This window comes from Oratosquilla oratoria, chromosome 35 (genome assembly GCF_046742065.1).
Source record: "Oratosquilla oratoria isolate Oo_2021 chromosome 35, ASM4674206v1, whole genome shotgun sequence".
Taxonomy (NCBI): Eukaryota; Metazoa; Arthropoda; class Malacostraca; order Stomatopoda; family Squillidae; genus Oratosquilla; species Oratosquilla oratoria.
The window spans coordinates 45355785-45489329 of record NC_134811.1 but is presented as its reverse complement, the minus strand read 5'-3'; the positions used below and the strand labels follow the sequence as shown (position 1 = coordinate 45489329).

At 41.4% G+C, this 133545-nt stretch overlaps 1 protein-coding gene and 1 long non-coding RNA gene across 3 annotated transcripts; one reads left to right on the top strand and one right to left on the bottom strand.

Annotated features, from left to right (window-relative positions):
• Window positions 1–33028: 33028 nt before the first annotated feature.
• On the bottom strand, window positions 33029–127758 carry mael (germ-plasm component protein maelstrom). 2 transcript variants are annotated; one of them, XM_076174216.1, is made up of 12 exons: window positions 127514–127758; window positions 103639–103837; window positions 94398–94541; window positions 93326–93459; window positions 83167–83251; window positions 82655–82803; window positions 76895–77086; window positions 74581–74664; window positions 50769–50856; window positions 47131–47388; window positions 46947–47045; window positions 33029–33436 (listed from the first exon to the last, which is right to left on the bottom strand). In XM_076174216.1, the coding sequence occupies exons 1-12, from the start codon at window positions 127640–127642 to the stop codon at window positions 33378–33380; spliced, it is 1620 nt and encodes a 539-aa protein (XP_076030331.1). In that variant the 5' UTR covers window positions 127643–127758; the 3' UTR covers window positions 33029–33377. The 2 variants fall into 2 exon arrangements, with proteins under 2 accessions (XP_076030331.1, XP_076030332.1); XM_076174217.1 differs by lacking the exon at window positions 76895–77086.
• Window positions 101252–105668, top strand: LOC143018648 (uncharacterized). The gene is made up of 3 exons (XR_012965770.1): window positions 101252–101328; window positions 102618–102784; window positions 104318–105668. It is a non-coding gene; the product is annotated as an uncharacterized LOC143018648 (long non-coding RNA).
• Window positions 127759–133545: the final 5787 nt, after the last annotated feature.

The following is a 133545-nucleotide window of genomic DNA, read 5'->3' as shown; positions in this document are numbered from 1 at the left end:
GACAAGTGAGTGTAGTAGTTTCAGAGGGATTAGCTTAAGTGTAGTTGTGGTCTTGATTGAGAGGAACAGAGGGAGTAATTGGTGAGGAACTGTGTGGGTTTAGGACAGGTAGGGTTGCTAGATCAGATTTTTGTGATAAGACAGGTATGTGAGAAAGCTATAGGAAAAGGTAAGGATGTTTGTTCCGAAGAATACAAACTCTTCGGTACTCCTTACAATAGGATACTTTGCGTAGCGTTAAGATTCCTACTGCTAAACACTGTTTTTAAAATCCTCACTCCGTGGGTCTGGGCAACGCTTATCCTCAGTAAGGGGCCCTATTGGGGTAAGGGGGCCCTTCCCCTCCAACACAAGTCTCACACACTATGCTCCATTCTCTTCGCGGTAGCCAAAGGGTCAACATCTCTCAACAATACCTGCTCCAAATTTGTTTATGCATTTTTATTGGAGACGCTGTATAGTATTGCCGTTTGTGTTGTGATGAAAATCAAGCTACCGGCTTCGATCGTCTCCAGCTGTTTCCAGACCGCTAAGGAGCTTGTCGTCCTTATAATTCATCGGTGTCTATCTACATTCTGTACATCGGTGTTTATCCACGACATCCTGTGCCCTAGAATTTCTTGAGTGCTATCTACATCCTATCCTTTATTCTTCCCTTAACCGCCACTGGGTATCCTACCCTTAATTGTAAGTATGGAATCTGGTTCTAGTGTTGTTGTTGTTGTTGTTGTTCAAGATAGGTTGTGCACCTTCGCTGAAGGGAAATATCCCTGCCCCCAGCAGTGTATCAAGTGTAGAGGTCTAAAGTGTTCACCTTCATCCCTGTGTGAGACGTGCACTCAATGGGATGATAATCAGTGGTCAGTGTACTTTCATGCTCACAAGAAAGGGATGCAGGGAAAAAGGTGCACAAGCACAGAAAATGGCTTCCACCTTCACCCCCCAAAAACAAGAGAAGGCATACTGCGACTTCAGAGGAGATGAGCAATTCTCTCTCTCCTCCAAAGTGTAGTAGACATGAAGGTTGTACAACGTCCACCTCGAGTCAATCTCAGGCCAAGTTGTCTTGTATTCCTTCAACCAGGGCGGCTAGCTTAGACGGACATGCGCCTCTGGCCACCTACTACCGCTCCTGTACGAGTTTTTTCCCGGAGGAGATTGCTTGCGGTTCGCCCTCAACCCTTCCCGGAAGCTCAACTTTATGAATTTATAAACCAGGGCAGTTAACTTAGACGGACATGCACCTCCGGCCACCTCTAGCTACCGCTCCTGTACGAGTTTTTTCCCGGAGGAGGTTGCTTGCAGTTCGCCCTCAACCCTTCCCGGAAGCTCGACTTTCTGAATTTATAAACCAGGGCAGTTAGCTTAGACGGACATGCGCCTCCGGCCACCTCTAGCTAATGCTCCTGTACAAGTTTTTTCCCGGAGGCACTTGCTTGCGGTTCACCCTCAACCCTTCCCGGAAGCTCGAGTCCGAGACGGACAAAGAACCCGGGTTCGAAGAAAAAGAGTGCCTTAGCCTCTTCTTCTAATCAGGAATCCCAAAGTCCATCTTAAACCCATCATAGGAAGAGCCGGGTGATCAATGGAGACCTTTCCATGCCCGTTGATCAGGAGGACCAAGGTAAACCTACGCGTGCGTTACTTGCGGGTAAAACCACCTTGACCAGAAGAGAGAGCCTCCCCTTAGGGTCCCCCGGTACATCCGAACCCAATCGGGAGGACTCTCCAAGCGGGCATTTCCAGTAACTTCTCCCCACTATCTATTCCCTCTTTAACACAACGAGAGAACAGATGATGGATGAACAACGTGAATTCATCCGGGCAACTCAAGAAAAGTTCCTGTTGAACTCGGAAGTTCGAAAGGATTCAACACCCAAAAGAGCCTCCATAGAACATGTTCCAGTTGATCGGAACCCCCCCAACCCCCGCAACCGATCAGTGACGATGATGAAGACGCGGGGTTTCTCGCTGACCGAGCAGACTCCAATCTAACTCCCATGGAATACACAGACTGTCAGAGCCATGAGCCAGGCCTCCGACGCCCTCACAAAAAAGGGCAACCGAGAAAGCCCGTTGGCTCTCTGTTCCAGTGGAAAATAAAAAACACTTCTACACCCCATCAGGGACAAACCTCAAAGAAGCCTCGATCCCGGTTAGGTTACCAGAGCTTGTCAAACCGAACGTGGATTCACTACTCAGAAGAAACGTAATCCTTTCTGGCAGAGAATCCAGGGACCTCGTTCAGTGCCTGGCTCTGTCCCTCGCGGTGAACTCCTGGTTGGAACGCGTCTTGGCTTCAGCAAGGGAGTTTTTACCCAAGCTGCAACCCCAGGAGGAATGCGACCTCCAGGCTCTATTGGAAAGCTCGAGCAGAGCCCTGAAGCATCAAGCGGCCTGCCTCTCAACGTCTTGGGCCAACATTGAGTCACGCAGGAGAGACACCATCCTAGGGGACCCCAGTGACCCCCTCCTCAGAGAAATTTATGTTCCATTGAGGAGGGCCCCCCCTTCTAACCCACACGCTGATTCCCCCGGAAATGGTGGATTCAGCAATCACAAGGAACAACCAACTGATGCATAACAGAGCCATCGAGAGAGTGGCCGTTCCTACCTCGAGGCCAAGGCCCACCCCCCACCCCCCATCAGCCCCCAGGCCCTCTCAGACGCAGAGACAGCCCTTTCATCACTTTAAGAAAGAAGAAAGGCCACCCCTCCACTCCAAATCGAAAATGCTGACAGAGAAGCTCCGCCCCTTTCCAAACAGAGAACCTAAGCGCAAACATCATAGAGGCTCTGGGCCCTCCCCACAGAAAATTCTAGGAATTCGCCTGCCTGTTCGCAGAAGATAGGGAGTTGCCTCTCTCTCTACTGGAGGGCATTGGAAGAGGCCGGGGCTGAAGACTGGACCCTACAAGTCATCAAGACAGGCTATCGTCTTCCTTTTCATTCTTTCCCAAACCTCTCCCCCTATCCCATCCAAGTCAGCAGCTACCATCCAGACTTGGATTGCGGGCGGGCCCTAGCGGAGGAAATCTCCGTTCTGCCCCAGAAAGGAGCTATAGAAGAAGTCTCGACTCTGGACCCAGGGTTCTACTCAAGACTATTCTTAGTAGAAAGGACAACAGGGGGGTGGAGACCAGTCATCGATTTGTCTCCACTCAACAAGTTCCTTTCCCTGACGAAGTTTCAAATGGACACCCCATAGTCCATAAGGGCGTCTATTAGGGAAGGGGACTTTATGGTGTCACTGGACCTCCAAGATGCCTATTTCCAAGTACCAGTGCATCCCTCCTCCAGGAAATTCTCCAGAATCGTTCACAAGGGCAACACCTTCCAGTTCACCTGCCTATGCTTCAGACTTTCCACAGTACCCCAAGTCTTCACCAGAGTGTTCAAACTCGTTTCAGTGTGGTCCCACCCCAAGGGAATTCGCCTACTCCGTTACCTGGAAGATGGGCTGATCCTTGTCCATTCCGCCCAGCTATGCCAAGAACACCTGAGAATGGTCCTAACCTTCATCTGAAAATTGGGCAGCATAGTAAACCCGAAGAGGTCAGATTTCTTGCCGAAACAGAGTCACGTACCAGGGTATGGTCCTGGACTCATCCCTAACAAAGTCCTTCCCAGGAGAAAAGAGGATCCAGAATCTCACTTCTGTTGTCGCACAAGCACTATCGACTGGGTTCCTGACAGCGAAACAGTGCCAAATCCTCCTGGGCCATATGGCCTCCATAGAGATTAATCCCCAGGAGCAGACAAAGAATGCGACTGCTATAGTGGCTCCTCAAGTCTCAGTGGTCCCTGCAAGAGGGAGAACCCCTACAACACATCACCCTCACCGAAGAAGTCAAGAATTCTCTCCTCTGGTGGAAGGATCCATTCAACCTGCTCGTGGGGATTCCCCTCGGCCCATTTCCCCCCGAAGTCCTCCTGTTCTCCGATGCCTCCAAGGAGGGCTGGGGAGCCCACCTCAACAACGATCACGTCAGCAGTGCCTGGTCCACAGTCGAGCAGACAGCCCATATCAACTAGCTAGAGTTGAAAGCAGTACTCCTGGCTCTCCGTCACTTCAAGGATCAAGTCTCGGAGAAAGTAGTGGGCATATGTTGGACAATTCCTCGGTAGTAGCCTACCTGAACAAGCAAGGGGGCAGTCTCCCAGGACCTATGCCTTCTGCCTATGGACATCCTCAATCTAGCCAAAAATCTCCAAGTGTCGCTCAAAGCTCGCTACATCCCAGGGAAGAAGAATGTCTGGGCGGACCACCTCAGCAGGAGTCAGATAATCAACACAGAATGGTCCCTCCATCAAGAAGTAGCGAACTTCATCCTCAACAAATGGGGCTCCCCTCTGGTGGACCTTTTTGCCACGAGATGGAATCACCAACTCCCAATATATTTCAGCCCTCTCCCGGATCCTCTGGCAGCAGGAGAGGACGCTCTTCTGCAAAGTTGGGACAACCTAGACACCTACGCTTTCCCACCGTTTCCCTTTCCCCAGAAGGTGCTCCAGAGAGCAAGAAACACACCCAACCTTTGGATGACCTTGATCGCTCCTTGGTGGCCAGAAGCCCCATGGTTTCCAGACGCCCCCAATCTAGCAGTAGAAGAGCCCCTGGCCCTTCAGGGAAGACCAGATCTTTTACATCAATCTATCAACGGGGCTTGGCACAAGAACCCTTCAGCACTCAATCTTCACGCGTTCAGACCATGGTCCGGATTCTCCTAAAGAAGGGTTTTCCCAGAGAGGTGGCGGAAGACATGTCCACTCCTATTCACTCTTCCTCAGCTAATCTTTATCAAGGGAAATGGAATGCATTTGCAGAATGGTGCTACTCCAGGAAAATAGTCCCAGATCAAGCCACCGTTCCTGAGATCGCCTCCTTCTTCCACTTCCCCAGGAAGTCCAAGAAGATCTCCCTCTCGGCAGTGCAAGGCTATAGGGCAGCTCTAAATCAGGTGTTTTCTCTGAAGGAAATGGATCTAGCCTTTTCACCGGAAATTTCCATGATCTTCAGGCACTTCAAAAGATCGTGCACCCCCAGGGAAATCAGTTCTCCTCTGTGGGATGTGGCATTAGTCCTGAACTCTCTGAGGGGTCCCCCTTATGAACCCCTCCGAGATGCACATCTGAAGGACCTCACCTTGAGGACAGTTTTTCTTCTAGCCCTAGCATCTTCCAAGAGAGTAGGGGAGTTACACGCGATCTCTTATAGAGTCACCCATTCAAAAGGATGGAAAAAGATCTCCTTCACTTTCATTGCCAAAAACCAAGATCCTGCCAAGCCCCGACCCTAGATTCTGGTCCTTTAGTGTCCCTTCCTTAGACGAATTTGTAGGGGGAGAGCAAACGGAAATAGTCCTATGCCCGGTACGAGCCATCTGGACCTACCTCAAGAGAATTGAACATCTTAGACCAGAATTAAAGAGGTTGTTCTTCTCTACTAAAGATAAGCCGAAGCCCATCCCTAAGAATTCAATTTCTTACTGGATCAAGGCAGTCATCCGCAGAGCCTACGAAATGAACCACACAGATTGCCCTAACGTGAAAGGCCATGAACTGAGGGCAGTAGGGACCTCCCTAGCCTTCAGAAAGAATCTTTCAATCAACCAGGTTCTTCAAGCAGGTATATGGAAGAGCCAGAATACGTTCACTTCCTTTTACCTCAAAGAAGTAATGTTGGAATCTTTAGGGAACTTCTCCTTGGGCCCCATAGTGGCCGCCCAAGAAGTCCTGAAATGACATAACCCTCCCAAATAGCACACAGCTGAGCCTGACAACTCATCCAGGTTCTGTCTCGGCAACCACGGTGATAACTTTCCAAAGTCCTTCTCATACTCCTACATTCCCTTACCTCACCCGAGGGCTCTCAAGCATTCCAAGGGAATCAATTCAAGCCCTTCAGTGGTACAAAAGTGAATATAACCTGTCTGTCTCCACTCCTAGGAACAGAAATGGGTGCCTTTCAAAGTCTAGGGGAATGTATAGGGGTCTGGTCAACGTAAGTCTTAGCACACTAAAATTTCCTTACGGAGGTTTTCCAGGCTAGATAACAACTTCCTTCCCTCCTAAGTCCGAGTCTCCTATTGTAAGGAGTACTGAAGAGTTTGTATTCTTCGGAACAAATGTAATTTTCGCAGGAAAATGAACTTTTCCCTGATACAAACCTGAGGTACTCCTTACCTCTAATGGCCCTCCTCAACCACCCCTCTACAAGTTTCTTCTCCCTTGCCTGACAAACCTTGTGATTAATTTTATACCTGGCTCAGAGAATGGAGCATAGTGTGCGAGACTTGTGGTGGAGGGGAAGGGCCCCTTACTGAGGATAAGCATTGCCCAGACCCACGGAGTGAGGATTTTAAAAACACACAGTGTTTAGCGGTAGGAATCTTAATGCTACGCGAAGTATCCTATTGTAAGGAGTACCTCAGGTTTGTATCTGGGAAAAATGAATTTTCCTGCAAAAATTACATTTTTTTTTTATGGATTTGGAAAAGGCTTATGACGGTAGACAGGAAGGCACTGTGGGAGGTATTGCAGATATATGGGATAGGAAGAAAGCTTTTAGGAGCAGTTATGAGTTTTTACGAGTAGTAGTGCGTGTGTCAGGATTAGGAATGGAGAGAGACTGGTTTGAGGTAGAGGTGGGACTTATCAGGGGATGATTATGTCACCCAGGCTGTTCAATTTATACATGGATGGGGTGGTGCAAGGGAAATGGGTCAGGGATTGGAGATGGTTAAAAAAAATGGAGAAAAGTGGGAGATAAGCCAACTTTTGTTTGCTGACAACACTGCGCTTGTAGCAGGATCTGAGGAGGGATTGAGGCAGTTAGTGACAGAGTTTGGGAAGGTGTGTGAAAGAAAGAAGTTGAAGATAAATGTGGGTAAAAGTAAGGTGATGAGATGTGGAAGACAAGAGAATGGCAGCAGACTGGAAGTGAGTATTAAGGGTGAGAGACTGGAGGAAGTGGATATTTTTAGATACTTTGATGCGAATGTGGCAGGAAAGGGGGGAGTGGAGGCAGAGGTAGAATGTAGATTGAGAGAAGCTAGTAAATGCATTGGATTGAATAGTGTAATGAGAAATAGACATTTGGGAATGGATGCTAAGAGGAGATTGTATGAAGGAGTGATTTTGCTGATAGCACTGTATGGGGCAGAGACATTGAACATAAGAGAGAAGGAGTTTGAATGCGTTTGAGATGAGGTGTCTGGGAAGTATGATAGGAGTTACTAGGTTGGATAGAGTGAGAAATGAGGTGAGGAGGAGAACGAGGGTGGAAAGGGAGTTGGGAGATAAGGTGGATGAAAGGGTATTGGGATGGTTTGGACACATGGAAAGAATGAGTGAAGAAAGACTAGTAAAAGAGGTGTGGAAAGAGTGAACGTGAGGGAGTGACCAAGGATGAGATGGATGGATGGGTAAAAGGGGCTTTGGAAAAGAGAGTAATGTCTGTTGAAGGACAGAAGACAGGGGTGAATGGAGAATGGTTGTATATGGATGATGATGTGATGGATGAGGTGGAATGGGTGAGGGAGTATGTGTGAGAAATAATTTGACACAGTCCGAAGGGATTTCTCCCCATCTACTATTCTGCATGAGGGGACAGAGAGGGGGAGTCACCGATTTAATGAAGCGGCCTTGCTGTGGATGTGCTATGTCTTGTGACACTGCTTCTGACCCAAGGCAGTGGTTGAGACGCAGGGATGACCCGTCATCCAGGAGGTGCCATGATAAGGGGGCGGAGGGGAGTGGGGTATGATGGGGCTGGAATAGGTAGGAGTGTTTTTTATGCCTTTTTTTTTTTCTTTTTTTGCTACCTCCCTTATAAGGGGAAAAAAGCCTTTGGTATATGTATTCAGGAATGGAATGGGTGGGAATGATTTTGTCTTTTCCTTTTTGGCTACCTCCCTTGTAAGGGGGAAAAAGCCTTGGTATATGTATATGTATGTATGTGTTTGTAGTGATAGTGTTGTTGCAGCAATTTTGTTTACAGAAGTGCATGACAACCAACTTTGAGGTGAAGAAATAGTCCATGGTCTCCTACCCACTTTTGTACTTTGGTTGCAGCATTTTGGAGAAATTGGTTAGTACGAGATGGGTGGGTTCCCATGTTAAACAGAGTTATTTCCAGGGAGATTTGTCATGTGACCCATAATTAGGGTGAAAATATAGCATATACTCCTTTTGGGAATTTCTTGTATATAGTGAGAATATGGTTGTTTATATGCATATTCTGAATATGGATTAAAAACTGGGAAATGAAGGTGTGCATAGTTCCACAACTCCTGGGAGGGTCATGCTTTTTTGAAGTCATATATGGCATATGTAATGCAGATTGTTTGCACTAGGATATGGTGTAGAAGAACACTGAATGTGAGGGGAAATCTCCAAATATGACTGGACTATGGATAAATCCAAAGAATTTGAGGCTGAATCGTTTTCATTCCAATTTGGTTGATAATTAACTTCTGCACACTTGCTGACCTGGTCTGGAGACCAGGTGCTAGCCCCCTTGGGATTGCACCTTCTTGAAGAAGTAGGGAAAGCAGAGTGCATTGGGAAGTCTGCCTTCATACTTGGTATGTTTTTTTTTATCCATCTCTAAGCATGCAGTTGTTTACAAGCTAGACACTGTATCACTAGCTATCTGAAAGCTACAAGTTTTCTGCAAGAGAGGCCAAGGACAACTTGTCATTAGATATACCTTTCAAGGGTTTCCAGGGTGGATCAACCACTTGCTGAATTATTCAGGTTTAGTAGGGCTGCTAGTAAAAGAGGTATGAAAGGCAGATGTGGAGGGAGTGAACATGAGGGGACGTCCTAGGATGAGGTGGATGGATGGAGTGAAGGGGGCTTTGGGGAAGAGGGGAATGTCTGTTGAGGAAGGACGGGAGAGGGCAGAAGACAGGGGTGAATGGAGAATGGTTGTATATGGATGATGTTGTGATTGCCTGAGGTGGAATGGGGGGTGAGGTAGTATCTGTGAGCAAAATTTGACGCAGCCTGAAGGGATTTCTCCCCGTCTTCTCCTTTTATGCAATGGGGGGGACAGAGAGGGGGGGTCGCGGATTTAATGAAGCGGCCTTGCTGTGGATATGCTGTGTCTTGCAACACTGCTTCTGACCCAGGGCAGTGAACAAGGTGCAGGGATGACCCGTCATCCAGGAGGTGCTAAGATAAGAGGGAGGGTGGAGGGGTGTGGAGTGTATTCAGGGATGGAATGGGCGGAAATGATTTGATGCCTTTTCCTTTTTGGCTACCTCCCTTGTAAGGGGGAAAAAGCCTTGGTATACGCATGTATGTAGTAGGGCTGCTGAACCTTCTCTGGGTACAAAAATTAAATTGTCCTTATAATTTGGGTATTTTCACCTTTTGTTCAGACTAGTGTCAGAATTTTCATTCAAATCAACCCAGTAAACACAACCTCCATGATAGTGCCACCACTTCAGTGATGCAATATAGTGATTAGATTTACCACTAAAATTCTACCTGTATATACCAAGGGCTTCTTTCCCCTTACAAGGGAGGTAGCAAAGTCAAAGGCATGCATCCACCTCCCTTGTTTCCCTCTTATCTTAGCTCCTTGTGGATGAAGGGTCATCATGGTCTGCCCACTGCCCAGGTCTGAAGCAATACAACAAGATGCCACATGTCCACAGCAGGGCCACTTCACATACATGGTGATCCCCTGCCCCTTCATGCAGGAGAGAGATTTGGAGAAATCCCTTTGGGCTGCATCCAAATGTCATCCATACCAGACTATTCATCCACTCAGCCCTATCCCCTGCCTTCTTACCTTGTTCAAAGCCCCTTTCACCCCATCCACTAAATTTAATGCTTAATTTTGTATTGTAAGAAAAATCTATATAGCAATGGCTTTTTCCCACCCTTTTAAGGGAGATGGCCATGCCAAAATGCACCTATCTACTCTCATCCACCTGTTTGTCGTATGTGTGCAACTGAAATGCGAAGGGACGATGTTTGAATCTTTATTGTGATGTAAGCATGCAGGAGTGAGAACATTGGATACTCTCTTTGGAAGACTGGTATAGACTGACGTGGGACCAATGTTGTTCTCCTTATGCAAAAGGGAGATGATGCCACGTCGTACACATGTATCAATGAAGGCCTTGTGCCCGTGACAAAAAGAGTCCTTGTATTGGAAAGCGTCTGGTAGTAGGGGCACACTACAACACTACAGTGCAACCCTACAGTTCCCTGCTCATGTCAAATGCCAGGGCACCTTATAACACGAAGCCACACCTCCCCACTAGCATGACCATGGCAAGGGATATGCTTACCCACGAGCCGGGCCGAATGGTGGAGGCGGAATTGGGGGGGATCCGTGCATAAGGACGGCAGGTCCTCCACCGAGGGATGGGATGCGACAGGGTGGCGTCTCTGGAGGTCAGGGGTCGCTTCTGTAGATGGTGGGGCGGCAATGCGCTGGTTGGACAACGCCAATCCTTGTCAGTAGAAAGGGCATTTTGGAGCTTCCAATACGGAGGGATGGAGTTGGGTAGTGCACAGCGGTTGGACGGAAGCCCGGAGATCACGCAGGTAAGTGGGTGACTGTAGGTGGGGCTTATCTGTGCCATGGGCCATAGTCTCCAGAGCGTCCCATCGGTGTTGGTAGCAGGTGACGAGTTGTCACCGCAAAGCGCCGGTGTTGGCGGCGACTTCGCTTCTGATGTGAGGAGGGAGACGAGTGGACGATGATCCATCATCTATGAGAAGTGGGGCCATCCAAGTGGGCATAGATGCGGCCCAGGTGGCAGCAGGCGTCATCAGTGGTAGTGGCGTGTCCGGTTTCGATGTCCATCGGAAACCGCGGGTCACACTGGACGAGGCGGAAGTGCTCGGTATTTCAGCCCTGCATGCATGCCACATCGGGGGCGGAATCAAAGGGGTTAGGTTAGGACACTATTTTCAACTTTTATCATAATTCCATATTTTTCATTCTATTATCTTTGCCTTTCTTAGTCAAAAACATGACTCTTCCACCATTTCTCCTTTATGTTTTTCATCCAATGGTTGTATAGACGTTGTCCCACAGTATTAGGTGGTAGTGGACCTTTTAATTTTGTCTCCTCAATTCCCATTATATCCGGTTTCTCTTCTGCCAGATAGTCGTTTAATTCAGTCCTAAAATCATGCCATCTGTGTTGATATACATTATTTTTACTTTTTTTCTTTCACATCTTATATATTATATATATATATATATATATATATATATATATATATATATATATGTACATATATATATATACATATATATACATACATATACAGTAGCGGCCAAAATATAAGGGTAAGTGAAAGCATATGTATTCAAATGCATATATTGAAATTAATACCCTACACAAGAACTTCATATTTTGTATACAATTAGATATACATTATATCTATATTACTTGAAAATTTGAAGCTTATGCAACTCATACAAAGGAAGTTAGTAATTAATAAAGAAAAGAGTGTGTAACTTCTTGCAGTCAAAAGTTAAGGGTAGCTTAGAAGATAATGAAATTCAACTTATTTTAAAAGATAAATAGCAATAACATTAATATTTGGTGAACAATCCTTTATTGTCAATCACCTCCTGACACCTGTTGCTACATGAATTGATCAATTTCCTACAAAATGATGGAGTAACAGTGCTCCATTCAAATTCCAAGAACTTCCAGAGTTCATCTTGATTTTTTGGATTTTTTTGCTGTGCCCGTTCACCAATTATTTTCCAAACATTCTCTATTGGATTTAAATCCGGGCCAGTCCATCACATAAAGTTCTTCTTCAGTTTAAAGAATGATTTGACCTTGCAAGTGTGGCAAGGAGGATTATCTTGCATGAATATGGGACATTGAACCCTTGAAGATCTCGAATATGGAAGGGCATGCTGTCGAAGAATCTGTTTATACACCTCTCCGTTGATCTTCCCATGCAAGCGAACAAGAGGGCCAGTACCAGCAGCAGAGATGATCCCCCATACCATCACACTTCCTCCGCCGTGTTTCACAGTTTTCTTCACACATTTAACGGACAATATTTCGCCAGTCGTTCGTCGGACATAATTCCTGCCATCTGAACCAAATAAATTAAACTTAGATTCATCACTGAAGTAAACGCTTGACCACTGATCTTCCGTCCAGACATGTTCAATACAAAACTTCAGGCGGGCTTTTTGGTTCTTCTTGGATATCAATGGTTTGGATGCAAGGACTCGGGCATTCAAACCAGCACTTACTAATCTCTGAGACACTGTTTTACGTGACACATCGCAGTCATAAGATGCATTTAACTCACGGGATATCTCTGCAACGCTCTTGAATCTATCCTTCCGTGACAACCTTACCATAAGACAGTCCTGGTTAACTGATGTTTTGCGTGGTCTACCAGCTAGTTCTTTTTCAAATCTCTTCTATAGCTGTCTTTTTTTATTTTCTTTCCGTGTCCTCTAGTATTTCTGTCATCCCATTTTATCAGATTCTCTCTGTCAGTAATTTCTATGCCTTTCATGATTCTGTAAATAGCTATCAAATCTCCTCTCTCTCTTCTTTGCTCTAGTGTCTGTAGTCCAAGTTTTTCTAGTCTCTCTTCATATGATAGTTTTGAGAGTGTTGGTGCCAATTTTGTAATTGCTCTTTGTATTCTTTCAAGTTTTTATATACATTTTTTTGTACTTGGTGACCATATCGTTGCTGCATATTACAATCTTGGTCTTATCAGGGTGATTAGTATTTTCTTCACCATTTCTTCATCCAGGTATGTAAGTGCAACTTTGATTGTTCTTATTAGATTATAAGTCTCTCCAAAAATCTTATTTATATGTTTCTCAGGTGACATATTATTCATAACAATGACTCCCAGGTCCTCATTTTCTACTTTTTTTATTCCTTCTTCTCCCAATTGATATGCTCCTGTTATTCTGTTTTTGCTTTTTCCAAATTCCATTATACTACACTTTTTTGTATTGAACTCCATCTCCCATTTCCTACTCCATTCTTGTACTTTATTTAGATCTCTCTGTAGTGATTCACAATCTTCTTCAGTTTTCACTCTTTTCAGTAGTTTTGCATCATCTGCAAAGAAGCTCATATAGCTTTCTATTCCTTCATCCATATCATTAATATATATAGCAAACATTATTGGGGCCAGAACTGTTCCCTGAGGAACACCACTTATTACTTCATCCCATTTTGAGTGTTGGTCTCTTATCACTACTCTCATTTTTCTTTCTTGCAAAAAGTCCTCCATCCAATTTAGTAGTTTGCCCTGTATTCCTCCTTCAGTTTCTAATTTCTTAAGCAACTTCTTATGTGGTACTTTGTCAAAAGCTTTCTTTAGATCTAAAAATGCACAGTCCGCCCATCCATCTCTTTCCTGTATTATATCTATTAGCCTTGAATAGAAACATATTAAATTGGTGACGCATGATCGTCCTTGTCTGAATCCAAATTGCCTTGGATTTAACACTTTGTTTTTTTCTAAATATTTTACCCATCTACTTTTGATAATTCTTTCACAAATTTTTGCTATTGTACTTGTTAGAGAGACTGGTCTATAGTTGGTAGGTTCTTCTTTATTTCCTCCTTTATATATAGGTACTATATTTGCTTTTTTCCAATCTTCTGGAACTTTTCCTTCTTTCAAGGAACTCTTTAGTATGCTATGTATTTTGTCTGCCAGTTCATTCCTGCATTCTTTTAGTATCCAGTTTGCTATTTCATCTGGTCCATGCGATTTTCTGACATCAAGATTACTCAAGTGTGTTAATATTTCATTCTTTGTTACTTCTATTTCTTCCATAGGGGGGACTTTCTCTTTCCATTCGTTCTCTTCAGGTTGTATGTTCTCCCTTGTAAACACTGATTTAAAATGTTTGTTCATAATTTCCGCCATTTCCATTTCCTCAGTGTATTCAACTCCCTCCTTTCTTAATTTCTCCAAGTCTTGTTTGTTTTTCAGTTTATTGTTTACAAATCTGTAGAATAGTTTCGGTTGATCTTTACATTTTTCTATGATATCTTTTTTCATATTTTCTCTTTTCCTCTCTGAACATTTGTACATATTCATTTCTATAGCAGGTATATATTTTCCATTTTTCAGGTCTTCTTGTGGTGCCGTCGATTGATTAGTGTTTAACCAAGAGCACCTCCAATGGGAGTGATCAGAGATACCCACATAAGAACAATTTGGGAAATAAAAAAAATCAAGGTATACGCTGCCACCACCCAATCGTCTATATGGATATATCTGACCGTAAATGGAAACTGCTCCTTGTTATTCACGTCTGACTCCGTCCCCTTTCCTCAGGTCGTTCGGGGTTGGTTCTGGGTAGCGAAAAGGCCTATGCCCAAGTGGGGGGGGGGGGGTAGTAAAAGAATATAAGTGAAAGTCTGCTATGTGTTAATTATTACACTGAAGCAAAAATATAGTAAGGAAATGCAAAAGTGTATTGTGGTTTTCTCCAACTAATCTATTGATCCTTACAATATGAAAAATATATGGGTATGCGAGACATTTAATAACACAGTTTTTTCTTTCTTATGGGCATCATAATTAAGGTCACAGGCACGTGGAAAAACGTAGTTATTTACGCTCCAACCTTCCGGTCACTGTATAGGTCTACTTACAATATTGTGTCTACCTTCAAGCACTGTGTCTACCTTCAACCCCGTATTCTTATTAGAGAACGATCACAGACAGAATTATACTCTAAGGATTACACCCTCATAGCTAATGTATATACTCAAAGTGTTTGTGAAGTACACTCCCTTAAACCCCTTTTTCCATATCTGTTATCGGAATCATTTTTGGCATCAGATTCAAAACTTAATAATAATAATAACTATCTACCTACTATATCTGCACTATATCATTTAACTCACATATTGACATTTGTTTTCATTAATCTTACAGAACGTGTCCATACCTGTTATCGGAATCATTTTTGGCATCAGATTAAAATTTTAGCTGCGCACAAAAAGAACGAGACGGCTATGTGTTCGTATCTACGGGTAAACTACTAACCTCCCTGTTGTATTATTTCGTAAAACTTCATTTCGCTTCTCAACAGAGCCCCTAGCTGCTACAATCTCTCCCTAAACTATTTCTCTAGTGGAATCCTGAACTGAAAGTTGGGAATTTTTCCTATTACTCTTAAAATTAATGGCCTTAGTTTACGCCTCTGTCCGAACGTGTTTAGTGACGTCACGGGTGGGCGGAGCTACGGTGCGCCCGCTATGTTCGAGAACATTCTAATGTCGTCTCGAAGCTTTAGTTGAACCAAAATCAGCTGAAATATATTTGTAGCTATCTCCTATTGTATGTTTTTCTTCAATGATTATAGTAAGGCTCTTTGCCAACACATCTTGATAGGCAGACATAGAATAGAATAAATTCATGGTCTATTAAGGCTCTATTTTCTACTTTGCTTCTTGGTTGAGTAAAACCGTCACGACGTCCATAATACCCAGTCTCTCAAATCAACACTCAAATAAATAAATAGATAAATAAAACGAAATTCCAAAAATAATATCCCTTCAAAATTCCTGTCCTTACATTCTGTCTTTTTTCCATCTGGTCCAGGCTTTGTCTCTTTTGTCTTTTAACTCCCTACAGCTTTTGTTGTACCAGCATTTTACATATTCTTTTTCTTGTTTTTGTCTTGGGACATACTTTTCCACTCCTTTTTTGTAAATTTTTGTCAAAATATTCCATTGCTCTTCTACTGTTGTTTCTTCTTTGTATATTTCTTCCCAGTTTTCCTTTTGAAAGAATTCTCTTATTTTATCAAAGTTTGTTTTTTCATACATCATTCTTCCTTTTCTGTATTGTTCATTTCTTTTCATATATGTGTTTTTTCATACATCATTCTTCCTTTTCTGTATTGTTCATTTCTTTTCATATATGTGGTCACTTTTACTTATTGGTGTTTTATATTCAATTTTGTCCACTAGTCTAGGTTCGGATGTAATTACTAGGTCTAGTTTCGATGGCTCTTCTTCATTTCTATACCTAGTGTTCTCCTGTATTCATTGTGTCATTGTATGGTCAGTAACCATCTCGAGTAGAGCGTTTCCCCATGAGCCGTCTCCACCCTTTACTGTCATTTCTTCCCAGCAGATTTCTTTGCAACTAAAGTCGCCCATCATAACTATTTTTCCTCCCTCTTCCATTATATTGTTTAATGTTATCTTTGTGTCCTCTAACATACTTTTATGTTCACTCTCTTCCCACGAGGCTGTTTTTGGGGGCACAAAATTTATCACAAACTTTCTGTTCTTCTTATCTCTGTCTTCTATTTCCATCATTATCATCTCTACTGTATTCTTTCCATATGTGACACCCTTCACGTTTATATCCTTCTTAGTCAGGAACATAACTCCACCCCCTTCCTTTTTCACTCTGTTTCTAATCCAATAATTATATGCAACATGTCCTACACTGTTGGGTGGTAGTGGACCTTTTAATTTTGTTTCTACAATTCCCATTATGTCTGGTTCCTTTTCTTTCAAATAATCATTCAGTTCATTCAATCCTGTTATTAATCCATCTATATTTGTGTAAGACACTCTTAGTTTTCTGCCACTTCCATTGTGTTCTCTGTTTCCCTTTTGTTTTTCTCTTGTATGTCGACTTTCTTTAGTTTCATATTCACTACTCTCCAATAGAATCTCTCTTTTTCTGACTCCGTTCTTATCTCGTTTTTTTCCTTTGCTTCCAGTCTTTTCTGTTTTTCTTCCTCTTTCCTCTTTATTCATTTCCCTTTTTATCCATACCTTTTTATATTGTTCACTTGTTGCTAGTTTCCCTGTTTTGGATAAGATATTCTCAGCCGTAGTTTGTGACCTGAATTTAATCTTGATTGGTCTGGTCTTGTCTGTACTATATTTCCCTAGCCTGAATTTCTCTTCGATTTGTTTCATAATTTCTGGTTCATCTTCCTGAACTAATTCTAGTAAATTTCTTACTTTTTCATTTTCCTCTTTGATTCTTGTGGTTCTATCTGGGTTATGTTTCTCTTCCATTCCTAATATAAGACTTTAAGACTGTTTTTTTAATTCTTCAATTTCCTTAGTTAAGTTTTTGTTCGCCCTCTCTAGTTCTTCCAATTTTTCAACTCTTCGTATAATACTGTCAACATGACCGAACCTACGCTCCAAGTCCTCGATCATCTTATCGACCTTCTCTTCTAGTCTTGTCAGTCGGGGGGGGGGGGGTCCCCCACCCTCTTTAAATCCCTGGAAAATATTCTCATCACTTTCTACTGTATTGCTCTTGTCTATACTTCTAATCTTTACATTTTTATTAGACATTTCATCGTCATCGGGAGGCCTTTTGTTTACCTTTCGCCTGTCTGCCTGGGCCAAGTCTACTCCTTCCTCATTTCCTTCCATTTCCCTCAGTATTCCCTCCCCCTTTCCTCTTTCCCTACTTTCCTACTACACGAGCAATTCCCCCCCCACCCTGTAAATACAATAGGCACTTCTCTTTGTGTTGGGATCCACAAACTTCAATTCTCTTCAGAACGTCTTCTAAGCCGTCCATTCGTTGAAGTGTGTGTGTGTGTATTTACCTAGTTGTATATTACGGGAAGGGGAGCTATGCTCGTGGGGTCCCGTCTTCATTTCTCATTTTATCAAAACAATTTTTAAATTCATGTATTGTTTTTGCACACACCACTTTCTCATCTAACTTGTTCCAACTGTCTATTACTCTGTGTGGAAAGCTGTTCTTTTTCAAATCTCTTCTATAGCTGTCTTTTTTTATTTTCTTTCCGTGTCCTCTTGTATTTCTGTCATCCCATTTTATCAGATTCTCTCTATCAGTAATTTCTATGCCTTTCATGATTCTGTAAATAGCTATCAAATCTCCTCTCTCTCTTCTTTGCTCTAGTGTCTGTAGTTCAAGTTTTTGTAGTCTCTCTTCATATGATAGTTTTGAGAGTGTTGGTGCCAGTTTTGTAATTGCTCTTTGTATTCTTTCAAGTTTTTTTTATACATTTTTTTTTGTACTTGGTGACCATATTGTTGCTGCATATTCTAATCTTGGTCTTACCAGGGTGATTAGTATTTTCCTCACCATTTCTTCATCCAGGTATGTAAATGCCACTTTGATTGTTCTTATTAAATTATAAGTTTCTCCAAAAATCTTATTTATATGTTTTTCAGGTGACATATTATTCATAACAATGACTCCCAGGTCCTTTTCATTTTCTACTTTATTTATTCCCTCTTCTCCCAAATTATATGATCCTGTTATTCTGTTTTTGCTTTTTCCAAATTCCATTATACTACACTTTTTTGTATTAAACTCCATCTCCCACTTCTTACTCCATTCCTGTACTTTATTTAGATCTCTCTGTAGTGATTCACAATCTTCTTCAGTTTTCACTCTTTTCAGTAGTTTTGCATCGTCTGCAAAGAAGCTCATATAGCTTTCAATTCCTTCATCCATATCATTAATATATATAGCAAACATTATTGGGGCCAGGACTGTTCCCTGCGGGACACCGCTTATTACTTCATTCCATTTTGAGTGCTGGTTTCTTATCACTACTCTCATTTTTCTTTCTTGCAAAAAGTCTTCCATCCAATTTAGTAATTTACCTTGTATTCCTCCTTCAGATTCTAGTTTCTTAAGCAACTTCTTATGTGGTACTTTGTCAAAAGCTTTTTTTAGGTCTAGAAATGCACAATCAGCCCATCCATCTCTTTTTTGTATTATATCTATTAGCCTTGAATAGAAGCATATTAAATTGGTGACGCATGATCGTCCTTGTCTGAATCCAAATTGCCTTGGATTTAGTACGTTGTTTTTTTCCAAGTATTTTACCCATCTATTTTTGATAATTCTTTCACAAATTTTTGCTATTGTACTTGTTAGAGAGACTGGTCTATAGTTGGTAGGTTCTTCTTTATTTCCTCCTTTATATATAGGTACTATATTTGCTTTTTTCCAATCTTCTGGAACTTTTCCTTCTTTCAAGGAACTGCTTATTATGCTATGTATTTTGTCTGCCAGTTCATTCCTGCATTCTTTCAGAATCCAGTTTGCTATTTCATCTGGTCCATGTGATTTTCTGACATCAAGATTACTCAATTGTATCAATATTTCATTCTTTGATACTTCTATTTTTTCTATAGGGGGGACTTTCTCTTTCCATTCAATCTCTTCAGGTTGTATGTTCTCCCTTGTAAACACTGATTTAAAATGTTTGTTCATAATTTCCGCCATTTCTATTTCCTCAGTGTATTCAACTCCCCCTTGTCTTAATTTCTCCAAGTCCTGTTTGTTTTTCAGTTTATTGTTTACAAATCTGTAGAATAGTTTTGGTTGATCTTTACATTTTTCTATGACGTCTTTTTCATATTTTCTCTTTTCCTCTCTGCATGTTTGTACATATTCATTTCTATAACTGGTATATATTTTCCAATTTTCAGGTTTTCTGTCTTTTTTCCATCTGGTCCAGGCTTTGTCTCTTTTGTCTTTTAACTCCCTACAACTTTTGTTGTACCAGCATTTTACATATTCTTTTTCTTGTTTTTGTCTTGGGACATACTTTTCCACTCCTTTTTTGTAAATTTTCTTTTCCACTGATGTTTCTTCTTTGTATATTTCTTCCCAGTTTTCTTGTTGAAAGAATTCTCTTATTTTATCAAAGTTTGTTTTTTCATACATCATTCTTCCTTTTCTATATTGTTCATTTCTTTTGATATATTTTTCTTCATTAAGTTCCAGTTCAATCAATATGTGGTCACTTTTACCTATTGGTGTTTTATATTCAATCTTGTCCACTATTCTAGGTTCAGATGTAATTAATAAGTCTAGTCTCGATGGTTCTTCTTCATTTCTATACCTAGTGTTCTCCTGTATCCATTGTGTCATTGTGTGGTCAATAATCATCTCAAGTAGAGCGTTTCCCCATGAGTCATCTCCACCCTTTACTGTCATTTCTTCCCAGCAGATTTCTTTGCAATTAAAGTCGCCCATCATAACTATTCTTCCTCCATCTTCCATTATATTATTTAATGTTATCTTTGTGTCCTCTAACATACTTTTATGTTCACTCTCCTCCCATGAGGCTGTTTTTGGAGGCACATAATTTATCACAAATTTTCTGCTCTTCTTATCTCTGTCTTCCACTTCTATCATAATCATCTCTACTGTATTCTTTCCATATATGACACCTTTCACGTTTATATCCTTCTTAGTCAGGAACATAACTCCACCCCCTTGCTTTTTCTCTCTGTTTCTAATCCAATAATTGTATGCATCATGTCCTACACTGTTGGGTGGTAGTGGGCCTTTTAATTTTGTTTCTACAATTCCCATTATGTCTGGTTCTTTTTCTTTCAAATAATCATTCAGCTCATTCAATCCTGTTATTAATCCATCTATATTTGTGTAAGACACTCTTAGTTTTCTGCTACTTCCATTGTGTTCTCTGTTTCCCTTATGTTTTTCTTTTGTATGTCGAACTTCCTTAGTTTCATGTTCACTACTCTCCAATAGAATCTCTCTCTCACTCCGTTCTGTTCTCGTTTTTTGCCTTAGCTTCCAGTCTTTTCTGCTTTTCTTTCTCTCTTTCCTCTTTATTCATTTCTCTTTTTATCCATATCTTTTTGTACTGTTCACTTGTTGCTAGTTTCCCTGTTTTGGATAAGATATTCTCTGCCATTGTTTGTGACTTTAATTTAATCTTAATTGGTCTGGTCTTGTCTGTGCTATACTTTCCGAGTCTAAATTTCTCTTCGATTTGTTTCATAATTTCTGGTTCATCTTCCTGAACTAATTCTAGTAATTGGCTTACTTTTTCATTTTCCTCTTTGATTCTTGTGGTTATATCTGGGTTATGTTTCTCTTCCATTCCTAATATAATTATACATTTCTTTTTGTCTGCTAAGTCTCTTACTATATTCTCCTTCTGTCTCATCACTTTAATAACTGAGTTTTCAGTTTGTTCATTCATTTGCTGTCTGATTATGTCAGTGAATGCAACCTTGCTATTTTCTTGAATTTTTTTCCAACCCTCCTTGTTCTCCATATTATTCTCCTTTAAGACTTTATTCTCATCTTTTACTTCTTTTAACTGTTGTTTTAATTCTTCAATTTCCTTAGTTAAGTTTTTGTTCGCCCTCTCTAGTTCTTCCAATTTTTCAATTCTTCGTATTATACTGTCAACATTACCGAACCTACGCTCCAAGTCCTCGTTCATCTTATCGACCTTCTCTTCTAGTCTTGTCCCCCCCACCCTCTTTAAATCCCTTGAAAATATTCTCATCACTTTCTACTATATTGCTCCTATCTATACCTCTAATCTTCACATTCCTATTAGACATGTCATCATCATCCAGCTCGTCTTGCGGTCGTTTGTCCACCTTTCGGCGGCCCGTCAGGGCCAATTCCTCCACCTCCTCATTACCTTCCATTTCCCCAGCAATCCCTCCCCTTCTCCTCTTTCCTTACTTTCCCACTACCCCACGAGCAATTTCCCCCACCCTGCAAATACAAAAAGGCACTTCTCTTTGCGTTGGGATCCACAATCTGCACTTTTCTTCAGAACGTTCTTCAAGCCGTCCGTTCGTTGAAAGTGTGTGTGTGTGTGTGTGTGTGTGTGTGTGTGTGTTTGTGTGTGTGTGTGTGTTGGGGTGGTCCTGAGACAGTGAGGCAAAAGACAGAAGGGACAAAGCTTGGAAAAGGTGGAGAAAAGACAAAAAACAAAGCAAATGGCAAATTTATATAAACTATAGAAATGAGTATGTTAATGTGAGGAGGAAAAAAGGAACCATGAGAAGATTATAGATAAATGCAAAGATCAACCCAAGCTATTCTATCGGTATGTGAATGGTAAACTTAAAACCAAACAGGTAATGGTGAAACTACGCAAAAGAAATATAGAATACAAAAGAATTAGAGATGGCCAAAGTCATGAACAACCACTTTAAATCTGTCTTCACCAGAGAGAATACAAAATTGGGACATAGATAATAACAAGCAATCTCCCCACATGAGTGAGTTTACATCACAAAAAGAAATATCAGAACATCTATCAAAACGGGATGTCAGAAAATCACATGGCCCGGATGGTATTGCAAATTGGATTCTAAAGGAATGCAAAGAAGAACTAACGCACAAAATACACATCATAATAAATAGCTCACTCAAAGAAGGAAAGATACCTAATGACTGGAAAAATGCTAACATTGTACCAATATATAAAGGAGGAAACAACGAAGAACCCACCAACTATAGGCCAGTATCACTAACAAGCACTATAGCCAAAATTTGTGAGAAAGTCATCAAGAATAGATGGGTAAAACATCTGGAAGACAACAACATATTAAACCCAAGACAATTCGGGTTCAGACAAGGAAGATCATGTACCACAAACTTAATATGCTTCTACTCAAAGCTAATAAACAAAGTGCAAGAAAGAAATGGATGGGCTGATTGTGCATTTCTAGACTTGCAAAAAGCCTTTGACAAAGTACCACACAGATAATTACAAAAAAACTGGAACACATAGGAGGAATACAAGGGAACCTACTAAAATGGATGGAGGACTTCCTGACTGGTAGAAAGATGAGAGTAGTGCTCAGAGAAAAATATTCAGATTGGAAAGAGGTGATCAGTGGAGTACCGCAAGGATCTGTACTGGCACCAATAATGTTTGATATCTATATGAATGACATGGACAAGGACGTGAACTGTTACATGAGCTTTTTTGCTGATGATGCCAAACTGTTAAGGAAAGTAGAAACTGATAAGGACTGTGAAGCACTGCTAGAAGACCTGAATAAGGTATGGAACTGGAGTTAGAAATGGGAAGTGGACTTTAATACTAAGAAGTGTAGCATAATGGAGTTTGGAAAAAGCAAAAACAGAATATCAGGAAAATATACAATTGGAACCAAGGAAGTAAAGAAAGTAGGATCCGAAAAAGATTTGGGAGTAATTATCACGAACGACTTGTCCTTATGATAAACAGATTAACAAAATTGTCGGGGAGACTTACAACTTGCTAAGATCAATAAAAGTGGCATTTGCATACTTGGATGAAGACATGATAAAAAAAATATTGGTTACATTGATAAGGCCTAGATATTGTGGTCCCCCAGTACCAAAAAGAATATAAAGAAAATAGAAAGAATCCAAAGAGCAGCTACAAAAATGGCACCTGCACTTGCAAACCTATCATATGAGGAGAGATTGGCTAAACTGGAGTTACCGACACTGGAGCAAAGAAGAGAGAGAGGTGACCTACTGACCATCTACAGAATCATGAAAGGCACAGAGATACTTGATAGAGAGGACTTACTTAACTGGGACAAGAGAAACACAAGAGGACATGGTAAGAAAATAAAAAAACATAGCTATAGAAGAGAACTGAAGAAAAACAGTTTTCCACATATAGTTTTGGACACTTGGAACAAACTGGATAATGAAATAGTATGCACAAAAACCATTCATGAGTTTAAAAGCAAACTAGACACTGCGAGATATAATGGCAGGACACCACAAGCATAGCTCCCCTTCCCGCAAAATACAACTAGGTAAATACATTATGGTAAGTATGGAACACTGTATTTCTTCATCCTTTTTACTTGTGGTCTTTCTTAATTTACTTCCATGATCTCTGTAGTGTATTCAGATTAAAACAATGTTTAGGTTAATGTCAATATGCCCCTTTTGCTTTTGTTTTGTTAATGTTTTTGCATGCACTTTGAGCACCATGATGTAAACATAGACAGTACAATATAGACGGTGTTGTTGGAAGCATGCGTTTGGTTTACCCTTACTAATGTATGGATATTTACAAAGAAACTGATTGGCACGTACGGAAAAATTAAGATACACCAATGGCAGCGAGGATCAAAGTGTTTTTCTTGGTGGTTAAGACCAGAAAACAGTGGTAAACGCATCTAGTGTGGGTACCACAGCTTCCTTCATTTACGTGCATCATGATGCCTGGGTTTTAGGCTATGCTAAAGGTGACCACACCGAGCGTAGGTGCTTTTGCTTATATTGCTTCCCGTTTCACAACACCGGACATCACTGTTTTTTTTTTTGTTTTTTTCCCTCCTATTAGAGAGGAGAAAGGTTTATGGTTACCTAAAGTTGTCTGAAATTCTTCTAGCCAAGAAGCTAGACCAAAGTTAATTATGGCATCTTCAATCAAGATTGGACTGTTTAATCCTAAAGAACTCCCTTTTGATGTCTACTTGGCTTTGTTTGAAGCCCATGTAGCCACACAGGATATAACTGATGCTGACAAAAAGAAAAATCAGCTGTTTGTGTGCATAGGCACAAAAATGTTTGGAATTTTAGCAAAATTGACTACACCAGACATGCCAACTACCAAGACATATGAGCTAATTGAATTAATGAAAAACCACTTCATTACAAAGCCACCATATCACCGAAGCTTGTGTTCTTTTCAACAATGGTGTATAGTTAAAATAGAAACTGTGAATGAGCTCTATGCAGGCCTGAAGAGACTGGCTAAGGATTGCAACTTTGGTACAACGTTTGATGCCAGGCTGCAAGACCAACTATTTATGGTCATTGATGGCAAACCATACTTCAAAGATCTACTTGCCAAAGACCTGAAACTAGAAGCATTGACACCTTCAACACTCCTAGAATGCATTCTGTTGCTTGAAAAAGTTCACATGGGGGAAGGAGAGATGGCTAATTCCAGTTCATCAGGTACAACTGTGCACAAAGTGCATAGCAAGACTACATCAAAGTGTAAGCATTGTGGTTTCCCACAACCAAGTTCTGCTTGTAGGTTTAAAGACTTTAAATGACACTTGTGGTCACTAGGGTCATTTAGAAAAAAAATTGTAGATATAAACAAAATTATGCATAAAAGCAAAATAGCTCTAAAAGTTTTAAGAACAAAAACATAAAATCAGTTTCTGAACCTAATCCAGTGCATGAAGAACACCAGTGTAGTGCTTATAATGTTGATAAAAGCATGTTGCTGAAAGTTTCTTGTAATTGTATAAAATCTGTTAAACCAGAAATATACAAGTTTGTGTTAAATGATAAATTTATACCTTTGAGATAGATCCTGGTTCATGTGATTCACTATTCAGTGAAAATTGGTAAAAGTACTAAATGTTAAAATGGCTCCATCTTCCAAAGAATTGACTGCTTATGGAGGTCATCAAATAAAAGTAAAAGGTCAAGTTAATCTTGTAGTGAGATTTAATAACTATGATACAAAGCATAGATTTTTTGTTACTGATTCACACTGTAATGATTTATGTGGTAGAGATCTAATGAACAAAGTAGGCATAAAGATCACAGGTTTAGAAAGTGAACTCAGTAAATGACATGAATGTTTCTGATAATCCTAAACAACTTTTGGATAGTTATAAAATAAATAAAAATTTGCCTATTAAAGATGCTACTCCTAAATTCATCAAAGCAAGGCAAGTGCCATTAGTGCACAAAGAGTTAGTTGATATTGCTGTACAAAAGCTCGTAGACAATGAAATCATAGAACCTGTAGCTTATAGTGACTGGGCTTCACCCATTGTACCAGTTTTGAAAGAATTTGTACTGATTTTAAGGATTTAAATAGTCAAATTAATATTAAGAAATACCCATTACCTACCTAAGCTTGATGAAATGTTGGCTACAGTTGGAGATAATAAGGTGTTCTGTAAGCTCCATTTGTATAATGCATATTTGCAAATAAAAGTGTCTGAAGACCAGAAATACCTTGTTATCTCAACTGAAAAGGGCTTGTTTAAATCCAAAAGATTGCCTTTTGGACTGGCATCAGCACCAGGAATTTTTCAAAGGTATATATCACAGTTATTAAGTGGTATTGACGATCAAATTATTTAGATGACATCTTTATATGTGCCAAGTCAAGAGAACACCAAAGTAATAAAGTTAAGCTTGTTTTAAATAAATTGATTGAAGCTAGTGTAAAGTTGAATCTGGAAAAATGTGAGTTTAATAAGACTGTAATCAATTTCCTTGGTTATGTGGTTTCTGGAAAAGGCTCATTTCCATCACCAAATAAAGTTAAAACTATCCTAGATGTTCCTGTACCAAAAAACTTGCATGAGCTACATTCATTTCTTGGATTAATCACCTTCTATAGTAGATTTATTCATAAGTTTTCTGAAATTTTGTCACCACTCTGATTTAACAAAAAACAATGTCAAGTGTGTGTGGTCAAAACAGTGCCAAGTAGCTTATGTCATTAAAAAGCTTTATGTAAATCTAATGTTTTATCATGCTTTACTGGAAAGTCAAAATTGATTCTAGAATGTGATGCTTCTCCAGTAGGTGTAGGTTGTGTATCAATACAGGTTGAAAATAATGTTGAAAAACCTATTGCATTTGGTAGTAAAAAGCTTACTTCTGCTGAGGAAAATTACTCACAGACTGACCGGGAAGGGCTAGCACTAGTGTTTGGTGTCACAAAATTTAAATACTATCTATCAGGTAGGAATTTTGAATTGAGAACTGAAACCACTTCTTGGATTGTTTGGAAAAAACAAAGCAATTAATAAATTCAAATGCAAGATTGGTGGTCGTTTTTGTTGTCACAATATAGCTATGATCTTGTTCACAAAAGCTGTAAGAACAATGTAGCTGCTGATGCTTTGAGTAGGTTACCTATTGATGATGATACAATTCAGGTACACCAGCAGAATGTGAAACTTACAGAAAATTTCAACGCTTTAACTTTTCTTTTGAAACTATGAAGAAAATGACAAAAGATCCTGTACTGAGTAAATTCATTTATCTTGTAAAATTTGGATGGAATAACAATTCTGACATTTGTAGAGAATATTCTCATGTTAAAAATTATTTATCCATTCATAATGGTATTGTTCTGTTTAAAAATAGAGTTACTGTTCCATCTGCCTTAAGAGCTAGTGTTAGAGCTACTGCATTCCAGTCATAATGGAATTGTGGCAATGAAAGCTGAGGCTAGAGAAAACATTTGGTGGCCCAAGCTTTCTGATGATATTGAAGAGCTTACAAAAAAGTTGTAATGAATGTAGTGTTAGAAATAATCAAGCTTCTTCAAGCAAATTAATGTGGAGAAGGAGTACAAGATGAAGCTGAAGGAGGAGTGGGAGGGAGTGAAGGATAGAGTAGAGGTAGGTGTGGAGGAGGAATGGGGATGGTTCAAGGAGGGAGTCACAAAGTGTGCAAAGATGGTGTGTGGAACAAGAAGGTCAGGAGGAAATAGAAGGAAGGGTAGTGAATGGTGGGATGAGGAAATGAAGAAGGTTGTAGAAGAGAAGAAGCGAGCTTACACAGATTGGTTACAAAATAGGATGAGGGAGTCATATGAGACGTACAGGGAAAAGAAAAGAGAAGTAAAGAACAAGGTAAAGGAGGCAAAGAGGAGAGCAGATGGAAAATGGGGTAAGAGTATGACAGAAATTTTTGAAAATAATAAAAAGATGTTTTGGAAAGAAATTAAGAGGAAGAGGAGGCGAATCAAGTCGAGAAGAAAAGGTAAAAGGTGCAGATGGAGAGATGATAATGGAGGAGAAGGCAGTAAGAAGAAGATGGGCAGAATATTTTAGGGAGTTGCTTAATGTGAAGGAGGATAGGGAGGGAAAGATAGCTGCAGTGGGAAATGCAAAGAAAATGAGTGTGATGAGTGAGGAAAATGGAGGAGAAATAAGGAAGGATGAAGTGAAGGCACCAGTTATTATGATGAAAGCAGGTAAGGCACCTGGTATGGATGGATGCCATGCAGAATGTCTTAAAAAAGGAGGTATAGTGATGGTGGACTGGCTGGTGAGGTTGTTTAATGTTTGCTGGAGAGAAGGTAGAGTGCCAGAGGACTGGAGGCGTGCCAGTATAGTTCCACTTTACAAGGGAAAGGGGGACAAGTGTGAATGTAGTAGTTTCAGAGGGATTAGCTTGTTAAGTGTAGTTGGGAAGGCTTATGGGTGGATCTTGATTGAGAGGATTAGGAGAGGAACAGAGGGAGTAATTGGTGAGGAACAGTGTGGGTTTAGGACAGGTAGAGGTTGTGTAGATCAGATTTTTGTGGTAAGACAGATGTGAGAAAGCTATAGGAAAGGGGAAGGATGTTTTCTGGGCCTTTATGGATCTGGAAAAGGCTTACGGCAGGGTAGATAGAAAGGTACTGTGGGAGGTTATGCGGATATACGGGATAGGAGGAAAGCTTCTGGGAGCTGTCAAGAGTTTTTATGAGAGTAGTAGAGCTTGTGTCAGGATTAGAAATGGAGAGAGCGAGTGGTTTGAGGTAAAGGTGGGACTTCGTCAGGGATGCGTTATGTCACCCTGGCTGTTCAACTTATACATGGATGGGGTGGTGCGAGAGGTGAATGCAAGGGTAGTGGGTCAAGGACTGGAGATGGTTAAGGAAAATGGAGAAAAGTGGGAGGTGAGCCAGCTGTTGTTTGCGGACGATACTGCGCTTGTGGCAGGATCGGAGGAGGGATTGAGGAAGTTGGTGACAGAGTTTGGGAGAGTGTGTGATAGAAGAAAGCTGAAGATAAATGTGGGTAAAAGTAAGGTGATGAGATGTACAAGGGGTGAAAGTGGCAGTAATCTGGAAGTGAGCATTAAGGGAGAGCAACTGGAGGAAGTGTATAGTTTTAGATATTTGGGTGCAAATGTGGCAGGAAAAGGTGGAGTGAAGGTGGAGGTAGAATGTAGATTGAGAGAAGTGAGTAAATGCCTTGGTGGTTTAAAAAGTGCAATGAGGAATAGAAATTTGGGAATGGATGCGAAGAGGAGACTGTATGGAGTGATTGTGCCAACAGCACTGTATGGAGCAGAAACATGAAACATAGGAGAGGAAGAGAGAAGGAACTTGAATATGTTTGGGATGAGGTGTCTGAGGGGTATGATGGGGGTTGCTGGGCTTGATGGAGTGAGAAGTGAGGAGGATAACAGGGGTGGAGGGGGAGCTGGGAGATGGGGTTGATGAAAGAGTATTGGGATGGTTTGGACACATGGAAGGAGTGAGTGAGGAAAGACTGGTAAAGGAGGTGTGGAGGGCAGATGTGGAGGGAGTGAACATGAGGGGACGTCCTAGGATGAGATGGATGGATGGGATGAAGGGGGCTTTGGGGAAGAGGGAAGTGTCTGTTGAGGGAGGACAGGAGAGGACAGAAGACAGGGGTGAGTGGAGAGTGGTTGTGTATGGAGGATGTTGTGATGCATGAGGTGGAATGGACGGGGGAGTGGGGGGTGAGGTAGTGGGGGTGAGCAAAAATTTTGACGCAGCCCGAAGGGATTTCTCCCCGTCCTCTCCTTTATATGGGGGGACGGAGAGGGGGGTCGCCGATTTAATGAAGCGGCCTTGCTGTGTCCTGCGGCACTGCTTCTGACCCAGGGCAGTGGACAGGGTGCAGGGATTACCCGTCATCTAGGAGGTGCTAAGATGGGAGGGAGGGTGGAGGGGTGTGGAGTGTTTTCGGGGATGGAATGGGTGGGAATGATTTTATGCATCGTCCTTTTTAGTTACCTCCCTGGTAAGGGGGAAAAAGCCTTGGTATATGTATGTATGTAAGCCTTGGAATAGGATTCACATTGATTATTGTGGACCAATAAAAAACAATTTTTTTTTTTCTTTTTATCTTAGATGTTATTGATGTTCAATATACTTCAAACATGACAAGTGCTAATACTATGGAACTGTTAAGGAAAACCTTTGCTAATTTTGGTATTCCTGATGTCATTGTTTCTGATAATGCTGCTTATTTTGTTTCTGCTGATATCAAAGAGTTTTATGAAAGGAATGGAATAAAACTGATCTATCTAGCTCCATTTCACCCTGCATCCAATGGATTAGCTGCGAGATGTTAAAAGTTTTAAACAGGGAATGCTAAAATATCAAAGTGGATCAATTAACACAAGAGTTCGTAGGTTTCTATACAACAGGAGAACCATTCATTCAGGTACAAGAGAAAGCCCTACAGAAATGATGTTTCACAGAAAATTTAAATCTCCTCTGGACATATGTAAAACAAGTAAAACAAAGGAGGAAGAGAACATGCTAGTTAAAACAAGAAAATGCTCGTGTAGAAAACAGATTTGAAGTTGGGCAAGCAGTTTTGAAGAAGAAAAAAAAAAAAAAAAAAAAAAAAAAAAAAATTATATATATATATATATATATATATAGGTTAACTTTGGTTACCAGGCTTATTGAGGTTACAGGTGCTAGAAATTATGTTGTAAAAGTGTTCACCAAAAGTGGAAATTTCATTTTTGGCGTAGACATTCTGATCAATTGAAAGCTAGGTATAATACTATTGAAAATGAAAAATCACTAGTTTCTGCATCTTCTGTTTGTCAAATTGAAAATTTATTTATTAAACCAAATACTAGCAGTAATGTTGGAAACTGTGACACTGTGAATGACTTAACAGTGATACCATTTCACAATGTATGGAAGAATTAACTGACAAAATATATAATATAATTGATATATAATATAATTAAATCCTCACTTAAAGAAGGAAAAGTACCATTGGACTGGAAAAAGGCAAACATTGTACCAATTTATAAGGGAGGTGATAAAGGAGATCCATCTAACTACAGACCGGTCTCACTAACAAGCACAATAGCAAGAATTTGTGAGAGTTGTCAAAAACAGATGGGAAATACCTGGAAGAAAAATCTATACTGAACCCAAATCAATTTGGATTCAGACAAGGGAGATCATGTACAACAAATCTGATCTGCTTTTACTCAAGATTAGTAGACATAATACAAGAAAGAGATGGATGGGCGGACTGTGCTTTTCTGGACCTGCAAAAGGCATTCGATAAGGTACCTCACAGGAAATTAATAAATAAGATTGAATCAAAGGGTGGCATCAGAGGAAAATTATTGGAATGGATGAAAGACTTCCTGATTGGGAGGAAAATGAGAGTTGTAATTAGAGAAAAATTCTCCAACTGCGAAGAAGTAAAAAGCGGTGTCCCGCAAGGATCGGTACTGGCCCTGATCATGTTCACCATATACATTAATGACATGAATGAAGGCATGGAGTGCTATATGAATTTTTTTTTTGCAGATGATGCAAAATTACTTAAGAAGGTAAAAACGGAAGAGGACTGCAACTCATTGCAACAAGATCTGGACACGATATGGAATTGGACTCAAAAGTGGTAAGTGAAATTTAATATAAAGAAATGCAGTATAATAGAATTTGGTAAGAGTAAAAACAGAATATCAAAAGATTATAGAATTGGAGAAGAAAAAATAAAAAAAAGCAAACTCTGAAAAAGATCTTGGAGTGATGATTGGAAAGGACATGAAACCTGATAAGCATATAAATAAAATATTCGGAGAAACCTACAATTTATTGAGGTCAATCAAAGTGGCATTTACATATATGGATGAAGAAATGATAAAGAAAATACTAACTACACTAATAAGACCAAAACTTGAGTATGCAGCATCACTTTGGACACCCAGTACCAAAAAGAATATTAAAAAACTAGAAAGATTACAAAGAGTGACAACCAAACTGGCACCGACTCTCACCGAACTAACATATGAGCAAAGACTATCCAAACTGAACCTACCAACTCTGGAACAAAGAAGAGAAAGAGGAGATTTGCTGACTATCTACAGAATAATGAAAGGAATGGAAGTTTTAGACAGGAACGACCTGTTAGTGTGGGACAACGGTAAAATGAGAGGACACAGAAAAAACTGAAAAAAGATAGTTATGGAAAAAAATTGAAAAGGAACAGTTTCCCACACAGAGTGATTAATACATGGAACAAATTAGACAACAAAACAGTGTGTGCAAACACTATACAAGATTTTAAGATAAAACTTGATGCGGAGATATATAAAGACGGGTCACCACGAGCATAGCTCCCCTCCCATATATTACAACTAGGACTGATGAAAAATCAATGGGATGGTTTGGACACACGGAGAGGTGAAAGATTAAAGAGGTGTTGAAGGTTGAGATGGGGAGACTAAACTTGAGGGGACAACCAAGGATGAGATGGATGGATAGGATGAAGGAGGCATTGAGGAAGAGAGAAACGTCTGTTGAGGAATGAAGGGAAAATGACTTGTATGGATATTGTTATGCAAGGGAGGGATGGGGGTAGGGGTGCTTATATGTGAATGATATTTTGACAGCCTGTCTTCTCTTTTTCTGCGAGAGAGAATGGAGAGGGAGAGTTGCTGATTAAGTGAAGTGGCCTTGCTGTGGATGTACTGTGTCTTGCTGTATTGCATTTGACCCAAGGCAGTTGCCAGATGCAGGGATGACCCATCATCCATGAGGAGCTGAGATGGGAGGAGTGGAATGAAATGGCTGGGAATATGGGGGGGGGGGAGCTCTTGGAATATACAGTAGATAGATGGACTGGAAGAGAGGGACCGAGTGGTTGGTATGGATTTAAAATAAACAATTTGCTGATGACAATTGTTGCCTTAAGCTTCACTATGTGGGAAAATTTGCAGCCTCACAGTATCTAACAACATATTTTTGAAACCTCCCACACATATTTTTTAAACCTCCCACAGACATCTGGGAAGAAAATTTAGGCTATGTTGTATCAATGTGAAACTATTCCCATGTCACTGGCTGAAAGTATTAGGGAGAAGAGAGCAATCACTGGTTGTCAGCTCTCAGTGTGCGAAAAAGTGCAAGAAATGCATCTTAGGTTGATAAGAACATAAGAATGAAGGAGACTGCAAGAGACCATAAGGCCTACACTAGGCAGCTTCGTATCCATCACCACCTGTCATCCCCATCCATAAAGTTGTCTAATCGTTTCTTAAAACAACTGATAGTTTCAGCACCCAGTCTGGAGATTGCATCAGCCGTTCAGGGTTGCACCTCTTGATTGGAGGTGAGGGAGTTGATGGATTTTGAAAATTGGCAGCTTCACTGTCCATCTTGCAGGACTATTACATGCAGGTAACCCTCACTGGTCCCTTCTGATGACTGTTCCATTAAGTGAAGTCTAATTCTATACACAATTATTATACAGATTTAAAAAGTCCAGTATTTTCAATAAAAAAATTTAATGAGAACTTTCAGGTTTCACAATGAATTAACCAAATTTACATTATTTCTTTAAGGTAAATCTACATAATAATTGGACAATTCCACCGAAATAGTTGAGTGGAATTAATTCAGATATAGATATTCAGCTGTAACAACAAAGTTGCAACATAATATTTCCAGTGATGTTTGGTTAAATATTTTGGAAAATAATGTAATTTGAACAAAATTGTCTTTATTAATATCAAAAAAATTCTGTAAAATTAAAACATGAAAGCTATAAAAAAGAATAAAAAAGATTGTGAAAATTAGATTAATTGGGCAAAAATATATTTTACATTTAGTTAATGACTTATTGAGGTGTTTTGTTCTTATCAGATGATTCTTCCTTTCTGTATCTGAAGCCACGACCTGTAACAGAAATATTTAATAGTTACAGAAAAATAAGTATTACTGCTGCATTGCTTCTGACCTGGGCAGTGCTTGGGAGACAGGGATGACAGGGGTACCACTACAGATTGCATACCCTGGAATTCACAATGGCCACAGGACATCCTGTTTTACTAGGCAACTATCTATAACAAGGGCCTATTAAGCACCAATATGACCATTCCATTACTGAGAGAAAAACCACAGTAACACCAATATCATTCTTGTCAGCCTGGTATGTCAACAACACTGACGCAGACAGAGGTTTTGATCTGCAAACATGACTCTCTGACCATCATGAACAATACCCACAATCATACATATATCCCTGATCAAGCCCTATATACCCCCTTGTCTACTGACATCACCTTCTGTTCCCCCAGTTTAACCCCAACAACCTCTTTGAAATAGGTTGGAGCTCTCAGATTCGACCACCTTCCAATCATTATCAGCATCACAGTACAATACACACCAGTTGACCACAGAGACACGTACATCAATTACAAGAGAGAAAATTGGGAAGCTTTAACTGAAAAGACAGCACAAAAACTTACATTGAACAATACACCACTTACATAGACACTGTTGTGCACACCTTCAATACAATAGTACAAAATGCAGACATGAAATACATCCCCAGAAACAACAACACAACCCAAACTTTACACCAAAACTCCAAAGACTCATTATGGAATGTGACACACTTATACACAAAATAACCCCCACACCTATCCCTCGGAACATAGACCAAATATGAGCACCAAATACTGGTGTGACAGTGTCTGTGTAATGGAACCACCTCCCAACCACAAGAGCTGGGACCCAAACTACTACAGCACACCCCTGCCACTGTGGCATCAATCCCTGGGAACAGCTTTGGTTATCCAAGCAAGTACCAAAACCCTTTTTACAACAATGCCACTTCACATTTTTCTACATTGAAGGGTGATTCTCCTGTGATCATCTCTCTTCTACTATTAGTAGGAAATATAGAAAGCAATCCTGGACCCACCACAAAATGCATGTCCAACATGCTCCAAACCCATCACCTTGAACTGACAAAGGAGTTAGTTCAGTGCAACTAGATCAAAAACTGGGACCACCTCATTTGCAGATATAAAACAATGCACAAACACCTAGACCTGTTCTACTTGTGCACCCATAATTTCACTCCCACCATCACATCAACAAACTTTATGGGACTCCAGCGACCACAAGGGAATATCACAACGATGTTTGTTCTGGATTCAGTAAGTATGAGAGGAGAAGTTTAACTCGGATCTTAGAGATAGAGAGGGAAATGAGCAAAATTAGGATACAGTGGGAGAATGAAATTATGGACTTGAGGAACGAAATCATTGGACTAATGGATTGTTTAGTGCAAGCAAACACTGAAATTTCTGACCTGAGGAAAACTAACTTGGATCTAAGAAACGAGATTAAATAAAAAAAAATTATACAAGAGAGCTGAAGAGTGACAATGAAAAGAGAATGAATGGTACTAACAATAGTGAAAACTTAAAAAAAGAGATAAACAAAATACAATGACTGAAAAAAATCAAAGAGAACTTAGGTGAGGAAAGTATCGAAAAGATTAAAAAATGGAAGGAAAACATTGAAAATAAAGAAATTGTTTTCAAAGAAATAGTCCAACAACAAATACACGAAATTGCAAATGACGCAATTATCCAAATAGTTAATGAAAAAGCAAATTGGGTCAGAGACACAGTGGATAGGAAAAAATGTATTGTGGTATATGGACTAAAAGAAAAACATGGTCTGGCAAGGCACATGAGAATAAAAGAAGAAAAAGAGACAGCAATAGCAACCCTAAAAGAAATTCAGGATGGAGTCCAAGATGCAGGGAAAGACATAGACGATGCATATAAGGTTCGTCACTATTCTAAGGATAGAAATTGACCCCTAAAGATAATACTACATACATACATATACCAAGGATTTTTCCCCCTTACAAGGGAGGTAGCCAAAAAGGGAAAGGCATAAAAACACTCCCACCCATTTCATCCCTACAAACACTCCACACCCCTCCCACCCTCCCTCTCATCTGAGCACCTCCTGGATGACGGGTCATCCCTGCACCCTGCCCACCGCCCTGGGTCAGAAGCAGTGTCGCAAGACACAGCACATCCACAGCAAGGCCGCTTCATTTAATCGGCGACCCCCCCCTCTCCGTCCCCCCTTGCATATAAGGAGAGGACGGGGAGAAATCCCTTCGGGCTGCGTCAAAAATTACTCACACATACTACCCCACCCCCCCGCCCATTCCTCCTCATGCAATCACAACATCATCCATATACAACCATTCTCCACTCACCTCTGTCTTCCGTCCTCAACAGACATTCCCCTCTTCCCCAAAGCCCCCTTCACCCCATCCATTCACCTCATCCTAGGACGTCCCCTCATGTTCACTCCCTCCACATCTGCCTTCCCTACCTCTTACTAGTCTTTCTTCACTCATTCTTTCCATGTGTCCAAACCATCCTAATATTCTTTCATCAACCCTATCTCCCAGCTCCTTTTTCACCCCTGTTCTCCTCCTCACCTCCTCATTTCTCACTCTATCCAGCCTAGTAACCCCCACCATACTTCTCAGACACCTCATCTCAAACACATTCAAACTCCTTCTCTCTTCTTCTCTTATGTTCCACGTTTCTGCCCCATACAGTGCTGTTGGCACAATCACTCCTTCATACAGTCTCCTCTTCGCATCCATTCCCAAATGTCTATTCCTCATTACACTCTTTAATCCACCAAGGCATTTACTCGCTTCTCTCAATCTACATTTTACCTCCACCTTCACTCCACCTTTTCCTGCTACACTTGCACCCAAGTATCTAAAACTATCCACTTCCTCCAGTCGCTCTCCCTTAATGCTCACTTCCAGTCTACTGCCACTTTCACCCCTTGTACATCTCATCACCTTACTTTTACCTACATTTATCTTTAGCTTTCTTCTATCACATACTCTCCCAAACTCTGCCACCAGCTTCCTCAATCCCTCCTCTGACCCTGCCACAAGCGCAGTGTCGTCCGCAAACAACAGCTGGATCACCTCCCACTTTTCTCCACTTTCTTTAACCATCTCCAATCCCTGACTCACTACCCTAGCATTCACCTCTCGCACCACCCCATCCATGTATAAGTTGAACAGCCAGGGCGACATAACGCATCCTTGCCGAAGTCCCACCTTTACTTCAAACCACTCACTCTCTCCATTTCTAATCCTGACACAAGCTCTACTACTCTCATAAAAACTCTTGACAGCTCCCAGAAGCTTTCCTCCTATCCCATAAATCTGCATAACCTCCCACAGTGCCTTTCTGTCTACCCTATCATAAGCCTTTTCCAGATCCATAAAAGCCCAAAAAACATCCTTCCCCTTTCCTATAGCTTTCTCACATATCTGTCTTACCACAAAGATCTGATCTACACAACCTCTACCTGTCCTAAATCCACACTGTTCCTCACCAATTACTCCTTCTGTTCCTCTCCTAATCCTCTCAATTGAGATCCTCCCATAAGCCTTCCCTACTACACTTAACAGGCTAATCCCTCTGAAACTACTACATTCACACTTGTCCCCTTTTCCCTTGTAAAGAGGAACTATACAGGCACTTCTCTAGTCCTCCGGTACTCTACCCTCTCTCCAGCAAACATTAAATAACCTCACCAACCAGTCCACCATCACTGAACCTCCCTTTTTCAGACATTCTGCATGGCATCCATCCAGACCAGGTGCCTTACCTGCTTTCATCATCTTTACAACTGCCTTCACCTCATCCTTCCTTATTTCTCCTCCATTCTCCTCACTCATCACTCTCATTTTCTTCGCATTTCCCACTGCAGCTATCTTTCCTTCCCTATCCTCCTTCACATTTAGCAACTCCCTAAAATATTCTGCCCATCTTCCCCTTACTGCCATCTCTTCCATTATCATCTCTCCATCTGTACCTTTTACCTTTTCTTCTCTACTTGATTCGCCTCCTCTTCCTCTCTTAATTTCTTTCCAAAACATCTTTTTATTACTTTCAAAATTTTCTGTCATACTCCTACCCCATTTCACATCTGCTCTCCTCTTTGCCTCCTTTACCTTTTGCTTTACTTCTCTTTTCTTTTCTTTGTACGTCTCATGTGACTCCCCCGTCCTCTTTTGTAACCAATCTGTGAATGCTCGCTTCTTCTCTTCTACAACCTTCTTTGTTTCCTCATCCCACCATTCACTACCCTTTCTTCTATTTCCCCCTGTCCTTCTTGTTCCACACACCATCCTTGCACACTTTAAGACTCCCTCCTTGAACCATCCCCATTCCTCCTCCACACCCATCTCTGCTCCATCCTTTACTCCCTCCCACTCCTCCGTCTGGGGTATTGGCTGCTTGTTATTGTGGCAAAGTAGCATGCAGTCGATACTTTAGGGTCTATATGGGGCGCCCCTACGGACCAGAGCCACACATCATTTTGTCTATGATAGAAGAAATTCTGTTCATAGAGAAATGATGACACTTTTATACTACGACTGTCACTCCGTTATGCTGTCCCCCAACCCCTTAATGCTGTCCTGTACCATTTCTCTGAGTATTATCTTTCTGTGATGGGGGAATTCCCTGTGGTGGGGGAAAAGAATACTGCCACCAAGTATCCCACTTGGATCGTTAGAGGCAAGAAAAAAGGGACGGGGAGAGGGACTAGGCATCCTTCTCCCTGTAGCCCCACAGGGGCACACATCCTAAAGAGAAAAGTGAAGGCATAAGGGGTGCTGGAGGGCCTCGGGCCAGCACCCTAAGGTTTGGGTCATTTAATGTGCGTGGATGTGTTGGCTTTGAGTGAAACTAAGTTGAAAGGGAAGGGTGAGTGTAAGTTTGGGAGTGTAAGTGGGAGGTTATCAGGAGTGAAGAGAGGGCGAGGGAGGGAAGGGGTGGCTATTCTAGTAAGTGAGGAAATAGGTAAACAAGTAGTGGAGTGGAAGGAGGTTTCCTGAAGGATAATGTGGATGAAGGTGAAACTGGGAAAGGAGATGTGGGTTTTTGTAAGTGCATATGGGCCTGGCAGTGAGAAGAGCGTGGAAGAAAGGGAGGCCTTTTGGATAGATTTAAATGAGTGCATAGAGGGTTTAGGAAGAAATGTCAATGCAATAGTACTGGGAGACCTTAATGCTAGGGTAGGAAATGGTCCAATCGATGGAGTGGTTGGGAAGTGTGGAGTTCCAGGAAAGAATCGTAGTGGAGAATTGATGGTGGAAATGTGTCTAGAGAGTTGATGATAGCAAATACAGTGTTTCGGAAGAAAGTCAAGCATAAGTACACATGGGAGAGGGTGGTAGATAGAGCGCTAATGGATTATGTAGTGGTAAATAGGATTATGATAGGAAGAGTTAAGGATGTACATGTGCTAAGGGGAGAGGGTGGGGGAATATCAGATCATTTTTTGGTGGAAGGTAAGCTGAGAGTGGAGGATAGATGGAGAAAGAGGAAAGGGACAAAAGGTAGGGAGGTTCTTAGAGTGAACTCCTGGAATGAAAAGGAAAAGGAGTACAAAAAGAAAGATAATACTAAGATCACAAATGGTAGAAGACATATTTACAAAAGTAGGTAACTTGGCATGGAGTGAAAAGTACAATATGATATGGATAAAAAGTGAAATATGTATTGAGGAATTTGAAAAAGAGAAGACACTAAGCAAAAAAACACAAAGAGAATGGAGACCGAAAGAAATTCTATTGGAGAGTAATAAACAGGAGGCCGAGGAAATGGTACATCAGAATGGGCAGGGGAAAAAAAAAATGGATTAAGAAGAAATTGAAAGTGCCCTATACCAACATCAACAGATTAATTTCAGGACTGAATGAACTTAATGATTACCTGCTAGAAGAAAAACCAGACATGGGAATTGTGGAGACTAAACTAAGGGGTGAAATACTATCCATCGATGTTGGACATGGACTATACAATTACTGGATTAAAAACAGAGACAAGAAACAGGGAGGAGGAATCTTGTTCTTGGCCAAGAAAAACTAGGAGGAATCATGTTCTTGGCCAAGAAAAACTTGAATGTGACAAAAATTGCGGAGGGCAAAGGTAACGTACAACTGATCATGATAAAAGTTGAAGACAAGAACATGAAAAGTAGAAAGTTTGTGGTGACTTATGTGCCCCCAAAAACAAATGCTTGGAAAGAGAACAAGCATACAAAAATGCTAGAAGATACAAGGCAATCATTAAATGAGATATTAATGGGCAGGGATAATCTGGTATTTATGGGGGACTTCAATTGCAAAGAAATATGTTAAGAGAACATGACAGTGAGAGGAGAAGACTTGTGGGGTAATGTACTTCTGGGCATAACCGTGGAATATACAATGACTCAGTGGGTCAGTGAAAACACCAGATACAGAAATAACGAGGAGCCTTCGAAACTAGATTTAATATTTACAACAGAACCTGAAATTGTGGATAAAATCCAATACAAGACACCATTTGGAAAGTGACCATACATTCATTGAGGCTGAACTAAAGGAAGAAATATACATGGAGAGAAATGAAAAGCATAGGAAAGGAAGATTGATGTACAACAAATTGGACTTTACAAAACTAAAGAAATTCTTCCAGAATACAAACTGGGAAAAATTTTACATGGAAGAGACAAAAGTGGAAGAAAAATGGGATATCTTGATGGATAATTACAATGAAGGGGTGAATAGACACATACAAAGACAGAAAATCATCAAGAATAGATGGGTAAAACACCTGGAAGACAATATAATAAACCCAAGACAATTTGAGTTCAGACAAGGAAGATAATGTACCACAAACTTAATATGTTTCTACTCAAGATTAACCTCTTCACTCCGGGGCACATCACACGTCTGGCAGCATTAGCTGCCCGACGTGCGATGTTGCATCATAATAATCGCATTATAAAAAATTAAGTCAGTGCTCAATCGTTCGTTCGCTTTCACCCGTGTACTTTGATAACCTTAGAAAATTGATGAAGCCAGTTTAGAGAGAATGGAAATTACGTAGGTACGACTACAATAAATATAATCAAGATGGCAACGTCGGCATCATCGAGTACCCACTTGCTCCTCATGCCGCCTACATATGTGTCACTGTATGGAAGTGGTTAATAGACATAGTGCAAGAAAGGAATGGATGGGCTGATTGTGCCTTCCTGGACTAACAAAAAGCTTTTGGCAAAGTACCACACAAAAAATTATTGAAAAAAACTCGAACATATAGGAGGGATACAAGGGAACCTACTAAAATGGATGGAGGACTTCCTGATTGGTAGAAAGATGAGAGTAGTGCTCAGAGAAAAATATTCATGTTGTAAAGAGGTGATCAGTGTAGTGCCGCAAGGATCTGTATTGGCTCCAATAATGTTTGCTATTTATGTGAATGACATGGATGATGATGTAAAATGTTACACGAGCTTCTTTGCAGACGATGCCAAACTGTTAAGGAAAGTAAATCCTGAAAAGGATTGCGAATCACTGCAGGAAGACCTGAATAATGTATGGAACTGGAGTCAGAACTGGGAAGTGGACTTCAATATTAACAAGTGTATACAGTGTAATGGAGTTTGGAAAAAGCAAAAATTGAATATCAGGACAATATAAATTTGGAACCAAGGAGGTAAAGAAGGTGAAATCCAAAAAAGATTTGGGCGTATTTATCTTAAACGACTTGTCCTATGATAAACAGATAAACAAAATTGTCAGGGAGGCTTACAACTTGCTAAGATCAATGAAAGTGGCATTTACATATCTGGACAAAGAAATTATTAAAAAAATATTGGTCACACTGATAAGGCCTGGACTAGAATATGCGGCAACATTATGGTCACCCAGTACCAAAAAGAATACAAAGAAAATAGAAAGAATCCAGAGAGCAGCCACAAAAATGGCACCTGCACTTGCAAACTTGTCATATGAGGAAAGATTGGCTAAACTGGAGTTACCAACTCTGAAGCAAAGAATAGAGAGAGGTGACCTGACCATCTACAGAATCATGAAGGACACAGAAATACTCGATAGAGAGGACTTGTTAAACTGGGACAAGAGAAACACAAAAGGACATGGAAAGAAAATAAAAAAACATAGCTACAGAAGAGATCTGAAGAAAAACAGTTTTCCACATAGAGTGGTGGACACTTTGAACAAACTGGACAATGAAATAGTGTCCATAAAAAACATTCATGAGTTTAACCCCTTCGATACGATGACGCCTACGTAGACGTCACGAGGAGCAAGTGGGTACGCGAGGATGCTGATGTCGGCATCTTGATTATATTTATTGTAGTTGTACCTGCATGACCCCCATACTCTGTAAACTGGCTTCATCATATTTTCTATGGTTATCAAAATTCACGGGTGAAAGAGAATGAGCAATACAGCGGTGACTTAATTTTTTATAATGCGAGTATCATGACGCAACATCGCACGTCTGGCAGCTAATGCTGCCTACGAGATTTTGGCCCGGAGTGAAGGGGTTAAGAGCAAACTAGACACTGAGATGCAAAGGAAGGACACCATGAGTGTAGCTCTCCTTCCAGCAAAATACAACTATGTAAATACACCTTTACCCTTGCCATCCCCTTTCCCCCACCACCCTCCTTCCCAAACACTCTTTTTCCTCCTCCTGAGGATGGCAGTACCTCAACCTTGTACAGCAATCTACAACACATACAGAACACATAACATCAACATCTTACAACATAGCAATACACACACATACCAAAGGCTTTTCTGCCTTACACAGGGGGTAACCAAAAAGAAAAAGGCATAGAAACCACTTCCACCCATACATTCCCTACATATTCCACTCCCCTCCACCCTCCCTCTTATCTTGGCACCTCCTGGATGACGGGTCATCCCTGCATCTTGTCCACTGCCCTGGGTCAGAAGCAGTGTCCCTTTATAAATTCGGCGACCCCCCCCTCTGTCCCCTCACGCAGAAAAGGAGAAGGCAGGGAGAAATCCCTTTGGGCTGTGTCAAATTTTTTCTCCTCATATATACTCCCTCACCCCCCCATCCCCCACTCACTCCCCCTCATGCATCACAGCATCATCCATACACAACCCTTCTCCATTCACCCCTATCTTCTGTCCTCTTTCGTCCTTCCTCAACAGACATTCCTCTCTTTTGTAATGCCCCTTTCACCCCATCCATCCACCTCATCCTAGGATGCCCCCTTATATTCACTCCTTCCACACCTCTTTTACTAATCTTTCTTCACTCATTCTTTCCATGTGTCCAAACCATCCCAATACTCTTTCATCAACCCTATCTCCCAGCTCCCTTTCCACCCGTTCTTCTCCTCACCTCCTCATTTCTCACTCTATCTAGCCTAGTAACCCCTACCATACTTCTCAGACATTTCACCTCAAACACATTCAAACTCCTTCTCTCTTCCTCTCTCATGTTCCATGTTTCTGCCCCATACAGTGCTGTTGGCACAATCAGTTCTTCATATAACCTCCTCTTAGTATCCATTCCCAGATGTCTATTTCTCATTACACTTTTCAATCCACCAAGGCATTTACTCGCTTCTCTCAATCTCAGTCTACCTCCACCCCCACTCCTCCCTTTCCTGCCACACTCACACCCAAGTATCTAAAACTATCCACTTCCTCTAGTCGCTCACCCTTAATGCTCACTTCCAGCCTGCTGTCACCCTCTCCCCTTGTACATTTCATCACCTTACTTTTGCCCACATTTATCTTCAGCTTCCTTCTTTCACACACACCTTATCAAACTTTGTCACCAACTTCCTCAATCCCTTCTCTGATTCTGCTACAAGCGCAGTGTCGTCAGCAAACAACAACTGGCTTATTTCCCACTTTTCTCCATTTTCTTTAACCATCTCCAATCCCTGACCCACTACCCTTGCATTCACCTCTCGCACCATCCCATCCATATATAGATTGAACAGCCAGGGCGACATAACACATCCCTGATGAAGTCCCACCTTTACCTCAAACCATTCACTCTCCATTTCTAATCCTAACACAAGCTCTACTACTCTTGTAAAAACTCTTGACTGCTCTTAACAGCTTTCCTCCTATCCCATATATCTGTAGTACCTCCCACAGTGCGTTTCTGTGTACCCTGTCATAAGCCTTTTCCAGATCCATAAAAGCCCAAATAACATCCTTACCTTTTCCTATAGCTTTCACACATATCTGTCTTACCACAAAAATCTGATCTACATAACCTCTACCTGTCCTAAACCCACACTGTTCCTCACCAATTACTCCCTCTGTTCCTCTCCTAATCCTCTCAATCAAGACCCTCCCATAAGCCTTTCCAACTACACTCAAGCTGATCCCTCTAATACTACTACACTCACACTTGTCCCCCTTTCCTTTGTAAAATGGAACTATACTGGCACTCCTCCAGTCCTCTGGCACTCTACCCTCTCTTAAGCAAACATTAAACAACCTCACTAGCCAGTCCACCATAACTGTATCTCCTTTCTTCAGGCATTCTGCATGGCATCCATCCAACCCAGGTGCCTTACCTGCTCTCATCATCTTAATGGCTGCTTTCACTTCACCTTTCCCTATTTCTCCTCCATTCTCCTCACTCATCACTCATATTCTTAGTGCTTCCCACTGCAACTACCTTTCCCTCCCTATCCTCCTTCACATTTAGCAACTCCCCAAAATACTCTGCCTATCTTCCTCTCACTGCCTTCTCTACCATTATCATCTCTCCATCTGCACCTTTTACCTTTTCTTCTCTACTTGATTCGCCTCCTCTTCCTCTTTTCATTTCTTTCCAAAACATCTTTTTATTACTTTCAAAATTTTCTGTCATACTCTTACCCCATTTCACATCTGCTCTCCTCTTTGCTTCCTTTATCTTATACTTAACTTCCTTTCTCTTTACTTTGTACCTCTAATACAATTCCCTCGTCGTAATTTGTAGCCAATCTATGAATGCCTGTTTCTTCTCTTCTACACCATTCTTTGCTTCCTCATCCCACCACTCACTAGCCTTCATTTACATTTCCTCCTGCCCTCCTTGTTCCACACACCATCTTTGCACACCTTATGACTCCCTCCTTGAAACATCCCCATTCCTCCTCCACACCGAGTTCTACTCTATCCTTCATTCCCTCCCACTCCTCTCTCAGCTTCTTATACTCCCTCTCCTCTTCTTTCTCATTTAAACAGTTCACTCTAAGTACCTCCCTACCTTCTGCCCTTTTCCTCTTTCTCCATCTATTCTCCACTCTCAATTTAGCTTCCACCAGAAAATGATCTGATCCCCCACTCTCTCCCCTTAGAACATGTACATCCTTAACTCTTCCTACCATACTCCTGGTCACAACTATATAGTCCATTAACACTATCTGCCACCCTTCCATCCACCATCCTCTCCCATGTGTACTTATGCTTGACTTTCTTCCTAAATACTGTATTTGCTATCATCAATTCCCTTTCAAGACACATCTCCACCATCAATTCTCCACTACGATTTTTACCTGGAACTCCATACTTCCCTACCATGAAGGTCTCCCAGTACAACTACATTGACATTTCTACCTAATCCTTCTATGCACTCATTTATATTTACCCAAAAAGCCTCCCTTTTCTCTACGTTCTTCTCACTTCCAGGCCCATACGCTCTTACAAAAACCCACATCTCCCTTCCCAGCTTCACCTTCATCCACATCAACCTTGATGAAACCTCCTTCCACTCCACTACCCACTTACTTATTTCTTCACTTACTAGTATGGCCACCACTTCTCTCCCTCGTCCCCTCTTCACTCCTGAGTACCTCCCAGCTAGACTCCCAAACTCTCACTCGCCCTTCCCTTTCATTTTAGTTTCACTCAAAGCCAGCACATCCATCTTTCTTCTCGCAAACATACTGCCTATCTCTTCCCTTTTACTCTCATCTGTACCACATCCATGCACATTAATAGACCTAAACCTTAGGGTACTGGTTGGAAAACCCCCAGACCCTCTTATGCCTTCATTTTTTTTTTTTTTTTTTTAGGAATATCCCCTTTGGGGGCTACAGGTAGTAGGACTCCTAATTCCATCCCCCGTCCCATTTTTTGTCGCCTCTTATGACTCAAGTGAAAAGACTTGGTGGTAGTATTCTCTTCCACTACTACAGGGTAGGCAAAAAAAAAAAAAGGAAGTGAATATTCAGAGAAATGGTACAGGACAGTAACAAGGGGTTCAGGGAGAGCATAATGGAGGGACAGTCGTAGCATAAAAGTGTCATCATTTCTCTATGAACAGAGTTTTCCTCTATCACAGACAAAATGATGTGTGGCTCTGGTCAGTAGGGGCACCCCATACAGACCCTAAAGTATCAACTGCATGCTACTCTGCCATAATAACATGCAGTCAATACTCCACTCTACATGATACCCATTTAACCCAATTGCCTTACCTACATACATACACCATGGCTTTTTCCCCCTTACAAGGGAGGTAGCCAAAAAGAAAAAGGCATAAAACCATTCCCACCCATTCTATCCCTAAATACACTCCACCCTCCCTCTTATCTTAGCACCTCCTGGATGACGGGTCATCCCTGCACCTTGTCCACTGCCCTGGGTCAGAGGCAGTGTCACAAGACACAGCACATCCACAGCAAAGCCGCTTCATTAAATCGGCAACCCCCCCTCCTTCTCTCCATGCAGAAAAGGAGAAGACGTGGAGAAATCCCTTTGGGCTGCATCAAAAAAGACTTACCTACTAACTACAAAGTGCCTTACCAACTTTCATAATTTAAAAAAAATACTTTCACTTCATCTTTTATTTTTCATCCATTTTTCTCTCCCATCACCATCATTTTCTTAGTGCCTCCCACTGCTACCACCAATACTTCTGTCCTCCACATTCAACAATTAGGTAAATGCACCGACAGAACATACATGCCAAAAGACACCAAAACAATACCCAAATACCTGTATCTCACAAAATATTCCTTTTTTCTTCCTCCACAACCACCAGAAACATATCCATAATCATATTGCTCACTGCTCTGCCAATGAACTGAAAAAACAATACCATGCTGCACGGTAGACCTCCTGATATCATCCCTCTGAATCTTCTCTCCTCTGAAAGGATGATGAAGATGGCCAGACTGTGGTGCAGCCACTACAAGAGGCTGGTTGACTCTATCATTTAACCATCCCAGACACAAGAATTCATTCCGTACAACACACTATGAAAGACTACATTGTACACAATCATGCATGCCAACAACACAATTTACACTCTACAATGGATTTGTGGGAAAACCCCATTCCAGCCACTGGCATTCCTCAGGGAGATGGAATTGCTTGGCCAGTCTAGGGAACCGCAACAACTGAAAATGCTGTTGTGTTCAACTCAATGTGCATTGAAGATAATGTGCATGAAATGGCTTCTTCCCTTTATAAGGTAGGAGCCAGCCTTGGAGTGAATGAATACAAGGTTGTGACCTATATGAAAACAAGTCTTACCTAGTCCACGAAAAGGGGCCTGGGGGTTTTGATGACGTCTAATTCCTCTGCCAATACCACCAATACTCACATTCTGCATACCCAATGAAATTTCTGAAACTGAAACAATATATTAATTCAATTTACATACATCAGAGAAAGCCTTTACATGGAGTTAAACTCTTCACCAGTTCTGACCTCGTACCTTCATTCTGGACACTCTGGACCGAGTCTTCTTCCTTGGGAAATTTAATCAGTTTTGCAACATCTGCTAATGATGTGCCGCGCCCCACACCTTGAATACTTCCTGATTCAGATGTTTCTTGTCCAACATGAAGTGGACTCGAATATGTAGATTTGTCAGGCCCTACACTTGAAAGGCCTCCAGATATAGATGTTCCTCTCCCTTTACTCTGAATGCTTCCTGCATATGAAGATGGATTCCTTTTAGGAGATTTTGCCACTGAAACAGAAAAAATATATATATATATATATGCCACAGGCCTTTTCTCCCTTATAAAGTGGGTAGCTAAGTTTAAAGTACACACCCACATCATAGAACTCATTCAACCACCCCTCCATTCATGGGTTTTAGATAACAATTATGATAGTACATACATACATATACCAAGGCTTTTTCCCCCTTACAAGGGAGGTAGCCAAAAAGGGAAAGGCATAAAAACACTCCCACCCATTTCATCCCCAAATACACTCCACACCCCTCCCACCCTTCCTCTCATCTGAGCACCTCCTGGATGACGGGTCATCCCTGCACCCTGCCCACCGCCCTGGGTCAGAAGCAGTGTCGCAAGACACAGTACATCCACAGCAAGGCCGCTTCATTTAATCGGCGACCCCCCCTCTCCGTCCCCCTTTGCATATAAGGAGAGGATGGGGAGAAATCCCTTCGGGCTGCGTCAAAATTTACTCACACATACTACCCCACCCCCCACCCCCCCGCCCATTCCTCCTCATGCAGTCACAACATCATCCATATACAATTATGATAGTGGTGGTGGAAAAGTACATTATTTCATTAGTATGGGAGTTTTCAATTTATGGTTTCCTATATCTTTATTGGAAAAAAGAGGGGTGGCAACTCTGTTAAGGACTGTAGTTTTCTAGCACTTCTATCTTTGTGGACAATCTGATGTTGCTGTCATGCATTATCTTGTATTTCATGTGTGGATTTTGTTGAGTATTTAAGAGTGATTACACTGGTAACAGCCAAAAAATCGTCAGGGGTTTCTCAGCTGATTTAGACTAATTTTGGTGTTTTGAGTCCGAATATCACATTGGTTTTGCTCAATCAGGTCAACTTTTTGAGATACAGCCATAGGCCTACCTGACGAGCTATACATATGATAATTTGAAGGGTTTTGAGTTCAATCCTATTTTTCTTGAAGAATATAGCGAATTATTCATATATAAATGGTTGCTTCTGGTGTGTTTCTGTTTGAAATTGACTAATTGACTTATTTCTTTCTTTTCAGGGTATTGATATGGCTTCGGCGCGACGGTCATGCAGGAATAATCCTGACATTTTCTGCAACATTTGCGGAGAATACACGCTGTCAATGCACAGGAAGAGCATCACAAGCTTTGTGAAACGCGCATACCAGGCTTACTTTCAAGTCAAGCTGGGTGACCAAGATAAGTCCTGGGCACCGCACACGGTGTGCATGACATGCGTGGAATACCTCCGGCGGTGGACGAAGGGCACAAAAACTTCACTGAAGTTTGGGATTCCGATGGTTTGGAGGGAGCCGTCTGACCATGAATCGGATTGTTACTTCTGCGCCATCAATACTACTGACATCAACCGGAAGAATCGGAGCAGCCTCCAGTACCCCGACCTTCCATCTGCCCGCCATCCAGTTGCTCACTGCGAAGAACTTCCTGTACCAGCGTGCAGAGAGCTTCCTGACAGCGACGACGAGGCCACCACTGCATATGAGGGAGGAGATACAGAAGAAGAGTATGAAACACAAGATGGTCCGCAGCCCTTTTCACAATGTGAGCTTAATGATCTGGTTCGGGATCTCAGCTTGTCGAAGACTTCCGCCGAGCTGTTGGCCTCCAGACTCAAAGAGAAAAATCTACTCAGCGAGCACGCGCGTATCACGTTCTTTCATAGAAGGCATCAGGACTACATGGGCTACTTCTGCCAGGAGGAGGACCTCGTGTACTGCCGAGATGTCGCCGGTCTTCTTGTTAAACTCAGCGCTCCTCAATATGATCCGAGAGATTGGCGACTCTTCATAGACAGTAGCAAGTGCTCTTTGAAGAGTGTGCTCATCCACAACGGGAACGAGTTCGCCTCAATTCCTCTTGCGCACTCCACAACTCTCAAAGAGAAATATGAAGCAGTCAAGTACGTGCTCGACAAAATCCAATATGAGCAGCACCAATGGCTCATCTGCGTCGACCTTAAGATGGTGAACTTTCTACTTGGTCAGCAGTCCGGGTACACAAAGTACCCATGCTTTATATGTAAGTGGGACAGTCGACACAGAGCCCAGCACTATGTGAAGAAAGAGTGGCCGGCGCGAGAGCAGTTAGTACCTGGGGCGAGCAAGATCATAAACGAACCTCTTGTTGACCGGGAAAAGATTTTGTTCCCACCGCTTCACATCAAGCTTGGGTTAATGAAACAGTTCACGCGCGCTCTGGACAAGGATGGGAGGTGCTTCAACTACCTGTGGCGAGCCTTCCCTGGAGTGACCATTGAGAAGCTGAAGGCCGGCATTTTCGATGGCCCACAGATACGGCAGCTCATCAAGGACACAGAGTTCGAAAACTCCATGAACACGCTAGAGTGCGCCGCCTGGAGGTCGTTTGTGCAGGTGGTGAACAACTTCCTGGGGAACAAGAAGGCAGCAAACCATGCCACACTCATCAACAGCATGATAAAGAACTTCCAAAACCTCGGGTGTTTGATGAGTATAAAGATGCATTTCTTGTTCTCACACATGGAGAAGTTTCCTGAAAACCTTGGTGCGGTCAGCGACGAGCAGGGAGAAAGGTTCCATCAGGACATGCGTCAAATGGAGGAGAGGTACCAGGGGAGGTGGGACGCAGTCATGCTCGCGGACTACTGCTGGTCGCTGAAGAGAGACAACCCAGCAGCTGCTCACACACGGAATTCGAGGAAACGGCGATTTACGCCGTGAACTCCGAACTTTTGTGTCACGTAACGCTCATGTACATGTATTAAGCTTATCAAATGTAATCGAGTATAAAAAAAATGAATGAATTTGGATACGTTGACTTTTATTTCCCCAGGAAAATGGAAAAACCGAATTTTTATGATCCGCAGAAATTGGGTTTTTGGACGAAAAATCGTTTTTTTCTTAAATGTCTGTAGCGAACAATCCTGACCTGATTGAGAAAAACCAAGGGCATTTTCGGACTCAGAGCATCACAATTAGTCTAATTCCGCTGGAAAACCCTGGACGATAAAAAAAAAAAAAAAAAAAAAAAAAATTGTTACCCAGTGTTATCATTATCATTATTTAAGGAAATTGTGGAGATATAGCATTGATGTTTTGTCACAAGATTTAGACATAACGGAATTTGGATAATTCAATCCAGGAAATAGGCAACAGCCTCTAGGCAAGACAGTAAATCACTTAAGAGATACTGTATTGTCTGGGGATAGTCTGTGTGGGGCATAGTAGTTGTGGGCTTGGATAACAGAAGGAAACTAATTGGTCTACAATAAGTCCACAATGTTTTTCAGTAACTAATCCATGAGCAGCACTCCCATATCTACCAATATCCACATTGCAGAGTCAAAGGTATGAGCTGATGATAAAAAATAAACTTCGCCATGATAGTTACCTGCTCCTAGAAGAGGTGGAAAGTCTGAACCATAAGTCCATTTTTTTGCCAAGTTCTCTTCATCACTAGATGAACCATTTTCATTTACCTACAGAATAATTATTTAGTTAAATCCATGAAATGAAAATGAAATGAAAATGGGAATAGAGGATGATATATTAAGGGCATACTACATCAAGTTCACAGCTACAGGCACTCTGTATGTTTGTTTACATTAATGTACCAATTGTCTCAAAATGGTGAAGAAACAACCCCACAAGGCTGAGACAACCGTATGGGGTAGACTGAAGATAACCTCAAGAAGTACAACCCCAAAAGGCAGAGCAATGACCCCAGAGGTACAATCCTCACATGGATACAAGGTATGATACTGGCACCAAGGAGGCTTGGCAAACTCATGAATCAACGGTTCCCCAGTTATTTGTGGTCAAGGCAGCAGCAGCTACAGTCACACACAAACCATCGAGCTGTCAACAGCTGTCAATTAGAGTTCTGTACAGGGTCTAACAGATAAATCCGTACAAATTTTGAAGAGGTTTTAAGCACTTAAAAAGTAACATATGGCAATTCTGATTGTTTCCAGATACTTCCATTTGTCTAATAATTTAGCCAGTTGTATACTAGCACCGGTGCAATAAACATTAAGCAATGGAACGAGCCAAACGTTCAGCCATATGCGAACTTCATCGCGCGGGTCACACTCCTAGCGCCATAATAAGGATGCTAAAATACTCCAGACAAACTGTTTACGACGTTTGTAAACGTTTTGATGAGACTGGCGAAGACCAACGAGCTGCTCACAAGCCCAGAAGGGGCAGAATTCTAACACCTCGCTTTTTAGCTGATCTCAAGAGAAGTGTCAATGCAAATCCAGCCTTACCATTATCGACATTGGCAAAGAAGAGAGGTGTCAGCACAATGACAATTCACAGAGCATTAAAGAAATTGGGATTAACCTCATTCTCACAAGGAAAAAGACATCTTTTGACACGAAAAATGAAAGAAATCAGCTTGACCAGGTGCCAAATGCTGTTGAACTGGATGAAGTTGAATGGCTGTCATCAAGTTTTTTTCTGACGAGAAGATTTTCACGGTTGATGCGACTTTCAATAAGCGGAATGATCGCTGGATAGCCTCCTCATCCTCAGAGGTTCAACACAAGACAATGACGAAGAAACCAGCAAGTGTCATGGTGCTCTGTGTGGTGTCAACTGAGGGGGACGTCTTCACTCACTTCTTCAACAACAAGGAGAAAGTCAATGCCGTTGTCTATTGCAAAGTTCTAGAAGAGAAAATAACACCCTGGATGAAAGATAAGGCTAGTGGCAACCAGTTTGTCTTCCAACAAGACTCAGCTCCAGCCCACACAGCGAAGAGGACCACCAACCTTCTCGAAGGGTCAAATGTGCAGTTCTGGAACAAAGAGTTGTGGCCCTCAAATTCGCCAGACCTAAACCCTTTAGATTATTATCTTTGGGCGCGAATTGAGGCCAAGGCATGTGACAAGCCACACAGAAGTATAACAACCCTGAAGACAGACATCAAGAAGGCTGTGGATTCATTATCAAAGTCTGAGATCATCAACGCTGTATCAGTGTTTCGTAAACGCGTTGAAAGCGTCATAACAGCTGAAGGTGGTTACATTGAATGAAATCATTGTTCTTATTGCCTTTTCTAATTATACTAAAAATTTCATAACTCTGTTTATTATAACCCGAGATATTAATCTTAAAACATGTGATAAGAAGTTGTACGGATTTATCTGTTAGACCCTGTAGGCTGCCAAATTAGATGAAAATTCTCAACAGTGCAAGGAAAGCAGTAGGCCTCTGTTGTAATGAATGGGAGGGAGAGCACTAGTGGTTGCCCAAAATGATCTCTGCACAGTGTTGAATGTGTCTATCATGCAAAAATGCAAGGGAACCAAGGAGAAAAGGGGCAACAAGTTTTATTCAAATGTCGACATAAACGCAGAGCCCTCTGGAGGTGCTATACTGAAACTAAATGTAGAAGCGTTGAAACCCCAAGAGGGATTGGTAGATTGTGCGGCCATGACCCATTTTCTGGCTTTGGTAAATACAAAAGAAATTCGAGTCAAATCACAGACATGGAAAAGGAGATAAATTCTACAAGAAACCCCTGGGAAAGAGAATTCATGGAATTAAGGAAAGATTATGATTTTAAGGAAAGACTATTTTGAATTCAGTTGAGAGGTATGTGAACTAAAGAAGAATTCTGAAATAAATAATGAGTTAAGTAAATTGAAAAAGAATTACTTGAGGTTAAATGTGAAAATGAAAAGGTGGAAAACAATGATACTATCACTAGTGAGAAAAAAGTAAATCACAAAATACAGGCAATGTCTGAAAGAACTGAAGACAAATTTGATGAGTAAAATTTGCAGATTAAGAAATGGAATGAAGACAGAAAATGAAGAGGTAGCTTTTAAAGAAATAGTACAACAGGTGCAGGGAAATGCAAAGGACAATTATTCAAGTCATCAAAGAAAAAGCAAATTGGATCAGATACAGCAGATTAAAAATATATATATATATATTGTAGTATATGGACTAAAGGAAAAACATGGTTTGGTTAGGTACTTGAGAGGAGAAGCACAAAAAGAAATGGCAAAAACAATTCTAAAAATACATAACGATGACCAAAAAATAGAAAATGAAATAAAAGTATGTAATGAGAATATTTTAAAGAAATTGACTCCTAAAGATAAAACTAAGATCACATATGGTTGTAGAAGACATATTGGCAAAAACAGGCAAGTCAGCAGTGAACATTACAACAACGTATAGATAAAAAGAGAAACTAGTGTTGAGGAAAGAAGACACTAAGAGATGGGAAAAAAAAAAAAAAAAAAAAATTCTATTAGAGAATCATGAAGCTGAGAAAATGGTACATCAAGGTACGCAAAACAAAAGAAACAGAAAACAGGATGAAGAAGAAAAAATTTAAAGTGGCCTACACTAATATAAACAGATTAATCTCAGGATTGAGCTAAATGATTACCTGTCTGATGAAAAACCAGACATAACGAGAATTGTGGACACAAAGTTAATGGGTCCACTACCACTAGTGCTGGACATGGGTTATATAATTATTGGATTAAAAACAGAAATGAGAAACTGGGCAGAGGAATCATGTTTTTGGCAAAGAAAAACTTAAATGTGACAAAGTTTACAGAGGGTAACAACAGTGTGGAAATGATCATAAAAGTTGAGGACAGTGACATTAAAAGTAGAAAGTTTGTGATGATCAATGTGCCCCTCAAAAATGGGCTCTTGGAAAGAGGGTGAGCATTCAAAAATGTTAGAGATACAAAGCATTCATTAAACGAATTGCTGAAGGATGGAGGTAACCTGGTACTTATGGGAAATTTTAACTACAAGGAAATCTGTTGGGAAGAGATGACAGTGAAAGGCGGAGAGGATCTATGGGGAAATATATTAACATGACTATAGAATATACAATGACACAATGGGTAATACAAAATAGATATAGGAGTAATGAAAAACCGTTGTGACTAGATTTAATATTTACAACAGAACCTGAAATTGTGGATAAAATTAAATACAAGACACTATTTGGAAAGAGTGACCACATATCAATAGAGGTTGAACTAAAAGAGGAAAATTATATAGAGAGAAATGAGAAATATAGAAAAGGAAGACTGATGTACCGTATTTTTCGGACCATAAGGCGAGGGCAAAATCCTTAAAATCGGCCAAAATCGGGTGGTGCGCCTTGTGTGTGGCTTCAGTGCAAAAAAATGCCTCGGATAGTGACGTACTATTTTGACACGTTTCGTAGCTAGCCTGCCGACGGCGACAGTGCATAGGCTTAACAAAAGGTACAACCAAGTTATAACCAAGGTGCATGTATCTTGACAAGAAAATTGCGAAAACTTACAGTTTTCGGGTCCATGCCACCGCATTCATTCACGCTATCATGGCTATGACATGATAGCGTCCACAACACAGACAGCCATTTTGCATTGGTCTAGCCTCGCTCCACTCAGACTGTAGTCATTAGGGTATTTTTTTAGTTTCGATCATGGGCGCAATATAGCAATATAAGATTAATCATTAATTTTGTAAATTAAAATGTATCAACGTAATATGCTAATGAAAGAAGTCGGTACCATAGGATTGGGACGCCAACGTCTCTCACGACGACGACAACGAGGACGAGCCGTATGACATTTAATTTGCAGGTAATGATTTATTAAACACAGGTTAGATTAGGTTAGACGAATTTATCACCCTTTCATTTCTTCGACGTCGGCATCTATCATAACAAACATGGCGTACCATTCGTCCGACACGACATCGTTACTTACGAAATCCGTTTCAGCATTTTTTCTATTTCCGCTCACAAAATTGCATATTACGTTCATACATTATAATTTACAAAATTAATAATTAATTTTCTATTGCTATATTGCGCCCATGGTCGAAACTAAAAATTTACCTTCATTTGTAATCTTGTGCTTTTAAGTGAATAGAGAATTCCGGGAATAAACTGCTGCTGTTGGTTTTATTCCCCACAATTCCCGTAACATGTTGTTTTATAGGGGTATTGGCAGGGCAGACCGTCCATGGAGGTGGTCTGATTTCACTGACCAAAATAAAAAATATATCATTTATTTTTGTAATTTTGCTAAATCCCAACCGATTTTTCTCATTCAACAACGAAAATGTTCAGTTCTGAATGCACTCACATTTGCATGATTATCCGATGACAAGACCAGGTTAGCTAGGTCAACATGAAAATGGAATTCCTGATATTTGAGCTGAAGTAGTTGTCATGGGATGCAGAAAGTCACTATGAGTACAATACAATTTGAATTATCCATCTAGCTGTCCTAGTTCTCTAGATATTGCATTTTGAAGGGAAAATCAGGCCGAAACGTGCGGTCTGACTAATCGCCGATCAAACGTAAACAATGACGGTTTTTACTGACAGGCACAATTTTATATAAGAATTTAGCATATGGTTGCATTATTTGACCTATTTTCTTTAAAATGTGTGATTTCCATGTAATTCAATCAAATAATAACGTTTTTATCCTGTAAAATTACCCACCACAGCTACGAATACCGTCAAATTACATGAAAATCACACAATTTAAAGAAAATAGTTTGAATAATTCAACTATATGCAACCTATTACACTAATAACACAACAGTAACAAACTTGATAGTGTAGCTTGATCCGTACCACCAATGATAGCGGGCAGGACGAATCGTAGCTGTGGTCCGTAATATTACGGAGGATAAAAACGTAACTTCTCCTTGATCATATTACATGAAAATCACACATTTTAAAGAAAATAGTTCAAATAATTCAACTATATGTCTATTACACTAATGACATAATAATAAGAAACTTAATAGAGTGAAGTTTGATTCATACCACCAGTGATCATAGACAAGATGGCGGGATGGACGTTGATGTTGTTGTTATCCGATAATCCGACCCGATAGAAAAAACTAATTAGTACCACCGATTTCTCAGCTCTTCCATAACACGCTGCCTTTATTTTGGTATTAGAATAATCCGCGAGACTAGTAGTTTTCGTTCATTTTGGTCAGTTGCCAATACACTGAATTTATCTAGCTCATTTTTTACACTGAAACTTGAACCAATTTTCGATTTACTGCTGAATGCAAACCGCCATGTTTATCTTATGTTTTTATGTACCGACATGTAACTGATGATGTAATTGTTTGAAATTTACTACGATCGTAGTAAATACACTCGCATAACATTTGTATGAATGAAATTTCCCGTGGTATGTAAATTTGGCCGTTTGCATGGTGTGCGCATAAAATGACGCGATATTGTGCTCGTCATCGACGGTGGCGCCTTTGGTGGTGTTTGACCTACCTAACCAGGTGCGCCTTATGTAAGGACGTGGAATAGCAAATTACGGGTGCGCCTTATGGTACGAAGCGTCTTATGGTCCGACAAATACGGTACAACAAAATGGACTTTGGGAAACTAACTTTTTCAAAATGCAAATTGGAAAAAAAAAATCAAAGACAAATGGAAGAGAAAAGGATGATTTTGATGGAAATTCATAATGAAGTGAATAAATACGTACATACAAATAGGAAAAGGTGTACATTAATTGCTGGTTCAACAGAAGATACAGTGAGGCAAAAGATAAAGCTTGGAAAAGATGGAAAAAAAGGAAAGTGGCCAATATATATCAACCGTCCATAGAAATGAATATATAAAAGTGCACAGAGGGAGGAGGGAAAAAAAAAGTATAGATCAACCCAAACTATTCTATAGATATGTGAATGGTAAACTTACATAAACAGGTAATGGTGAAACTATGCCATGGAAATACAGAATACTGTATATAGAAGATTTAGAAATGGCTGAATTCATGAACAATCACTTCAAGTTTGTTTTCACTAGAGAAAAAGTAGATAGATAGATAGACTTTATTTGGCAATAAATCAATGTACATGAAGTGCAAATAATGACAAGAACACATAGTTCGAAATAATAAATGTAAATTGCCGAGGATAACACAAAAAGTATGAAGGCTTATTTCCACTGTGGTCCTCATCAGGGAATTTTTCTACATTAAGTCACACGGACAAACATACATAGGGGGTTGAGGGGACCAGAGACACTCATGAGTAATACCAGTCAGTACACATATGACACAAACATTGTTATAGTTTTGCTAATATTACTGAAATGTTTGTACACATAGGAACATTGAGTCCAAATATTTGAGCAACATCCAAAAGGAACATTGCATTAGGCAAAGGAACAACAAAATAATGTTAAACTGTAACAAAACAGTATGAGTGAGTACTATATCAGAGTAGTACCATTAATAATATACTGCATTTTTCTACATCTGTATCAACATGTATGAGTGAGTACTATATCAAAGTACAGCATTGGGATGAAGGAATTGAAAAGCAATCACCCTCCATGAGGGAAATAATAATAAAGCAAAAAGGAAAAATGGATCAATCAAAGAACCTTGATGTCAAGATATCACACGGCCCAGATGGAATTGCAAATTGGATACTAAAAGAATGTAAAATGGACAAAATATTAAGTTGCTCACTCAAAGTAGGAAAAATACCAAAGGACTGGAAAAATGCCAATATTGCACCAATATATAAAGGAGGAAAAGAACCAACAAACTACAGACCAGTCTCCCTTACAAGCACTGTAATCCAAATTTGTGAAAAAATTATCTAGATGGATAAAATACCTGGAAGAAAACTATATAAACCACAGACAATTTGGATTCAGACAAGTAAGATCATGTGCCACAAACTTAATGTTTCTACTCAAGACTAATAGATGTAACACAAGGGATGGATGGGCTGATTGTGCTTTCCTAGACTTACAAAAAACCTTCAATAAAGTACCACATCAAAATAATTATAAAAAAGGAGGGATACAAGGTAACCTACAAAACTGGATGGATGATTTCTTGCATGGCAGAAAATGAGAGTAGTGCTTTATCACATTTTGAGTTTATTATCATTCAGATTGAAAGAGAATGAGTAATACAGTAGTGACTTCATATTTCATAATGAGAGTAGTGTGAAGAGGTTAAATATGGAGGGAGAGTTTTAACCTGTACAGCACCAGGCAAATGTTGAATATACTCCCCTTCCAGCGTCAGAGCCAAAATCTATTTTTCTATTGCTTAAATCAACTAAAAATTATGTAAAACCAACAAATCTTGCTTATTTTGATTCATCTTAGCCTAGAAGTGGAGAAACTGGGTCGATTTTGTTGAGATATGCATGTGAAAGTTTGGGACAACATCCTTAAACTTTCTTTCACTACTCACGTGTGTTGCACGAGGTCATATTTTTTTCAGGGAAACTTCCTTTGTTTCAGAGTGAAGGAATTTGACATTTATGACGTTTCAAGTCAATGTGCAGCCCATAATAGTCTGACACTTACAGAAAACATGTTTACATTTTTTTTTTTTTTTTTTTTTGCTAATATCGACCACTTTATGTGGTAAATTCATTCTTCGTTTTATTATCATTTTTTTTTTTAATAATTTCATGGAGGATAGGTGACTGGTGTTTCTTACTGTTTTGGTAAATGTTTTATTTAGCATCCATCACACCATTATTGCCCGGCCATATTTTGTATTATGCATTTATTACAAAAATTGGTAGTGTGAAACTGCCCATTCCCATCTGAATACATACTAAATAACACCTGCCTAACTGTCGAAGTACAACTTTACCTCCTACTTTATTTCATACACCAGAATTGCCTATACAGTATTACATCTTAAAGGCTAATTTTATACCCCAAGTTACCCCCCCCCCAAAATATAAAAAATATATATATATATATATATATATATATATATATACCCCGTCTGGGGTATTGGCTGCTTGTTATTGTGGCAAAGTAGCATGCAGTCGATACTTTAGGGTCTATATGGGGCGCCCCTACGGACCAGAGCCACACATCATTTTGTCTATGATAGAAGAAAACTCTGTTCATAGAGAAATGATGACACTTTTATACTACGACTGTCACTCCGTTATGCTGTCCCCCAACCCCTTAATGCTGTCCTGTACCATTTCTCTGAGTATTCTCTTTCTGTGATGGGGGAATTCCCTGTGGTGGGGGAAAAGAATACTGCCACCAAGTTTTCCCACTTGGATCGTAAGAGGCGAGAAGAAAGGGACAGGGAGTGGGACTAGGCATCCTTCTCCCTGTAGCCCCACGGGGCATATATCCTAAAAACAAAAGTGAAGGCATATGGGGTGCTGGAGGGCCTCGGACCAGCACCCTAAGGTTTGGGTCTTTTAATGTGCGTGGATGTGGTACAGATGAGAGTAAAAGGGAAGAGATAGGTAGTATGTTTGTGAGAAGAAAGATGGATGTGTTGGCTTTGAGTGAAACTAAGTTGAAAGGGAAGGGTGAGTGTAAGTTTGGGAGTGTAAGTGGGAGGTTATCAGGAGTGAAGAGAGGGCGAGGGAGGGAAGGGTTGGCTATTCTAGTAAGTGAGGAGATAGGTAAACAAGTAGTGGAGTGGAAGGAGGTTTCCTGAAGGATAATGTGGATGAAGGTGAAACTGGGAAAGGAGATGTGGGTCTTTGTAAGTGCATATGGGCCTGGCAGTGAGAAGAGCGTGGAAGAAAGGGAGGCCTTTTGGATAGATTTAAATGAGTGCATTGAGGGTTTAGGAAGAAATGTCAATGTAATAGTACTGGGAGACCTTAATGCTAGGGTGGGAAATGGTCCAATTGATGGAGTGGTTGGGAAGTGTGGAGTTCCAGGAAAGAATCGTAGTGGAGAGTTGATGGTGGAAATGTGTCTAGAAAGAGAGTTGATGATAGCAAATACAGTGTTTCGGAAGAAAGTCAAGCATAAGTACACATGGGAGAGGGTGGTGGAGGGAAGGGTGGTAGATAGAGCGCTAATGGATTATGTAGTGGTAAATAGGATTATGATAGGAAGAGTTAAGGATGTACATGTGCTAAGGGGAGAGGGTGGGGGAATATCAGATCATTTTTTGGTGGAAGGTAAGTTGAGAGTGGAGGATAGATGGAGACAGAGGAAAGGGACAAAAGGTAGGGAGGTTCTTAGAGTGAACTCCTTGAATGAAAAGGAAAAGGAGAAGGAGTGCAAAAAGAAGCTGAAGGAGTGGGAGGGAGTAAAGGATGGAGCAGAGATGGGTGTGGAGGAGGAATGGGGATGGTTCAAGGAGGGAGTCTTAAAGTGTGCAAGGATGGTGTGTGGAACAAGAAGGACAGGGGGAAATAGAAGGAAGGGTAGTGAATGGTGGGATGAGGAAACAAAGAAGGTTGTAGAAGAGAAGAAGCGAGCATTCACAGATTGGTTACAAAAGAGGATGGGGGAGTCATATGAGACGTACAAAGAAAAGAAAAGAGAAGTAAAGCAAAAGGTAAAGGAGGCAAAGAGGAGAGCAGATGTGAAATGGGGTAGGAGTATGACAGAAAATTTTGAAAGTAATAAAAAGATGTCTTGGAAAGAAATTAAGAGAGGAAGAGGAGGAATCAAGTAGGGAAGAAAAGGTAAAAGGTACAGATGGAGAGATGATAATGGAAGAGAAGGCAGTAAGGGGAAGATGGGCAGATTATTTTAGGGAGTTGCTAAATGTGAAGGAGGATAGGGAAGGAGAGATAGCTGCAGTGGGAAATGCGAAGAAAATGAGAGTGATGAGTGGGGAGAATGGAGGAGAAATAAGGAAGGATGAGGTGAAGGCAGTTGTTAAGATGATGAAAGCAGGTAAGGCGCCTGGTCTGGATGGATGCCATGCAGAATGTCTGAAAAAGGGAGGTTCAGTGATGGTGGACTGGTTGGTGAGGTTATTTAATGTTTGCTGGAGAGAGGGTAGAGTACAGGAGGACTGGAGAAGTGCCTGTATAGTTCCTCTTTACAAGGGAAAAGGGGACAAGTGTGAATGTAGTAGTTTCAGAGGGATTAGCCTGTTAAGTGTAGTAGGGAAGGCTTATGGGAGGATCTTGATTGAGAGGATTAGGAGAGGAACAGAAGGAGTAATTGGTGAGGAACAGTGTGGATTTAGGACAGGTAGAGGTTGTGTAGATCAGATCTTTGTGGTAAGACAGATATGTGAGAAAGCTATAGGAAAGGGGAAGGATGTTTTTTGGGCTTTTATGGATCTGGAAAAGGCTTATGATAGGGTAGACAGAAAGGCACTGTGGGAGGTTATGCAGATTTATGGGATAGGAGGAAAGCTTTTGGGAGCTGTCAAGAGTTTTTATGAGAGTAGTAGAGCTTGTGTCAGGATTAGAAATGGAGAGAGTGAGTGGTTTGAGGTAAAGGTGGGACTTCGTCAAGGATGCGTTACGTCGGCCTGGCTGTTCAACTTATACATGGATGGGGTGGTGCGAGAGGTGAATGCTAGGGTAGTGGGTCAGGGATTGGAGATGGTTAAAGAAAATGGAGAAAAGTGGGAGGTGAGCCAGCTGTTGTTTGCAGACGACACTGCGCTTGTGGCAGGGTCGGAGGAGGGATTGAGGAAGCTGATGGCAGAGTTTGGGAGAGTATGTGATAGAAGAAAGCTAAAGATAAATGTGGGTAAAAGTAAGGTGATGAGATGTACAAGGGGTGAAAGTGGCAGTAGACTGGATGTGAACATTAAGGGAGAGCGACTGGAGGAAGTGGATAGTTTTAGATACTTGGGTGCAAGTGCAGCAGGAAAAGGTGGAGTGAAGGTGGAGGTAGAATGTAGATTGAGAGAAGCGAGTAAATGCCTTGGTGGATTAAAGAGTGTAATGAGGAATAGACATTTAGGAATGGATGCGAAGAGGAGACTGTATGAAGGAGTGATTGTGCCAACAGCAATGTATGGGGCAGAAACATGGAACATAAGAGAAGAAGAGAGGAGTTTGAATGTGTTTGAGATGAGGTGTCTGAGAAGTATGGTGGGGGTTACTAGGCTGGATAGAGTGAGAAATGAGGAGGTGAGGAGGAGAACAGGGGTGAAAAAGGAGCTGGGAGATAGGGTTGATGAAAGAATATTAGGATGGTTTGGACACATGGAAAGAATGAGTGAAGAAAGACTAGTAAGAGGTATGGAAGGCAGATGTGGAGGGAGTGAATATGAGGGGACGTCCTAGGATGAGGTGGATGGATGGGGTGAAGGGGGCTTTGGGGAAGAGGGGAATGTCTGTTGAGGAAGGAAGGGAGAGGATGGAAGACAGAGGTGAGTGGAGAATGATTGTATATGGATGATGTTGTGATTGCATGAGGAGGAATGGGCGGGGGGGGGGGGTAGTATGTGCGAGTAAATTTTGACGCAGCCCGAAGGGATTTCTCCCCGTCCTCTCCTTATATGCAAGGGGGGACAGAGAGGGGGGGTCGCCGATTAAATGAAGCGGCCTTGCTGTGGATGTGCTGTGTCTTGCGATACTGCTTCTGACCCAGGGCGGTGGGCAAGGTGCAGGGATGACCCGTCACCCAGGAGGTGCTCAGATGAGAGGGAGGGTGGGAGGGGTGTGGAGCGTATTTAGGGATGAAATGGGTGGGAGTGTTTTTAGCCTTTCCCTTTTTGGCTACCTCCCTTGAAAGGGGGAAAAAGCCTTGGTATATGTATGTATATATGTATGTATATATGTATTTATATGTACGTATATATATGTATATATATGTATATATATGTGTATATATTTATGTATATGTGTATGTATATGTATATATATATATATATAGAGCCAATGGATAAGGCTACTTGGTCATTACCACAGTTTTGACCCTCAACGTAATGCCTTTTTTACTTATATTGGGCAATTTTTTTTAAATTGCGGCATATAATGTATACTGATGAAGCTCAATCCATAAAACAATTGTGGCATATGACGTATGCCACTGACGCTGTATGGGTTATGAGGTCATAGAAGTAAATTAAGAATGACCATATGTCAAAAAGATGTGAAAAACTAGTTTCCTATATAGATATATAAATGTGGAATAGCTTAGCTTAGGTGATATAGCCCAAGTTCAAACAAACAAGTTCAAATCTAAATATGATAATTGGAAATCATATAAATTAAGTTGGAACCATACATGAATTTTTTCTAAGTTTTACAAAATTAGTTTTGTTGTACATTAATCTTCCTTCTCTATGTTTCTCATTCCTTCTTCCTACATTTTGTTCCTTAAGTTTGATCTCTATTAGTATGTGGTCACTCTTTCCAACTGGTGTTTTAAAGTTTAATTCTTCAATATTTCAGGTTAACCCCTTCAATACGGGCCAAAATCTTGCGGGCAGCATTAGCTGCCAGACGTGCGATGTTGCGTCATAATACTCGCATTATAAAAAATAAAGTTACCGCTATATTGCTCGTTCTCTTTCACCCGTGAATTTTGATAACCATAGAAAATATAATGAAGCCAGTTTACAGAGTATGGGGGTCACGCAGGTACAACTACAATATATATAATCAAGATGCCAACATTGGCATCCTCGCATACCCACTTGCTCCTCGTGACGCCTATGTAGGCATCATCATATCGAAGGGGTTAAGAGGTGAATATCAAATCTAGTCTCGATGGTTCTTCATTTTGTCTAAATCTAGTATTTTCTTTAAACTATTGCATCAATGTGTAATCGATGGTCATACCCAGTAGGACATTGCCCCAGAGTTCCTCTCCACCTCCCATTGTCAATTCTTCCCAATTCATTTCCTTTGCATTAAAGTTACCCATAATTACTATATTTTCTCCATATTTCAGTGTCCCGGTTAATTAATTCTTTGTCTTCTAGTAATTTTGAATGTTCACTGTCAGTCCAAGTCTTTGTTTTTGGTGGCACATATATACCAAGCCCTCTACACTTGGTTCTGACCACCTTCCAATCATCATCACCACCAAAACAAGATGCACCCCAGCTGGCCACAGACACACTTACACCAATTACAAGAGAGCTAACTGGGAAGCCTTTAATGAAGAGACAGAACAACATTTCGAAACACTTAACAGTACACCAATCACAAACATAAACAATGCTGTGCACGCTTTTAATACAATCATACAAAACGCAGACAAGAGATACATCCCTAGAGGCAACAGAAAATCACACAACCCCAACTTCACACCAGAAATCCAAGGCCTCATCAGACAACGTGACACACTTAAACACGATACCCCCACACCTATCCCTCAAAACATAGCAGACCAAATACAAACACTAAACACTGTGATTGCCAATAAAATACATGAACAAAAAACACAAAATTGGCAAAACTTTATCAATACACTTGATCACAAAACAAACACCAGCAAATTGTACAAAACACTCAACAGCATCACACTATCCAACACTAACACTACACGCTCTCACGCAGCAATAATCACAACAACAGATAATCTACCCTCAAACAGACAACAAGCAAACGCACTCATACGTCATTTTGCACAGACGAGCCATCTTACATCTCACCCTGACGACCGACGCACCATTCGACGTAAGAAAGACTTTCCCACAGACTCAGAATACAAATCTCTTCCTACGCAGACGACATAACAATCACATGCACACATCGTAACACAGACAAAGCTGCAGAAATAATCCAGCCTTACCTTGACACACTCAACACATGGTTCATCACAAACAGACTCAAAATAGCTCCAACCAAATCTACAGCAACACTTCTCACCAACTGGACAAAAGAACACAAATACATACCTCATCTCTACATCAACAACACTCTAATACCACACACAAACACACCGAAAATTCTTGGTGTAACATACGATACATCCATGTCTTTCAAACAACACCTCACAAACATAAAAAACAAATGCACACCTAGACTTAACGCACTTAAGTCAATCACTGGAACAACATTTGGACAAAACAAAGAAACTAATATAACAATATACAAACAATGCATACGCTCAGTGATGAATTATGCGAGTCCTGCATGGGCTCCTAATCTCAGTGAGACACACCACAACACCCTTCAAATCATACAAAACAAAGCCCTAAAAACAATTACAGGCTGCACAAATACATCACCTACAGACCATTTACACCATGAAACAAAAGTCCTCAAAGTCAAGGACCACCTCGACATGAGAGGCACACAAACACTTGCTGCAGCCACCACAAACACATCACACCCGCTACACTACATAGCAGAACACCCACACACACCAAGAAACATTAAAACTACACCCAAAGACCTTTATTACACACAGATACTCTCTTCTCTTCCTCCACAACCACCAAATACCAGCCTCCGGAAACATATTCATAATCATATCACTCACCGCTCCATTAACACACTGAAAGACAACACACTGCTGCATGCCAGACCCCCTGATATCCACCCTTCTGAATCTTCTCTCCCACGTAGGGACAGAGTCCACTTGGCCAGACTGCGATGCGGTCACCACCCAGCACTTCTAAGCTACCAGAAGAGGCTGGACGACCGTGTTGTGAACAGCTGCCCAGGATGTAACACTTCACCCCATACCATACAACACATAATGGAAGACTGCATTATACACAATCATGCACGCCAACAACACAACATACACTCTATAAAGGATTTGTGGGAAAACCCAGTTTCGGCTGTGGCCTTCCTTGGGGAGACGGGACTGCTCGGACAGACAGTCTAGGGAACGACAACAACAACAACTATAAACCTTCTACTTTTCATACTTCTGTTTTCGACTTTAACTGTAATTAATTCCACATTATCTTTTCCTTCTGTTGCCTTTATTACATTCAGGTCCTTTCTAGTCAATAGCATGACTCCTCCCCGTTTGTCCATCTCATTTTTCAACCAAAAGTTGTATAAACCTTGTCCCACCATACTTGATTGTATAGGATCTTTCAGTTTCGTCTCCGCAATTCCCATTATGTCAGGTTTCTCTTTTGACAAATAGTCATTCAATTCATTTAATCCTGAAATCATATCATCCATATTAGTATATGCCACTTTTAATTTTTTCTTCTCTACTCTTTTTTGGTTTGTTTCCATTTTTCTGATGTACCATTTTCTCAAGTCTCAGATTCAGCACTACAAAAAAAAAAAAATTCCGTCTGTTCTTTTCTTGTTTTTTCCTTGGCTTCACTTCTGTTCCCTATCTCTAATTCCTCGGCTTTCATTTTTTATCCATACATTTGTATTTTTCACTGCTAGTTTTGTTGCTTTTAATAGTATTCTGCTATCATTTGTGTTCTTAGCTTGATTTTCATTGTTTTTTTTTTTTTTCTTTTTTTTGTGTACCCATCCTGTGTACATCATCAATTTCTGTATCTAGATTCTGTCCTTCTTGAACTGCTTTTAGTATCTCCTTTGCAATTTCTTTCTCTTCCTTTTCTCTTTGGTATATATGTACACCGTGTTTTTCATTTATGCCATAAACCACAATGCATTTCTTTTTGTCCACCGTGTCTCTCACCCAAGATTCCTTTTCTTTCATCACCTTGATCACGGTTTCCTGTGCATTCTCTTCTACCTGCTGCTGTACTATTTCTGTGAATGAGAGTTTTTGACTTACGCATTCCTTTTTCCACTGATTTTTTATTTCGTTCAGATTAGTCTCTGATTTTTCCATTTTTTCAGTTACTGCTTTCAATTGTTCTTTTACCACTTTCTTCAATTCATCATTTGTATTTCTAACCTCATTTTCCTTTCTTTCATTTTCTCTTTTTATCGCACATAGTTCACTTTTTAGTTCATTTAATTCTCTTTGTATCACCTCATTAGTTGTACATAGGTTGGATACTCGTACCTCTAGTTGCAAAGCTTTGTAGTCTACTCTTAAATCAATCACTTCATCTGCTCAGTGTCCAAGGTTTTCTCCATTGTTTCCCCTTGCCTCCTAGACCCCAAGAAATACTCATCATTTATGTGCCTGCTGGTTGTCTTCAGAGTATCATTTAGACTTTTTTTTTTTTTTTTTCCTTCTTTTTCTGTTCATAGAGAAATGATGACACTTTTATACTACGACTGTCACTCCGTTATGCTGTCCCCCAACCCCTTGTTGCTGTCCTGTACCATTTCTCTGAGTATTCTCTTTCTGATTGGGGGAATTCCCTGTGGTGGGGGAAAAGAATACTGCCACCAAGTATCCCACTAGGATCGTAAGAGGCGAGAAGAAAGGGACGGGGAGAGGGACTAGGTATCCTTCTCCCTGTAGCCCCAAGGGGCAACTTCCTAAATCGAAAAGAAAAGGCATAAGGGGTGCTGGAGGGCCTCGGGCCAGCACCCTAAGGTTTGGGTCTTTTAATGTGCGTGGATGTGGTACAGATGAGAGTAAAAGGGAAGAGATAGGTAGTATGTTTGTGAGAAGAAAGTTGGATGTGTTGGCTTTGAGTGAAACTAAGTTGAAAGGGAAGGGTGAGTGTATGTTTGGGAGTGTAAGTGGGAGGTTATCAGGAGTGAAGAGAGGGCGAGGGAGGGAAGGGGTGGCTATTCTAGTAAGTGAGGAGATAGGTAAACAAGTAGTGGAGTGGAAGGAGGTTTCCTGAAGGATAATGTGGATGAAGGTGAAACTGGGAAAGGAGATGTGGGTCTTTGTAAGTGCATATGGGCCAGGCAGTGAGAAGAGCATGGAAGAAAGGGAGGCCTTTTGGATAGATTTAAATGAGTGCATAGAGGGTTTAGGAAGAAGTGTCAATGTAACAGTACTGGGAGACCTTAATGCTAGAGTGGGAAATGGTCCAATCGATGGAGTGGAGTTCCAGGAAAGAATCGTAGTGGAGAGTTGATGGTGGAAATGTGTCTAGAAAGAGAGTTGATGATAGCAAATACAGTGTTTCGGAAGAAAGTCAAGCATAAGTACACATGGGAGAGGGTGGTAGATAGAGCGCTAATGGATTATGTAGTGGTAAATAGGATTATGATAGGAAGAGTTAAGGATGTACATGTGCTAAGGGGAGAGGGTGGGGGAATATCAGATCATTTTTTGGTGGAAGGTAAGTTGAGAGTGGAGGATAGATGGAGGAGGAGGAAAGGGACAAAAGGTAGGGAGGTTCTTAGAGTGAACTCCTTGAATGAAAAGGAAAAGGAGGAGTACGAAAAGAAGCTGAAGGAGGAGTGGGAGGGAGTAAAGGATAGAGCAGAGATGGGTGTGGAGGAGGAATGGGGATGGTTCAAGGAGGGAGTCTTAAAGTGTGCAAGGATGGTGTGTGGAACAAGAAGGACAGGGGGAATAGAAGAAAGGGTAGTGAATGGTGGGATGAGGAAACAAAGAAGGTTGTAGAAGAGAAGAAGCGAGCATTCACAGATTGGTTACAAAAGAGGACAGGGGAGTCATATGAGACGTACAAAGAAAAGAAAAGAGAAGTAAAGCAAAAGGTAAAGGAGGCAAAGAGGAGAGCAGATGTGAAATGGGGTAGGAGTATGACAGAAAATTTTGAAAGTAATAAAAAGATGTTTTGGAAAGAAATTAAGAGAGGAAGAGGAGGCGAATCAAGTAGGGAAGAAAAGGTAAAAGGTACAGATGGAGAGTTGATAATGGAAGAGATGGCAGTGAGGGGAAGATGGGCAGAATATTTTAGGGAGTTGCTGAATGTGAAGGAGGATAGGGAAGGAAAGATAGCTGCAGTGGGAAATACTAAGAAAATGAGAGTGATGAGTGAGGAGAATGGAGGAGAAATAAGGAAGGATGAGGTGAAGGCAGTTGTAAAGATGATGAAAGCAGGTAAGGCACCTGGTCTGGATGGATGTCATGCAGAATGTCTGAAAAAGGGAGGTTCAGTGATGGTGGACTGGTTGGCGAGATTATTTAATGTTTGCTGGAGAGAGGGTAGAGTACCGGAGGACTGGAGTAGTGCCTGTATAGTTCCTCTTTACAAGGGAAAAGGGGACAAGTGTGAATGTAGTAGTTTCAGAGGGATTAGCCTTTTGAGTGTAGTAGGGAAGGCTTATGGGAGAATCTTAATTGAGAGGATTAGGAGAGGAACAGAAGGAGTAATTGGTGAGGAACAGTGTGGTTTTAGGACGGGTAGAGGTTGTGTAGATCAGATCTTTGTGGTAAGACAGATATGTGAGAAAGCTATAGGAAAGGGGAAGGATGTTTTTTGGGCTTTTATGGATCTGGAAAAGGCTTATGATAGGGTAGACAGAAAGGCACTGTGGGAGGTTATGCAGATTTATGGGATAGGAGGAAAGCTTTTGGGAGCTGTCAAGAGTTTTTATGTGAGTAGTAGAGCATGTGTTAGGATTGGAAATGGAGAGTGTGAGTGGTTTGAAGTAAAGGTGGGACTTCGTCAAGGATGCGTTATGTCGCCCTGGCTGTTCAGCTTATACATGGATGGGGTGGTGCGAGAGGTGAATGCTAGGGTAGTGAGTCAGGGATTGGAGATGGTTAAAGAAAATGGAGAAAAGTGGGAGGTGAGCCAGCTGTTGTTTGCGGACGACACTGCGCTTGTGGCAGGGTCAGAGGAGGGATTGAGGAAGCTGGTGGCAGAGTTTGGGAGAGTATGTGATAGAAGAAAGCTAAAGATAAATGTGGGTAAAAGTAAGGTGATGAGATGTACAAGGGGTGAAAGTGGCAGTAGACTGGAAGTGAACATTAAGGGAGAGCGACTGGAGGAAGTGGATAGTTTTAGATACTTGGGTGCAAGTGTAGCAGGAAAAGGTGGAGTGAAGGTGGAGGTAGAATGTAGATTGAGAGAAGCGAGTAAATGCCTTGGTGGTTTAAAGAGTGTAATGAGAAATAGACATTTGGGAATGGATGCGAAAAGGAGACTGTATGAAGGAGTGATTGTGCCAACAGCACTGTATGGGGCAGAAACGTGGAACATAAGAGAAGAAGAGAGAAGGAGTTTGAATGTGTTTGAGATGAGGTGTCTGAGAAGTATGGCGGGGGTTACTAGGCTGGATAAAGTGAGAAATGAGGAGGTGAGGAGGAGAACAGGGGTGAAAAAGGATTTGGGAGAGAGGGTTGATGAAAGAATATTAGGATGGTTTGGACACATGGAAAGAATGAGTGAAGAAAGACTAGTAAAAGAGGTATGGAAGGCAGATGTGGAGGGAGTGAACATGAGGGGACGTCCTAGGATGAGGTGGATGGATGGGGTGAAGGGGGCTTTGGGGAAGAGGGGAATGTCTGTTGAGGAAGGAAGGGAGAGGACGGAAGACAGAGGTGAGTGGAGAATGGTTGTATATGGATGATGTTGTGACTGCATGAGGAGGAATGGGCAGGGGGGTGGGGGGTGGGGTAGTATGTGTGAGTAAATTTTGACGCAGCCCGAAGGGATTTCTCCCCGTCCTCTCCTTATATGCAAAGGGGGACGGAGAGGGGGGGTCGCCGATTAGATGAAGCGGCCTTGCTGTGGATGTACTGTGTCTTGCGACACTGCTTCTGACCCAGGGCGGTGGGCGGGGTGCAGGGATGACCCGTCATCCAGGAGGTGCTCAGATGAGAGGAAGGGTGGGAGGGGTGTGGAGTGTATTTGGGGATGAAATGGGTGTGGAGTGTATTTGGGGATGAAATGGGTGTGGAGTGTATTTGGGGATGAAATGGGTGGGAGTGTTTTTATGCCTTTCCCTTTTTGGCTACCTCCCTTGGAAGGGGGAAAAAGCCTTGGTATATGTATGTATGTATGTATGTATTACTCCCCACAGGGACTCAATCCTGGATTCATCCAGTCCTCTCTTTGTTGGTTCATTGATTTTTACTTCTTTATTCCTTTCCATATTCTGCTAAACTATTCACCCAAGAACTGGACCGGATACAAACCCTGATGGTCCCATGAAAACATATAATTTCTCTCCGAAATAACAAGGCATTTTTCCTAGTGGCAATAAAGCGCTCCTTCGGAGTGCTAATCGTAGCGAAACTTGGAGCAGATGATGACACTTCCTTCCTCTTCGACTGCTTACAACCAGGTATGTCTTCCTTTTTGTTTCATGTTTTTGCCCTATACAGTGCTGTTGGCACAATCATCAATTCATACAATCTCCTCTTAACATCCCTTCCCAAATGTCAAGTTCTCATTTGAGTTTTTAATTCCCAAATGCACCTGCTTCTTTCAATCTACAACCTACCTACACTCCTCCCTTTGTGACCCAGTATCTAAAGCTATCCACTTCCTCCTCCCTCTCTCCTTTAATACTTCCAAATTGCTGCCATCCTATCTCCTTGTACATCTCACCTTACTTTTTCCTACATTGTACATTTTTAAAAGAATATACCTGTCATATTATTCTGTGATGCATCATCAGTTGGGGTAGGGGCTGTCCCAGCACGTGCCATGCTTAATGGTTGTTTTTGTTCCCTAGACTGTCTGTCCAAGCAGTCCTGTCTTCCCAAGGAATGCCGTGGCCGAAATGGGGTTTTCCCACAAATCCTTTATGGAGTGTATGTTGTGTTTGCGTGCGTGATTGTATATAATGCAGTCTTCCATGGCATGTTGAATAATATGGGGTGAAGTGTTATATCCTGGGCATTTGTCCACGATGCAGTCATCCAGTCTCTTCTGGTAGCTTAAAAGGGTTGGGTGGTAGCCGCCTAATGGTAGTGAAAGACCAACAGTATTTGCTTCTTGGGTATTGAACAAAGTGTAAATTAACTATTCTCAGATTGAGCAAGAGGGCTTAGCATTAATGTATGGAATAAAGAAATTCCACATGCACTTGCATGGCAGGCAAATTTTACAATAGTGACAGATCACAAGCCTTTGTTGGCTATATTGGGTCCTAAAGCAAGATTACCCACTTTAGTAGCAGCCAGGTTACAGAGATGGGCAGTTATATTATCAGCATACAATTATTCAATGGAGTACAGGCAAACTGCTCAGATGGGGAATGCAGGTGCACTCTTCAGACTACCTGTAGACAAGGATGGGGAAGAACATGAAAGTAGCATTTTGTTGATTGAAACCTGTCATCTGCCTGTAAAAGCTGACATAATAAACAGAATACTCATAAAGACCTGGTGTTGTCACTGATTTTGCAGTCTTATTACTGGAAGACCTTCAGTTATGATGAGTGAGGAATGCAAACCATACAAAGATATGTCACCAGAACTCAGTGTTGAACAAAACTACATCTTGGGAGGTGCTCAAGTGGTCATACCAGTTGTGGAGAAGAACGATTAGGTCTAATAGTGACTCTTTCACACTGAGGCTTGGGTTCAGCGTTAACAGAAGAATTCGTATTAGTATTTGTTTTTCTATTAGATTCTAGAGTTGGTTGATCCTCATTGCTTCTGTGCACCTCTACTGAGTGAGGCACACTAGTCAGCAATCCCTCTACTGGGGAGTCCCCATGAGGGGGAGAGGGAGGTTGCAGATTAAATGAAGTGCCTTGCTGTGGATGTGCTGTCTTGCTGCATTGCCTCTCACCCAGGGTAATGGGCGAAATGCAGGGATGACCCACCATGCAGGAGCCAAGAGAAGAGGAAGGGAGAGGTGATGATTGAGAATGGAGTGGTGGGGATGAAAAGGATGGAAGTAGAACTATGCCTTTTGCTACTTCCCTTGTATATCTATATACCAAGAGTTTTCCCCTTATATGGGAGATAGCTAAGTCAGAGGCACATACCTATTCCCACCCATTTCACTCCTTTCCACCATCCATTCCACCCCTCCCATCTTAGCTCCTCATGGATGATGGGTCATCCCTACATCAACCAACTGCATCCTTTGTAAAGAGGAAAAAAAAACTTGGTATATGTATATACAAGCTATAGCCCTCACAACACTAAGCTGCCAATGTGTATTTACTTAGTTGTATCTTATGGGAAGGGGAGCTACACTCATGGTGTCCCATCTCTATATCTTGCTGTGTCTAGTTTGCACTTAAATTCGTATATGGTTTTAGCACACACTATTGTTTTATCTATTTTGTTCTATACATCCACCACTCTAGGGACAGCAGATTTTTTTTTCCCCTAGGTCTCTTCTATAACTTCTTTTTAAGTTTCCTTCCATGTCCCTTGTATTTCTCCAATCCCAATTTAGTAAGTCTTCTCTATCAAGGACTTCCATACCTCTCATGATTCTCTAGATAGTCAACAAGTCATCTCTTTCTCTTCTTTGTTCCAGAGTTGGTAATTCTAGTTTTGACAATCTCTCTTCATATGACAGTTTTGAAAATGTTGGGGCTTTGTAGTGCTCTCTGGATTCTCTCAATTTTCTTTATAATCTTTTTGGTACTGGGTGACCATGGTGTTGCTGCGTACTCCAATTTTGGCCTTATCAGTGTGACTAGTATTTTCTTTACCATTTCTTCATCCAAGTAAAAGGTACCTTTATTGATCTTAGCAATTTGTATGTTTCTCCTACAATTTTGTTAATCTGTTTATCAGGAGACAGGTCCTTTGTGATTACTCCCAGGTCTTTATCAAATCCCACTTTCTTTACTTCCTTAGCACCAATTTTATATTGTCCTGATTTTCCTTTTCCAAATACCATTATGCTATATTTCTTTATGCTTAAGTCCACTTCCCACTTCTGACTCCATTCCCAAACCCTGTTCAGATCTCTGTAGCAAATCACAATCCATTTCAGTATTCACTTTCTTCAATAGTTTTGCGTCATCTGCAATGAAGCTCATGTAACTTTCCACACCCGCGTCCATATCATTCACACAAATAAACATTATTGGTGCCAATACTGATCCTTCTGGAACTCCACTAATCACCTTTTCCCTAGTAGAACTCTTATCTCATTTTTCTTCCATGCAAGAAACCCTCCATTTCAGTAGTTTATCTTGTATCCCTCCAATGGTTTCCAGTTTTATTTATTTATTTTTTGTGCAGTATATGTCAAGCCTTTTATAGGTCTAGGAAAGCACAATCAGCCTATCCATCCCTTTCCTGTATTATACCCAGTGGTTTTGAGTAAAAACAAATCAAATTTGTGGCACATGATCTTCCCAGTCTAAATCTGAATTGTCTCTGATTTAGAACATTGTTCTCCAGATGAATTCATTTATTCATTTATTTATTTTTACAAATTTTGGCTACCATGCTTGTAAGGGAAACCAGTATGTACATGTGTGTCCATTTCTATGTCACGGACTGGTAGGAGGAGAGCAACTACCCGTTATTGGCTCTGTGTGGAAAATGTTGAAGATCACAGATACTGGGCCTAGACTGGAGACCAAGGGCCATCCATTCTACAGTACAAAAAGATGAAGAACTTATTAGGATTTGAAGACAAGTAACACATAGATACTCTCCAATGCGTTTCGTTGCACCAATAGTAGGCAACAATCATTGGTCTCTACTGTATTTACATGATACAATTTAATAATTCAACTTGTGAAACCATGTAAAAAATAAATTCACCAGCACAAATTTTGATTCCAATAGATTTACTTACAGCACTTCCAGTACTTTCAGACTGAGGTTTTGATTTTTCAAACTTATGTTGCATGTCCCTTGGTATTCGTGTTTTGCTATGCATCTGAAATTAGAGTAAAAAAATAAAAAATACAAGGGTCAAAATTATTACGTTGTGCACACCTATGCGATATAGCATTAGAAAGTTTAATATTTTCTAAATTATGATATATGAGCATAATGTGATTTTCTTGGCAGAAATGAATAAGAAAAAAAAACAAAAAAAATGCTACAAACAAATCTACTAACAAACAAAGCTGCAAGGATACAGCACAGATGCCATGTCATCTGTCCAGTCCAGTCACTGTCAATTACACCCATCCCCCTGCTGTCACGCCTAATTGGTGCGGCTAAAACTGCGCGATAGCTGAAAACGCAATAGCGGAACTTAAGTACTAATGGTATTAATTATAATTGGTACCCAGACCAAAAATTTTCCTCCAACTTCACCAATATTTCTCCTTTATCTTCACTGTTTTCACCTTTCTTAACAAAATTGCTTAAACATACAATCCAGTGCTGTAATATAATAAACACATCAAGGCTATAAAATAAAAAATAGACATTTCATAGACATTTATTTTACCTTTTTGAGGGTGATGAGGGGCTTGGGTGGGTTAGAAGAGTTCCAAGGCGGGTGGCTTGTTACTGACCACCCACTCGACACTGTATCTTGTCGAGGAAGTCATCTATGGCTGCAGGAGTCTCAAAACCCTCAAAATAATCCGCATCATCCCCAGAATCCTCCTCTTGTGATGGTCCTGGTTGTGGGTCGGCTGGTTGTGTCTCGGTGCGCCGGCATACGAATTTTGTGATCTGGCGTTGCTGCAGGGCATTGATGTGGGCATGATACTGTTCATTGTAACCTTCTGGTGCTCTAATAACAAGCGAACATCTTGCTTCACTGCTGATGGAGCTATCTTGTTCAAAGATGTGCCGCATCCTGATGCCTCAGTCGATCAGTTCCTTGATGCTGGCTATGGTGAGTCCTGCACACATGGTTACTTGACCCTCCTCCTCATGTTCTCCTCTCTCCTCATCCTCGTCCTCTTCCATGATGTCAGCAACTGTAACGGGCTGGCTGCATCATTTCTAAGATTTCACCCTCTGTTGTGTCCTCAAAACCACCTCCAGGAACTTGGCGGGCCTCTTTTACAGCTGCCTCTCCCTCATTTTCCACTCTCCCGCGTCGGTCCTTCAGCAAACCCTCCAACACATTTTGCCATGCATGGTGAACTGTCTTTTGGGTCACATTTTTCCAGAAGTGTTCAAAAAGAAATTGAATACTGTATGTACTGTAGTACTCACTTATTCACGGAGTGGGGCCTGAGAACAAGTAACAAGTCACTTCTACAAAAAATGTTGCAGCTATCACGTGCCAACACTCACACACAGCACACCGTGTAGGAGCAGTGTGGTGGCCTGTACATGTAAACAAACCCTCGACCAATCAGTGTGCAGCTCAAGCCAACAAAGATGGCCGCTGCCTGTGACGTCATGGGGCACGTGATAGCAGCCGCATGATATGAAAATTTGGGCTAGAGGCTTGCAATAACAGCCAATTTAATGTACAATACGGAAATTGTGTCAGCTTTTCAGGTATGCACGATAGCAGTAAAACGTGATAGCTCGGGGATAGGTGTAAACAGTTGCTTTCATCTTGTGGACCAGGTGTTCTCCAATTCCTGGTGATGTTAATAAGCACTGTTACAAAGACAATACGGATTCCTTGGACTTTTGGTGAGAACACAGGGTTCTGCTTTCATCTGTTAACTGCCCAGAGGTACAATAATAATCAGGCCGCCAGCATCCGTGACAATGACGACCCAGATGATGATTAAAATTTGAGGTACCGAATTACTATATATTAGGTTAGGTTACATAGGTTATATTTGGTAGGTTAGGTTACAATAGAAAAATTTATCACCCTTTCATTTCTTTGACCTCAGCATCTATCAAAAACATGGTGTATCATTCAACTGCCATTACTTCATTAATAAATCCGTTTTAGCAACTTTTTTGTTATCGATTCCTGCCAAGAAAATCACATATTACATAATTAATTTTCTATTGCTATATTGCATAGGTGTCTACTTCTAAAAATCTACTACAAGTAAATTTGATATTACACTGCTACTTTCACTAATCCTTTTGGATTTGAACTCAACATTTGTCTTAGGAAATTCACCAGGCAGCCACACAAAATCACCTTGCCAAGTCACTTTTGGGATAAACTGGTGGCTGTGTTTGATTTCTTGGGGTCTATGGATTTCTTGCATGAAGAAAGAACTAACCTGAGCACGATTCCTGGGATGGTTAATGACTATTCCTTGAGACACAGAGGCTCGAGGTAAATGATGACCTTCCTTCAAGTTTATTCCAAATATTTCTGATAGGTTCATATTGTCACACATCATGAATACATATCGACGGCAGCACCCTATAGCACAATATTTCCCAAAATCTGGTTTATTTTCTTGATGCCACTGTTATAACAAGAAATGCTTTATATTAGCTATTTCAATGTTCCCAAGCACAACCCTACTACATGTAACAAAGCACAATATACAAATGTGTATATATATATATTAGGTAAATTCCAAAAGACTGTTCCCCTAGTCTATATCCCCAACATAAAATTACCTATTACCAAATGTTTTTTTTTTTTCTTTTTTGAAGAAAGTTTAGGGAGATATGTCAATGTAGTGGTTTTGGGAGATCTTAATGCTAGGGTAGGAAATGAACCAATAGATGGAGTGGTTGGGAAGTGTGGAGTTCCAGGAAAAAATTATAGTGGAGAGTTGATGGTGATGTGTCTATAGAGTTGATGAGAGCAAATACAGTGTTAATAAAGTCAAGCATAAGTACACATGGGAGAGGGTGGTGGATGGAAGGGTGGTAGATAGGGCATTATTGGATTATATAGTGGTAACCAGGAGAATAGGAGGAAGAGGTAAGGATGTACATGTTTTAAGGGGAGAGAGTGGGGGGGGGGGCATATAATTTTTCAGAAGGTAAATTGTGATTGAAGGACAGATGGAGAAAGAGAAAAAGGACAGAAGGTAGGGAGGTGCATAGAGTACATACACATAGCCAAAAAAACCAAAGGCATAAAAACCAATCTCACCCATTCCATCCCCACATACTCTACTCCCATCCACCCTCTTATCTTGGCACCTCCTGGATGATAGGTCATCTTGCTCACTGCCCTGGGTCAGAAGCAGTGTTTCAAGAAACAGTATATCCACAACAAGGCAACTTCACTAAATCAATACATCTCATTACACTTTTTAATCCACCAAGGCATTTACTTGCATCTCTCAATCTACATTCTACCTCCACCCCCACTCCTTGCTCTCCTGCCACATTCTCACCCAAGTATCTAAAAATATCCACTTCCTCCAGTCTTTCACCCTTTATACTCACTTCCAGCCCGCTCCCACTCTCTCCCCCTGTACATCCCATCACCTTACTTTTGCCCACATTTATCTTCAGCTTCCCCCTCCCACACACCTCCTCAAACTTCCTCAATCCCTCCTCTAATCCTGCTACAAGTGCAGTGTCATCAGCAAACAACTGGCTTATTTCCCACTTTTCTCCATTATCTTTAACTATCTCCAACCCCTGACCCACTACCCTTGCACTCACCTCTTGCACCACCCCATCCATGTAAAGATTGAACAGCCAGGGCGACATAACACATCCCTGACGAAGTCCCACCTTTACTTTAAACACTTCACTCTCTCCATTTCTAATCTTAACACACACTCTACCACTCTCATAAAAACTCCTGACTGCTCTTAACAGCTTTCCTCCTATCCCATATATCTGCTGTACCTCCCACAGTGCCTTCCTGTCTACTCTGTCATAAGCCTTTTCCAGATCCATCAAAGCCCAAAAAGCATCCTTACCTTTTCCTATAGCTTTCTCACATATCTGTCTTACCACGAAAATCCGATCCACACAACCCCCACCTGTCCTAAACCCACACTGTTCCTCACCAATTATTCCCTCTGTTCCTCTCCTAGTCCTACACTCAACAAGCTGATCCCTCTGAAACTACTACACTCACACTTGTCCCCCTTTCCTTGTAAAGGTGAACTATACAGGCACTCCTCCAGTACTCCGGCACTCTACCCTCTGTTAAACAAACATTAAATAACCTCACCAGCCAGTCCACCATAACTGTACCTCCTTTCTTCAGACATTCTGCATGGCATCCATCCAACCCAGGTGCCTTACCTGCTCTCATCATAACAGCTGCTTTCACTTCATCCTTCCCTATTTCTCTTTCATTTTCCTCACTCGTCACTTTCATTTTCTTAGCACTTCCCACTGCAACTACATTTCCCTCCCTATCCTCCTTCACATTTAGTAACTCCCTAAAATACTCTGCCCACCTTCCTCTCACTACCTTCTCTTCCATTATCATCTCTCCATCAGCACCTTTTGCCTTTTCTTCTCTAGTAACCCCTATTATGCTTCTCAGACACCTCATCTCAAACATAGTACCATTATACAAAGGAGGAAACAGGGAAGATCCTACAAACTTTAGACCAATGTCCCTCACAAGCACAGATGGACCAAACACTTGAAAGAAAAGAAAATAATAAACCCCAAACAATTTGGTTTTAGAAGTGGAAGATCATGCACCACAAATCTAATCTGCTTTTACTCGAGACTAATTGAGATAATACAAGAAAAAGAGGGATGGGCAGACTGCACCTTCCTGGTTTTGCAGAAAGCTTTTTACAAGGTACCACACAAAAAATTAATAAATAAAATTGAAAAAATAGGAGGAATTCAAGGTAACCTATTGGAATGTGTGAAGGACTTCTTAACTGGGAGAAAAATGAGAGAGTGGTACTTAGAGACAAAAGTTCGAAATGGTAAGATGTAAAAAGTGGCATCCCACAAGGCTGTGTTTTGGCTCCTTTAATATTTGCCATATACATAAATGATATGGACGAGTAAATTGTTACATAATTTCTTTTGCCGACGATGCCAAATTACTCAAGAGAGTGAAAACAGAAGAAGATTGCAGATCACTACAAGATGACCTGGATAAAGTATGGGAATGGAGCCAGAAATATGAGATGAACTTCAACATCAAGAAATGTAGCATAATGGATTTGGAAGAGGCAAAAACAGAATTTCGGGAAAATATACGATTGGAAACGAAGTAAAGAAAGTAAACTCAGAGAGGGACCTAGGAGTAATCATCTCAAGTGACTTGACACCTGACAAACATGTAAATAAATTATTCGGAGAGACTTACAACAAATTAAGATCAATGAAAGTGGCCTTCAACTACATGGATGAAGAGATGGTTAAGGAAATAATTACTACATTGATAAGACCGAAACTAGAATATGCTATATCAATGTAGGCACCAAGCACAAAGAAAAACACAAAGAAATTAGAAAGAATCCAAAGAGCGGCGACAAAGATGGCACCCACACTATCAAATTTGACATATGAACAAAGATTGGAGAAATTACAGCTGTCAACATTGGAGCAGAGAAGGGAGAGGCAACCTGTTGACCATCTTCAGAAATATAAAAGGGATGGAAGTTCTCGATAGAGATGACCTATTGAAATGGGACAAGAGAGAAACAAGAGGACACGATAAGAAGCTAAAGAAGGACAGTTACAGAAGAGACCTGAAAAAGAATAATTTCCCACACAGAGTGATCGATGTCTGGAACAAACTAAACTGTGAAACAGTGAATGCCAGAACAAACTAGATGTGGAGAGATACGAAAATGGGTCACAACGAGCAAAGCTCCCGTCCCGTAAAATACAACATTCTAACTCCTTTCTTCCTCTCTTATGTTCCATGTTTCTGCCCCATACAGTGCTGTCGGCACAATCACTCCTTCATACAATCTCCTCTTAGTATCCATTCCAAAATGTCTATTTCTCATTACACTTTTTAATCCACCAAGGCACTTACTTGCTTCTCTCAATCTACATTCTACCTCCACTTCCACTCCTCTCTTTCCTGCCACATTCGCATCACATGAAAAATCTACGCTGTAAAATAAATCGGGCATGAATGTACAATCTTATATGGCTAGAACTGGTAAGAAATGAATTATAGGACGCTGTTTAAAAGAAAAGGAGAAACATGCATGCGCAAAATGTGGAATCACTAAATAAAAGAACAAATAAAGTAAATTGGCTCGACAGGTTGAAGGATACTTCTGTGATGTTCCACAAATCTTGCCATTTTCAGGAATTGGGATGAGTCTTTGTAGGCTCACGTGTTAGCTGCTGCTGGCGAGGTTGAGTCATGTTGGTTGGTATGATGTGCTGATGGAGGCTTGCCGCACCGATAGGATATTCGAAGATGCACAGCATAGAATTTGGATGTGAATCCATGTAGAATGAGGAAATCACTGGGAGTGATGTGTGCTATGTGCACTCCTGTAGATATCTTTTTGGAAAAGTCTCTCTCTCATAGGAGCAATGTAGCAAAGATGGATTTCCTCATAGTGGACAGCTGGACGATGTTGCAAACAGTGTTGGCTTGTAAGTGTGATGCTTGACACAGCTCAGTGTAGAGTTGGGAAGTGGCTATGTTCAACTGGAGTGTATATCTCTGATGTATCTTCTCAGCACATGGAATCTGCTTGGGTGTCTTGTAGGAATGTAGTATTGAAATTTGAATCTGTAACCACTGCTACCAGAACGTAGACTTGTGTTGTTTTACATTGGAGGCTTTGGACATAAATTATTATCATTATTATTTTTTTTTTTTCTATTTCGTCGTCTCTGTGACTGCTTCCCAACAGCAGAGGTGACGAAGAAAATAGTGGCAGTTGCCAACAATATATTTTACAGTTATTATTGTAAAATCTTCTGTCCAATTATTTACATTTACATACATTAGGTAACTGAGTATGGACACTCAGTATTTACTTTAACTTTATACTGATTTATATATACAAACGATGAATTAGGCTGGATAGAGTGAGAAATGAGGAGGTGAGGAGGAGAACAGGGGTGGAAAGGGAGTTGGGAGATAGGGTTGATGAAAGAGTACTAGGATGGTTTGGACACATGGAAAGAATGAGGAAAGACTAGTAAAAGAGGTATGGAAGGCAGATGTGGGGGGATTGAACATGAGGGGACATCCTAGGATGAGATGGATGGATAGGGTGAAGGGGGCTTTGGGGAAGAGGGGAATGTCTTGAGGAAGGATGGGAGAGGACAGAAGACAGGGGTGAATGGAGAATGGTTGTATATGGAGGATGTTGTGATGCATGAGGTGGAATGGGTGGGGGGATGAGGGGTGAGGTAGTATGTATGAGCAAAATTTGATGCAGGCCGAAGGGATTTCTCCCCATCTTCTCCTTTTCTGCATGGGGGGACAGAGAGGGGGGGTTGCTGATTTAATGAAGCGGCCTTGCTGTGGATGTGCTGTGCCTTGTGACATTGCCTCTGACCCAGGGCAGTGGACAGGGTGCAGGGATGACCCATCATCCAGGAGGTGCTAGGATAAGAGGGAGGGTGGAGGGGAGTGGAGTGTATTTAGGGATGGAATGGGTGGGAATGATTTTATGCCTTTTTCATTTTGGCTACCTCCCTTGTAAGGGGGAAAAAGCCTTGGTATGTATGTAATATAATATAATTTGTAATATAATATAATCTAAATGATTAAATCAACCAGCTGAGAATGCAGGTGTTCTCAGTGGTTGAACCTGGTTAAGCCAACTTGCCAACGGGTCAGATCACACAATAGGGGTCCCATTGAAGCTTGCTGATACCACCAAGATCTAGCATCATATAGCTAATGCATGCATGTGTGCACATTAGCATTAGCATAGAACGAATAATTGACAATCTACAAGCATTTCTTGCAACACAGTTGCCTTTTATGACATGCATGGGAAATGTGGCAGAATTCTTTTCCTCTCAACCACAGGGAATCCAGAAAAGGTATAATCACAGAAGTGGTAAAGGACAGGTTCAAGGGAATAGTATAAAGGAGGGACAGTTGTAGTAAAAATGTTGCTAACACCATGAAGAAAAAATACATATATTCTTACTTGACAAGGAATGTTGGGGTGGAAATCCATTCCACAATTCAGAATCTTGTCTTTGGCAATTGATTTGGGAATATGATAGTCTGGGAACAGCGAGTTATAAATCTCTTGGAAGAGCTGCTCAATACTATATATCTTAAAATATTCATCACCTGAAAACATAAGACATTTCATAATTAATGATAAGCAATTTTTTATTCATACACATTTTCAATTAAAGTAAAACTTTAGTTAACAAAATGCCAAGGCCCATTAAACACATTTGGCATAATCTATAGCTATCATTTTGGCTGGTTTCTTAGCTCTGGGGTGATCCCCATGCTCTCCTTCATTAGTCATGACTCAATGGGGTGGAATACTTCAGTTACATGCCTGCTTCTCAGCTGAATACATGAATCTGGCAAGTAACACAACAAAATCTAACATGTTAAAAAGGTAGATGATACTGGTATAATGGGGAAGCAAGAGAAAAGATTATAATCCATGAAGAAAGATATAATGTTAAGACAACTGACCTCCTCCATCCAACTTTTGCAAGATCGTTTCTGTATGCTCCTGTTCCTCCTCTATAGTATACAATGGTGGTACTTTGGTTCCTTCCTGTTAGGTAGATCGAAAGTCAATCATCTGGGTCTAAAGCATGGTCACATTAGAAAAACATACCATCAATTTACATGAAAATTAAACTCCCTTTCACTACAAACCAATTACTCTGGCAATGATTCAGACAGACTTCCCATAAGGAATCCTATGTGGGACAGCAGGTAATATCACCCCATACTATTCAACACATCATGTAAGACTGCATTATATACAATCATGCACACAAACAACACAACATACATTCCATAAAGAATTTGTGGGAAAACCCCGTTTTGGCCGTGGCATTCATAAATATGGATCTTTGGAGGGAGAATGAAAAATACAAAAATAAAAAATGATTCGTTAGCTAGCTTAGGTTTACGGTAGCTAGGTCTACGTTCGTATGTCACGTCCATGCCAAACTTTCGATGATCGTACATCATGGAGCGGTTTCTAGTGAAGCGAGTTAACTAAACTTTGGCTTCTAATCCACACACACACACATACAGGGCAAACTGCTTAAATGGATGGAAGACTTTTTGCAAGAAAGAAAAATGAGAGTAGTGATAAGAGACAAACACTCAAATTGTGATAATTGATTGATTGATTAATTAGAGTGGGCAAAAGCCCAGCACAGGGTCTTTAGACCATTCGTGCCATGGGATAAAATAGATAACGAGGTTAAAATATTAAATTCTAAAAATTAAAACTACAACGTTACTGTCTGATTGATTATTAAAATAACCTACGAAATATATACGAAACCTAGACATTAAGCAGCGAACTACACAAGAAGTAAGACTACTAATAAATAGGTACAACACAGTTAAAATTAAATATAGTAAAACAAATTAACGTCTTTTAAAAATCCTACAAGGGGTTGTATCATGGGTGTAGCACCAAGCATCTTACGGAGGTCAGGAGGAAGGCCCCACTTCCGCCGCCAAGGCTTGTAGTATCTGCACTTGAGCAGGAAATGACGGACGGAAAAGGGGGAGCCACACCTCATGCAAGAAGGGGGAATCCGGGGAAGAGTAAATAAAAATTCGTGAGTTACCTTTGTATGTCCAATATGTAAACGGTTTAAAAGTTTCGGATAAAAACAGTTGTGGTGGGAAAGGAGTGGCCAGCGATCTGCAGAACATTTTATGCTCCGTAGTTTTTGGTTCGTTCTGATATTGTCCCAGGCGGTGTCAAACTTTCTACGCACGCGGGAGGAGATGGTAGTGCGGATGTCGGAAAAGGGAGAGTCCCCACACGATGGTAAGGGACGGGTCGCCGCAGACTTGGCCGCCCTGTCCCCCTTCTCATTGCCAATGATACCGACGTGTCCGGGGGACCAGCAGAATCGGATTGTTTTTTCCCTGGCCGCTGTTCTCGTTAGCCACTCTTGGACCTCAGATATCACGGGGTGTGACGGAATAAAACTAGTAAGTGCTAAAATTGATGATTGAAAGTCGCTATAAATGGTAAAATCATTAAAGTCTGAATAGAAAATAAAATGCTTCAAAGCGAGTAAAATTGCGTAAAGTTCAGCCGTAAAAACAGATGAGGTGAAGGGTAATTTTGCTGTGAAAGTTTGAGATGATGTAACGGCTGCACAGCCCACACCAGCAGGAGATTTTGACCCGTCAGTATAGAGTGCGATGGAGTTGGCATGTAATTCTTTATGCTCCTCAAACGAGGCAGCAATGATGTTGGGCAGGTGCCCACTTTTTGACTGTTTCATGCGGCAGAACTCAGGAATGGGCCTGCACCAAGGCGGGGTATCAAAGTTTCTAGACTCAGACACCTTAAGGGGGCAGCCGCTTCCCTCCTCAAGTAGACGGAGCGTGCAAAGGTGTGGTGGGACTGAAGCTGATCTTTTGGTGTTGTACATATCCCTGAGTCTCACGTTATTAACCACGTCAAAAGATGGTATCTTTCTGAACAATTTGCACTTGAAGTAAAAGGAGAGTAAAAGTTGCTCCCTTCGGTTAGAGAGCGGCAAATCGCCAGAGAGGACATAGAGGGATTCAACAAGAGAGGTACGGTAGGCACCAGTACACAGTCACAAAGCCTGGTGGTGTACTGTATCGAGGGAGCGGAGGGACGTCGCACTTGCTGAGGAATAGATCTGGCACGCGTAATCCAGCCGTGATCTTATGACGGCGTGGTATAATCTGAGGAGCGAAGGCTGGTCCGCTCCCCAGTCGCGTCCAGAAACAGCCTTTAAGATGTTGAGGTGTAGCCTTTATTGATTTGGGGGCTACATTAGGCAGGATTTAGTGCGGCAAGATAAACTCTAAAGCACACCTTTTCCTTTTCTTTATTAAAAGTTGCACTTCATCACGATTTCCTTTATTTTACTGGGTCAACATGAAAAAAGATATAACCACACACATAGACTCATGTGTAACTTGCAACCAATTCAGAGGACCTGACCCAAAACAACTCAATACTATTCCTTTGTAGGAGGGTCAGTCTCCTCCAGGTAAGGCTGCTTGTGGTGAGGTATCTCTAGACGTGTGACGCTTGCATGGAAAAGGGATAGAAAGGAGAGTATCAGGGGGCGCCAGGGAGTCGGGTGAGTGTGACATTGTTCACCATGGATACGGTGTCGTATACAGAGGGCGGAGAGGGAAGATCGTCTAAGACTGAGGATGTGGCTGTTCCACGAAAGGTGCTGGTCAAAAATTACCCCCAAGAAACTTAGTCAACTGTTCATAGGGTATTGGAATGCCTCCCATGATAATATGTGGAGGAACATTCTGGCGCGGTCGTTGTTGAGGCCTGCAAAAGTGCATCGCCACCGTCTTCGATGAGGAGAATCAGCAGCCTCTGCGAGAGGCCCAGGAAGTAGCAGCATTTTCACCGCACTGAGTGCGTGTAATTGCTGTGAAAAGGTTTATGGAGGAGAAGTACAAAAGGAAGTCATCAGCGAAGAGTGAGCACTGGAGCGAAATGTCTGCTTCAGCAACCGCCTGGATTATCCCATTGATGCTGACCAAGAACAAGGTGGGGCTGATGACGCTGCCTTGGGGGACACCTTGCTCCTGGGGCTTGGGCGACGAATATGCTCCGCCGATCTTCACCCTCAGAGTTCTATCTGATATGAAAGCTCGAAGGAAGGAAAACATCTTACCCCGCACTCCCATCTCGAGGAGGCTCATCAAGATACCCCCTCTCCAAGTCGTGTCGTACGCCTTCTCTAGGTTGAAGAAGACGGTGATGGTATTCATGTTGCGCACTAGGGCATCCTGCACATGTGTCAAAAAACGGAGCAGAGGATCTAAGGTGGAGCGGTGTCGGCAAAAGCCGAACTGGTAAGGGGTGAGGTGGTCTCTACTCTCCAGGTGGTGGGTAAGTCGAAGGTTGACCATCCTCTCAAACACCTTGCATAACACACTCGTCAGGGCGATCGGCCGGTAACTAGAAGGGATCTGGTGATCCTTGCCTGGCTTGGCTATGGGGACGATCATAGACGATCACCAAGATGATGGTAAGAGATCAGAGTACCAAATCCTGTTATATATTGTCAGAAGGGTTGTGAGAGCCTCCGAAGGAAGGTGGTTAATCATGTCGACACTAATCGTGTCATCGCCTGGGCTAGTATTTGGCGTCTGGTCGATGGCGTGCTTGAGTTCGCGGAGGGAGAGGGGCAGATTGTAAGCTTCAGTGTCTGTGGGAGTGTGGTCATCAAAATTCATCACGTGGCTCCGGTAGCTGGAGTTCTCGATGTAGGGCAGTAGAGCTGGAAACACGGGAGAATGTGTGGCGAGTTCCTCGGCCACCTTGCACGGGTCTGAGACAACGGTGTCATTTATAAGGAGGGACGGCTGAGGAGATGGTATGTACCTGCCGGAAAGCTTCTTCACTCGGTTCCAAACTGACGCCGAAGGCGTCGACGTTTTAATGGTCGATACGTAGTTCTGCCATGACTTGCGCTTTGCCTCCTTCATATACTTTCGTTTGATCGCAACTGCTTTCTGGTACACCATGTTATTAGTCTCCGTCAGAAGGTCACGGAAACGGCGGTAGCAGGAACGAGCGGTGTCACAAAGCTTCCGGCAGGTGGTGTCCCACCAAGGAACAGGCGGCCTGCCAATCGGTATAGAACCGCCGGCGGCATTAAGAACAATTGAGACGAATTACCTATAAAGCTTGAATCAGGTCGTCCATGTGCAAGTCACTTAATTCGGAGCACAGCTCCCCAAAGAGTGACCAATTTGTCGCTTTCAACTTCCACCTTTGGGACTGGGAGATGGGGGGAGGAGAAACATGAGAAACTACTACCAGGTAGTGGTCGCTGCCGTGTAAATCCGTACACACCCTCCAGGAGAATCCACAAGGACTGCTAAAGTGCAGATCCCAAGATCCAGGACAGAAGTAGTGTCGAGGAAGATGTTATGATAAGTCGGGTTTTCATCGTTCATGAGGGAGACCTCGTTCTCTTCTAAAAGTTTTTCAATGGCGCGGCCCTTCTCGTTACGGGAAGAGCTATGCCATAAAGGACTGTGTGCATTCAGATCACCAAGAATAATAAATGGGGGTGGGTGTGCATCAACAAGTTCTTGAATGTCGGAAGCACGAACGCTAGAGCTTGGCGGCAGGTATAGGGAGCAGATCGTGTAGCTCTTACTAAGGATGGCCCGTACAGCGGCCGCTTGGAGAGTTGTGCGCAAAGGGATGGTAGTGTGTCGAACGCTTGCGTGGACGACTATTGCAGCACCACCCCTGCTTGGAGAACCAGGTGCAGGAACGGTACCGTAGAACCTGTAGTTCATACCTAGATTAGACTGGAGGGAAGCATAGTTTCTTGAAGACAGACAACTCCGGGGTTGTGTTCTCGGAGGAGGCACTTCAACTCCTCCCCGTTTGCACGGAGACCTCGGATGTTCCATTGGAGGAGTGTCGTGGGAGGTGAGAATTTGAAAGATTAATTAGAGTGCCGCCCCCCGATGGTGGACGGCTTAAGTTGGCCATCATGGGGTTTACGATATTCGCGTCCCATAGGAGTTTTTCGAGGTAAGATCTTGGCTCTCTGGTCTCTTTCTTTCGGTCTTTGTTCTGGAGATTTACGAGACGGATCGGGATTAGAAGGCAGTTGTTTCTTCAACGGATCTGGCGTGGTTTTGATAGGGTGAGGCTGTGTAAACTTTTTATTGGATCTGGGGGACACTAAAGGAGGAGGTTGAAGGGAGGTGTTGGAGGGCGCGGTCTTGGACGGGCGGTCGCTCGAGTCACCATCGGGCAGGGGTTGTTTCTAGGGAAGTTTCTTGCCGGAAAGGGCAGGGGAATGTTTAGGTAACAGCGGGAGTGATGGAAGGTCCAAAAGCGAAGTTGTGGAGTTGCTTGGGTTCTTCATCACAACGTCTTTGGTACCAGGAATCTCCCCATCCTGCACAGACGACGGGGTGGAGATGGATGTCATCTGGGGGAAGTCACTCATTGATGAAGAGTTGGCGCTAGATTGCGCCATTGGGGGCTGAGAGCTCAATTGTCCCGAAGAGGGGGACTTTTTTTCAAAGGATGGTGTGGGCGACCTTTGTAGGAGACTTTGATGACTTGCTGGGTTTAGAGTTGTTTCGGGGCGATCGTGACTTACTGGTTTCAGGGCGCTTCTTCGGTGATCTATCAGAAGACATCACGGGTCGAGAAGGATTAACTGGATCCAGAGTGCCAAGATCGGATGTATTTGTCAGATGTGGAGGGGGAGAAACACGCATAAGATTACCGTCGGTGACACGAGATATGATACGCTGGGAGGTCGACTGGCGTGAAGATTGAGAGGGTTGCGCGGGGACGGTCGCAGCGGATGATGTGGCATCCGGATGTGATGATGAGGGAAGGAGCGACGGGTTAGCCTTTACTGAAGTCTTCGTTGCCGATGCGTAAGACGCGGGGCGCTGACCCCCCCTGTAGGATGGCTGCCGCACCACGAAAGCTGGTTCGGTTATTGTATGCAGTTTCCGAGACCAGTCTCTGCCAGGAGTGTTCCTCACACTCCTTCAAGAATGTGCGGTGAGCGCCATTAAAAGCAGCGCAGGTTGGCGCAAGATCGCAGCATTCACCCTCAATGACGTGGGATGGTTTGGTGCAGTTGTGGTAGAGGGTAGAAGAACCACAGATCTTGGAGGAGTGACCGTACCGCAGGCAGCGGGTGCACATCCTTGGCGATTGAATGCAGGATCTAACCGTACAGCAGTGGGGTCCAATCACGATCACGTCTGGGGGATTCGGGTTGGAGAACTTTAATATTTTTAGTGGCGTTGGGACAAACTTTTGTTCTTCTGGGCTGTACTTGGACACTACATGGGTATCCAAAACGTTCTTGGGGCACATGTTAAGGAGGGTAGTGGTTGGAAGGCTACTAAGGGAAGAGTTAAAAATCTTACCCTTTGAGCCATTATAGTCATCATATGGAGAATTCTTGAGGATTCCGCTGCCATAAAAATCTCCGGATGTACCCTGGAGCATAAATCCCTGGTGGGGTCTTACCTTCACTAGGTAGGTGTTGCGACCAAAGTGCGCGAAGGTTTCTGGAGTGAGTGGAGGGTTGGCGATCATTTTGTTGATCATATTAAATATTAGGACATCGTTACTGCCCTCCTCGACAGTCACTAGGTTATACACGGGGGCTAAAGCATATGGATGGGGACGTTCAGGGAGCTCGGGGGTAAGGTTATGTATCATTAGGGACGAAGTCATCGTCTTGTTCTTCAATATTTGATATCTTTAGGATGGAACATTTTAAGATTGAATCCACGATTTTATTACCATTGAGGGCAACGCTGGCTGCAATGCATTCTGATGGAGCTAAGAAACGCACATAAAAGTTATAATTTGACTTAACATGAAGAGAGATACGTTCAACAGTACCAAAAGGAGTAACTAGCTTCATGAGCTCGAAAAAGTTTAGGAGCCTTGGGGCATGTTCGATGCCAAGGAGTCTTTTATTCGGGGTAGACGACACTGTCTTACCAGCTGTGTCAGCTGGAGCCAGATTTAGGGGGCCGGCCACCCCACTAAAAGGGGATTTTTTCATGATTGGCTGCCAAGGCCAAGTTGTGAGGATAGGGAGGACGGCACCAGGCGGAGCCTCACGCCTGGGCTAGGACTTGGATCGAAATCCTACTGCACCGGCTTACCGTGCTGCAATGCAGGCGCCCTTCGAGGTGGCATGATACCCTGCCACCAACGAACCTATTGGCAGGGACGTATTACCGTAGGATGGGTGTAGCGCCAATACTGAGAGGGGCGGTTGAAAATTTGGTCGGAGGGAGGGGACAGCAAGCGGAAGAGAAGGGGAGAGTGGAAAAGGAAGTCTAAGAGAAAGCCCTGTGTGGGAAAACAAGAGCCCCTCCCGGGGATCGGCATTAGTCGCCTCTTACGACACGCTGCCGACGTGGCGGGGGCTATATTCTATACTACACCCCCTAGCCCTAGGGGGCTCAAATTGGGATGAAGTAATAACTGGTGTTCCACAAGGAACAGTTTTGGCCCCAATAATGTTTGCTATATATATTAATGATATGGATGAAGAAATTGAAGTTTTATGAGCTTCTTTGCAGATGATGCAAAACTATTAAAAAAAGTGAACACGGAAGAAGATTGTAAATCACTACAGAGTGATCTAAATAAAGTCTGGGAATGGAGTAAGAAGTGGGAGATGGAGTTCAATACTAAAAAGTGTAGTATAATGGAATTTGGAAAAAGCAACAACAGAATAACAGGATCATATGAATTGGGAGAAGAAAGTATAAAAAAGTTGAAAATGAGAAGGACCTGGGAGTCATTGTTATGAATATATGTCACTTGAGAAACAAATAAATAAGATTTTTGGTGAAACTTATAATTTAATAAGAACATTCAAAGTGGCATTTACTACCTGGATGAAGAAATGATGAAGAAAATACTAATCACTTTGATAAGACCAAGATTGGAATATGCAGCAACAATGTGGTCACCAAGTACAAAAAAATGTATAAAAAGAAATTGAAAGAATACAAAGAGCAATTACAAAATTGGCACCAACACTCTCAAAACTATCAAATGAAGAGAGACTAGCAAAACTTGAGCTATGGACACTAGAGCAAAGAAGAGAGAGGAGATTTGATAGCTATATACAGAATCATGAAAGGCATAGAAATTATTGATAGAGAGGATCTAATAAAATGGGATGATAGAAATACAAGAGGACATGGAAAGAAAATCAAGAAAGCTATAGAAGAGATCTGAAAAAGAACAGTTTTCCTCACAGAGTAATAGACAGTTTGAACAAGTTAAGATGAGAAAGTAGTGTGTGCAAAAACAATACATGAATTTAAAAATAGTTTAGATAAAATGAGATATGAAGACGGGACACCACGAGCATAGCTCCCCTTCCCGTAAAATACAACTAGGTAAATACACATACACAAATTACAAATATTTATTCATTAAATAAAAAACCTTTATTAAATCAATTGTTAAATTGGCAATGCAATTTTCTTTATTTTGATTATTTATCTGCGAGACAGTAAAACATGAAGGTTTGTGAAGACAAACTGAAATGAATATATTTTGTCATAATTTTTTCAGTTTAAAAAGTTGCCAATTTTTACCTGATTTGCACTGAAAATAAGTGTGGTAACTTTTATTATGTTGCCAATTTGAGGGTTTTCTGAAAGCTAATAACCTGCTCCAGCTAGTCAGACTCTCAATGTCAATACATTACATTTACACACCACTTTTACTCTGATATAACTTACATGTAATAATACTAACTGTATGATCTGGACTCGCATCTCAGATCTCTTATTCTCTTCACATATTATGAGTGTGAGTGACAAAAGCAAGTGAGGAAATAAAACAATTCAACAACTGTTTGGTATTCCAAGTATAAGAAATGAAATGGAATTTGTGTCTTGCTTTGATACTTGAAAAATCACTTAGCAAAGTGATATTCCTATCAAAGAAATCAAAATCAAACAGGATTTATGCTTTAATATTTGTATGTGTACCTACTGCACTATAGTTATAGAAAATGCATTTATGAATGAATTCAGGTGTAAATGACTTCATGGAGAATGAGGAGGTTAGGAGTTTGTGGTATGGTGGGAACTGGAAAGAATCAGAATATTTGGAGGCAGTTTTGAAATGCAATTAATGTATACAAGTCTTACAAGAAGGATTTAGATTAATTCAATACCTGCATTCACTAAATAAGAGTAACTGGATCAAATCATCAAAAATTCAAAGTGCAAGAGTTAAAGAGTGAGTAAAACTGATTAAGAGAGCTAGTGTAAACTGAGCATTGAAAATGAGAAGTTGAGAACTACATGCTAATGGACTAATCAAATAATCATATAAACAGGTTTAACCTATTAGGTTGCTATAACTAGATTAATATCAAGTAATGAAAATTACATAGTGACCTTGTACTGCTACCATAGAAGACCTGCATAGTACTGTGCAGAACAGCAGAATGTCAGAAACTACTAATTTTATTCTACAAAACTCTGCAAGTGGATCTTAAACAACTTAACAAGGAAACTCAGTAATTTGCATCATATTGAAATCCATGAACTAAATTGACATGTCTGTATCAATACATTACAATAATAACCTGTAAATTTGCATGTATCTTATTCTTCCCACACCCATCCCCCTCCCCCAAAATTAAAGGCTGATTTGTATTAAAAAAAAAAAAAAAAAAAAAATCGAACCTGGAAAAGCATGGCTCTGGAAGTATAAAAAATGACTCGTGAAATTAAAAAAAGACAATTAAAAATGGCTCTGGAAGAAAAAAAAAATCCCTGGCTGTATCTTACTGCATTGCTCTGTGCACAGTGTGGTGAGGGACATGGATGACTCCTCATCCACAAGGAGTTAAGATGGGAGGGGCAATGAATGGGTTTTATGGATGTGTTGGAAGGGTGTAAGGTGGATGTATACTTTGATTTTGCCACCCTCCTTACAACAATGGAAAGGGGCTTTTGATATCCATGTACACAAGAAAGTAGGCAGCTGCAACTCTGCTGTCATGGTAGATCAACATAAAATTTATGCAGTCAATACCTCATCTGGAGGCAGATCTAGAAGAGATGGTTACTATAAATATGGACATACCTTGCCAACAAAATTAACTATATCCTGAAAGGCCCACTTATAGCCTGAGGTAGCCTGGGGATTTGTGAAGGGGAGATTGTGGGTTTTCTCAGTATGCACAACAGCCTCATACCTATACCCACGGGGAAGGTTACCTAAAATCACAAAAGTAAAAATCATATCATCATCATATTCACAACAAATACAACTACTACTACTGTTAACAACAATGTATTGAAGGCCCTTTCCCCTTTATGTGGGGTGGTTATGTCAAAGCACACACCTACATCAAATTATCTATATACCAAGAGGCTTCTTCCACTTTATATGGTAAGTGGTGAGCCAAAACCCCACTTCCATGTGTTACCTATTAGTTTCCCTTTTATCTTAGCTCCTTGCAAATGCAAATAAAACAAAAGCCACTACCACAACTCCCATCTCAGCACCTTCCATATCAAGGACTACCCCATTCTCCACTATCATGTTCGGGTCTGGAGCAATGCAATGGAATGGAATTGTTCCTCCTCAGCTGGGCCCAACAGCTAAATCTGGTTTACTCCCACTGCTTTGTCATACAGAGACCTCAATCTCCTCATATGCTCATCCATGCAGGAGCTGAGAACATCCCTTTGGGCTATATTATCCTTTCATCCATTTACATTCCTCTGTTCACTCCCATTTTCTGCACTCTCTCTTCCCTTCTTTCCATATAAAACCAATGTCTCTGTACAGAAGCATCAACTCTCGAAATATCCTACACATTGCAGCCCATATAAGAACCACAATGGAGAAAGCCAAGTCAAAGGCACATACCTACTCGCACCCATTCCACTCCCCCTCCACCACCCTTTCCTCCCTCTCATCTTAGCTCCTCATGGATGATGGGCCATTCCTATATCTCACCTACTGCCCTTGGTCAAAAGCAATGTAGCAAGACACAGTACATCCACAGCAAGGCCACTTTCACTTAATTATTAATGCTTTACATTAAAAATAAGAACTTATAATGATGAAGGAAACTACGTAAGTATACATTTGATACATTCAGAAAAGTAGTTTCCTAAAATATACATAAAATTTCACAAATACATACACTGAAAAATGTAGGATAGCTCTTTCATAATTCCAGACTCAAAGCTGAATTGCAGTAACCCAAGCTCAGCAGGAACACAGTCACCACAAATAGTTCGAACATAGTATGATGTAGTAATTATGAAAAAGCTTTTCTTCTGAAGGGCTGCAAAAAAGTGAGAATTAAACTATTTTTAAATCCATTAGTAATTTTGATGAACTTCAGTTGTACTAAATTATATTCTAATGTAATGTGATTAATGGCTGTCACATTATCACACAAGCCTGTCTAAAATCTAAGTTTGGTGGAGTAAAAAGTTTGGTGATTAGTCTTGGAATGCTTGTTTTGTGATCCGAGTGTATATGTGTTTTCATATGAATGTGTTGCAAGATGGAGGTAGTAAGCTGCAGTAGATATTGGAGTAGTATGATGCTATTTTTTTGAGTTGGTTGCACTTGAGCCATGTACTTATCTAATTGTATTTACCTGGTAGTATACAGGATCGGAGTTATCCTTAATTTCCAAATATCATATTTAGATTTAAACTTGTGTATTGTTTGAGGATGGGTCATACCAACTTCTAAGCTATTCCGTGTATCTATGCATTTATATGAATCTATATTTCTTAATTTGCTCCCATGACCTCTTAAAATCCTTCATTACATATAAAGAAGAAACTGAACCACACCATTAGGTTTCTGTGTGCATATACATTACTACCAGACACCTATCAGACATAAATCACTTACATAGAAAATGTCCGTTAGGTTTCAGCGTGCACATACACATTAGATATGTAATAAAAGGCTAAAGTACATATGTATAATGATGTACATTACATAGAAATAAGAAATTGAACCACACCGTTAGGTTTCATCGTGCACATACATTACTACCGGACACCTATCGGACATAAGTCCATTATGTAGAAAATTGTCAGTTAGGTTTCGGCATGCACATACGTTACTACCGGACACCTATCGGACATAAGTCCGTTACGTAGAATATTGTCCATTAGGTTTCAGCGGGCACATACGCATTAGATATGTAATAAAAAGCTACAGTACATGTATAATAATGTACATTACTTATAAAGAAGAAATTGAACCACGCTATTAGGTTTCGGCGTGCACATTCGTTACTACCGGACACCTATCGGACACAAGTCCGTTACATAGAAAATCGTCAGGTTTCAGCATGCACATATGTATTATATGTAATAAAAAGCTACAGTAAATATGTATAATGATGTACATTACATATAAAGAAGAAATTGAACCATACCGTTAGGTTTCGGCATGCACATACGTTACTACCGGACACCTATTGGACACAAGTCCATCATATAGAAAATTATCCATTAGGTTTCGGTGTGCACATACGTTACTACCAGACACCTATCTGACATAAGTCAGGTATGTAGAAAATTGTCCATTAGGTTTCGGCGTGCACATACGTATTAGATATGTAATAAAAAGCTACAGTACATATGTATAATGATGTACATTACATATAAAGAAGAAATTGAACCATGCCGTTAGGTTTCGGCGTGCACATACGTTATTACCGGACAACTATCAGACAAATTTTCATTTTAAGGACTTTGGTATTATTTGACCATTACTACCAGACACCTATCAGACAAATTTTCATTTTATGGACTTTGTCCTGTGACTGTTATTACCGGACACTTATTGGACAAATTTTCATTTTATGGACTTCGTCCAGAGTTTCACTGTTACTACCAGACACTTTTTTTTGTCTGCTAAATCGAAAGTCTGCAAATTCAAGGGTCTGCTAAATTGAGGGTTGAGTGTAAATATATCCTGAAGGATTACAGACATATTATAAAAAGAAAGACAATGGAACAAGAAACTTATAATAAATAATTTAAACACAAGAGAAATGTTCCCAGTCACAAAACAAATACATGTAATGAGACATAAAAAAAGGGGGGGATTCCACTTGTACCACACAAGAATTGGTTATACTCAATTTTGTTGAGGCGGAACAAGGCTTATCCTGCATTTGGCAGTGGGGGAGCTGGTGGGGGAGCAGCAGGTAGAAGGGTGGAAACTATGTCAATGCAAGCATCTTGGTGGCTGCCTTTAACCCCTTCCATATGGTGCCGCACACATAGGCGTTATGAGGAGCAAGTGGATTCGCGATGCTGCCATATCAGCGTCTTCATTATATTTATTGTAGTCACCCCTGTGTTTTTACATTCTCCCTAATCTGCTCTTAATCCCATTCTCTGTGGTTTTCAAAATTCACAGGTGAAAGAGAGAACGATCGATATAAGCCGTGACTATATTTTATGATGCGAGTATTATTACGACACGTCGTACGGCTGGCATTGGCTGCTGCCCGTGAGATTTAAGTCCCGTAGCGAAGTGGTTAAGCAGTAGGTGGAGTGGGTGGGGCTTTGTCATGAACCTCATCAGCAGTTCACTGTAGGTTTCGAGTCCGGCTCAAAAACAGGTCAGAACCAACAACCCATTGGAGCTGTTAACAAGTCATGGTGACAGGAGGGGGGGGGGGGGGTGATAGGTCATTTACGAGTGTCTTCAAATGGTCTTGGTTTCGAGGTGACAATATTGATGGTGGTGACCAGTGACTATGACATCCCCCCTCCAGAGGTCCAGCATAAAAGGGGTGGAGCTGGGCTAGAGGTTTTTAGTCATGGGGCGCTATTTGGGTGTCTGCTCCTCTAAAGACAGCATCCATCAGGATGTTGTCTACGCCCTTGATCTGACTCATCCAGAAGTTAAAGGCTCGGAGTTGGAGAGCCCACCGAAGAATGCATTGGTTGGTGAGTATGGTCTTTTCGATAAATATAAGAGGGTTATGGTCACTCTAGACAACAATTGTGTGTCCAGGATAGCTTAAATAACACTCAAAATGCTTGAAGGCAGAGACGAGGGCCAAGGCTTCTTTTTCCACTGTGGAGTAGGAGCACTGGTAGGGGAGTACTTTGGCTGAGTAATGGCTAATCAGATGAAGAGTGGGGGAGTGGTCATCAACTTGAAGAAGGAAACCTCCTATCCCCTCTCTGGAGGCGTCTATTTGGAGGACGAAGGGGCGCGAGTAGTCAGGACTCCAAAGAACAGGCTCAGTGCTTAGGAAGCACTGAAGGGCTTTAACCTCTTCAGTACGGGCCTTAAATCTCGCGGGCAGCAGCCGCTGCCAGCCGTACGACGTGTCGTAATAATACTCACATCATAAAATATAGTCACCGCTTATATCGTTCTCTCTTTCACCCATGAATTTTGATAACCATAGAAAATGTGATTAAAGACAGTTTAGAGAGTATGTCATTACGCAGGGGCAACTACAATAAATAGAATCAAGACGCCGATATGGCAGCCTCGCATATCCACTTGCTCCTCATGGCGCCTACGTATGCGGCACCGTATGGATGGTGTTAAAGGATTCTTGGCAGGTGGTGGACCAGACAAACTTCTCTTTAGGGCTGGTCAGGGCTGTGAGGGGGGCCGCTATTGCCGAGAAGTTGTGGAAAAACAATGGTAGAATCTCGTCATCCCCAAAAACCTTTGGAGCGATTTCTGGTTGTCTGGGACAGGGAAGTTGAGGATGGTCTGTATGTTGGCCATCTTGGGTCAGCAAAGCCTGTGGCCAACCACATGCCCTAGGTAGGTGACCGTAGCTCTGCCAAACTCTGATTTGGATAAGTTGGCCATGAATTCTGTGGTGGAGAGGCAATCTAGAAGGGAGTTTAGTCTGGTGAGGTGGTCTTCCCATGAATCTACCAAAACAAGAACATCGTCAATATAGGTAAGTGTTACCTAGTCCAGAGATGGTATGATTGATGGCCCGCTGAAAGGTGGCAGGAGCGTTATACTGGCTAAAAGGGGGGGACCAGATACTTATACAGTCCAAGAGAGGTTGGTTATGAAGGAGGAGAGTTTCAGCTTCAGGAGTCAGTTTGATCTGGTGGTACCCCTTGATTAGGCTTATCTTGGAGATGAAGCAGAACCTCCCTACCCAGTCAACTTGAGTGTCAATATGGGGTAAGGAGTAACGGTCCTTAACTGTAGCTGCATTCAGTCTATAGAAGTCCACGCAGTCTCCAACTTCAGTTTTCCTTGGGGACCAGCATAGTAGGGGATGCCCAGGAAGAGGAGCTTGGTTCTGCCAGTCAATGTTCCACCAGGTAGTCCACCTCAGTTTTCATAATTTTCAATTTGTGGGGGTTAAGATGATAAGAGGCCTGGTGAATAGAAGTGTTAGGAAGAAGTTTTATGTCATGTTCGACCATAGTACACAACCCTGGGTGGTCTGCAAAGACTGTAGGATGTTTCTGGAATAGTAGGGTTAGATCCTCTTGCTGTTTTTGGTTCAAGTGGCAAGGAATGAGGATGGGTTCAGAGGAGGGAGGAGTTGAATTGGAGAATGGTGGGATCATTATTTTGTACTGGGGGGAATTAATTCACATTGTGGGTTTTGGTTACAATGAATAGGTCTTGGGGAGTTATCAGCAGGTTGTCTCCTCAGGTGTTCTTTCATCAGATTCACACGAACTAGTTTGTAGTCTTTTTGCCTGTCAGGAGTAAGAACAACATAGCTGAGTTTATTAAGATGGTGGGAAACTATATAGGGACCTTGAAACTTGTGAGTGAGGGGAGCTCCAGGTATGGACAGATACAGGAGTACCTCATCACCGAGTTTGAAGGTTCGAACTTTTTTTTTTTTTTTTTTGGGTCAAAATGGGTTTTCATTTTCACTTGAGATGCAGCAAGTTCTCTAAGGCAATGTTTTGGACTACTTTCAGTCTGTGTTTTAATTTATCAATATATTGGTTCACTGTCTACGATGTTAGAGGGGTTTCTTGACACCACTGTTCCTTAAAGGGTCCTCTTATTTGGCAACCATACAGCAGCTCCAAGGGAGAGAACCCTAACGAGAACTGTACGGTTTCCCTTACAGCAAATAACATGAGGGGTAGTCCTTCATCCCAATCAGAAGGTGAATTTAAACAAAATTTTCAAAGCATGGCCTCGAGTGTCTGATGGAACTGTTCAAGAGTGCCCTGAGTTTAAGAATGATAAATGGTGGATAGGGTTTGGGTAATGCCTAACTTTTAGTACACTGATAAAAAGGTCATTGGTGAAGTTTGTTCCTCTGTCAGATTAGATCTCTTTGGGTAGACCCACTCGAGTGAAAAAGTTTAGCAGGGCTACGATTTCAGCATTAATTTTCTTCAGAGGAAAAGCTTCGGGGTACCTAACAACCAGACACATTCCAGTGAGGATGTATTGATTTCCTTTCTTTGTCTTGGGCCATGGTCCCACACAGTCAATAATCACCTTTTCAAAGGGCTCACCAGAAACAGGGATGGGGTTCAGAGGGGCTTGTGGGATTTTCTGGTTAGATTTTTCTACCATCTGGCAAGTATGGCAGGTTCCTAACATAATCAGTGACGGTCTACTTTAGACTGGGCCAGAAGAAATGCTCATTGATTTGATCTTAGGTCTTGCAAATACTTAGATGTCCTCCAGAATGAGTGATCTGGATGATACTGGGTTGGATAGAGAGAGGGATGAGAATTTGGCATCGTTTGGCCCAAGTATCAAGATTACAACAGAAAAGAGGTTTGGTTACTCTCATCAGGATTCCCTTTTGGTAGTAGAATCCAGGGAAGTGGTAAACTTTTCTTTGGGAATCGACTGCTACTTTATGGAAGTCTTGGAGGGTGGTATCCTCGAGTTGAGCTCTTGATAGGTTTTCAGAGGATATGATTTGGTTAGGAAGGTCAAAGATACTGGGCATAGAGGGATCTACAGGCCAATTTTGTGAGCGACTGACCACACAGAGGAAAAATCTCAGGATGCAAGTGGTCTTCTACAAGAGTAGGGCTTAGGTCACAGGGAGGATTTATGATCTTGGGAGGAAGGACTACTGGGGAGCGGGCGAGATTGTTGCCAAGGATGAGTTCAACTCCTGGAATAGGCAGGGGTTTGTGCCAGATACCAAATTCTACTTCCTTTTGGAATAAATTACACTTAAGTTTCATGAACTGAACTGAGGACAGATCACTTATGGTTACTTTGTGTCCTGAGACTCTGTTCCCAATCTTGGGTAGAGCAGATATGATGATAATGGACTGAGCAGCACCAGCATCTCTAAGAATAGTAATGAGGAGGAAGGGACAGTTTCTTGAGAGGGTTTCACCTTGTGATTTGAAATCTTGAAAACGGGTCTTTCTGGGATTGAGAACCAGTTTTTACAATGATGGGACATGGGTCTTGGGTTAAGGCAAAAATGGAAATATATACTCAAAGAAAAGTTAAAGACTGTAGAGGGGGTGTGACAGCATAATGGAGTGACAGTTGCAGTACAATAAAGTAGCATCTTTTCTCTAAGAGGTTTCTTCTAACAGACAAAATGATACGAGGCTCTGGTCTGTAGGGGCACCACATATTGTCCCTTGAGTATATATATATATATAGATGTGTGAATTTATAGAATAGCCTAGATAACTTAGCACAAGCTGGAACCATACATAAACTTAAAACAAGGTGCAAGTTATGATAGTTGGAGAATAAGAGCAAGGATCCCATAAATATAGTTATCTTCCTCTACACTAAATCTGGCAAATATATCCCACAAACAAATACCTGGGTTTCCTCAAATTGATGCTATTGGCCTTGAAGATTCCAAAAGCTGTTATACTATGAGAATGGTACAACTGTTAATTATTAGGATATTTTTTTTATGTGCACATCTATAGCATTGGAAAATTAAATATTAATTTTGTAAATTATAATACAGCAACGTAATGTATATTTTTCTTGGCAGAAATCAATAACAGAAAATGTTCCTAAAAGCAATACTCAAATGGAGCCACAACAACTCCTTGATACACCATCTTTGTTTTGATTCATTCAGAGGTCGAAGACAATGACGACCCTGATGATCTCTAAAATTACAGGTACCTTAGATTGGTTGTTTGGAAAAGTCAGATGTTTGGATGTACACTAAAATATTAAGAAAAAACAAAACAAAACAAAAATCACTGGTTTGAGACATTTTCACTTTTTTATGGTAATATAAAGCATAATGAACACCACAGCATAGTGGAGGAGAAATAATCTCAAAAGGCCAATCGTAAACAAACACTGAAATGTCTGAAAATAACAGCTGACCTGAGCACCATAGCAGCAACTAAAGAACCACTCAACGGTCAGATGTTTGGACAAATTCAACTTTTATCTGACTTGGGACATTGAAGAAAAAAAGTTGGATGTTTGAAGGTCGGATAAAAGGAGTTTTACTGTACCACATTACTAAATGCAGGTTAGGTTAGGTAGGTTAGAATAGATGAGTTTATCATACTTTAATTTCTTCAAACTTTGCATCTACAAAAACAAAGATAGCCTCTCAAGCAGTCGCAGTGGCTACATTCATCTGAGTATCACTTTTAGCAATTTTCCGTTATTGATTTCCACCAAGAAAAATGTATATCATGTATATATGATGTATAACAATTCACAAAATTAATATTTAATTTTATAGTTATATCACCATCATAAAATACACAGTGTACATCCATCATGCTTTGTTTAGGGTCTGGCAACCATACCATACCAGCAATGTTCCTTCGCTAGTCCATCACTGATGGAGCCCCACACAGTGCAGACCCTGAAAGTCATCCTGTGCCATAAACTTGGAAAATCCTTAATAGTGTTTCTTACCCAGACCAGATAACCTAAGGCTTTCAAGGTGAACTGAGAAGGTTTTCAAAGAGGTGGTGAATATTTGCTAAATATATGGCTTAAGTCATTTTTTGATCAAGTAATGTAAAAATAAATCCAAATTATTAAGCAATTGATAAAAAGGCCTATCAAAATACTGGCAGCAAAATAACTTTCCTTCATCAATCTTCAGCTGTTCTCATAAGGCTGTGACGTCAACCTCACTGTTTACATTCAGATGCATCCATATGCATGCACTATAAAATGCAGTGCTGCACTGTCAACTTGATTAGTGATCTGTCATATTTTGTGTGTTAGCAAGGTCTTATCAGTATTTAGTTCAAAAATGGTTTACTGTGTTGCCACAAATTACAACAGTGATTCAATGAAACATTCTGCTGCGGATGGACTTCCTTTTCATTCTTTTCCGAAAGAGCCAGTTTGCAAAAAGGACTGGATCATTTGATGCAGACGGCATGAATCAAGGAAGCCTGGAATGAAAACTAAACTGTTAAAAACATTTCAGAAAAAACAATATACTCGGGACCAGGCCTTGCCGAGTCGCTAGGAATTAGGATGAATCCCATTCTAAAAGAAGATGCAACACAGACGATTGTCATCGACAAGATCCCAGATTCAGCAAGCAAACTTCATTGAATGAGCACTGCTATTGAAAAAAGACAATGCCTGGAGGTAGGTGTATCAATCTGTATCATGTGTATAGGTAGGCCTGTGTCACTGACACTCCTTAGTAAGCATGAGGCTTGACTAAATTTCTGGGCTAGACCTAAGCAGATTAGAGGTAGTCATGATATAGGCTAGCTAGGCCTACAGGCCTATGAATATGATCACCCCATTCCACCAGGGTGACAGGCATGACCATGATGACAGGGGCTTCCATAATAGGCCTATGACCATGTCCTGTCAATTGAAGTCAACCAAATTAGTGCTTTGAGAGTCAAACAAGTGGAATCCCCCCCCCCAACCACCATCACCACCCCAGCAGGAGTTAAGCCTAATTACCCTGGACCATGAGGGAGGAATTCATACCGATATAGATCTAACAATTTTTTTTCAGCTGTTACAAAGTGCCTATGATGAATATTCACATTTCTGCAAGTACCACTACCACTGAAATTGAGATGGAATGTGAAAGTGACCATGGTGACAGTGCCAGGCATATGACTGATGGCTTCTCTTCCCCCACAGCAACCACTACCTATGGCAGATGATTTACAGACACGTCTGTACCTTTTGCTAGCCTTTCCCCACTTCGGTCATATGATTTCTCTATTCTCTTTACATTGGCTACAACTACGACACTAAAAAGTTCGTCTGCTATCAGGCACTTTTAATATTAGACTATTTGGATAAAATAAAGACTAACATGCTAGAAACATGCATTTGTGTTCTAACTTTTAAGTTATATTTTCATACATGAAATAACAAAAAATAAAGAAATTAAAAACCTTCTCAGTTGACCTTTAATGCATTATATTCTAAACAATAACATACAAGTAGCTGAATGTCCATTAAATGTAACATACCATTTGCTGACATGGCACGGTTTACAGTCTCGCTGATTTCCTTGCACATGTTCTGCATTTTGTGCCGTTTTGCTTCTTCCTCCTGCTGGATGGCAGCTAATGGTATACCCCAACTGTCATAGGTATGCCAAAGGTCTTTTTCTTTGGATTTACCACCCTTTCTGGCTCTGTACTTTGCTCTCTCACTTTCTGGCATGTTCTGTGCAACAAGAAAATGCATAAAATCACTATATCATCTGACCTTTCAACACTGGATGTTTAATGCTTCTTTATGATTTTGTTTATCACAAACTCCCCTCCTAAGAAGGAAGTGACATAACCCTCCAAAATTCCTGCTACAATAATCTCTCTTATTTGAGGGAAGAAGCCTATTGGTATATAGACATCAGTGTCTAATTTTGTGCAATATAAACACAGCACTAAAAATTTTCTCAAAGAAGACTTTATGAAAGCTTATCATCCAAAACTGAGCACATTTTTTTTTTCTACTACAATTTGTTCATTCATTATTACTTACTGGATCTTGTCTGTAATTCTAAACTTACTCCTTATGGAAGCACATGGCAAGTTCCATCCTTACAATTTTCATGACATTGTAATTTCTCCAGCTATATCCTCTATATCTCCAAAAATTCATTTATGCTTATACATGATATTTTGTTTACCTCATTTTTTCCAGTGTCCTTGTTGTTGCCTCAAGTTACATGAAGTGGAAAACCCACAGTAGCTGGCAACAATGCTCCACACTAAATTCCAAGACAACAACAACAACAATGTTCTTCCCCAAGTGACATATGGTTCTGCACAGTGGCCATTGCCAGTTACCTGGAAGCCATTGGTCTCCTCCATGAGAGAACTGGGGCAACAGACTAAATGATAGACTAAATGATTGACCGTTTCTATATCAACAGCTGAAAGTAGTAGGGGAAGGGGAGCAGTTGCTGGGTGTAACCTCTCGATTTGTGAAAAAGTACAAGAAATACAGTTTAATTTGATAAAAGTAATCTTGAGCCAGTCTGGAGATCAAGAGTCCCCTCTGGACTGCAACTCCAATTGGAGGTGAGGGAGTTGACGAGTTTTGAAAACAGGTAGCTTCTCTATTCTTCTTGCAAGACTATCATATGCAGGTACCACTTTCCTTTATGCACTATTTGTACAGTCATGGTGTACGGTACTTGTTTTCCATCTTATCCATACCATTGTAAGCAGCCAATGGGAGAGCTTCTTTCCTGCATTGTCCTGCTGTGCATGAACTGGTCACCCACTGCGCCGTTTTTTGTCTCTGCATTGTCAAGCATGGATTGTTGTGCTCATTCAGGTTTGTGACCAGATTGCCTTTATTTTCATCTTTTTTTATCTACACTTAGCAATTACGTGATATCTGACATGTTATAATGATTAGGCCAGTAGACATATATTTCTTTCTGATTATATAACTTTGCTTGCAATTTGTTGTAGAGCATACAAGACTGACACTTGTGCCTCATGATCAATTGAGACAAGTGCATCTCTGTGCATCCGACACATTTACCTAGTTGTATCTTACAGGAAGGGGAGCTATGCTCGTGGTGTCCCATCTCTGTATCTTGCAATGTCTAAAATGTTCTTAAATTTGAGCACAATGTTTGCACACACTATTGTTTCATCTAGTTTGTTCCATACATACATCCACCACTCTGCAGGGAAAGCCATTCTTTTTTAGGTCTCTTCTATAACTGTCTGAGTTTCCTTACATATCCCCTGTACAGTACTACCTCTCATTAACAGACTAAAAGGGGGGTAATAGTGTCCGTTGATGTGAATAATCTGTTGATTTGGAGTGGTTTTTGGGTGGCATAGTGATTGCATGCACTAAACAACAGCATCGAAAACACAGCGAAAACACCGCAAACACAGCTAATTAACGTCCGTTAATGAGAGGTCTCACTGTATTTCTCTTATCTCAATTTAGCAAGTCTTCTCTATCAAGGATTTCCATACCTCTCATGATTATGTACATTGTCAACAAGTCACCTCTTTCTCTTCTTTACTCCAGTCAGTAATTCTAGTTTTGACAATCTTCATAGGACAATTTTGAGTGTTTGTGCCATCTTTGTAGTTGCTCTCTGGATTCTCTCACATTATTTTTTGTACTGCTCGACCATAGTGTCACTGCATACTCCAATTTCTATACCATTTCTTCATCAAAGTAGGTAAAAGCCACCTTTATTGATCTTAGCAAGTTGTAGGTTTCTTTGAGAAATTTGTTTATCTGTTTATCAGGGGACATGTCCTTTGTGATGATTACTCCCAGGTCTTTTCAAATTCCATTTTACTTCCTTTGCACCAATTTTATATTGTCCTGATATCCTTTCTTTATTTTCTCCAAATTCCATTGTACTATATTTTCAATGTTGAAGTCCACTTACCACTAACTCCATTCCCAAACCCTGTTCAAATCTCTCTACAGCAACTAGCAATCTGTTTTAGTACTCAGTTTCTTCAACAGTTTTGAGTCATCTACAAAGAAGCTCGTGTAACATTCCACAGCCTTATCCATGTCATTGACATAGGTAGCAAACATTATTGGAGCCAATACCAATCCCTGTGGAACTCCACTAATCACTTCTTCCCAAGTTGAATTTTTTTCTTTGAGCACTACTCTCATTCTTCTTCCATGCAAGAAATCCTTCATCCATTCCAGTAGTTTACCTTGTATCCTTACTATGGTTTCCATTTTTCTTAATCGTTTATTGTGTGGTACTTTGTCAATGATCTTTTGATTGACATTTTGTATGCTTATTGCATCATGGACATATTCATGGCCATTGCTTTCACACTACTGCTGAGTGTTATGTTTTGAATTCCACCCGTTCTAGTAGTCCTTCCCTCCCCGTCAGACTTCCCCTTCCCTTTCTTCTTCTCCTAAATGACTATCTGCCTCTGTTTCTCTCAAGACTTCCCCTCCTAGCATTCATGTCCCATCCCCACCACCCACCTCCACATCATTTCCCGTTTGTACTCTTTCTAACTCTAACACATGATCACATGCTCTTTCCATTCCTGCTACTGTACATAACATCGCTATCTCTCTCTTCATAGATACTGGATCCCATATAAATATCATATCTTCTTCAACCTTCCTCAACCTCCGCTCCTCCTATAAGCGTGTCACCTTCTTGGAACATTCCGACTTACAACTTACTAACACAGATGGTGTTCCATTTCCAGTCCTAAGTAAGATCCATCTTCCAATCAGTCTAGCTACTCAAAGTCCAGAGATTCGAACTCCCCTTTATGTGGCTGATGTACAGTTTCCTGCAGATGTGCTTCTAGCTCTACACACCATGCAGCAATATGGCATTGTCGTCTACTCCACATAACATGGGATTGCTTAAAATTCATTTCATTCCTGCCCTCCCTTTGGCGACTACCCCTACACCACTTCCTATAGTTCCTAGTTCTGAGCAATCCCCCTCCCCTCAACAAAACATGCCAGTTGTTTCTGTTCCCACTATTGTTGCTCCTTCTTCCCCCCCTGACCCTGTTCAGTCACCTCCAAAGGATATTACTTCCTCCTTGCCTCCTCTAGATTCCACTTCACAGGCCACTGTACAGCCTTTGTCTGAACCTTCCATTCAGACTTAATTCCCTCCTTCCAGTGAACCTCCCTTGACCAAATTTTCCAACCATGGTAAATGTATTCTTCTTGCATGTCCAAATCTAGGAAACTGAATGCCAAATACCCTTCCCCTTCTCCAGAATTCTCTCAAACAGAGCAACATTTCTCTCCTCCCTTAGATCAATTGGTAATTACCTCCTCCCCTGTCTCCACTGTGCTTTCCACCAGGTGTTGTACTACTCATGCAATGTTAACAAGAACCATGACTCCACCACCATGTGAGTATTGCAAAGTGCAGCTTCGCATTTTCCGAGCTCAGGAATGCAATGTTCTCTGTATGCCAGAATCCACCCATGTCAATGGTATATCACTAAATTCAACCTTATACACTACCACCAAGAAAGGTCATACTTCTTTTCTAGTTGCCAATGACACTAATGCTCCTCTCCATCTCAAACTTGGTGCAGTAAGTCCTCGTTCTGTGGTACATAAGTGTTCCTGAAAACCTTACCGCAAATTGAAATTACCATATACTGAACCCATTATAACATGTAATAATAGGATATGGCAGATGTACCTTCTCCCTGCTCTTTCCTCTTCAAAATATCTAGCGGATACCATATGTGAAATTTTCTTACCGTAAATAGAATTGAGGGTAGTAATTACCAAATACCGCAACTGTAAATTTACCAGATAAAGAATTACCGTATAAGGAGGACTCACTGTACACACTTGTGTGATTTTCTCATGTATCCTTCAAGAGTAAAAGTCATAGATGACCACAATTCTTCCTTACCAGTTTGTACCATCACCTCTGATGTGCCTCATGCACGGGTTCCTATTGACACACCTCACTTCAATTCCCTTGACTTCCCCGATGCTCAACAGGATCTAGTTACACTATGCAATACCTTTTGACATGTCATTGCCTTGCATGGTGAATCCCTAGGTTCAACTAACCTCATTCACCATCACATTCCTCTTCGAGATGGCTCCAAACCTTGCTACATTCCAGCTTACAGAATGCGTAAAATTGTGGACAAACTCATTGCAGCCATGCTTGCCCAAGATATCATTGAGCCCTCCATTTCTGAATGGAATTTCCCTTGCTTGTTGTACCTAAACCAGATTGTACTTTTTGTCCTGTTGTAGATTTTTGAGAACTAAACAAGATCACCATTCCAGAACAAACACCTATTCTCGTCTTACAAGAAATTTTACATTCTGTTAGTCAGAATAATACTGTCTTTTCAACTTTAGACCTAATGTCTGGCTATTTCCAGGTTCCTCTTACTCCAGAAAGCAGACCCCTGATAGCCTTCTCAACCCCTTCTGGTCATTTTCAATTCAAACCCTTAGCTATGGGTCTAACCTCTGCTCCTTCTGTCTTCACAAGACTTATGCATACTGTTCTTGATGGCTTGGTAATAACGTCTTTATGTATTTGGATGACATCAAAGAAGCTTCTAAGTCAATACCAGAACACCTTCAAACCCTTCAACAGGTATTTTCTTGTCTTGCTGATGCCAACCTCAAACAAGCTGAGCAAATGCTCTTTCCTTGAGAAAGAAATTCGTTTTCTTGGTCACGTCCTCATTTCTCATGGCATTCTTACTGTTCCTGTTAAAGTCAAAGCTGTTGCTGACTTCCCTCGTCCCACAGATGTTGAGCACCTTCATTCCTTTCTTGCACTTTCAGGATATTACCAAAGGTACATCCGCAATTATTCTACTATTGCAGCTCCTCTTACTTCACTGCTAAAGAAAGATGTTCCTTTTCACTGGTCCTCTGCCCAGGAACAAGCTTTTGCAGACTTAAAGAATGCCCTTACTACTGCTCCTGTCTTAGCTTTTCCTGACTATAACTTACTTTTCATTCTCTACACTGATGCTTCTTTCCAAGGTCTTGGTGCTGTCCTTATGCAAAAACAAGGCACACATCTTTGCCCCATTGCCTTTGACAGCAGACTCCTTAAAGTTTAACGTAATTATCCTGTTACCGAAATTGAAGCTTTAGTGGTTATTTATGCTCTTCGACATTTTAAAGAAATTATCCTAGGTTACCCTGTCACAGTCCATACAGACCACCAGGCACTTCTTCAGCTTTTTAAAGGCAAGAACCTGTCCAGGAAACTTGCTCGCTGGTTCTTGACCATTCAGGAATTCAACCCCACCTTCTCTTATGTCCAAGGTAAAGCAAACAATGTTGTTGATGCACTTTCTAGGAATGTTGCTGCTATGAATTCCCTCCCTCAGCTAGTCACTCTTACTCATGTGTGTATTCATGCAGCTCAAAGATCCAACCCAATGTGGAAATGTGTGATATTTTCTCTAGAGTCAGGAGATACATCGGACCTTACAGACTTCCCTACCTCCTTGGAACACTTCAGACTCATCGATGAAGTTCTTTACCACGAAACCACGCTTTCCAGCAAGCATGAACCAAACAGACTTGTACAACAACTCGTAGTTCCTTCTGACTTAATGCCTGAAGTTCTGTTCCTTTTACATGATTCTCCACTTGCTGCACATCCAGGTACAGACAAATGCTGAACACAGGCCAGACTCTAGTACTTTTGGCTTACTATGAGAAAAGATATCCATGCCTACATTGACTCCTACCACTCGTGTTACCCATAAAAGTCATACTCACAGTAAAGTTCCCATTTTGGTATATCTAATCAGCAAGCCTTTTGATATGGATGCGATTGACCTTCTCAAGTTACCACTCACTTCTAGTGGAAATCAGTACCTGTTTGTGTGTATGGACCATTTTTCCAGATTCTGCATCCTTGAACCTGTTCCAAACACGACTGCTAAAACAATTGCAAAGACCCTCACTACTCCCAAAATCCTTCTCTCTGACAATGAAATGGAGTTAAACAATGAGATTCTTTCAAATATTTGCAAATCCTTTCAGATAACAAAATGTAACATCGTTGCTTACCACCCCAGTTCAAATGGCCTTGTCAAATGCCAAAACAAAGATTCTCATTGTTTTCAGACACATTGCTTCTGACCTTCATCTCTCCTGGGATCACCATGTTCCTATGATTCAGTCTTGCCTTAACAGTGCCATCAATAGGTCCATATCGGAGTTGCCTCACTTTGTCATCTTTGCTTCAGACAAGTGACTTCCATACGACCTTCTTGCTTTAGATATAGGCCCTATCTACAACCTTGATGATTTTGTAATGGTTTCACTTGCCAACTTCAGCACTCTCTTCAAGAGAATTACCGAGTTTCTTTCTCTCGCCAAAGATGAGATGGCCCACTTTCATAAAAATCCGAGAGTCTAACGAGCAATAGGTGACATTGTCTATACCCTGAGCCATTCTCCCTCTTCCAAGCTGTCACCAAAATTATTTGGGCCCTTCCGTGTCCTCGCCTTTGGTCCTACTAACAAAGTCAAATTGAAACATCTACATTCTGACACAGACTGCAACACTGAACCTCCGACTCCCTCGACTCCCACTGACAACTCCTCCTTCCCTCCCCCCTTCACCTGTCTCCTACCTGTATAATCTTCACAGCCATAATACTTCTTGAACATCCTAACCGTCTAGCTGCCAAAGTGTTCTCCACTTCCATCCTTCAAAACCTTTATTACTCATAAAATTTCATTCATACATGTGTTCTTACACACACACACACATATATATATTTTTTATGTCAAATCATATTATATTCTCCCTCATTGTACTGCTTGTTATGTTTATTCTTACAATGTTGTATAAATACTACCTGTTCAATTTATACATCGCTGAGGTCAGCGACAGATAGCTGGCCGAGCATTTATTGTATATATAGTAATAGCATTTTTGTATCCATGTAGGAAATGCAAGTGATACATAACTGGACATGTGTATGTGTTCATATGCATGTCTAAATTCTTCTCGAAGTTTCGGCCACAGAAGTCATAATCATTCCTGTTTACTTATCATTTCAATTATTGTAATGTGAAACTGGAATGAATGTGAAATAGATTATCCTTATAAATTATGCTTATTAACTTATTATTTCAAGTGTCCATTGTTTTTGGTGTGAAAGGGAATAAGTGAAACAAATTGAGCAAATGGTAACCATAAAAGGATATGCCCAGTAAGGGATGCAAGTGACGTTTAGTTGTTAGAGAGTTGTGAGCGTGGAAGGGTGTGTACGTACGCAGTCACCAGGAACTCTATTTTTTTCTCACCAATTTATGTTGCATGTTACTACCAAACAACACCCAACAATATTATCACAACTGTAAGGAATGAGGTGGCTAGGAATATACTGTGGTAGTGGTAAACCTACACTGCCATCTAGTGCCATAACGCATGTTTTGAAAATATTATGCAGAGGTGATGAAATCTGCAGACACAAGGATGTATGACCTGAGAAACTTTTAGAATAACAGCACAAGTCGGAGTATATGTTAGAGCAAATTATATTAATTTTTAATTCTAATTTTATATTTATATATATACATATATATATATATTTAGAAACCACAAAGTTTCTACAACAGAAATTAAGCGAGAATAATATGGGACTAAATCATCTGGGCATCCGTGGACTCAGTTGATTTTACCCACTTATAAGCGCGAAAAGTAGGTGGACAGATTTACTCCCACTTACTCCACAGCAATTTATAGCCAAATGAATTGTTTATAAAGAATTTGTGTATTTTGATAGGTAAATACATAACAATTCATCTTCATGCTTTTTGCCAATGACAGCTATGACTGAGTCATATTTAGACGATTTGCTGTCAAATTCACAAATACACAAGTCAAATTTGGACAAAGTAAAACTTAAAAAAGATTTTCATCTGTTCTGACACTACAAAGTGAAGATGATCAATTTCGCTCCCACTAGAACCACGCGACTCGGATTCCTTGAGTTGGTGGAGACAACCACAACTCTCATCCTGAATCTGGAAAAGCTGCCAAGAAAATGCTGTGCTCTCCACCATCTTCAGTGGAGAGGGAATGCCTCTTCAGCATTGGTGGTAATGTCTACACCCCACACTGTAACCGCTTGACTCCAGAAATGGGAGAAATGGATGTTGTTGAACTTCAGTTTGCAAATGTTTAACTTTGACTATTAACCCATGGAATGTGGCAGTACTCCGGCAAGTCAGCTGGTAAAAAAAAAAAAAAAAGTCCTTTACGAATTTTATGCCCAGACATAGCTTTTGGAAAAAATAAAAAAAATAAAAAAAAAATAAAATAAATAAAATAATTAAATAAATATATATATATACACACACACACACATACCATCCATCAATATTGGACAAGGACTACATAATTACTGGATAAAAAACAGGGACAAGAAACAGGGAGGAGGAATCATGTTCTTGGCCGAGAAAGACTTAAACATGACAAAAATTGCAGAGGGCAAAGGTAATGTTGAACTGATCATGACAAAAGTCGAAGGCAAGAATATGAAAAGTAGCAAGTTTGTGGTGACCTATGTGCCCCCAAAAACGAACGCTTGGAAAGAGAACAGACAAAAATGCTAGAAGATACAAGGAAATCACTAAATGAGATACTAATGGGCAGGGGTAATCTGGTAATTATGGGGGACTTCAATTGCAAAGAAATTTGTTGGGATAGCATGACAGTGCGAGGAGACGATGACTTGTGGGGTAATGTACTGCTGGACATGACCATGGAATACACAATGACCCAATGGGTCAGTGAAAACACAAGGTACAGAAGCAATGAAGAGCCGTCAAAACTAGATTTAATATTTACAACAGAACCTGAAATTGTGGACAAAATCCATTACAAGACACCAATTGGAAAGAGTGACCATATACTCATCGAAACTGTACTAAAGGAAGAAATAGACATGGAGAGAAATGAAAAGCATAGGAAAGGAAGATTGATGTACAACAAAATGGACTTGGCAAAACTAAAGATATTCTTCCGGAATGCAAACTGGGATAAATTCTATATGGAAGAGACAAAAGTGGATGAAAAATGGAATATCTTGATGGAAAATTACAATGAAGGGGTAAACAGGCATGTACTAAGACAAAAGCGAGAGTACATTAAATATTGGTTCAACAAAAGATGCAGTGTGGCAAAAGACAGAAGGGACAAAGCTTGGAAAAGGTGGAGAAAAGATAAAAAACCTAGTAAATGGCAAATTTATATGAACTATAGAAATGAGTATGTTAATGTGAGAAGAGAGGAGAAAAGGAACCATGAAAAGGATATTACAGATAAATGCAAAGATCAACCCAAACTATTCTATCGATATGTGAATGGTAAACTTAAAAACAAATAGGAAATGGTGAAACTACGCCAAGGAAATATAGAATACACAGAAGAATTAGAAATGGCCGAAGTCATTAATAATCACTTTAAATCTGTCTTCACCAGAGAGAAAATACAAAATTGGGATGAAGATAATAACAAGCAATCTCCCCACATGAGTGAGTTTACAACAACACAAAAAGAAATGTCAGAACACCAATCAAAACTTGACGTCAGAAAATCACACGACCCAGATGGTATTGCAAATTGGATTCTAAAGGAATGCAAAGAAGAACTAATGGACAAAATATACAACATAATAAATAGCTCACTCAAAGAAGGAAAGATACCTAAAGACTGGAAAAATGCTAACATTGTACCAATATATAAAGGAGGAAACAACGAAGAACCCACCAACTATAGGCCAGTATCACAACAAGCACTATAGCCAAAATTTGTGAGAAAATCATCAAGAATAGATGGGTAAAACATCTGGAAGACAACAACATAATAAACCCAAGACAATTTGGGTTCAGACAAGGAAGACATGCACCACAAACTTAATATGCTTCTACTCAAGACTAATGGACATAGTGCAAGAAAGAAATGGATGGGCTGATTTTGACTTCCTAGACTTGCAAAAAGCTTTTGACAAAGTACCACACAGAAAATTACTAAGAAAAAACTGGAACACATAGGAGGAATACAAGGGAACCTACTAAAATGGATGGAGGACTTCCTGACTGGTAGAAAGATGAGAGTAGTGCTCAGAGAAAAATATCCAGATTAGAAAGAGGTGATCAGTGGAGTACCGCAAGGATCTGTATTGGCACCAATAATGTTTGCTATTTATGTGAATGACATGGATGAGGATGTGAAATGTTAGATGAGCTTCTTTGCCGATGACGCCAAACTGTTAAGGAAAGTAGAAACTGATAAGGACTGAAGCACTGCAGGAAGACCTGAATAAAGTATGGAACTGGAGTCAGAAATGGGAAGTGGACTTTAATACTAAGAAGTGTAGCATAATGGAGTTTGGAAAAAGCAAAAACAGAATATCAGGAAAATATACAATTGGAACCAAGGAGGTAAAGAAGGCAGGATCCGAAAAAGATTTGAGAGTAATTATCACAAACAACTTGTCCTATGATAAACAGATTAACAAAATTGTCGGGGAGGTTTACAACTTGCTAAGATCAATAAAAGTGGCATTTGCATACTTGGACGAAGACATGATAAAAAAAATATTGGTTACATTGATAAGGCCTAGACTAGAGTATGCAGCGACATTGTGGTCACCCAGTACCAAAAAGAATATAAAGAAAATAGAAAGAATCCAGAGAGCAGCAACAAAAATGGCACCTGCACTTGCAAACCTATCATATGAGGAGAGATTGGCTAAACTGGAGTTACCGACACTGGAGCAAAGAAGAGAGGTGACCTACTGACCATCTACAGAATCATGAAAGGCACCGAGATACTCGATAGAGAGAACTTACTAAACTGGGACAAGAGAAACACAAGAGGACATGGAAAGAAAATAAAAAAACATAGCTACAGAAGAGAACTGAAGAAAAACAGTTTTCCATATAGAGTAGTGGACACTTGGAACAAACTGGATAATAAAATAGTATGCGCAAAAACCATTCATGAGTTTAAAAGTAAACTAGACACTGTGAGATACAAACGCGGGACACCACGAGCATAGCTCCCCTTCCCGCAAAATACAACTAGGTAAATACACAGTCATTGACTTACGACCGATGTACCAGTCTAAAAGTTCCCTCGCTCATTTCTCCCCCCGGGGGCAAAGTATCCTAGGATATTTCTTCCCCCGGGCAAAGTATCCTAGGATATTTCCTCCCCCTGGCAAAGTATCCTAGGATAGTTTCTCCGAGGGGGAGGAAATATCCTAAGATAATTATCCCCCCTCCAGCCTAAACTGCCCCCCTACTCCATCTCTATAAACTTCACAAGCATTTAGTTGGTTAGGTTAGGTTAGGTTAGATTAGGTTAGTGTTAGGTTACGTTATGTACTGCTGCGACAAGACATATGTAATGCTGAGAAGCATTAGAGTATGTACTGCTGAGACAAGACATGGATGTACTGCTGAGAACCATTACAGGGTGTACTGCTGAGACAAGAAATAGATGTACTGCTGTGAACCATTAGAATATGTACTACTGAGACAAGACATAGATGTACTGCTGACAACCATTCGAGTGTGTAATGCTGACAGAAGACGTAGATGTACTGCTCAGACATGGCACCTTATGTGTTAAAATAATGACCATGGCACCTTATGTGTTAAAATAAATCAATATAAAATATTGTGTGTATCTTATATCCTTGATTTTCTTAGGGGGGACATTCTAGACTGAAGGGGGAAGAAATGGACCAGTCTGTAATTCCCCCGGGGTCAAAATATCCTAGCCTAATTCTTCCAGGGGGGAACTCTGGGCAGGGGGACAACGTGGGCTGTGACACTGGGTTAGGTTCTGATTGACAAGTCATAAGTTGATTCGGTCACACTTCTTTGTTCTATATGTATGGGTAAAAATATTAGGATTATCCATCATACCCCAGAGAAGAACCCCCCCTCCATCATAATTTGAGGCATTCATATCCCAGCTGCTGGGATACATGGAAGTACAACTACATGGCTGATATCTTTATGAAGATCTAAATGACTTCATCTCTGGCCTCGACTTCTGTTGGGGTGTGTTAGGGCGTTATCCTTTACTCAATGCACTGCGGTTCACAGTGGCTCACTCTCAGCCGATCGACATGCCACAATGCGAGCTTGGCCAGGACGAGCTAGGCTGTGTGCCCAAAAGTAGCCAAAGTCATCACCTTGGAACCTCTCCTAGCTGCCCGGCGCATGGGCACCGAGCTCACCATTCGTTTCTCTTTTCGCATCCGGAGCCAGAAGTCACTCCCCATTCGGCACCGAACACCTGGTGAATCACTACAATGAAGCCGTGGTCCCATAGGCTGCACCTTGCGAAAGAAATGTGAAACCCTAATCTTCCCTGTAGATAAATCACATAGTCTTCCAGTGTTTACCCTCTGGACAGACCCTACCTGACATCCACCAATCCCGACAAAGACTGATTTGGTGCACCACATAATCAGTAGCAGTAAACGTTTCTTTTTGTGAGTGATACTATGCCAACGCAATGGAACTCATTCATTTTTTAAGTGAATATTAACTCGAAAAAAACTGGCTGTAAGTCGAGAACTATCTGTACATGTTGAGCAACCATGGTGACATTACACAACCCTAGTGCAGCCCCACCTTCATTTCAAATATCCTCACACTTCATTTCCTACCCTAACACAAGAACTATTATGTTAAACCTTCTGACCACCCTGAACAGCCTAACCCTATACCAAACATTTACATACATAAACTGGAGGTCATGAAGAGGAAAACTATGCTGATTCCTTGTATGAGAAATTGATCTTTTGAAGAAAGACTGAACAAAATAAATCTGACCACATTGAAAGAGAGATGTGGGGGGGGGGATTGATCATGATGTACATAGGAATGAGGAAAAAATAAATAAAAATAAATAAATAAATAAAAATCTTACTAAGGGATGACAAAGACATGGTTAGAAAATAAAGAAGACAACATGTAACTGAGACAAATAAAATTTTCAGTATAGGTGTTTGGAGCCTTGGAATGGCTTGTGTTAAGCCTATGTTGAACAAAACTAGAAAAACTAAATTTTTCTACCGTCTAGCAAGCGAGTGATGCCTGCTGACCAGATGGTCGTAAAGTCAATCAGTTGCATGGGTCGTAAGTCGACGACTACCTGTATGTATGTATGTATGTATGTATGTATGTATGTATATATATATATATATATATATATGCCATTTCCCACATTCCATGGGTCAAATATTAGATAGCAGAGACTGAGTTGTGATACCTTGATAACCTTTAAGAATGCACTGAAGACCCACTTATAGACCTAAGTTTGACATTATTAATATATTCATTGAGGATAATTGTTGGTGTTGATGCTGTATCTATGATGGCCCTGTGGAGTACATATTAGCAGGGCCTGGAACTTCATCATACTTTTTACTTGTGTGTTTATTCTCAACTCCTGCTCCATCTTTCCGACACTCTGGGAGTTGCACCTTATATCATCATTCTGATCATTAATTACATTTTATAAAACTAGTTACTTTGCATGTCCTGAGTGTAGCAATCACTGAATAGGTATGTTTTCAATTTCTTCTTAAAAGTATTAATATTATTACTTTCTTTTATCTCTCTGGGAAGTTAAATAGCCTTGGGGCAGATGTCCTGAAGGCCCTAAATCCCATTTGAAGATTACATTTTGGTCCAATCAGCATAAAAGGATCATTACTACTTCTGAGTGAGCTGATCCAGGTTGATGATCTTCCAGTATTTGCCTTGAGTAATCTGGTTTTCCATATCTAATTGTCTGGTATACCATAACTTTTAGATATAATTCTGGCTTTAAAAGGAAGCCAATGAAGCTGTACCTTGTATCAGTACAGGTAATTCTGTCACATCTTGCCACACCTTTTATTAATTTAGCAGCCCTGTTCATATACTGTAATTTCCTTAGCTGGTAGTTTGGCAATCCATAGTACAATGAATTACAGCAGTCTAGTCTACTAATATGATTATGTACTGGTACAAGTTTTCTCAATGAAGACTCATCAATATATTTCTTTACAAACACAATATTTCTTAGATTTTGTCTATTTGTAGGTACCAGCACAAGATTTTCAAATTTGGTTTAACCCTTAAATTCTTGTTGTATATGTAGGCGGTTGTGTCCCTCCTCCAAGCCTCTCATGCCTTGCCCTCCTTCTGGCACAACTTTCATTCCACTTTGTTTCAATTTTTTCATCTTTTCTTTGGTTTTCCTCTCCATCGTGATGCAGTTGATGATTGGACATCTAGTAAGTGTAGTAATGTCCAGGAAATAAGGCAAACAACAGCACAGGAACACAATATTGCCACAGTCAGTGAGGTGTTTATGCATCAATCTACTGATGTTTGATGGGTAACTTAGGCTTGAAGCGTGCTGTGCACACCACATGGAAGAGGAAGTCATGCTGATGCCTGACGTACAAAAATATAGCCATTTCATGGAATTAGACAAGCAAAAACAAGACATATTAATAGATATTAAGGGCCTATTCTTACGCAAGCCATTTATATTGACACCTCCCGGGCTCTTTAAACTCCCTCCATTACGCTGGAGAGGAGAAAGTAGTTCATATTTTGCTTTTAGAATGTTTATATTATTCAAACATGCCCATATCTAAAATTCTCATAGTCTAAGTATCAGAGAATATGCCTACATGTTATACATTAAGGCACAGCTGTCACATTACCAATGATCTTAAAGTTGCTCATTTCCAGGAGAAAATGGAAAAAAACAAAAAAAAAAAAAAAAAATTATACATATATATAGATATATACAGGGTGCGGCAGGTATTTGAGAACAAAGGAGATTGTTTGTAATAAGGTTTATTAACGTTTTAGTATATATTCAAATTAGCGTTTATTGTATTCTATACATTAACACAAAGCAAATGCACTGTTTCACTCTATGGAACCTCCATCCTTGTCAATGATATCTTCCAAGCGACGTCTAAATCGTTGGCAAGCACCAATGAGCTGACTCTTGGATATGTTAGCCATTGCAGCGACAATGGCTTCTTGGAGAGATGCTATAGTGTTGTGAGGTTTACGATTAGACTCCCTCTCAACTACGCCCCAAACATAATAGTCCAAAGCATTGACATCAGGGGAGCTAGGGGGCCACTTGTTGGGGGTTACGTGGTCATGAAAATTGGTGGCCATCCATTCTTGGGTTGTGTGAGCTGTATGGGATGGAGCAGAGTCTTGCTGGAAGACGTACGGCCTGCCACGTGCTACACCATCCATCCAAGGCTTTACAACAGTCTCCAACACTTCAGTGTAAGAAGCTGCATTGACACGAAGTCCTTGGCGGACAAAAAAAGGGAGGCATCACATCGCCTTCACTGCTCACGACACTCAGAACCATCACTGATGCTGGAAATTTAGTATGCATAACCGTTGGAACTTCACCTGCAGTTTGACACAACCAACGATCGTTCCTCCTATTCACCTTCTGGTCCTGAACAAAGTTCTTCTCATCAGAGAAGAACCAAAGGATTCCTGGTTCTTCAGGATGTTTTAACTTGTTCAAAAGACGTCTGGCCCTGATGACTCGGTTCTCATATGTCTTCTGTGACATGAACTGTCCTCTTCGGATCACATACGACTTATACCGGAGATCTTCGTGAACAACACGTCGAATGGTGGCCTCATCAACTTGAAAATCCTTGGCCAGTGCCCTCATGGACTTCCCAGGGCTTTCATCAATTGCCGATTGAATAGCATTTATGAATTCTGATGTTCTGATGCTATCCGATCGTCGGGAATATTGTTTACGTTGCGATGTACTTGCCACATTGCCTCTGGCATCCACAAGTTCCCTTCTGACCTTATAAACGAAGGACCGGGCAACATTAAGGAAGGCAGCAATTTCAGAATTAGTATGCCCAGCTGCTATAGAGGCGATAACTGCATGCCTTTTCATTTCTTGGGTAATATTTGATTGTGCCATTTTCAGCTGTAAAAGAAAAGGAATGGTTAGCTATGGTGTCTAAACTACTAGACCACTTAGAAGATGCGTTCTCAAATACCTGCCGCACCCTGTATCTCCATTAAAATATTCATACATAGGTGTCTTATCTTTAGAGTTTCACTCTGAAAACTAATTTGCCATGGCTAATACATATAATACATATAATAACTCGGCATATACAGTGTTTCGGAAGAAAGTCAAGCATAAGTACACATGGGAGAGGGTGGTGGAGGGAAGGGTGGTAGATAGAGCGCTAATGGATTATGTAGTGGTAAATAGGATTATGATAGGAAGAGTTAAGGATGTACATGTGCTAAGGGGAGAGGGTGGGGGAATATCAGATCATTTTTTGGTGGAAGGTAAGTTGAGAGTGGAGGATAGATGGAGGAGGAAAGGGACAAAAGGTAGGGAGGTTCTTAGAGTGAACTCCTTGAATGAAAAGGAAAAGGAGAAGGAGTACGAAAAGAAGCTGAAGGAGGAGTGGGAGGGAGTAAAGGATAGAGCAGAGATGGGTGTGGAGGAGGAATGGGGATGGTTCAAGGAGGGAGTCTTAAAGTGTGCAAGGATGGTGTGTGGAACAAGAAGGACAGGGGGAAATAGAAGAAAGGGTAGTGAATGGTGGGATGAGGAAACAAAGAAGGTTGTAGAAGAGAAGAAGCGAGCATTCACAGATTGGTTACAAAAGAGGACAGGGGAGTCATATGAGACGTACAAAGAAAAGAAAAGAGAAGTAAAGCAAAAGGTAAAGGAGGCAAAGAGGAGAGATGTGAAATGGGGTAGGAGTATGACAGAAAATTTTGAAAGTAATAAAAAGATGTTTTGGAAAGAAATTAAGAGAGGAAGAGGAGGCGAATCAAGTAGGGAAGAAAAGGTAAAAGGTACAGATGGAGAGTTGATAATGGAAGAGATGGCAGTGAGGGGAAGATGGGCAGAATATTTTAGGGAGTTGCTGAATGTGAAGGAGGATAGGGAAGGAAAGATAGCTGCAGTGGGAAATACGAAGAAAATGAGAGTGATGAGTGAGGAGAATGGAGGAGAAATAAGGAAGGATGAGGTGAAGGCAGTTGTAAAGATGATGAAAGCAGGTAAGGCACCTGGTCTGGATGGATGTCATGCAGAATGTCTGAAAAAGGGAGGTTCAGTGATGGTGGACTGGTTGGTGAGATTATTTAATGTTTGCTGGAGAGAGGGTAGAGTACCGGAGGACTGGAGTAGTGCCTGTATAGTTCCTCTTTACAAGGGAAAAGGGGACAAGTGTGAATGTAGTAATTTCAGAGGGATTAGCCTGTTGAGTGTAGTAGGGAAGGCTTATGGGAGAATCTTAATTGAGAGGATTAGGAGAGGAACAGGAGTAATTGGTGAGGAACAGTGTGGATTTAGGATGGGTAAAGGTTGTGTAGATCAGATCTTTGTGGTAAGACAGATATGTGAGAAAGCTATAGGAAAGGGGAAGGATGTTTTTTGGGCTTTTATGGATCTGGAAAAGGCTTATGATAGGGTAGACAGAAAGGCACTGTGGGAGGTTATGCAGATTTATGGGATAGGAGGAAAGCTTTTGGGAGCTGTCAAGAGTTTTTATGTGAGTAGTAGAGCATGTGTTAGGATTGGAAATGGAGAGAGTGAGTGGTTTGAAGTAAAGGTGGGACTTCGTCAAGGATGCGTTATGTCACCCTGGCTGTTCAACTTATACATGGATGGGGTGGTGCGAGAGGTGAATGCTAGGGTAGTGAGTCAGGGATTGGAGATGGTTAAAGAAAATGGAGAAAAGTGGGAGGTGAGCCAGCTGTTGTTTGCGGACGACACTGCGCTTGTGGCAGGGTCAGAGGAGGGATTGAGGAAGCTGGTGGCAGAGTTTGGGAGAGTATGTGATAGAAGAAAGCTAAAGATAAATGTGGGTAAAAGTAAGGTGATGAGATGTACAAGGGGTGAAAGTGGCAGTAGACTGGAAGTGAACATTAAGGGAGAGTGACTGGAGGAAGTGGATAGTTTTAGATACTTGGGTGCAAGTGTAGCAGGAAAAGGTGGAGTGAAGGTGGAGGTAGAATGTAGATTGAGAGAAGCGAGTAAATGCCTTGGTGGTTTAAAGAGTGTAATGAGAAATAGACATTTGGGAATGGATGCGAAGAGGAGACTGTATGAAGGAGTGATTGTGCCAACAGCACTGTATGGGGCAGAAACGTGGAACATAAGAGAAGAAGAGAGAAGGAGTTTGAATGTGTTTGAGATGAGGTGTCTGAGAAGTATGGTGGGGGTTACTAGGCTGGATAGAGTGAGAAATGAGGAGGTGAGGAGGAGAACAGGGGTGAAAAAGGATTTGGGAGAGAGGGTTGATGAAAGAATATTAGGATGGTTTGGACACATGGAAAGAATGAGTGAAGAAAGACTAGTAAAAGAGGTATGGAAGGCAGATGTGGAGGGAGTGAACATGAAGGGACGTCCTAGGATGAGGTGGATGGATGGGGTGAAGGGGGCTTTGGGGAAGAGGGGAATGTCTGTTGAGGAAGGAAGGGAGAGGACGGAAGACAGAGGTGAGTGGAGAATGGTTGTATATGGATGATGTTGTGACTGCATGAGGAGGAATGGGCAGGGGGGTGGGGTAGTATGTGTGAGTAAATTTTGTCGCAGCCCGAAGGGATTTCTCCCCATCCTCTCCTTATATGCAAAGGGGGACGGAGAGGGGGGGTCGCCGATTAAATGAAGCGGCCTTGCTGTGGATGTACTGTGTCTTGCGACACTGCTTCTGACCCAGGGCGGTGGGCAGGGTGCAGGGATGACCCGTCATCCAGGAGGTGCTCAGATGAGAGGAAGGGTGGGAGGGGTGTGGAGTGTATTTAGGGATGAAATGGGTGGGAGTGTTTTTATGCCTTTCCCTTTTTGGCTACCTCCCTTGGAAGGGGGAAAAAGACTTGGTATATGTATGTATGTATGTATATTTATTAATCTAAAAAAGGCATTTGACACAATAAATCATGAAATCCTAATTCGAAAGGCCGAATACTATGGGCTAAGAGGTAAAGTTAATGACTGGTTAAAAAGTTGTCTAAAAAACAGGAAACAATATGAAGCCATTGAGGAAGAAAGATCACATATTCTACCAGTTACATGCGGAGTACCTCAAGGTTCAGTTCTAGGACCCAAACTATTCTTACTATACATTAATGACATTACAAGTGTATCCAACATTATGAAATTTATACTGTTCACCGACGATACCACCATTCTATGCTCCAATATAAATTCCGACAAACTGATCAAGACAATTAATGAAGGATTATGTCAACTATCCAACTGGTTTTCAGCCAATAAACTATCCTTAAACATATCAAAAACTAACTACCTGCTTTTCTACAAAAATAATGAAAGTACTAAGCCAATCAAAATAAACAACGAAATTATTGAAAAAGCGTCCGTCAGTAAATTCCTAGGCGTGTATTTAGACGATCAACTTAATTTTAAACATATAAATCACGTGATAAATGAGATATCCAAAACTTTAGGAATTATGCATAAAATGAGAAATATCCTCAATGAAAATACCCTACATACCATTAACTGTAGTCTACTACTACCATACCTAAACTATTGTTCAGAAATTTGGGGTAATACTTATCAAAATAATCTTCAACGCATAATTACCTCAAAAAAAGGCACTGCGTATAATCTGCAATGTAGGTCCTTTGGAACATACAAATCATTTATTTAAAAAACTAAATCTACTCAAATTCAATGACTTAATAAAGTACAAAACTGCCACTGTTATGCACCAAATCTACAATAAACAAATTAATCAAAACATATTGAAATTTTACTCAACTTACGAAACTCGCTATGCGACTAGGCATACAAACGACTTCTTTAAAACTCAATACAGAACAACCAAAAAAAGCCAATGCTTATCTGTTATAGGTGATAACACATGGAATAAACTGGAAAAGGATTTACCTAAGACAAAATGTTTATCAACATTCAAACGATACTTAAAAAAGTATTTAATCTATAAGTATTAGTATATTGAACATTTCAGGTCCATTTCATGATTGTATTCATGGAGAAACTGTCATGTAATGCCCAAGTCTGCTGCTCTTTTTTTTCTTATTCCAGCAGGTCACGGTGACCCAGATCTGCGCATTAAGCAACTATCGTCCCGTCAACAATCGACCAGACCTCTCACCTCTCACCTGACCCCCACAAGTTGTGATGCTCGCTCGTGACCCCGATTTCTACATGAGGTCGGAGTTAGCTGACGTCGTGTCGCATCTCATTGTGTGTGTGTATATGTGTATGCATGTATGTGTGTATATATGTATGTGTGTATATATGTATGTGTATATATGTATGTGTGTAAATGTGTATGTATGTATCATACTAACATGCAAAAAAAAAAAAAAAAAAAATCCTTAAAGGGAGAGCAACTCCCCATAAGCTTTGCTTCTCGCTCTCCCTTTTCAACTACTAATTTTGTAAAAATTGTATATATGTATGTCTAAATTGTATTTTATATTGTTGAATAAACCTATACTACTACTAATAGCCAAATTTGCGTTTAAATCAGTGTTTTTTGTTTTTGAGGAACTGGGCATACACTTGCAGAACAGCAAGACAATTTGAAAATCCTTTGCATGTGCTGAGTACTACAAGCATTCAAACTGAGGCATACCTTTTCGAATGGAATGCAAAAGATGGTGATGTAAACATTACATCTACAATGGTGGCTTTGCCCGTGGATTCACACATACCTATTATTTGTCCTTTCATGGATAGGTTTCTATCTATCAACACTCCTAAATCCTTCACCGATTTACTTACATCAATCTCATTTCCTCCAATATTTAGACTTTGAATATAATTCAACCTACTTAGATCTCTTTCCAACAGATACTCCATTTTATCCTCATTCAATTTAAACTGTATTTGTTCAGTTTTACTTTTTTTTTTTAGGAATGTCCCCTGTGGGGCTACAGGGAGAAGGATGCCTGGTCCCAATCCCCGTCCCTTTTTTCTCGCCTCTTATGATCCAAGTGGAAGTACTTGGTGGCAGTATTCTTTTCCCCCACCAGAGGGTAATAAGTGGACAAGGTGCAGGGATGACCAGTCATCCAGGAGGTGCTAAGATAAGAGGGAGGGTGGAGGGGTGTGGAGTGTATTCAGGGATGGAATGGGTGGGAATGATTTTATGCCTTTTCCTTTTTGGCTACCTTCCTTGTAAGGGGGAAAAAAGCCTTGGTATATGTATGTTCAGTTCTGCACCTGGACGCAATATAGCAATAGAAAATTAAATACTAATTTTGTAAATCATAATACATGAACATAATGTGATTTTCTTGGTGGAAATAAAGAAATACACTGCTACAGCAGATATACTAACGAACAAAGTCACTAGTATAGGATCGGGACACCATCTTCTCTGTCAAGTGTTTGTCATCTGCCCGGTCTAGTTGATATGTCAGTTACAAGGAGTACGGCCTCGGTACTTCCAGCAGTACCTCACGAGGTAGCCTACATATTCTTGAAGGAATACTATGGAGCTGAAATCCATGCATTTCTTCAAGCTGCAAGAACCCTATATACCTCGCAATCTGAGAGTGATTGAACAGCCCGCCAATGTCTCTCACGACGAGGACGAGGATGATCTGGATGACCTACAAATTGCAGGTACCGATTTACCAAACACAGGTGAGGTTAGACAAATTTATCCTTTCATTTCTTCGACATCGGCATCTATCATAAACATGGCATAAAATTCATCCAGCACAACTTCGGTACTTACGAAATCTGTTTTAAGGAACTTTTGTTTTTATTTCTGCCAAGAAAATTGCATATTACGTTGATACATCATAATTTACAAAATTAATAATAAATTTTCTATTGCTATATTGCGTCCAGGTGCAAAACTGAGCATTTACCATTTTTACAGTTTCAAATCCATCCATTCCTTAATTTCCATTATAATCTCCCTTAGCTTTCTAAGTGTCAACATTAGTCATTATTTAATGTTAAATGAAACTGAGTTTCATCAGCAAATAGCTTAAAACTTGTACACTCCAAATTCTCTGACTCTGTAGTATATGTGACAATTCAATAGTATAGAACAAAAAAGAATAGGACCCAGTACACTACCTTGTGGAACCCCTCTTGATAGATTCTGGGCTCCAGACAAGGAATTTCCTATCTGTACACCAAAGGTTCTCCTTTCAATGTAGCCCTTCAAAAGCTTAAAAGCTTCAGTGCCTCACCTACACCAATATTTTTCAGATCTTCCACTAACAAACTATGCACCATGGTATCAAAAGCAGCACTCAAGTCCAAAAGGATCAAACACCACACTTTCCATCATCCATTAAAAGAATTTAATAAATTATTACATAACATAGTGCCATTTCAGTTAACTTGAGTATATTGTCCATAAGCTGATTGATCATCAGAAAACTTTAGTTGTAAAAATTCTTGAAATTGATCCAGAATTACACATTCTATCATCTTTGATAAGATATATTTGATACTGGTCTATAAGAGCTTAAAAGTTGACTATCTGGAGCTCCCTTGATAACAGGCTTGACAAAAGTAATTTTCTCACTTTCAGGAAGAATACTCTCAACTATCATACTATGCATAGGTTGATTAATTAAATTAAAAATCTTCAAAATATTGCTCATTTTCAAGCTACTGTTAAAATCCGATATCTGAAATGGATCACCTTCAATGCGAGTCAACTTTGCTTTACAAAAAATCTCCTTCATATTACCAATATTAACACAATGGTAATTTACTTTTACAACTTTAGCACTGATGAGGGGAGCAGCATACTCCCGGAGTGCCAAAAACTTCTCTGCTCTGATCACCTGATGTCTACCAATAGTTATAGTGGTACAAATTGGAGGTTTGAGCACCTCTGAAGACATTACTCAAAACTAGTGGTGATGATATGCTAATCAAGTGCTTAACAGTTGGAAGAAACAATATCACTTTCAAAAAACCAATATGAGTGGACATGTGTAAAATAAATGGTACTTATTGACAGCATAAATTCATGTCCAAGGAAAGAAACGAATACTTCCCGTTTAAATTTACTCGTTAATAGGATTGGCACCCTTCCTCACTCGTGATATTATACTCCAGCAGAATGGAACTATTAAAACTCGACAGACTCCTACGTCGGCGGTCACTACACTAGTGATCAAATAATTGAGGCACTAAAATGTTCAGAAAAAAAAAAAATATATATATATATATCTTTCAACTTCACAACATACTCTTGTAGAATGGTTATGACTGAAAATATTACATGATGCTCTGTCATGAATATCAATACGTATATGCTGAAGAACATGTGCTTTCCTGAACATTAACCGTACCTGCCACTCATTCCCGACCATCTCTGTCAATTCCGCCATGGTAACGTTTCTGCCCAATTGTTTTTCAATGTGTGGTTTTCTTTCCATCATGAAATTATAAAACTCGTTCCTCTTCTTCTTTGGTCCCATAGCAGTAGCTGAAACTTAAAATATAATCGCACTTAAATAATTGTTCTTGGCACCGGGCACTCCTAATTTTCCCACACGCAAAATAAGCTTCACCCCTAACGGCCCGCACCAGACAGTGGTCGACAGATAAATAATGTAATCATCTAATTGTTTGGATAAATGAAAACGTGAAAACTTATGGAAAGAATGATTAAAAATAGATATGCTAGGAGACTGTATTTAAATATAATACTGTGTAGGTAATTCATACACATATTGAATAAAAAAAAAGTCACATCCGAATGGCTTCGCATGACCACAGACGTTTACTTTGAAAACTTTTTCGACAATAAGTAATGTAGACAATGATAATAGCGATATTATTAATCGTATCACAACATAAACATATAGGATAATTTAATTGGAAATAAGACAGGAACACCATGCAGCGTAAAATGCACTATGTTCATCAATTGTATTGCATTTTAGTCCATGGGCCAAGACCCAAAATTTCACTGGTACCGTCTGGGTGGGCAAATTCTAGTTTCTATTTTTCACTTGGTATACATCCCTAGATAACGTTTTAACATGATAACACTTGCAGAGGAGTAGCTTAGGCCTATTGGTGGTTATCACCTTTTGAAAAGATACACCCGATATCGCGTTTTCTGAGGGCCATTTTCCTCCAAAATCCATTGTAGTGTCATTACTGTTCTATCCATGATATATTAACCGCCAACAAATGCATGCAAAAGCCCTATGCACTAGCCCGCTTACATATTATCGTGTACGTAACTCACGAAGCAGAGCGCTTTCGTATATTACATCTTCAGTCCACTGAAGATGTAATATACGAAAGCGCTCTGCTTCGTTAGTTTCTTTTTCCAAGTGGTATACTTTGCATAAGTGAACACACGTACCCGTGTTCTTATTAGGTTTATCGTGTACATGTAGATATCCGGCCTAATTGGAGCAGATTTTCAGTGAAATTTACAATATCTATCCAGTATGTCAGACTAAATCAGAATATTTCTTGTGAATATCCCCTTTATTTTCTGCTAATACTGTTGCGCATACAACGATACAAAGATATGTAAGAGAATTGAAGAAATAATAAAAATGATTTGACATTGAAGCTAGGGTTCATCAAATGAGATCTCGGGACTCGGGGTCTCGTCGTTCCCTTAGACATACATTCCCGGGATAGGTATTTGATACTCCCGGGACTATCCCGGCACACAGGAAGTGAAGCACATATAACATGTCTCGGGATTTTCTCGGGATACCCAACTTTTCCATGAGGACAACAATTTAGTAAGACCCCATAATTCTTTCGGGACACTGGGATCTTGTCTCTCCCTGGATGGAGGACTTTTTGCATGGAAGAAAAATGAAGGCAGTGCTCAGAGATAAGACTTCTACTTAGGAAGAGGTGATTAGTGGAGTTCCACAAGGATCAATATTGGATCCAATTATGTTTGCTATTTATGTGAATGTAGCTCGAGCATACAAATATAAGAAATTGTACTCAATTTATATCTCTCTTGATGGCGCAGTGGTTAGTCACTCTTACTTTGATACGTCTGAGCTGAGGTTCGAGCCCTTGGCTTCACTTTATATCAGTTTCCGTATATGTCTCCGACGAGCGCATTGTCAGTCTCGTTCGTGATGACATGGAATTAAAAGTAAAAAAATAATGTGGTTAAAAAAATATTAATATCTGCACTGGGGACCATTCAGTGTGTGTGTATAACACTTGCCCACGCGCACATACTATTGTAGTGGTTTGGTTCGAACAAGCCAGGGAAAATGAAATTCACTTTGGTCTCTTATTCTAATCTCTTTGGTAAAACCACAAGTAATAGCCACTGGTTAGTAGATCTGATCAGTCGTAGCTGGACGGTGAGCCTAACGTCAGAGGCGGTGGCGGCTGATGACGGCGAGGCTCGATGGAACGAGATGTTGTTGCTGCTGCCGTGGCTATTACCATTGTGTCCTGACTAGCCGCCGCTGCCCTATTTAAGGGTCGCTCGCGGCTCAGCGTAGTTGGCAAGAGAGGTCGCTAGCCGCTCGAGAACCATTTGCTGGCTCCTGATTGGCTAGCTCATATTCACCTCTTGCCAACTATGGGAAGTGTGTGACCGCCTGTGGCTGCGTCACTACACCACTCCCCTCTCTTCGAGAGCGGGCGTCGAGGGAGATAGGGAGCGACGCGCGCGACGTGGTTGATCGGTGTGGCCTTCGTATCACTCGCCCAAAACGTGTGGTCATTCCATCAGGGGGCATGTCTGGCGAGGAGGGCCTTGATGGAGGGGGGCTCGAATGCAGGGTGGTGTGGTCGAAGTCAGATGCCTGGCGAGGTGGGGTCGGTTGAGTATGGAGCTGTGGAGACATAAGGTTGGGTGAGAATTGTTGCATTGCATGGTAGAGTGGGGGCGTTGGGTGGGGAGGAAGTTGCGGGGTGCCGGGAACAGTTGTAGAAGGATGTGGTTGCTGTGTGGGAGAATGAGAAGGGTTCGCTGTCGTGTGCGTGTGATCTGTGTATGGTGAGAGTCAGGGGCAGGAGGGCGAGTGTTGGTTTGGAAGGGAGAGTGTTTCGGGGGGTGAGGAATGACTTGGTTCGGTGGTGAGGGATGGGGTTAGGACCATGTTGTAAGATGTATTGGAGGGGCCCTGGAGGGGAGTGTTGGTTTGGAAGGGAGAGTGTTTCGGGGGGTGAGGAATGACTTGGTTCGGTTGGCGAGGATGGGTTTAGGACCATGCTGTATGTGGTTTTGGAGTGGCCCTGGTGGTTTGGTAGGGGGATTGATGGGGAGATGGGACGGCTTGAGCCTGTCGATGGAGATGCTATCCGTGTTGGCACCTCGGTTGATCACGAAGTACTTTGGTGATCTGCTGAGGACTCGGAAGGGGCCGTCGTATGGGCGCTGAAGAGGAGTTCGTTTGGAGTCTCGCCTGAGGAAGGCATAGTCACTTGTAGACAGGGCCGGAGGAAGGTGAGCCGGCTGTGATTGTGGTGGACGAGGGGGGGGAGGTGGACTGGTGTTGGCGAATGTCTTCTTGATGAGTTGGAGGAGGGCGTGACGATCCGGATCGCCGACGGCAGGCGTGGCAATTTCCCCAGGGAGGCGAAGGTTCTCAGCGTAAAGTAGCTGCGATGGGGAAATGTCATTGTCGACCTTAGGTGTGACGCGGATCGTGAGAAGCACCAGGGGAAGGGCGTCGACCCAGTCGCATGAGGGTTGTGCCTTCAGCGACTCCTTCAGTTGGCGGTGGAACCGTTCCACGAGTCCATTGGCTTGGGGGTGGTAAGCGGTGGTCCGGTTACGTTTGGTGCCAAGGAACTTGAGGAGGCTGGACCATAGGTCAGATTCGAACTGGGAGCCCCTATCGGTGACAATGATGTGAGGTGCGCCGAATCTGGATACCCATCCAGAGAGGAAAGCACGGGCGGTCGTCTCGGCGGATATATCCGGAAGGGGGATCGCTTCTGGCCACCTGGTGTACCTGTCGATACACGTAAGGAGGTAACGCATGCCGCGAGAAGGCGGAAGGGGGCCCACAATGTCCACATGAACTGACTGGAAACGTGCCGTTGGTGCAGGAAAACGCTGGAGTGGTGCGTAACCTTGGCCGTCTGGCAGGGGAGGCAGGTCCGGGTCCATTGTCTGACATCCTTGTTGATGCCTGGCCAGACGACTCGAAGGAGGTCATGGAAGGAGGAGAAGACGTCCTTACGGTGACAGGCGGGGATGTACGGACGGGGTTTGCCTGTGGAGATGTCACACCACAATGGTACGGGGTTGTTGGGAAGCTGTCTTAGCTGTAGGGACGAGGTGTCGTGCATACGTAGGAGGCGGAGTTCACCGTCGTTGTTCTGAGATGCGGCGATGCGTGCGTAGTCTATGTTGTGGTTAGGGAGGATGCTGGAGGTGATTCTAGACAAGGCATCGGCTACCTGGTTATCCTCTCCCTTGATGTATTCAATGCGAGTATCAAATTGGGAGAGGAAGGACAGCTGCCGGGAGACTCTTGGGGAGTGATGGTCGGAGACTCTGTCTAGGGCATGGGCGAGTGGCTTGTGGTCTGTAAGGATAACGAAAGGCCGGCCTTCCAGGAAGTAAAGGAAGTGCTTGACAGCCGAGACTATGGCTAGCAGTTCCCTGTCAAAGGCGCTGTAGCGAAGTTTGAGGAAGGGTCCAGACGTTTGGAGAAAAAGGCGATAGGCTGGAGCTGGCCGTTGATCTTCTGTTGGAGGACGGCGCCAATTGCTGTGGAGGAGGCATCAGTGGTAAGGAATGTGGGTGCGTGAGCTACTGGGTAGGACACAAGCGGGCGGCTTCAGCGATTTGCCGCCTTGGCTTGTTCGAATGCCTGGGTCGCTCGGAAGACCATCTCACAGGTTTGACCGACCGCTTGGAATGGTTCTTGGTGAGGTCGTTCAAGGGAGCGAGTTTTTGCAGCTGCGTTGGGGATGAATCTGTGGTAATAATTGACGATTCCTAGGAAATCGTCAGAGCATCTTGATGGTTGTTGGTTGGCTGTGGGAAATCTTGGATTGTGTCTACTTTCTGAGGGAGAGGATACAGACCTGCTGTTGAGATGCGGTGTCCGAGGAAGTCGAGAGATGAAACTCCGAGGAGACATTTGGACGGATGTACCGGAGGCCATAATCTTGGAGGCGGCGGAAGAGGAGGCGGAGGTGTTGGCGGTGTTGGTCGTGGGTATCGGAGGCTACGAGGATGTCGTCGATGTAAACGGTGATGAAGTCGAAGTCTCTGAGGGCATGGTCTATGAACCTCTGGAACGTCTGGGCGGCATTCCGGAGGCCAAAGGCCATCATCTTCCACTCGAAGAGGCCGAACGGAGTGGCTATGGCTGTCTTCTGGACGTCTTCCGGCGCTACAGGGATTTGATGAAACGCCCTGACCAGGTCAATTTTGGAGAAGACCTGCTTCCCGTGAAGCTTGAAGTGGAAGTCTTGAGCGTGAGGGATGGGGTAGCGGTCGGGCTTCGTGATGCGGTTAAGTTGACGGTAGTCACCGCAAGCCCGCCATTGGTTGGGCGGTGGGGGTGGCTTGGGAACCATGTGGAGTGGTGATGCCCAAGCACTCTCCGATGGTTGGATGATGTCCTGGTCTAGGAGTTCTTGGAACTCCTGTTTGGCAGCGGCCAACTTCTCTGGGGAAAGTCGTCGAGGCTTGCTGTGTACTGGCGGTCCAGATGTCTGGATGTGGTGCATGATGTTGTGAGGGGTGGTGGTGGTGTTGGTCTTGTCTGGCGATGTTAGCTGGGGAAACTCCTGCAGGATGCGTACATAATCGCCAGCGGACTGGAGGGACGATATCTGGTGGGATTTGGCGTTAGTGGTGGTTCCCGGTATGCTTGTCGTGCCGTGGTACAAGCAGTTATCCTTGGCGTTTACTACCATATTGTAATGCTGGAGGAAGTCGTAGCCAAGAATGGGGTGCTGGACCGCTGCTATGACGAATGTCCAAGGGAACTTGACATCGTGGAGGTCCAGGACGCTGTGGTGGCTGCCGTACGTTGCAATGGGCGTACCGTTGGCTGCAAGCAGGTCGTAGGATGGCCACCGTGTACCGTGGTTGGGTTCTTCCGTCGGGGGTATGATGCTGACGGCTGAGCCCGTGTCTACCAGGAAAGAGAGGCCAGAGTGGCGATCACGCACTGAGAGGAGGGTGTGAGTATGGTTAGCGGGGGTAGGAGTGCTTACCGACCCCCGCGTTTGGCGTTTCCCTGCGACCAGCTGCATGGTTGTGTGCATCTGAGCGCCTTGGCTCCGAAGCGGGTATGGTACCAACAGGAGGCAGTATCCTGTCGTGGAGCGGGGCTAGGTGGTGGTTGAGGGGGGGTTCCCTTCTCGGCAAGCAACTGGTTGAGCAAGGTCTTCATGTCGGCGACTT

What these genes read in the sequence shown, in the direction of transcription:
- mael (XM_076174216.1), bottom strand. Translation starts at nt 127,642, where the DNA reads ATGGGACCAAAGAAGAAGAGGAACGAGTTTTATAATTTCATGATGGAA. An exon ending in GCAAAAGTTGGATGGAGGAG is followed by an intron (nt 82,804 to 83,166) that starts GTCAGTTGTCTT and finishes TTATGTTTTCAG; the next exon opens with GTGATGAATATTTTAAGATA. An exon ending in ATCCCAGGAATCGTGCTCAG is followed by an intron (nt 74,665 to 76,894) that starts GTTAGTTCTTTC and finishes CTCTAATTTCAG; the next exon opens with ATGCATAGCAAAACACGAAT.